At 34.3% G+C, this 144,179-nt stretch overlaps 1 pseudogene; it reads left to right on the top strand.

The window, feature by feature from the left end:
- The first annotated feature begins 78,389 nt into the window (after positions 1–78,389).
- LOC105091037 (protein-L-isoaspartate O-methyltransferase domain-containing protein 1-like) lies at positions 78,390–79,550 on the top strand (annotated as a pseudogene).
- The last annotated feature ends 64,629 nt before the right edge of the window (positions 79,551–144,179 follow it).

The raw sequence follows: 144,179 nt of genomic DNA on the forward strand, positions 1-144,179 counted from the left end.
CTTCAAAGTTTTGACAGTTATGCTCAAAGCTTCTATAAACTTTCATGTGCAGGTTTTGTGTAGACATAAATTTTCAACTTTGGGGGCAACTGCCAAGGATCATGAATGCTGGATTTTCTGGTAAGAGTGTGTTTAGTTTTGTGAGAAGCAGCTAAACTGTTTTCTAAAGTGATTGTACCATTTTACATTCCTACTAGGAATGTACAAACATTTCTGTTGCTTTCCATCCTCACCAGGATTTGGTTTTTGTCAGAGTTCTAGATTTTGCCCATTCTAATGTCTTTGATCTATTTTTTTCTTAGTTAGCATGCTTGTTTTCTTAATGCTGAGTTTTGAGATTTCTCTGTATGTTTTGGATAAGTCTTTTATCAGATGTGTCTTTTGCAAATGTTTACTCTGAGTCTGTGGTTTGTCCTGTCATTCCTTTCACATTGTCTTTTGCAGAGTAGAAGCTTTTAATTTTATTGAAGTCTGACTTTTCCATTACTTTTTTTTTGTGTGTGTACCATGCCTTTGATATCATAGCTAAAAAGTCATTGTCATCCCCATGGTCATTTAAGTTTTCTCCTATGTTATCTTCTAAGAGTTTTATAGTTTTATATTTTACATTCAGGTCTGTTATCCATTTTGAAGGATGTAAGGTTTGGTTCTAAATTCCTTTTTAGTGTGTGTGCACGTAGGTGCCTGGTTGTTTCAACCCTTTTGTTCAATAGATTATCTTTGCTCTGTTATGTTGCCTTTACTCTTTTGTCAAGGATTAGTTGTCTATAGATATGTGAGTCTATTTCTGGGCCCTCTATTCTGTTTTTTAATTTTTTTTTTATTTGGGAGGAGGTAATTAATTCGGTTTATTTATTTATTTTTAGAGGTACTGGGGATTGAGGGCTTAGCATGCACTCTACCACTTGAGCTATATTCTCCCCTCATTCTGTTGCCTTTATCTATTTGTCTATTCTTTTACCAAAATCACACTGACTTGATAACTGTAGCTTTATAGTAAGTCTTGAACATGGGTAGTATCAGTCTTCCAACTTTGTTTTCCTCCTTCAATAGTGTTAGCTATTTTGTTCTTTTCCTTTCCATATAAACTTTAGAGTTAGTTTATCAACATCCAAAAAATAACTTTCTTAGATTTTGACTGGGATTGCATTCAAGCCATCGATCAAGTTGGAAAGAATTGACATCTTGACAGTATTGAGTCTTCCTATCTGTCAACATGGAATATCTCTCCCTTCACTTATTTATTTTTTGATTTTGTTCATCACATTTTTGTACTTTCTTTGATATAGATCTTGGGAATATTTTGTTAGATTAATACTGTGTATTTAATTTTTGAGGGAACTGATGTAAACAGTGTTGTGTTTTTAATTTCAAAGTCTACTTGTTCATTGCTAGTTTATAGAAAAGTGATTGATTTCCGTTTTGTATCTTGCAACCTTGCTGTAATCATTTATTAGTGTCAGGAGTCTTTCTGTTGATTCTCTTTAATTCACAGAATTGTCCACATGGAGCCTCCAGCAACTCATCAGTTCCAGTTCTGGTTTTCCCACCCAGGCACTGGTTCACAGGGTGGCTACTGCTCCGCTCTGGTAAACCTTTACTGCCTGTATTTTCCTGTTTGTCTCCTGATCTTGGGGACAGAAGTTTGCCTAGTGTCCTTCCCTCTTTTGTGAATCCAGGAGGAGTTGTTGATTTTTCAATCTGTTCAGGTTTTTACTTATTAAAACAGAGTGCTGACTCACAAATTTAAAAATTGCTGGCATTCAAATATAAGCATGTTGATGAATAACATTATATTTCATGACAAAAATGGTCTTTTCTTCAGGAAAGTTTTCTTATGAACTTACAAACTGAATGGGTGGTCATTAACAAGGTTTTCTGATGCACCTTCACTTACTTAAGAGATCCTTATGTAACAACTTGGACTGTTTCTCCCCCTCCACCTCTTACTCAACTGTAAAATGTTATAGTTGCCTGTTAATTTGAGGTGCATTTTCTGGAGGAATTGTATCAAAATGAATGAAAACTAAGGACTATAATATAGCAGTATTGAGAATTGTTATTTTTCCTGGTTTTCACTTTAGTAAGAAAACTTAGCCAGTTGATGGTTGGGTACACAAAAGATGCAAGCCATTATTGGTGTTTCCCATCAAGGGGTTAGATTCAGTGAGAGAGCATTGTTCAGAGAGAATATAAAACCTAAGCTCTGAACACTTGTTATTATTAATACCCCATGACATCGGTGCAAGCAGAATTGTGAAACTACTGCCTTGGGTAATTTCCGGTTTGTATAATAATGGGCTGCTCACCCAGATTCCCCTAGCACTTTCGATTGACTTTTTTATGCTTCCTGTTATACGTTGGTATAAAGTCCTTATACTGTCTATTATGTTGTATACTGCAAAATTACAGCGTTTCAATCCAATAGTGAAACTTTTGCTTTGCAGCATTTTTCAGTGTTATGCTTCCATGAAATTAAATTGATTAAGCTCTCAGGAATCTTTGAGATATTAGTATCTCAATTTGTAGCCAGTAGATTTTAAATTGATTTATTAATTTTTATTTTGAAAATGCTATTATTTAAGCAAATTTCTAATAATATTATTATAATATTATTTATGAAAGAAAGTACCCACCCATCACTTACTCTTTTTATAAATTGTATTTATTTTTTCATTATTTTAATTAACCTTTTCTGGGGAGAGATAATTAGGTTTATTCTCTCTTTATTTAATGGAAGTATTGGGGCTTGAACCCAGGACATTGTGCATGCTAGGCATGCACTCTACCACTGAGCTATACGCTCCCCTACCCCATCACTTTTTCTTATATATTTTAGCATGGTGAAAGGAAAATTTTCACCTTGTGTATTGCTTATATTAGAAATCCTTGAGAGGCCTAAGTATTTTATTATCTTTTTTTTGAAGTATACTTAGCTTATAATGTGTTAATTTCCAGTACACAGCATAGTGAATATATATATATCTATATCTCCTTCTTTTCATATTCTTTTTTATTATAGGCTATTGAAAAGGTATTGAAGGTATTGAATATAGTTCCCTGTGTTACACAGTAGGACCTTGCTGTTTATCTGTTTTTGTATATAGTGGTTAGTATCTGCAAATCTTGAACTTTCAATTTATTCCTCCACCACTCCCTCCTTTTCCCCCTTGATAACCACAAGTTTGTTTTCTATGTCTGTGAGTTTATTTCTCTTTTGTGAGTAGTATTTATACCATATCTGCTTCACAAATGTTAGGCTTATTCATTATATCCATTACATTTTTCTGTACATCAGCTCATAAAATAACAATTATAATTTAGTTTGTTATTCTGTGCTTGGAAAATGGGACTGGGCTCAGCTGGGTGTTCTGATGAACCAAGGGGGATTGACTCATCTAGGCTGGGCTCACTGATGAAGCTGCAGTGAACTGCTGATCAGTGGCCAGCTGGACCCCTGACCCTCCAACTGGGTGGTCTGTCTTCACAGGGCTTTCTTCGCAGAGTGCCAAGAGTGAGAGCAGAGGTGCGCCACACCTCTCAAGGCTTGGCTTTAGATCTGATGCAGCAGTAATTCCACCATATTGCTATTGGCAAGGCTGAACACAGAGTCAATTCAGAGTCCAGGGACACAGAAAGAGGTTCTGGGAATTAACCACAGAGAATTTTGGCAATTATATTTTTCACATATTTTGCATATTTGTATTTATATATAATATGTATAACAGATATTTTATATATTTTAATAATTTTATATATTTATATATTTTAATAATATATTTTATATATTTTGCAGTTACATTGCAATTATTTTTATGATATAACACCATCACTTTCTTACCTTTCTGGTCTTCAGTGGACATGCTGGAGTTTCTGATCAGAGGAAAAGCTTTAGGAGAAGACATTTGAGAATTTTAAATTTTTTATTATTTTTAAAGAAGTTTATGGAAAACAGTGAAAATTTATGAAAAACCATAGTGTATTACGAGATTTATTCTTTGTATAGTTTCAAAGAGGTTTTCTTATTCTAGGAGACTCAGTCCTAGGCTTCCAAAGACCTTCAGAGCCCCAAAAGAAAGGAGCAGATTTATCACAGTCCAGCACACCCTGATCTTCTGTCAACAGATCTGGGTGGCTCTGCCTACACTGGCACAAAACCTAGAAAAAGTCTATTGCTCTACAAATGAACATCAGAAGTCATACTGAGTCTTGTGTGTGTGTGTGTATGTGTGTGTGTGTATGTGCGTGTGTATGTGTGTGTGTGTGTGTGTGTGTGTGTGTGTTTGGGAGAGGGGCAGACGGGGCCACTGTTAACTGCTGGCTGCACACACCTATGGATCATCCAGCAAAAGGACCCAAATCCAGCACAATGGCTGAGCCCCATTTCAGCTCTCTGTGTATGAGGTACATTCATAATGTCACAGACCATATGCCCCTCTTTGAGAGCTACAGTGTCATAGAAGATGAAGTCCTACCCCCACCCCAGGAATTTGAGTGACACCACATGGCGATACAACACACCCATATTACATGGTTATTTAACATTTGCATTGTATTTCATATCATCATATTTGTTTTATAAATCTAACAAGCTCTGGGGGGTGTCTTTATTTCCTCATCCATGTTTAATAGGCTCACTTGTTAAAACTTGTAATTCCAAGAGAGAGAAAGAATTAAAGAAACATAAACTAAAATACAGTCAAGCACAGAGAGCTAGCCAGAATGTGGCATGATGCTTCTGGTTGTTTGGGGGCCAGCCATCAGTACTGAAGGGAAGAGGGGCCATAGTGGAGAAAAGAAGGGCACCAGAGTTTTGATTTTAGGAGAAAATCTAATTTATGAGGTTGCATAATGCAATCAAACATGATGCAATTCTTTCCTTTCATTCAAGGACTTCAACAGATCCTTTAAGCTTGTAAGTGAATATTACATTTTGTCAAATTATAGAAGAATCTCCACTATAAGCTCTATTTTGGAGCTAATTTCTGATGAAATCCATCAGAAAAGAAATATAAAGAGAGAAATTAACAAAGTAATGAAATACAGCAATCCAATTAAAATTAACATCACTTTCCCTCATCAAGTGGGAAAATGAAACAGTCTAACAGTTAGCTTAACAGCATGAGACACCATTGAAAGCTAGACATAAGTGAGGAAGCAGTACATTGCTTACTCTATACATGAGCTAGGGTGCCGACACAGTGATAATAAGAGTGCTTTGCATTTAAATGGTGGCTTGCTTGGCAAAAACTATTTTTTTTAATGATAATTATCCTTCTTAGAATGCTTCTTAAATGAAGATAGGTAAGAAGAATATCATGCCTGTGTAAAATGAAACTCAGACCAGGTTAAGAGAGCTAATATGCTTATCAATTTTAATTCTCTAGGGCTGATAGTTCCTTGAGTTGGTAACAATTTCCCGTTAAATATTTTGGGAAATTGACACATAACTTTAAATTCCTTGAGAATATATGTTTTAACCTACTTCAAAAGGAGATGAGTATATGACTGTTAACTTGAATTTATACTTTTGAAACTTCAAAAGGCTTATAAAGACTACTCAAACTATTCGACGTTTTGGGAACATTTCTGAATCAATAATGGACGATATTCTTTGGCAACTTAAGACAAAGCAAAATAACACTCTCATAGTCTTTGCTTAGATTTCTAAGGAATTTAATATGAATTTTCAGTGAAGAAATTCTCTCATATGCCTCCTCTAAGGATTATGCTTTGAAACTAAGTCTTAAATGGGTTTTGCTAAATGCTTGCAACCCATGTCATTTTGCATGGCTTGCCCTTAGAATGAGGAATTCAGGTTTTGATTATTCACTGTAGGTTGCTTAACTCTTTTCTCAGTTTTCTGTTTTGAAAAGCTCTCATATGTATTCTATCTCCTTTCACAGTTATAAGATTAAAATAACTGGAAATAGTTTTAAACATTTTAATGTTATACAAATATAAACAAAATTAAGTCACTTCATATACCAGACTTTTGATTATGAGGTTACACCATATCATTCTGATTGCCTCAGAACTCTCTCCTTTCATTGACTTCTCAAGACCTTTATTATGGAGGCATCCAACCAGGAAATTCTCAGCTCGGTAGATTTTCACCACCGAAGTCACTTTTGCATCTCTCCCATAAAACTAATGTAAAAAAATTGTTTTTATTTGTACACTGTTATTCATAAAATACACCACTACTTCCATTGATAAAATAAAAAGCATAAAAGAAAGTGTTTTTTGACATATGGGCTATACAAATAAAAAGCAGGGCAAAACTAATAAGCAGTGAGATGGAAATAAATCATTGTACTAAAAGTTAGAACATTTATAGTTTCCACTCAGTGTAATAACCTTCAGTGATACACTTCACTTCTCTGGGGCTTGTTTCCTCTTTTTTAATATGAGGTTACCCTGGATAATTTGAAGGTCTTCTCTAACTCTAAATTCTGTGAAGCTTTACATCATTTTCTCACAATGCTTCATATTTTGTTGACATATCAGCAGGGAACTTCACACTTCATTGGAAATCCATTAAAACAATTACCATGTCATTAGTGAAGACTTTTAATTATGAGCTTAGTAACCTAAAGAATTCACTGATAGGCAAGATTAGCTCTGTTAGCATGGGCTACATGGGGATGCATTGAATGGAGAGATGTCTTTCCTTTGGAGAATTTGAAACTGTCATTCACAAAGCAGTCAGCATTGTTGATTAAGCATGTCAGTTAAAAGTTAGGGAGTTGGGGAAAAACTGATAACCTTTCAGATAGTTTCATGACTAGGAAACTCCAAAAAAATGAATGGAATCTTTTTTCATTCGACCTGATTCAGAGAGAGTATAGAGGGTGACAACACTAGGAAGGAACATTCTAAAGATGACAAGAAGGAGGAAGGAAAAGATATAGATGTAAATTCATAATTAAAATATGATCAGAATTAGGACTATAATTGTGCTGAGCTGGAACTTGTGGCAGAAGCACTGATGATAATGGCTGCACGTCTGCCCTGTTTTCACATATTCTGTGCTTTCAGTAAAATAGAGATGACCCTCCACATGGCCCAAACCATTGATAACGTAGGAAATATTAGTGTCTTCTTTTCATTCTTTCTTATACAGTTCCAAATCAAAGCCAAATAGATAGTCTGAAAGAATGGTGGGGAACATCATCTCACTGATTAATGGCGGCACCAAAAGTGCCTGTGACCGCCCCATCTCCTCCTTTGCCTCATAAGTCAGACAACTTTCACTTCGCCTCATTTCAGGAAATCTCTGCCATCTACAACTAGAAAATTGAGCTTACCCAGGGTTGCATCCTTATTCACTTGTTTTCTCATTCTTCTCACAATTTTTCTAAAGTGTTTTAATCAAAACTATTTGATTTCAAGGTAACACACAGCTAGTTCAATAAGAGAGAAACATTGATTTTGTGAAATTTAGAGGTAGAATAGGGCAATAATTCTAAGTATGGGCACCAGAGGATAATTCTCTGAATCCTGGTTCTTATTTATTTGCTCTAGAAAATTTGCCACAGTGTCTATACTTTTTAGCTTTCGTTTCCTCCTGTGTGAAATCAGAAGTTCTTATATAATTGGTTCTAGGACATATCTGGATTATAGTTAGTGCCCAATAACACTATATCACAGGATATAAATGTGTTTTGGACTCTAAGAATTCAAAATCAAGGACTGGGAAGGTACCAGGATGGGACCAAAAGTAATTTCACTTCTCCATTTCTTTCTAGCTCTTCTGTAGTCCATATGATGTCACTTTTTTGTCTTTTTTTTTTTTTTAGCATCTCTCTTTATTTTTCCCAAATGGTAAATAAAACCAGCTTCACTAGTATTAGTGCTCCCTACAGTCTAGCCACGTGTGATAGGGAAGCCATATGGTACAAAAAAAGCCCACTTGGTCCTTCACAGGACATCAGAGAAGACTGTGTTTAGTAGTACCACCTACAGAAGAGCTGTGTGAAAGTAAAACTTTATAAGTATGAGTAATCTGCTGGTTTATTTCAAAATATGTGTATCTGATCTCAGCCTCTCCTTTCTACACACCTGTGTCAATTAATTTCCTACAAACTAACATCAGAGTCATGGTTATAAAAAACAAATAAATTATCATTTGAGAAATAGCACTAAAAACATCATACCTTTCCCAGCTGGATCAGAGTCCTCACAAGGAAACTAATACAATATTTGACAGTAGCTGACTTTGGGGGAAAAATAACAAGTAAATGGACTAAATTTGTTAACCAGTTTGATAGGAGCAAGATAAAGATAAAAATACAGAACAAAAGAAAGTAAAATGGATTTTCAGAAATCATGAGATAGTACATTTTATTCTTTCACAAATGAACAAAAGAAAATTCACTGTAATATGTAGAATCATTAAAACCATGAATAATTTCATTGAAAACTTTTACTACTAAGAGTTGATCAATAATTAAATTTATAGTCAACAGTTAACAGTTAACAAATATGATCTTTCATCATATGTTTATATTTTCTGAATATTTTGCTGAAGGGAATTCTGTTAAGACAGAAAATGTCTCTGAAAGGAAGAGGTATTTAGTCTCTGTTTGTACCTATTGTCTTTTGAATTTGGGTCAAGTTTATGGATGCTATTTTGTAAATTAGCATAATTTTCTTACTCAAAATATTTTGGAGACATATGACATTTTATATCATAGGTTTTTGAGCAGACAACACTCTTGGGTTGTATTTTAATTATTTTAAACAGGTAGATTTCTTTGTATATAAGACAGTAGGCACTCACAATTTCAGGAAGGCATTTTAGGTTGTGTGGTGTGTGTGTGTGTGTGTGTGTGTTTGCCTTTGCACACATATTTACATGGTTATTTGGAATTGATTTTTGAACTTACATGTGAAAAAGATTGTTTTCAAAGTATTTTTAGTATAGGAGAAGTTAGCTAAAATTTTTGTGCAAACTTTGGAAATATCAATACCTTTAAGTCAGTTCCTATTTAACTAATATTGATTATTTAAAAATATTGTGGGTGTATTTTTATCATTTGAAAGGCTTTGAAAAAATAACTTTAAGGGTAAAATATTGGGAAGCCACGTTCTATCCAGTTTTCCTGCCCAGACAGCAATAACATCCAGCCTATTCAATAGTCTCCAATTTTATTGAAATGCTTTACTGATTAGTTGTCAGGCTGTGATTTAGTGTTACCTCAAAATTGTAAACAGCTAATTTTTTAATTTGGAAGCTTAAGGCTTGCCACTGTTATTTTTATATCAAAGTCAATAGTCTTCTGTCTCATCTTCACATTTATTTCCTTTTTGTATTAGACATCTAAATGTCCCCTTCTCTCATCAGATTAATTCTATTGAGTAGGTAATTTATGACCTTTGATGCTCCTGAAAAAAATTTTACACAGACCAGATATCCAATATATATATCCATGTAATCCCAGTGCTCACATCGTAGGCTGTTCTGTGGACCTGGGATCCCAATGGCTTCATGAAAATTCTGCACATTTCAGGTTTGTGTCAATATGATTTATAAGTAGATGTCACTTTTGCTCCTACTAGCTATAACATATTTACAACTTCATAAAACATTTTTTAAGAGCACAGAAATGCATAGGTTAAGTAAGTCTGTTAAGGACACAAGAAAGAATTAATACATATATCAGGATGATTTACTGTGCATCATTCTTCCTAGCATTTGTAATTCAATGATATGAGTTAGAATGATGACATCACTGTCACTATACCTATGTCACTATTATAGCATTTGTCCTTTTGACCTTTGAGAAGACTATAAATGATATTCATCTCATATCTTCAAGGAGTTCGTGGGGAAGGGAAACTAACATGATGCTCTCTTAAATCCTATAAGCTTGAAAGATACCCTTTTTGTATATATATATATTTTTTTTTATTGAAGTATAATCAGTTTACAATGTTGTGTCAATTTCTGGTGTACAGCACAATCCTTCAGTCATACATCAACATACATATATTTGTTTTCACATTGTTTTAAGCAATTTCAGGTGCATAAACATGTTCGATTGTTTGCCAACCAAAAATAATGACCCCAGACTAGCGAGTTGCCAGAATATTAACCTAATAGCAAAACCCAAACTCAACTAAACATACTGTAGTCCTAATATAATTTCTATGTTTGGGACCTATGATAAAATTCAGCACTACGATTCATAATTTAAAGTTTGGTAAAAATAGGAATAATTTATATACAAAATGACTGTGGCTTGAAGTTACATCTCTGTTCTTCCAGAATTGGGCTATAACCTATAAAATATATAGTGTTCTCCTCCATGTATGTTATTAAATGAATACATTACATCAAAAAAAGTTAGGAATAACTTTTGTACAATATCCTCAAGTTTACATTGGATATTTTAATTATAAAATATACATAACAATACAGACTCATGATGAAGGAAAATTAAATGGCAAAGCATAAAAAGCAATTAAATGTAATCAAATTCTGACTTATGTAATTAAAATTTATATCTTATACATTTATATGATATGATATTATAAAAATGACCGTCATTTTATTTCAGGCATTATGCAGTTTTCTCTTTGACCTATCAATTCATTCTCATAGAATTTAATGTATTTATTAAAGTTTACATGAGCTCTTAATATAATGAGTGTTGAATTATCAGCCTAAGTAGCATACATGCTGCTTATTTGATTTGCGGGTAAGCCTTGTCAATGTTTGCTTGGTTTACCTCTTACCTTCAATTCCGGGTTGAGTGCTCTTCTACCTAATTTTCATCCCTTTCACAGGTACAGTGGGAAAAAGTATATCCTACTTCTTCAACATGATTAAATGATCTGCTCATAATTAAATGATCTGCTCATAATATGATTAATCACAATTTAACTTACTAAATAACATTCCAGAAAAACTGTAATGTAAGTTTTTTCCTTGTATAAAGCAATTTCAAGTTTCATAGATATACACATAAGTTTACAACATATTTTAGAGCCACAGAAAGTAGATAATGGAAAAAAATGCTTCAGGAAGTTTAACTATAATATTGTCCTCTGAAATCTTTAAAAACTGGACAGCATCAATTTTTGTTCTTGCATATGCAAACCTTTTGGTGTTTATATCATCTGAAATATATACGATTCACTGGGTTTTTCTCTCTATAAATTAGAACCTTGTATGACCAAAACATAATCTATTTTTATGACACATTGGCTCACTAAATAAAGTGAACCAAATATAAGGAAATTGCTGCCTGAATGAACTTTTCTAAAATCGCCTATATAAATTAAATGTATAATATGACTTTTAGGATACTGTACTTAATAACACTCATCACTGAAAGAACATTAACTTAGTTGATCCCCATGTATAAACTGTTAGTATAAATCTGTGGATTTATAAATGTTGGGCATTGTTATTTTTTCACACTTGAGAAACTAAAGCAAAAAATGTTACACATATATTTTAATTTGGCGTTATTTTCAATGTGAAGTAATTGCCTCTGTATTTTTATTTTTTATCACCAATGGTGCTTATTTTGTATTTTTCCACCTCCTCTTTCTTATCACACACACATCCATATCTACACACACACACACAGTCACACTTACACATTTAGGTGCTTTTTAAAAAATTTGCCTTGCCTTCTTATTCTTTGCTTTTCCCACATTTAGTCCATTGATTGATGTCTACAGAAACAGAAGGTTATCCGATCTTCATAGTTTGAACATTCGTTCTTATTCTTACAAATGCATTAAGAACCACTCTGTCTTGCATCATAAATTATTGTTCTTGCCACCATGCGGTTACATAAAAGCCCATCATAATTTTTGCATGATAGTTAGAAAGAAAAAATATATAAAGATGTATTTACTCTGCCCAGAATGTCATGAGAAGATTTCCAGTTGTGGGAGGAGGTCTTTGAGTTGGAATCTAAAGGATAATGAGATTTCTCCCAACAGAAATGAGGAGGAAGGGCAAACTGAATCACTTAAGCAGATTGAAGTTTAAACAAATATAGGGCATATAACATTACAGGCAAAATGAAAACAAACAAACAAAACATACATTTCTTGGAGGAGAGATACAGGTGGTAAATCCAGTGTAGATAATATAAGGATTTTGGTGATATTGGATCAATTTCCAGGTTTCTTGTTTTATGGTGTGTTTTCAATTGTAGGATTTCATAATACTACTGAGTTCAGTTATTTGAAGTAAGTTGATCTAGTTCACAGATTATACTTCACATTTTTTACATGTCTAAAGCATTGATTATGCAAAAATGCTGTTTTGTATTTTGAAGTTTATTGTTTTTCTTAGAATTTTTCCTACATTCAATTTTTGCAAGGCTTTCTGCTTCTCTGGGTTTGCACAGCTTGCTGTCACATTTCCAGAGCTCGGCAATGCCTTTCAAAGCTTGCACACTATTTTGAACTGGTTGGGGACACTGCTTCCTTGCTGCCATAGTTGGGCATTCATTTATATGTTTCTCTGCTCTGTGTTTCAATGTAGCACTGTATCCAGCATGTTTACATGTTTAGGTCTTTAATGGGCAGCTGAAATGACCTGCTAAATAAATACTCATTTGTGCACTTACTATGGCCGATGTGTTATGCTACATTTTTATATGTGTTACCTCAACAATTATTAAATTTTTTCATTGCAAAAATGAACAGTCAGAGAAGTAAGTCCTTGGCACCACATCACACAGCAATAAGTGATTATGTTGAGACTTGAACAAATTTTGTCAGAATCAAGACATCCTCTCTCCACTTTACTGATTTTCCATTCAGAGGGAGCCAAAGTCAGAATTCAAAATCCAGAGCGAGTGTCAAGGTAAAGTCTGCAGAAGATGCATTCACTCCACTAAATCTTCCAGGATTGCTCATTATAGAAGTAGAAAAGTTTAATTGGGCTAATCACCAAAATCTTGTAATAATTCAGAGACAAGCTGGAACAGGTGACAAAAATATTGATCAGTGATTGGACAGTGAACGTGAAGGTGTTAGAAGCCCCATGGGTCTAGAACACACTTGAGCTGGCAAGCTCATTCTTGCGTTATGGGAGGGGTTTCACTAGAGTTAGAGCAGTGGGAGTGGGGTTATGCAGGAAAGGAAGAGGACAGGTGCATTTCACAGATTGTCATACTTTTAAGTAAAACAGTTTTCACTGAAAAAATCATTTTGTAACATCTTAAACTTACATTTGATTCTATACCAAGGACGTGGTCCTATACCAAGGACCAAAGCTAAAAGAGACATTAAAAAAAGAGGTTACCTAGTTTAAGAGAAAGGAAGAAACCTGGAAATGTAATAACAATTTAGGAAATAGATATTTAAAAGTAACTGGCAGATACACAAAGAAAATCTGAGTTGAATGCAGTGCTAGTCTGCGTACAGTATGGAAAATGATAGCACTCTTGTGATTGCTTTTGTGTATTGTTGTTTACATCCGTCAAGCCTTCACTTGATAAAGATATCTGTGACATTTATTATTGAAATATAAAATGATGAATACTTTGCAATTCTGTTTTACAGATAAAAATAATAAATTCTAATTATTATTTCGCTTTTGTTGCTTAATTCAATTCCAAAGTTGCTGAGAATTAAGGAAAATTATCTTATTTTGAAATATTTAACAGAAGAATTTGTGTGTGAAAAAGAGAAAAAAATAAATGAAATTATTTCCTCTAAAATCATAGCACATATTTTAATAAATGTGCATCCTATCCTAATTCTCAGAAATATGTTACTGAACTCTGAATCTCAGTTTTAAACATTTTGCCTCATAAATTAGTCTTTCCTTAGTGTTAACTCTCTTCTCCATCTCCCCGCCATCAGCTTGTTTCAGATTCTTTTTAAGCAGTTAGTCCCAATAATGATCTAGACAAATAGAATTCCTGACTCAGATTTGAAGAAGCCACACTCAATGTTTTAGCTCAGAGGATTCTGCATTGCTACAGTGAGATTTCAGATCATTACTTATTGTACTTATTCAACTCAAGTTTGGAATACAAAAGCTTATCATTCACCAAGGGATTTATTTTTGCCATCTTTAAAAATTACACATGACTTATCAAGCTTTTATCAAGCTCTCTTTTCCCCCCAGAGGATTTGTATCTTGACTAACAGCATCCCTTCATCACTTACACTGCCCTTTGGTCAAAAAAATGAAATTCAAATCCTATGAAGGTTACCAATTAAGTTCATTGTTAAGAATAATGGAAAAAAATGATTACTGCCAAAATCAAGGAAATAAATAGGGTTCACAAAGAAAGATCTTACTCCCTTAGCCACATGCAACCTTTTGACACTATTTTTGAAGGATTTGTCTCAGCCAGGAAACCAAAAGCCTCTCATTGTTATTCTTTCATTCACCATGCAGGGCTGGTATTTGCTCTCAAGCTGTCAGAGTTCCATATGGGGAGTGGCTTTCAGCTCTGGACCCAGACAAAATAAACCTGGATATCCACGCAACATTCTCAGGATCCTGGATTCAAAAATTCCACAAATGATTCTCATGTGTAGCATAATTTGGGCACCATTAATGTACTCTTGTTTCTTCTATGCCTTCAAGCCCGAACAGAACCGTTCTGTCTTCAGACTCTGAATATGACTTTGGTTTCACAATGAATACGGCATAAAGTGTGTGGAGGATGGGTAAGGATCACTGTATGGTGGAGAAGACTGGAATAACTTCATATATTGTTCCTTGCCTCATTCCCACTATGAAAGTGAGAGGAAACAGAACAAAGGGGCAGGGAAGGAGAACTTTGCAAATACAAATTTTTGAAGACTACTTCCCTATCTCATATTCTTCAAGACATAAATTTGCAGTCAGACAATGCCACTCTACCCAAGTGATAAAGGTATACATCACAAGTAATAAAAATGAATGACATTATGAATCCCTTGATATGAAGCACTGAGAAGAATACTATATAATTTCTGTAATATCCTGGACAAAAAATAAATAATTTCATTCCAATCACATGAAAGTATTAGAAAAACTCAAAGTCAGGGACACTCAACAAAACATCTGACCACTTTTCATAACTATCAAGTTTATTAAAGACAAGCAAAGACTGATTCACTGTTATATATAGAAGAAGATCAAGAAGGCATATCAACTAAATTCAACGTGGAATTCTGCAAAAGATCATTAAATAGAAAAAGAATCCTTAGTGGAAACACTGATGACATTTCAGTAAGGTCTGTAGTTTATAGTTATATTGAACCAAAGTTATTTTTATGGTCTTGATAATTTTACTGGGGTTATGTAAGGTACTGATTGTAGGTGAGCTTGGGAAGAAATGTATAGAAGATATTTCTGTACTATTTTTGTAACTTTTCTGTCTAAAGTTAACTCAAAATAAAAAAAATTAAAAAAGAAATAAATAGGTGAATTCTCTATCTTTCATGAGTGAATCAGTTTTCAAGGGAAGAAGGAAGTCCAAATTAGTACACACAAACCTCAACAGTGAGTATAATCTGTTACTTATTTTTTGACTTCGGAATCTACGTAGCAGCACATTTTATCAGAAGGAAAGTGGACACTGAAATGGGACAAGGGCACTTCACATATCTTGCATACTGATAAAGAAAGGCCTTCATCTACTGTGTCTTGCTAGAGGATAAAGCTGATTAATAGGAATAAAACATTTAGAACACTGGCATATAATAGCATTATATAAGTGGTAGCAATGATTTTAATTGCTGAAGAAAGAACAAAAGTAAAAACTACCTACTTTAAAAAGCTCTACAGCTTCAGTACAGCTTTCTTAGATACTCAAAATGAAAATCAAACTACCAGAAATTACTTTATATAGTAAGGAGAGGCACATTTTATTTTTTCTTTTTGAATTAATTTTAAATACATTTAATGAGCAATTAGTATGCATCAGACAATGTTCTGGACACTAGGGATGTTAAGGTAAACAAAAACGAACCCAGTCTATACTTTCACTGGGATTACACTCTAATGAACTGACTTTAGAAAATAGCACATTGTTTAAAAAAAGAGTTTTTTAATGGAAGTTGTGGGGATAGAACCCAAGACCTCATGTATGAATGTGCTCTACCACTGAGCTACTACCCCCATCTCCCCCAAGCACAATGTTTTAAAGAAATGGAATAATAAGACACATTAATATTTCAAATACTCTAGAAGTAAATAACATGTAAATTATAAATGGATTAAAAATGAAATTGACTAGATGATTGTGGTACATCATTGTTGGTACATCATCATTGTGGTACAATTCATACTTGTGAGAAATTCTAAATCCAGTATATGAAGAGTGTTATGGAAAGCAATCACAACATTTGTAACAGAAGAAAAGTTTCTTTAACAATAAATAATAGTCATGAATATGTTCTATAAAGAGATTCACTATAAAACATATAAACAAGTCATACTTAAAAGCATCACGGCAAAAAAACAGAAAAAAAAAAGAAAAACATTTCGACAGGCAGCATCCAGCAAATAGAAGGGAAGGAAAAAAATATATTTTAAAAAATGAGGATGGACTCAGGTTTCTTTTATTTAAATTACCTGAAGCATATGGAGAAATCTTTGAGAGTTTTGAGGGATAACTGAAGAATTCTCTACCAAGGTATTAATTAAAATAATGATAACAACAACAGCTGTGTTACTTTTATGGATAAAGATGATAATAATACGTCAGAAGAATAATTATTGTAATCTACAGTTGATTATGTTTCTTCTTTATGAGGGATATATAATTAAAGCCTCGAAACAATCCCATGAGCTGGAAGGATATTAGTTTTTTCACTTTTAGATGAAACACTGATTTCAGGCAGGTCAATTGCCTGTTATTATACTAATAGTAGGATTCAATCCCAGGATTATTGTAATAATAATCAAGTATCTATTCAGATGGAAAAGCCATAGAGCAATGTTATCAAATATAAAAGGGTTCATAAGATGCATTGCCCATTTACTCTTCCTGGCACAACTATCTGAAAACATACTATTCTGCAAAGAGATGAGTAACTTTTGAGAAACATAGAGGGGAAAGTTTTAGAAAAGAATGGAGAAATTATGGTTTAAAGTACTAGCAATCTTACAGAGAAGTTAAGAGGTCATGGCTCATGTTAATGTGAAAGTCTGATTCTGTTAAATAATGGCTCTAGAAACTTGGACAAGTTCTTTAAACTGTGATTCAAAAAACCTGGGGATAATAATGGAACCCACCCCATATTCCACAAAATAGAGGGAAAAAAATCATGTAACACTGTTAGGACAGGGCCAGGTTATGTTATAAGCCTAAATTAATGTAAGCTGGTAGTATTATTACTAAGTCTTGGAAATGGTTAGACAAAGAGGGCGATCCAGATGGGTTATGTAAACATTATTACAAAATCTCAATTGTGAATGTAAACTGAAATTATTAAATGGAATATAACTTACAAAACAAATTTGGACCAAATTATAATTCCAAGGTCAGGCTTGAAAATGCCTTTTAAAGAATTTCTTTAGAAAATATCTCATTATTATTCTCAGATTATTTTCTGCATGTAGTCTTTTAGGAACTTGTATAATCATAATGGAATCATTTTTATATGAGGGCTTAAATGTTGTAACAAAAGAATCAAAATTTTTAAAGAACTCAATTGCTTATGAGGATTTTTCAGAGATAATGCAAAACCTACAGCTATGAGCTTGCTGCTTGAAATACCAGCAGAAATAATTTAAATATTTAATTGTCTGATTCTGAGAAAGATAACTAGTAACATGTAAAACTTATTGGCTACCCCTGCAGTGCTAGGCGCAACATTCATCTCTGAATGAAAAGGAAGTAATTAATGTCCATGAAGTAAACCAAAACAGAACAAAACACTTTGTCACCTTGAGGGAGCCCTGAGAATTGGTCACAAGTTCTGCTTCTGAAAAAATATTAGCTGGGGAGCTGCTCAAGTTCTTTTGAGAGAAATCCTAAAAAAATTATTAACAATTTTAAAATAAAAGCTATGTGTAGGAAAAGGTCAGGAAATTGTCCTAAATTGTATAGAAAGAGGGAGTTATATATAAACACATATAAACACATACACGTATACTCTAGAACATTTTAGAAAACTATATATATATATATATAAATATATTTATATATATATATATATACACACACACACACACATATATAAAAAACCACAAATTAAGAGAATGTGATGTATACATTTTGTATCTTGAATTTAGAGAAAGGAAGTAAATACCTACATATTTCTTACAACAGAAATGTAGTTGAAAGTGTCAGAATGAAAATCAGAAACATATGATTAAATTAACATATATAAGATTTAAAGAACACATGAAAATGTAAAAGTAAAATAGGACTACAAATTGTAAATAATCAGTTCAAAGAACATTCTAACCAATTAATGATCAAAATATAAAAAATTAAAACAAGATGCCAGCTTTTTATCCAGCAAATTAGCAAGTATATATTTTTAGTGTAATATTTAGCTCTGGAGAAAATATGATAATAAAATATAGCACAAGATCATAAAATATAGCACAAATCCTTGTAAACCCAACTTAAAATACAACAACTACAACAAAAATCATAGCCTGAAAGATATCTTTCTATTTACTTATACATAAATCTTTCCATCAGAAATTTTAAATAAGAACTTGAGGGGGAAGGGAAACTAAATTCTATCAACAAAAGTGTAGGAAATAAAATTGGTAAATATCTGCATGATAGGCTACTGTGTAGTCATTTGAACTTATGTCTTTAAGAATAGTTTTGTGACAAAAGGAACACTTGTGATCCAGCGTTAAATGGAAAAATTAATTCACATAATTTGAAATATAATAATTTTCTCAAGATGGTAACATTAAATGTAATGTTTACTCTTTTTCTCTCTGTATCCTTTTCTACATCCTTCAGGTTTTCAAAATGATTGCATATCATTTCTATAATCAGAAAATACTAAATATTTTTTCCAGAAAAAAGATGAAAGATCATATTAGAAACCTACTTTATTCTATTCAAGACCACTAGTTCCCGATGACAAAATGTTTGAACTATTTTACAGCTTTCATACGCATTCACAATTCTATTTTAATGATAAAAACATTAAAGATTTACTATGGATAATCATACACCTGTTTATTCACCAAGCATATTTGTGTAAGTATTATACTCAGGTTCTATGTAAGGTTCTGGGAAAAAATATAGCTGAAGTATATCAGCAGTGGGGAAAGATAAATAAATATATGATGATGTGGAAAATGAAATCCCAACTGTTGTATACCGAAATAAATTAGCTGCTCCTTCTATAAAGATCATTATTTGTGGGTAAACTAATAGACTGTGTCCACTAAGTGCCAAAAACCAAACAAAAGAAAGTAAAAACCATCTTTGAGAAATGCAAGGAAAATAATAAAATTATTTTCTTTGAATGAATTAATCTATCTGCCAATTTTTGTACTGGATTTTTCAGTCTTACAACTTTATCTTCTTCCCCATTTTGGTATGACAACTTATAAAACATATAGCAAAGTTTATAACATTTTACAGTGAACATCTTCATACCAACAAAATGGATTTCTCCCATTTATGTTTTGTGATACTTAATTAACATCTAATCAACTGTCCATTCTTCTATCATCTATTAAAATCTATATATGTATATATGTGTGTATATGTATGTATATCAAGGTAAATTGCAGACATTAGTACAATTTTATTTTTAGCTTGCAAATCATTGACTAGAACTCAATATTTGTTTTTCAAGTTTTTTTGTTGTTTGGCTTTTAAATTTATATAAAATGTAATGTTTCAATCATGGCTCGAATTTTTCTCCTTTTAACTTTTTATTTTGAAATAATTTTATGCTTACAAAAATTGTACAAAAATAGTACAAATAATTCACATGAACTTTTCACCCAGCCCTCTGAACTTAACTACAGTAAAGCTATCAATACCAGCAAAATAGCATTGATAAACCACTATAAATATCTATATACTGCATTAAAATTGCACCAGTTTCCAACTAATGTTCCTTTTTAATACAGCCTCCAGTTCAGGATCACATATTGCATTTAGTTCTGTCTTTTTAGTCTCTTTTAATCCTTCTCTTACTTACATGACCTTGACACTCCTGGAGTGCACTCGTCAGTTATTTTGTGGAATGTTCTTCAATTTGATTTTGCCTGATGTTTCCTCCTGATTAAATTCATATTTTCCTGCAAAAACAGTACAAACATACCTTTATAGGTGCAAAATAACAGAAGTCATATGATAGGTTTCCATGGAGAAACTTGACACACACCACCTTTACTAAGTGGCCTTATCTTTTTGAAGGAAAATTTAGAAGAGGTTAAGTGGAGCTAATGTCTTAACCATACTTCCTGAAATTATAATTGTTTCAACAGTTTTATCTTTCGGCTTCCATTTGTCATTTTTTTAAACATGTGACTGACAGTTTAATTTGCCATCCTGTACAACTAGTATTAGTCTAACTTTGCAGTTCTGCTCCTAGAGTCTTAATTAAGAATCACATAGAAACTGCAATAGGAAAGAAAAAATTTGATTCCATAGTAGTTCCGTTCTTTAGCTCTAACGCCATGCTCTGTTTCCTGTGCTTAGTCATGATTGTTCTGCACATTTTGTTAAAGAATGTTGCCTATAGCCTGAAACATGCAGGATAGCCCCTCAGACCTTTAAGGGTATAACAGTTTTACATTCAAATAAAGATAAAAAGTTGCAGAACAGAGAATAACATTTGTATTGTTGGAGGTTTACAGGGACATTGTGACCTGACCTACTACTGGACAACTGCAAGAACAAAGGATTCTGACACCAAGAAGTTTCCAACAACCAACCAAACCCCACTTTTAGTATAAAACAAGCCTAAATTCTGACCTGGAAGGATGGCTCTCCAGGACATTAGTCTGCCATCTTCTCAGTCGGCTGGCTTTCTGAATAAAGTCATTATTCCTCGCTGCAACACCTAATCTCCTGGTTTATTGGCCAGTCCTGCAGTGAGCGGAATGAGTTTGGACTTGGTAACAGAACTATATTTTGTACTTAATGACTCTTAACTTTTCAGTTTGTATACCTACATTTTGTAAGCGCCTGAAGACTTACATGTTTTATACCTTTTTGAACTCTCCTTTAAAATGATTTGTATAAAGTGTGTACTGATTAAATGATTTTGACTGCCAAATGGCTACTTAACAAGTTAAAAGTGGAAATATCAGATTTAGAATCCAGTCAAAATACTTCAGCCCAGAAAAATATCTCTATAGGCTTCAAATAGAAGAAACAAGGGCTGTATAAGCCACAATTCTCAAATTTTTTCTTACACAATTTACAAAACAAATTGACTTGTGGTTTAATTACTTTTCTATATGGCTACTTACATTTTCAGATCACTTTTATTTCCTAAAATGCATTATGAAAACAATCATAGAAACAGAGAAAAGAAATAAAATCCACCTAGTCAAATCAGCAAGATACAGTATTTTTGTGTCTTATATTATCACACTTATTTTAGTTCAACATCTGTTCAGTGACATCTCAGGCTATATTTTGGGATGGGTGACAATTTTTTTTTCACAAATTCTTTACTCACAACTCAGGATGTTCCCATTAATTGTGATTTGTAAAGGAAACATTTAACTCAGGGCAGATGCTGAGCAGAGCGAGTATGGAACTATGGCAGGTACAAAATGACACATGAAATTTGCAAGTGGGCATAGATGGGCAGATGGTATTGGCATCTGGGAGATTTATTACACCAACTTGGCAATAAAACATGTGTGATCACTAATTTAACATACAAAACTGGTCCAGAAAAATGTTTATGTTAAACAAATTTTCTCTCTAAATATCAGGTACAGTATATTTTCTACATAGTTTCATTTTTCTGTGAAGAGAACCAAATATAGAAAATTGAATCCCTCCTTTCCAACAAGAGTTCCATTCATTCAAGACACAACGTGCCTATATAAGCAAATTTAGGTTAAATAGATGCAAAATTCTCAAGATATGGCAGTCCAGTGAAGTTAGAGAGTAGGTAAGTATGGAAATGATTTTTCTTGATTTATCTAAATTATTACCGTGGTCTTACATTTGCCCTTGTTTAGATAAAACCTTTGTTTTCATGAATCACACTAGCTAAAATGTTTGAAATCCCATATGAGGAAATTTTAACTTGGTTTTAGATTACCAGAAGATTCTTTATGTTGTTTACTAACTCTTTTTTAGGAAACCAAAGTACCTATGTAACAATTCTCCAAATTGAATGAATAAGCAAGAATCTTCCTGAAACCCCTTTTTTTGTTCTTGAGCCCTAGCTAGCTACAACTCTTTTACTAAGTATTCCCTCAAATATTATAACATATATGAAGACTTCCTGTTTTCTCCACCATGGTTGGATGCTCCCTTTCAGAGTTCCCTAGCAACCAAATAACATCTCTCTTAGATGTCTCCTCTCACTTTTCCAGAATGGTGCAATAGAACTAACTTGATAGCATTTGGTGTCAGGTGTAACTGGTTTCCATGGTGTGTAACTATGGAAAGTTACTTTTTCTTGTTTTGTTTCCTTATTTCATTCTTCATTCAGTAAAACACAGATAATAAGACCAACTCCATGAGAAGTTTAATTTTTAAAATTATGCTAAGATTTAGCAAAATGTACAGAACACAATACATGCTATTTATTGTGTTGTTTCTGTTGTTGATACACATCAACATTAGATCCTAAACTTTTTTAATGGCAGAGACTGTAAATATATTTTTATATCACTGAACATGCTATGCCCTATTTAAAACACACAACATGCCCACATACATATTTGTGAGTGTGTGTGTGTGTGTGTACGTGGATGTGAGAGAGAGTGTGTATGTATGTGTGTGTGTGTGTGTTAGACTGAGAAAAAAATAAACAAACAGAAAACAAGTAATTTTAGGTGACATATGAAAGGACTCATAATTCCTGTTCTGAAGATTCTTTTCAAGCCAGCATATATCAAACAGCAGAACTTAGGAACAAGATCATGGCCACAGAATATATTACTAAATATCATATATTCTACATGGATTTGGGGAGTTAGATGTAAAGACTAGCACTAGGTTTATCTGCATACTTTCCTAAGGCAAACATACTAAGATCTAGATAAAGGATCAGGCAGCCATTGACAGGAAGATGAGTATATGTAATTATACGTATGAATTATAATTGGACCATTTTAAAAATAGACTTTTATCTGTATGAATTAAATTTATCCATTTAAAAAATAGACTTCTATTTCACCGATTTTTTGTAATGTCAAGCAAGATTATTTCCAATTATATTACACAACTACAGTCCAACCATGAAACTATAAAAGCATGGTTTCTGTAGTTCAGAAGGCCCATCACAGACCAATGCATTTTAGGTTTCTATAATATGAAATACTAAGGTGATTTTGCAGTAGTGGAAAAGATGAAATGAATCAGTCACTACTCTTTTTTGTGAAATATCTCACTAAAAATGCAAATTTTTTAAGCTACAGTGAAGGTGTTTTGTCTGTACAACATCTGATGTTCTGAAATGCTTGCACTGTTTTCAGCTTTTATCCCAAAGAGTCTCAACATTCAAAAATAGATTGTGTATTACTTTATACAGGTAAAATTTTTTTGTAAAAAATTTAATGACTGTAAATGGAGAGTATTTCAGGAAGACGGGATGTTTTATTTTGTTTTTGATAAGATATATATCATTAAAGTTATTACACACTCTGGAAAATTATAGCACATGAAAAATCCTAAGTTATTATATAAAATGAGTAAATCACAGTATAAAATAGTAAATTATACCATGACCACAAAATGAAAAAACATACACAAATTGCCAGTATCTATTAATTGCACACACAATTCTAGACTCTGTTCTGAACACCTTACATGCATAATTCTGTTTAGTCTTCAAAAATAAACCTATGATAGAAATATTATTATCATCATTTTATAGATGAGAAACACAAGTCACAGACTAGCTAAATAACTTACTCAGTTTCATGTAGCTGGATCCAACGTCAAAATCCAGTTTTGATTACAAAGCCCATTTGCTTTGACACTGTAATACAGAATCTTGAAAAAGAAAACTAGAAAAAATATACCAAAATGCTGAGTTACCTTTCGGCTGATGTTCTTTTGTAAAATATTTTAGCAAAATTTCTACATTGAGTATGAATTACTATCATCATAAAAATAAACTTTATTGTAATAACACCATTTTGCAATTTAAAAATTAAGTAGACTGTCAGAATGACCAATAGAACCTGTCTTTATAAATTGCTACTAGCAGATGATTTGGGAAGCTATGGAGATTTAGAGACACATTAAATTAAAGTAGAATGCTTTATTCTCATAGCTGTACTGATTTGTATTGTGATTCTAAATGATTAAAGGTAACCCAGGACTTTGCAGAAGTTATTCTGTTCTTTGATTCTATGTCTAAAACAAGGCTGTTAGTATCTGATCAAAGAAATGAATAAATAGATTAAACAATATCCAACGAATTCCTTTGTGCTTATACGGATGTGTATCACACTATTAATGCTTATTACAATTGTACGCATGCTCCCTGTCAGTTTAAATTAGTTGCATGTCTTCAGGAGACCCCAATCAGTTCATACCAGTCAGTAACTACTACTGTTACCACCAACGAAATCACTGAGAAACTGCTTTAATGCAGACAAGGCACAAGAAAACCGTGTCTGAAGTAGTACTGGAATATGCCAAATGTAACCACGACAGGTTTCTCAGAGGAGGTAGCATCTGAACCTGAATATGTAGAATTTACCAGATGAATACTTGAGGAAAGAACATCCATGCAAAAAGTAACTACAAATGTGAAGGCTTGAGACACACGAAAGCATAGCTTGTTCAAAGAAACACAGTTACTTTTCAAGTGTAAAGAGTGACGGAGCAAGTGGAGATGAGCCTGGATCAGTATTCACAAGGCAAATGAGGAATCGCTTTGTATGTTATGCACCAAAATTTAAAATGTGTTCTGAAGACTATGGGGAGTAAGTGAAGAGTATTGATGAGGGCAGTGAAAAATACCACCCATAAGGAAGAAAGACCACTTATGCAAATCGGGGACTCTAAAGGAGCAAGTCGGTCTAGACACAAGGAAATTATTACCTTCATCCAAAAAAAGTAGTGGACTATTTGGATTTAGCTAACGTCATTGACTAGGGGCAAGACAGAGCAGATTTTTGTGACATTGTAAAGCTATTATTGCAAGGTTTAGAGATTAATTCAAAGTGAATGGAAAATATCTGGTATGATCTTCACTGTTCAGTGAGTATTGATGAATAAACACAACAGAGCTATGCTGAACCCAGAGATTTTTCAGTAGGGAAGATATTTACATAAATTATAAATAAATGAAAAGTAGATTTGGGAATAAAATAACAAGTTTAATGTTGGATCTTTTAAGCTAGAGGGACTCTTAGAACATCCAGGCAGGGGCTGCTGGCAGGTATTTGGATGTAGAGAGCTGCAGGCAGGTTTGAGGTAGCCAGGTAGGTTGAGTCACTTGTACAAATGTGATAGTAGAAATGTTGGAGCCAATTAACAACAAGCAATGAAGAATGCATAAAATGGGAAGAAATCGTGATGAAGACAAAAAGCCTTGGAAATACCAACCTATATGAAATGGACAAAGAGAAACTAACAGAAAAAGAAGAAAAAACTGAGAGGCAGAAACTTTGAAGGAGACGATAGTGTCCCAGAAATTAGGAACAGGGAGAGCTTGAGGGAGGTGTTAAATGTGGAAGAGAAAAATGAGAACCATTGAAATAATGCCATTGGATTTACAATGAATGGCAGGACAAATTTCATAAGTGGTGACATTGGAAGCTAAACTTCAGTGGGTTGAAAAGTGAAAGGGAGAGATCAGGTATAATTATCTACACAACTTTTTGCCGAATTCTGAAATAGAGTGATGCTGAAAGGTAAGTTAGTAACTAGAAGTAAGTACAAGACCAAGTGGAGGGCTCTTTGTATTTAAGTCATATACTCCATACTCATTTCTGACCAGACTGGCTGCATTTAATAAACCGAATATTGACACAATACAGTTTTCCCACTGAAGTCAAAATTCTAATTCCCATTAGCCAAAAATGTCTTTTAAACTCTTTTCTTTATCCAAACCAGGACCTGATCTGTGCCATATCTTTTGAAACTCCAGTTTACCAGTCTGATTGATGATTGATTGACTGATTTACTTTCAGAACATTGCTATATATGTATTTAAGTTACAGATCATTTGTTTTACAGAATGTCCTTCAATTAAGCTTGCTTGATTATTTCCTCATAATTAGATTCAAGTTCTTAATTTTTTTTTTTACAGGACTACCTTATAGGCGATGTTGTGTTATTCTCAGGGTATCACACCCTGAGGCATATGATGTCAATTTGTTTCATTGTCGGCGATGTTAAGTCTCATCACTTCATTAAAGTGGTGTCTGCCTAATTGTTATACTGTAAAAATATACAATTTCCCTTTGTGATGAATGATTAATCTGTGAGGTGATAACTTAAAGTATATAAATAGTCTGTTCAGTAGTCTCTAGCTCATTATTTAGCATCAATTCATGATTCTTTCATCAATCAATTTTTCCTATAGATTTTTTGAAATGGTGATTTTACAAATTACATTATTCCTTCTACATTTATTAGTTCATATCTCACATGGTAGAAATTTGAGCAGGATTTAAGCTAATTGACAAGCAAACATAGTATTGCCATCATTGTGGAAAACATATCTGTTAAAAAAACCTGCCAAAACACCCAGTTGTACTCCATACATATTTGAAAATACAATCCATTCTTGCTTTAGCAAGAGCATTGCCTAAGGTGTACATTGTCTTCTCTAACACGGCTTTAGTCAATACCTGATTAAACTATACATATATGAAAAGTAAAAAAAAAAACATGATTTTTGAAACACAGAAAATAACTACTTTCCAGAGATAGTAGAACTAATTCATTTACTTTAGTGAATTACTTCAGTGAAGAGTGTTAAAAATGAGGTATGACACAAGTTGTAAGAATTATTTCTATTATTTTTAGGCTGGAGAACAAAATTGGAAAGAAAGTATGATATCCTACATACTTTGGCGGCCAACCAAAATATTTTTCCTATCTCCATGGTAACAATTACAAGGACCAAGTGAAATCAAATAATCAAAAAGTGATAACTTCACTGGACTAATCCTTTGTTGAAAAACACTCCTGTCGCCTATAACAACAAATGATTTTGTTACCATTTATTAGCTACAAAAGACTACATGACACTGCCTAGAGAACTCCCAGAAAGAACTTTAAAGTAAATTCACAAGATTAGACTAAATTAAACAACTTGAAGATATAATTGGAGTCCTATGAAGAAAAATTAAACATAGTAACAGCAGATAGATTCTTCTGCTGCTGCTGTGCAGAGTAACATCTGGAGAACATTTTTCTTTTCTCCCCATATGCTGGGAAACACCTTTCCTTGAACAAGTTGACCTAAGCAAGTATTTTCAAGAGTAATTATACTTTGTAAAAGTTTAAATAGAAAGTTAGTCTCAAAGTTAGCAATATCTCGTTCTCAGAGCTATGGTGCTAATTCTGTCTCTTACTTCTTCTCATATGAATTATTTTAGAATCTTACTTCCAACTCCAATTTTTTTTTAATTTATCTACACCACTTGCAGGGTAATATTTTTGGAGTTACAATTACCTCTGCTCACTATTTGCCACCCAGAGAAAGCCTTCCTCTTAAATGTTTTCTAATACGACCACTTTTTATTTTTCACTTCAATTTGTTTCAATTCATTTCAGTGCAATTTATTAAAATCATTATTGCAACTACATATTTTGCCAGACAGTGCATTAAATCTCAACTTCAGAGAACTCTCCAGTAAAAGTTGTATATGTTTAAACAAGGATTACAATATAGGATGAACATAGACATCCAATTAATTAATTAGATTGCATGTGTTACACATAGGTGGAGTACTTATTTCCTTTGTGGAGACAGATAAAAAATTAAACAGGGGCCACGTATGAGTTGTGTGTTGAAAAATTAAAATATTTTTACCAAGCAAATGTGAAGGGAGGTAGGGACTTAAAATGGCCTTTCAGCTAAAGATGTGGGTGAGGGGATGGAAACTATGGTAGTGGCTTAAATAGAATAAAATTTTGTTGCAGGTTTGGTTGATGACTGTCTTAGCCAGTTTGAATTGCTATAACACAGCGGCTTATAAACAATATAAATTTACTTCTCACAGTCGGAGGACGGGAAGTCACAGATCAGGGTGCCAGCATGATCAGGTTCTGGTGTGGACTCTCTTTTGGGTTGCAGAGGGCTTTGTTATCCCCACTTTGTAGAAAGACAACTCTCTGGGGTCCTTTTTATAAGGGCACTAATCCCATTCATGAGGGCTCTACCCTAATGATCTACTCACTGCCCCTGAAGTGCTACCTTCTAATGCTATCATATTGGGGGTTAGAATTTAACATGAATTTGGAGGAGGGACACAAATATTTAGTCCATAACAACCACAGCAGATAAATCCCATTGTAAGGGTTTGCAAAGTTGAGGAAGAAACAATCTAAGATGTTAGAAAAGTAGGCAGTTCCACAGTCATGATAGATTTTTCTCCTAGGAAATACTTTTCAGTAATTTTCAGACCATGCCCAAACCGGACTGCCACCGAGTAAAGTACAGAAGTGTGTATGTGAGTGTATTACTGTGTGAGTGCTGTTTTTAGGGGTCAAGTGCTGAGTTGTGTTTAGGATGTGTTAAATTTGAGAGGTGTGAGTTTATCTAAAGGAAGTAGTATCTGGACTCTGAGGTTTCTACTTAAATTATCCGATACAAACGCCAATTTACTATTAAACAAAGATGATGCATTTTCAAAACTTGATCCTTGCCTAATTTTTTTAAACACAAGAAGCTGCAAGATATTTAAAGGGTAGGGATAATGTTAGGTTCATCTACAGAATGAACGGAATAATTAGAAAAGCAGAATAATTGATACATGGTAGACTGTTAATTAGTGTTTTACAAAGAATGGTTGGGGAAAATAATGCACATAAAAGTGATAAATTCTTTTTGTAGTGACATTCATTGCTTGTAATTTCTGCTGTGCTTTTGTCAGCAACTCACATTTATTCTGGGAGAGATATTTTCCCCACATTGTATAAAATCTGTTGTCCCTGTCAGTCAGGGTGCCGTACTCTTGTAGACAAAATAATGCACCCCCAAAAGATGACCCTGTCCCCAACAGCAGAGCCCATAAATATGTCTCCTTGCATGGCCAGTGTACCTGGAAGATACGATTAAAGATCTGGTGGTGGGAAGACCATCCTGTATCATCTGAGTTGGCCAATGTAATCTCACAGGGCTTGCAAGAAAGGGGTAAGAGGGTCAGAATTAGAAAAGGAGACATGGTGATGGAAGCAGACACTGTGGAGCTATGCTTTGAGGATGGAGGTAGGATTCACCAGCCAATGAACATAGGTGATCTCTAGAAGCTAGAAAAGGCAAGGAGAAAGATTCTCCATTGGAGTTTACAGGAGGGCTGCAGCTCTGCTCTCACCTTGATTTTAACCTTGTAAGACTCGTTTCAAACTTCTGACCTCCAGATGTATAAGATAATAAATGTGTCTTGTTTTAAGCCACCGAGTTTACGGCCATTTGTTACAGCAGTAACAGAAACAAATACAGCCCTCTGCTAGTCAGTCACTAGAACCAGGGCCCAAGCTAAAACAAAAGGATACTTGCTCCTTGGACAACTGAGATGGTGGCCCAAGGCTGACAGCAACTGAATCTGTGATAACGCTCTGAAGAAAGCATGTTACTTTTAGAGACATTAACAGCACTTTCCTATCTTAATTTGGATTTCTCCAAAAGCAGGGCTTGAAATGAGAAATGGAATGAAGACCTACAGCAGAGATGAAGTAGCAAGATTAATCTAGGACTCCGAATTAGGCATGGGAGTGGGAGCTAGACACCTATGTAGAGTACCTTAGACCATGGAGTGTCTGAAAACTGGGACATTTACCCTCTGCATTTACTCCCCATTGGTTGAGGGCTGCCCTGGGGGCCATTCATTTCTCTGCCCATTTAAGATACACCTACAGGTAGAGTAAGATCCCAAGCCTTTAGAGAAAGCCCTGAGGCAGGAAAAGTGAAGACGCTGGTGGAGTACTAGCTTCAGGCAGGACACTGTCGTCATGTACAACTGTGACACAAATCGTATTCGCCCAGGGGACGTCATGTGGGCCACCCAAAGCATTGCTCCTGCTCTTTAGGTTCTTGAGCTCTGTATCCTTTCTGTGAACTGCCTCAAATTCTCTTTTAGCTTAGGCAAGTTGCGGTCAGTATTTCTGGAGCTTGCAAACAAAACCCTAGTTTATGTAAGTTTCCTAAGTGATTCCTTTGTGATTCAAACTGTTCTTTTTCTGTTATTTTAGTCCCAATCATGTTAAGGATCATTTATCCACGAATTGTGACCTTTATTTCTTACATATTTAGCATGAATTTTCAGTGTCTTCCCTTCTGTTTATTTGTCTCATGGATATAAACCTGACACACACTGAAGATGTCAAAAACAATTTAAAATATCTTTAGCATACAAAGTCATAGACAAGTATGACATTGCTTTGCAAAATTTCTGCCATGTATCCTACTGAATGTTAAAAATAATCACATTGTATTTTCAATGCTAGATTGTGAGAATATATAAAATCTGAAGATGTTAGAAAATGCATGGTTTTAGAGTAATTTCTGTAACACAGTTTCTTTTAATTTTCCTCTATTTTAAAGTCTTATTGACACTGATGAAAAAACATTAAGCTTTCAAATATATGAACAATTTCATGAAGTTATAAAATCTGATTTGTGGAAATCCGGCACAGTCAAGTCTCAGTGGCCTTCCTCTCCTTAGCCTAGAGCAGGGTCACACTGCCGCACCCCAGAGTAAACAATGGCGATTAAGCTGTCCCGGGCTGTCTGTGCACTGTGATGCCAGGAGTGGGAAGCTGTCAAATCAAATGATCCTTTCCCACATTGTGCCTGTCCTGGCATTCCACATGCTGGGCACCACTTTTCCTCTGCTCTCACTGCTCACAGTTTAGAGAATTCCACCTTAGAAAACCCTTGAAGTCCTGAATACTAACTAAACCTTCTCCTTTCTTTACTTTCCCCTGTCCTTTATCTTTTTATAATCACTCCTTTTCCTCATGTCTATTCTTCCACCTTTTCCTTTCTCCTCTCTCTCTTTATTAATTTTCCAGATGAATAACTATCTCTGTTGAAACTCATTCATCAGAGGCACACGAGTGACAAATTTCTTGAAGATTTTTAAAACCAAGCCATAAATTTAGAAATTATTTAATAAAAAAAACCACTTCCATTATGCTCTAAAAACCTTTAAAGTATCCAGGTCTTACCTCTCCTCTTATTAAATCACCCTCCAAATAAAAGCATTTTCTGATTTTACTGCTCACTAGCTGGAAAAAATTATGGAAGGCATTTGATCCCTCCTTTCAAAAATGGTAACACTTTATAATTAACTTAAACACTTAATTAATAGAATGATGTGAAGCTTGATATATTATTCCCTTTGCAGTGTGGATCCCTCCATATTGCTATTGTATACAGATTTTGTTCATTCTGCCTTATTCCTTGCAGTTTTTTTTTTTTTTTCTCTTTTAGTTCTGTTTCTCACTCTTCAATATTACTTCTGTCACTAGTCTTGGCACTTCTCGGTGATTGCATTTCCAACATAAAGATTCCTCAGTTACCGGGCTGCTCACTAACTTGAAGTCTTCCTCCTATGATTTTGTCCTTCACTCTACACCAGCCCCCAGTTTCCATAGTCTTGTCTCAGCCTTTGACATTAATAGTTACTGGAATCTCTTCATAATTTAACACTTAACCATCCGGATCTTAAGTCAACATCTCAAATATTTCCAGTTTGATATTTCCAGACTCTTAAATTCAGCAATCACTGACTCACCAGCACCTACAGTATACAGATCCTATCTCATTTTTTCTGTCATTCAGCCTGTGATGTCCTCAATAACTTAGGCACTCACCTGAAAAGATTTCATGGCTTATTATTAAATTCCTTAATTTTTATATATGTTCCAACTCCCTTGTACCTTTTTCCCATCATTTACCTCACTGGGGAAAAAAATTCTCAGATTAAATTTAGGTCTTTGCCTACTCTATGCCTGTAGAGGCAGAGTTGAAGTTGGCTGGGAGAAATCACAAACATGCTACATGGCCCCATTCGACATTCGTGATTTCAAATTATAAGCTCAGCCTTAGTGCTGCCCCACAAGTTTACTGCACGCTCCTAATCCATTGACTCACTCATTTCCCTCAATGGGAATTTTGCCTCTATTTTTCTTGCTTCAAGATGGTCTTGGGTGGCAACACACTCAATAGTAATGCTGTTTTCTGTTTTCCTGAGGAAAAAAAATCATTCAGAAGAAAATGTCCACATGATCCCATTAATTCTACCTACCAACCTACTTTCATCTATATCTGTAAATTCTCTCTCCTGTACCATGAGAACTGTAGTCATTTCCTCAAACCACACTCTTCATTTGAGCACCATGTGCATAAGTAGTGAGTGCCCCTGATCTCACTGTGTGGCAGTAGGATCAAGTCTAGATCATGATTGAGATCTCTCAATAATTTCCCATCTCAACCAAAATAAAGGTAAAAATGCCCAGTATTCCCAAGGGACATTGACCAGCTCTGGTCCCCAGCTGGCAGGAGTTTTTACTTGTCTACCCTGTAGCCACATTAGTTCCTTTGACATTTTTCAGACTCCTCAAACATTTTCTAAATTCCAGGCATTTGACTTACTCTTCTCTGCAGTATATTATGATTTTCTCCTTTTTGCATTTACCATCTTTTCTTATATGTTTCCTTATAAAGATGCTCTTCTCTGGTTAAGCATAAAACATTAAGTCCACCATCTTCATTTACACCTACTTGTCTTTTCTTTTCTATAAAGTATATACATTTTACATTTTAATTTGTTTATTGGTTTTCCTCTCTCCCGTACTGCCACCACACCCAATACTAGAATGTAAGCCATGTAAAGGCTGGTGTCTGCCTCGCACATTAGCTGCCATATCCCCAATGCCTAGAACCATACTAGGATTCAACAAAAGGATGTTGAATGAATGAATGGATAAGTGAGTTATCATAAAACCTAAGTTCCACAAAATGTGTTACTAGATTAGTTATTTCAAATTATTCAAGTTGCTTAATTTAAATGCATGTTTCTGTGCATAATCTTAATTAAATCTTAATCACCAGAATTGAGATTCAATGATTTGCCATTTAAAAAATGTTTTTCACAGTTCTAGAAGATTTATAGTCAATTAAGATTTAAGAAGCATCCGTCTACAGGATTAAAGCCAAACCCTGTATCCTAATAAACTGTTCCTCATGATCTCACCCTTGCCAACTCCTTGGCCAGCCCTATCTCCAATGATTTACTGGGTTCTCCAAGAATACTGATCTGCTGGGTTGAAAATCTAATAGACTTTATCATATATGATGGCTTTCTTCCACCTTTATCCTTCTTAGCTGCACAAATCCCTCCTGTGTACTTGACTCTTCCCCCGATATTGCAGAGAGGAAGATGTAGATGGGGATGCCTCTACGTATTATGTGTGGCATCATTTGAGAATCAGTATGAAGGGAGTCAGGGAGGGGCTTTTGAGTATCCCACTCAAAAGTATTTATATAAATTGTGTGTGTGTGTGATGCTTCAGGTCAATCAATTGTGCATTAAGCTGTGAGCACTTTATGTCAACAGTCACACTGTGAGATTTACATCAATCAGATTCTTAGGTATAAGTATTTGTCTTTGATAATTTTAAAGAGTAAAATGATTAAAAAATATATAATAGTAGTTTAGAGCACCAACAGGCGTGGTAGAGAACTAGGCTTGGGAAATTGGGCAGATACAGAACATGGCTAGAAAGGTAACACTCCAGCACGAATCAGCTCAGGGAGAACAACCTGGTAAGAACTACCATCACCACTGCTAGGTACCACATGCCATAACTTACACTGTAGATTCTGCCAGTACTTCACAGCACCATTTGCAGGTACTCAGTAACTTAGTAATACCACTTCCATAGCCACCACTATGATGCGTTGTCCACCATCCCTATTCTTGTGTCACCAGTTATTGAATACAAGTGCGGGATGGACATGTCTGATTAGCTAAGTCAGGTCATGCACTTACACCAAATGTGAAGATTTGGCTGAGGGAGCTACTATCATGGGAGATGAATTCTGTTCCTCAATATGACTCATATAGAGGGAAAATTTCCAAATAGGGTGGGAGTGTCACTTAGATGCTGAGTGTCCAATCATATGACAATTGTCTAATTCTAATACAATAAAGACAATTGTTTCCAATTCCAAATAAATTGAATGGTTCTGATTTTCTTTCAGGGACTGAAGTGTGGCAGGTATGCCAGTTATCTGGTTATGGGAAAGATAAGATCTCATGGGTTTCTCTCTGAGTTTTATTAAGAAGGTAGTTCCTTAGTTCTGGTGGGCTTCTAACATACACAACATGAGCAATATTCTGTGACATAGCTAGTTATCTGCCGCCATGTGTGTTTGCCCTTGCTGTCCCCTCTACCTTCCATCATTCTTGAGACATACCTGGTATTAACTTACCATTCCTTCTTCTAATACCACTCTTGATTTTGTTTTCCTTCCAAAGGCATTCTTAAAGTCTGGTAGCAAACTATCTTTACTTTCTAGAGGTGTATCTTCCTTAAGAGTATCCACAACTTGAGAGCAGCGATCCCCATCTCCTTTTTATTTGTATCCTCAGCACTTCACACTGAGCCTGAAACACAGGGAGGCACTCTATACATGCTTAGTACTTAACTGAGTAGAACTTGAAAGGGTATCATATTCCATTGAGTTGTTTTTCTTGGTCTATATTTAGTCCAGACTAAGAAAACACTGCTATCAAGAGTGAGAGAGGAATCTCCTAAACAAAGTAATTGACAAGTTAGTATTTTCATGAGAAGTGGATCAAGTATATTCCAAATTCTCCATTGTCCGATTAAATTGTATTACTCTGTCTTTCTCTGAGCGTTTAAGCTGAACTAAAATACCAGAGGGAAAATATCAATGGAAATAACTCAAATATAATTATTTGCCAGTGACTCTGCTTGGAATTGTTTTTCTATTGATCTATTGTATGGTACACTCAGAAGAGAAAGTTTGCCGTGAAACTGTACATCATGCAGGTTATCGATCTGCTGTGATGTACTCCTGCACCCACTCACAGTGCTCATTTATGAAGAGGGCATTTCTACCATCAGGGACCCTTTTGTGCTAAATTCCTAAAGCTTCATGAATCTCCTAAAAGTCTCTTCCTTCAATGAACATATATTATGACTACACAGATGTGACTCTTGATGGAATTTCCAGAAGCTGCACTTCAGAAATACAGCTAGTACCCAAACAAAAAGCACATAAAATGTGGAATGATGCTGAGGAATAATGAATTTTGCAGGCTATTTATTCTGTCTAATGTACTCAGACCATGCTCCATCATCCCTTTGAAACTAGGACAAATATCTCTTAAACTAAAATGAGTCTTCATCTTGACTATAACTGATACATGCCCAGAGCATCTCCATAACTATCTTACATTTGGACACACATTTTCATTAAATAGAATTAATGTAGTACCCGCAGCGCACCCTACAATTATTAGGTGATTATAGGTATTGTTTTCTTTCGATTTAAATTAAAATTTAAGTCACAAATCAGGCAGATTCTGCAAGAGATATATTTTCCCCTTCAGTTTAAAATTAACAATATCAACAAGTTTAGTTTAGGGATTAGGGATACTTGGGGAAAAAAAAAAAGCTGTTCCTAGAAAAGCCCTCACATCAAACGTTAGTATATACTTGCCTATTAAATGGTGTGGTGCACTACATTTTCTTAATTTATTCTAGAACCGTTTTCTTTTTTTTTTCAGTAAAACATGTTTTATCCCTCCATTTTAAGTTAAGTTTTTAGTAATAAAAAAGATATAAACCACTATAGGACAGCGAATAGTCTGTTCTTATCCATGTGATACCCTATGACCTCTCTTAAACAAGTAACTTTTCCAAGTAAATTACTTTTTTTTTTTCTGACCTCAAGATTCTTTTCTCCGAAGGAGCACAGAAAACCTTATGCTCAAGCAGTCTCCTGACTGTGGCATTTATGATTGCCACAACCCCAAGATCCTGGGCACACGGGGTGGACAAATCAGCTCTTTGTGATTTTTTTTCTATTCACTAAAATTACATTAAGGTAAAAAATCTAAAGCACAAGTTCATTATTTCACTGTTTACACAATGTATGTGACTCTTCTTAGTATAAAGAAGACAAAGAGATTTGGCCATAGTTTATTTTGCATGTTAGGGTTCCCATTTAGTGTTATTGTGTACACAATAGCGGGGAGGTGGGGCTGCATTCAGACGTATGACTCACTATTTTAAACAAATAACATTATCAGCTAGATTTAAACCTAAGTTACCCATCTGAAAGTCAGCCAGTGACACCAAAATTATGGGATGCCATGTGTGCAAAAAGGCATGGTTCATAGAATACAAAGAGGTATTAAGGGTAATTGACCCTGTTAGCATGAGTCATTTTATATGTACAGGTATGTATCTGTGTTTGAACACAGGAAATTCTAATGATTGATTCACATCTAGGTTATTTAAATAAAAGAAGATTTGACTTTATAGTCTAACTTAATTTGTGATTTGTGGAAAAATTCAAAAAAATAAACTTTGCTAAATAGTTTATAATTCAGTGCTAACTTTTTACTGTCATAAACAAAAACAAGCTGTAAAGTCAAGAATAATGTGCAAAGTTGATGGCATAAAATACTAATATCAATCTTGTGAAGGCCTTTCTAAGAACTGATGAAGAGGATAGAGTCTTAGGATTGAATGCATACCTTGTAAACTAATCTATTTCCAAAAGACCATCCTGAAAATGAAACAAATATAATCGTTTAAAGGAAAAACTTTTCTAGTATAAATGGCAAATAAATCAACATAAACTTCTTAGACAAAAAGTAAAATTAAATATATATATTCACACAGACAAGGTTATGAAAGGCAGGATGTGAAAATGATTTTATCAGGCAAATTTATACTTAAGTTGCACTCCTGAAAATCAACAAGTACAAGCAAAATATGGGATAAATTGTTTGCTGAGAGAAATGACTGGTTAATAAAATCTGTTGAGATTAAAATGATTTACTGACATTGGAATTAATAAGTGTGTATGTACACTTGTAAATATCTCTATATATGCATATTCACATATACATATACACACATATGGTGCCTCTATGCATAGATATACATATGTGTTCATATACCAGGATTTACTCATGTATATGTATGAATGTATAAATATGAGGCTATGTTTGTGTGTGTGTTTATACTCAGACACAAATATTCCATAAAAAGAAAACAGCTGATAAAAATGTTTAAAATGAGATTGTGGTGGTGGTTGCACAGCTCCATGCACTAAAAAGCAATGATTCGGTTTGATAAATTCATGAATTGTATAATACGTGAGTTACAGCTCAGTAAAGTTGTTCTTTTTTCTTTAAAAAAAAAAAAGAAAGCAAAAGGAAACTTCTAGACTATAGCTTCTTGAAATTCCACCAAAAAATGTGGTAAAGAGTGATAATTTGGGGGGAAGGGTATAGCTCAAGTGGTAGAGCATATGCTTAGTATGCAAAAGGTCCTGGGTTCAATCCCCAGTACTTCCACTAAAAAATAAATAAACCTAAAAACCTATCCCCATTGCAACTGCCAAAAAAAAAAAAATTATAATAATTAAAAAAAGAGTGATAATTTGTTCTTCAATAAGCCCTAAAGGCAAAAATAAATGTGAAAGAATTTTACAACAAATTATTGGGGTCTGGAAAGCAGGTGGACAATAGCAAATTATTCAGTAAAGCCAAAGATGTAGAATCTGAGCCACCAATGAAGAAAGCCAAAAAGTAAACGAATTTATCCATGGAAACTTCAGGAAGTAGAAGAGTCAGGATACCCTGAAATGTCAGGGAAGACTGTCTCTTAAATTTAAATAAATAAATTGGGGCTTAAGAATACCCAGCTCTCTTCACCACTTTATCACGGTTGGAAAATTGTTTAACCCACATTCCAGGAGATAACTGAAACTTACTCAAATATTGGGTACTTGGACTAATGGCCAAAAGATGTAGCTCTGTAGAATGTATTCAGACTCCAAACCAACCTTCTTCCCATGCGCAAGCCTCAGAACAGAGAAGATTTCACAAAAGTTGTCATTAAAATAAATACATTACATCCAAGAAAGAAGATCAATATATACATATTTCAGGGAATTTAACAGAAAAAGACCTTGTAGAATTAAAATTTAGCACAACTGAAAAATAATTGAGCAAAAAGGTTGGAAGGTATAATTCAGGGAAGACTAACTGAAAATAGAGCATAAACAGGAAAGCAAGTGCGACATATAAAATACAGTAATATTTAAAACAAAATTGAAAGGATTGGCTCTAGAGTTCCAACATCTGAATGTTAGGAGTACACCCAAAGCAAATTATACTATAAAAAGAGGAGCTAACAGCTCTCATACTTCTCAGGCAAACAGATGAATTCTAAAAGTCATGCTGTATTAAATCTCCAAAATTATACTTTTTCGTCCCCAAATATTATATCCTACTCAAAACCCTTCCTTGACTTTCCATCTCTACCTGTATCAAATATAATTTTATCTGCACCGTACTTAAGAGCATCCAAAATATGGCTCTAACTTCCGCTCAGTTCTACCTTACTACACTCCAAGTTGCACAAATTGGCCAAGCTGTTCTTTTCTAAACATATTTCCTGCATTGTGAGCATTGCTTAAATTTTTTTTCACTTAGAACACCTGTCTTCATTGTTTCTCATTCATTAGAAATGGTCATAGCTAAAAACTATGGGAGACAGAAAATAGTATATTATGTATCACCCAAGATTTATTTTAAAATTTGTTTCATATATATATATAGTATAAACTACTATGCATTATTTTATTCTCTTATTTAACTAGAATTTGACTACCATGATACCATGTTTCTTGTATTTTAGGGGAAAATAGTTATAATCAAAATGCTATTTTTTTTTCGAGTTCTAACTTTCAGACCCCTCAATTCACCATAATAATCATCTTAGGAAGTAAATGATATTATATCTTGTTTTCTAGTGTTTAAATATTTGTCTAATTTCCTAAAAAGGATCTCAAGATCCCTTGAGGAAACAGGATGTCTTGCCTTTCTATTTAAGCTTATCTGTCTCATCTCACACTTCTGTGAGGAAGTGAGCCACAAAACTTCTTGGAATATAACTAACAAATTAAATAAAATACAAGCAATGAATGTTTAAGAAATGGTGAGATGATTAATTTTGTAAGGACAAAACATAGAAGAATTTCTTCTTAAAATGGAATTTTGTCTAGAATGGAGGGTAATAGAAGTAAAGTTAAAATGATACAGTGTTACATGTTGAAACACCGAAGAGCATTAAAAGTGATAATTAGTCAAAAGTTAAAACTATTTAAATAGAGACGTAAATTATTCCAATGAAAGTTAGGATACTATTTTAAAACCACTTCAAATAAATACCCAGTGTGTCAGTATTTTTAATGTGAACTTTTCCCTATAATTGGGAAAGATTTGTTCATTTGAAGAAAATAAAAAAGAACAATAAGCAGAGTTGAAAGATTTTATTGAGCATCATGAAGTAAATGTCAGAAACAGTGATTTACATACCCTCCCCATATGCTAATTTACATATGATAGTATGTGTTGCATATACCAAATTTTGTGACATTTATTTCAGGAAGCACTGTAAAACTTCCAGCTCTGGTTATAGCATTCACTTTGAATTTTATCTCAGTGATGGTGTCATTGCCGAATGGAGAAATAGCACAGAAACTGCAGCATATATTTTCTGTTCCTATCACATTATGATTACATGAAGTTGTATATTTCTGCATAGTGACATTATCCCTTGTCAGTTGCATATCAAATATGATGACATTCAAACAAATGAAACATAAATATGTGTAATGTTTCTTGCTACTTCATCAAATCTCAAGGTACATCTGCAATGAAAAAATGGAATTAAAATATTGATGGAAGATGGTTCGGAGATGGTTCCCTCTGGACTGCAGTATATTAAGTGGGAAAAAAGTCCTGCATATAAGCCATATTCTGAATAGTTTCTTTCAAAGTTATTTAATAATGTAAATATTTTATATATATCTATGTATTAAAATATAAGACTTTCCTAGTGAACTTTATAAAATAAGACCATGAAAATTTTATTTTTTTGCATTAATTTTCATGAAAAAAATCCATTTTTGAGTTATAAGAAAAGGCAAACACTGCAAAGTATTAAATCTTTAGTAATTCATTTCGATTGGAATATAGTCTATTTACAATGTGTTAATTTCTTGTGTACAGCATGGTGAGATATATATATATATATATATATATTCTGTTTCATATTCTTTTTCATTATAGGTCATTACAAGGTATTGAAAACTTAATTCTAGGAATTAATCTCCACACCCACCAAAAAGAAACAGAGTAGAAATTAATCAGACATTTCTTATTAGTTACACTCCTTTATGAAAATTTTCATACTAGTTGAAAATAAAAGTAGTTTTCAGGTTAGAAGCCATAGAAAAATCAGAGTTTATAACAAAAATCCTACAGCTGGACTAACTTCAGTTGTGGTGACATGACTAGGAATCTGTAATTACCCAAATGCTTTATATTTATGCCTTCCAAGCTACTTGCTCATTTTTGCTTTCTTTGAGCATAATACAGTATCCTGATTCAAAAGAATAGATATTTGGTGCTATTCAGGGATTAGTAGAGGTTTAAATGTTAATACTCTGCAACACTATTTTTTCTGAAGAATTCTCATTAAAATTCTTACAAGGGCCCTCAGAGTATATGCTGTGCTTAAAAAGGGCATTTGTGGGAAAAAAATACTATCTTGGGAATGCAAAATGCAACACACTACAATAATCTTTGAACATTACAGCACTCTGCCTTTTAAAGTGCTCTGAATACAGCAGACTCAGTAAATACAGCTTAATGGATCTATTTTACTTAAGCAAATATTTACCAGAAGGTAACACATGATTTTATTTCTTCTTTAATTATTTATATCTAGAAGATGAAATATGACTTTAGTATAGGTGAAAGGAGGGACCCACTCCCTTCACGTTGACCAGCAGGGTAAGGAATTTCAAGGTGCATTTTAAGCAGATTGCAAGCACGTTCTCTCTCTCCCTCTCGGTCACTCTCTCACCTTCCTTCCCATCCTTCCTTCCCTTCCTCCTTCTCTTATTTAATCCTTTCCAGTCCTCCCTTTGCTGTTTCCTTCCTTCCTTCCTTCCCTTCTTCTTCCTTCCTTTTCCTTCCACTCTGTTTTGTTTTCATGTTTGGTTATTATAAACAGAGGCTCAGACACTTAATTCAACAGAAATGTGCTAAATAAGAGAAATGTTTATTGGACACAGATTTTTTAAAAAAGAGACAATAACCACAGAACTTTTTAATTTGTACTTAACTCTTGTTTATAGTTTTTGAAAGTGTATTTTAATTTTCTATTTGTTCTGTGTGCCTTGGAAAATGAAAATTTTGAGAGGAAATTAATTCTTTTCTCAGCTCTTCCATAGTTCATTTCAGAATCTGGTTTTTGCTCTACTCTGAGATTAATGCATCCTCTAAAGGGCACACCAGATGACAGCTAGTTTGGAGCCATCTTTGGGAATCTGGAGATTCCTGGATAAAAGAATACAGCCTTAAAACAGTTGCCTTTAATTATATGCCAAATGGTGCACAACATTCATTTTCAAATAACCAATGGGGCTGCAGGACTCCTATGTTTACCTAAACTCCCAATTACACTACATTGGTTGGCTTGTCAATTCCAGTTCAGCCGGTAACAGACATGCCATGTAATTTTAGATTTTAAAATTATATTTTAAAATAATTTAGTTAGTTAATAACTAAGGACAATGAAGTCCAGTGTGGTTAAAAGATGCATTCATGGTCAGAAATCTGGTTAAAGTTTAGGTTAATATAAAATTTCCTGACTCCTAATCCAGTGCATTTTCTTACCTGTATTCTTAAATTCTTTTCCAGTCTTTAGATTAAATGTAGAAACGAAGAATGTTCCATGTAAGCCAGTAGCTTTTGACTTAATACTGAAAGTATTCTCTTTCCTGGAGAAGCATACATTTTAATCCCCCAAGGGACAGGGTCTTTGAGTGACTGCTCACCCACCACGGATAGCCAGGAAGGCTAGGCAGATCCATGAACTGTCAAAAAGTAAACACTTCTTTGGCCTTTTGGAATGGCAGTTACAAGTTATGAAATGATGTTTAGGAGAAACCGGCATATGGCAATGTATTCATAGAAACCGAGGTGTATCCCTTACCAATATAAATAAGGGCTTTCATTTTCTTCTTGTTTTCACTGCACACCACTCTCAAAGATAAGCACATTATTATCTTTTAACAATGCAAAATCTCCTTGTCCTAATATTGCTGAAGCTTTGTTTTCCATTGGGTAGAACAAATGTGCCTTTCAAATCATCAGGGGAGGGAGAGCTATGCCTTTTAACTCACTCTGCCCATATATGTGGCCCATGAGAAAATAATTGGATATTTTCAGTGATAATATGGCTACTGAGCAAGGCTAGCAGAAATATGTAACATAGAAATAAAATGTATCTGCTAACAAACTCAAATTTTAAAAATAAATAATTTGGGCTACCCTTGAATCCCCTTACCCAAAGCAGAATAATGCCAATGTTACCAATAAGATTGAAACTACTAGCAACAGAGAAAAAAGCAGAGTAAACCAAGGTTAACGCATGATAGAGCTCTTTTGCCCTTTCTCACCATTTAAGCTTTTTGACACCCCCTTGAAAAAGTAGTCACCAAACTGAGATATTGGTACCAATCCCAAGAGGGGAGACAATCTCACTTTCAGAGTAATGCCTGGTGAAAAACAATGTTCCAAAGGTCAGTGTAACGATGAAATATGACTGTTGTCACCAGAGAGCGTGAAGACAACGCAGCTGACATTGATGAAGAGCAAATGTTATATGTCGCGGAAACCTTGACCAAAGATTGTCTAACTCAAATACATGACCAACTTGAGGTACTTTTTAATTTTTTTTTTCTATTGTAGTGTTTCTCACCCACATTCATAAATCAAACCTAATCAGGACATAAGTGAGTAATGATCTAAAATACAGTAACAATGATTAATCTGATTTTTCCAAATCAAGGTAAATTTGCGGTGAATTGCTGTATGATTTTAGTGGCTGTGGATAAAAATACATTTTTTCATTCACAACACCTGATGTTATGTTTTATAAAATTTCCAGTGCAGTGTCTTGTTCACAACAGGCACTCAAAACTATAAAAAATGTAGTAAAGAAATAAGTACTGGTGTTGCACCTGTGCTCTGACCCTACTTACAATATCTTCAATTCTATATTAATGCTCCACTTCTGGACAAAGTGTCTATTGATGCTTTCCCAAACCTTTTATTTTCTTATCTTTGTAATTCAGTTTTCTTCAAAGAACCCAATTCTCTTCTGCCTACTTCAATTATACTGTTTTTTGTTTTTGTTTTTGTTTTTTTCAGAATTCAGCTCATCAAAGTCATCCATTAAATTTTCCCTGTTTAAAACTGAGATTCCGGAATAATGCTTCTCAAGTTGTCATGGAATAAATTCATTTTATGAAATGCTTGTCATTGAAATGCGCCTCTCAGCTTATATTATTTGTGTCCTCTAATGATTTCTTTTTTTATTGATATGACAAGATATATGGTAAGCACACAGTGAGTTTTATTAATTAATACTAACCATACACTAGACACTCGTGCTTTGGGATATTTTGTACCAGGTGAACATGTAAAGGAAAGACAGGACCATTGCAGAGTGTGCCTGTGATGACCTACCAAGTAGAAGTTTTACCAGTCTGAGATAATACCCTTTTCCATATTCTGAGCATTAGACCTCGGTAAGTAGGTCTGCTATAAGAACCTTGGTACCAGGAGTTCTCGATTTAATTAAAAAAAAAAAACATACAAATTAGAAAGAGAAACTCAGTTTTGGTGCTTAAAGGTACAAGCGTCTGGCATCCTCTGTTGCAGTTTCTTTGATATTTGATCACATTCCCTTAGTGACGTCTCCTGTGCTACTATTGCTGTCTTCTCACAGATTTCTAGAAGACATTTTGGAAGAAAAGTGAGAAGCTATCTTGGTTTATCCCCTTTCCCAGTGTTTCCAACTTGTTCAATAGAACACCTGGGATCCATGATCTAGGAATCCAAAAGTACACTCTACGGACAACTAAGTTTAAGAGCTAGTGCACACCCCATCTCCCTGCTGGAGATTCATGACATCGATGGTGACATCAAAGGTTCTGAGATGTATTTTCATTTTTTCCAAGACATATAGAGCCCGATGTATGTTTGATCTAAATATTCTTCCACCCCTTTGACAGTATTAACCCATTTAAACTTAAAACAACCCATGAGAGCTACTATTACTATCCCATTGTGTATAAGAGGGAATGAGAGATTAAATCACTTTTTCACAATCACAAATCTAGGATGAGGTAGAACTGGGGTCTGCACCCAGGCTCTCTGGTTCCTGGGCCCATTCCCTAGCTCTCTGTGCTTGCTACTTCTCCCCTAAACCAAACTGCAGTTTAATGTTTACTCTTTCCACAGATTTTACAGCTGAATGGTCAGTACCTTCTGTAAATCAGCCTTTCCAATATTGGAAACTAATTTTTTTCTGCAAGTTAGGATTTTTATAACAATAATTCTTATTAAATTACCTCTTTATTTTCCTTTTTTTATTGACGTATAGTCAGTTTACAATGTTGTGTCAATCTCTGGTGTACAGCACAATGTTTCAGTCATACATGTACATATTCTTTTTCACTATAGATTACTACAAGATATTGAATATAGGTCCCTGTGCTATACAGTAGAAACTTGTTTATCCATCCTATATATAGTAGTTAACATCTGCAAGTCTCGAACTGCCAATTTATCCCTTCCCACTCCCTTCCTGCCTTCCTGTAACCGTAAGTTTGCTTTGTATGTCTGGGAGTCTGTTTCTGTTTTGTAAATAAGTTCATTTGTGTCTTTTAAATCACTTCTTAACTATAAAGTGCAAAAAAAAAAAAAAAACCAGAGATGATTACAATAGTGGCTTATAGAAGAGATTTTTGCCTGATGGGTCCTGCAGGATTTTTAAAAATCAGTGTTTGGTAGCATTAGTCCTGCTCTATTATAGGGCAACCAATGCCGAGGAAGAGAATCCAAGTTTGGATTTTTTTTTCCATAGTATCTTCTTATCTTATATCTGGCCTGCCACACCCACTTTAACGCACATATGTGTAGGTATATCTGTATGCACACACATACAAACACACACATAGTATGCAAGGTTTTAAAATGTTCAGTAAAAGTGCACAAATCAGGAAATGTATATATCTTATTGTTTTCATGCCAGATTTTGCCTGTGGGTCACTAGTGAAATGTCTCTATTTTATCTTTTTTGTCAGTCATCTACCCTCTCTTCAAAGTCTTCCTTGACCAACTCAAAATAGTATGAACTCTATCAATTTAACTGAATTAGTGTTATGTTTGTTTTTGGCAATGTCATGTATATACTTCTTTCTGCATCAGGTTTTATGGTAAAGAAAGGCAAAAAGCATTACTTCCCCTCTTGCCATTATACCCTTAGTGGCAAGCATAATGTGCTCAATTAAGTTAATTAAGTAAATGATTTTACTCCTCTAAAATACATCTATCATAAACTACTTTGGGAAATGCTTAACTATACTGAAAAAAAAAAAATAAAAACCCTCCCATTTTTCTTTTGGTTAATCAATTTATTCCACGACTTCAAAACCCTGAGTCTCTCCTTGTAATTATACATGAAAATCAATCTGTTGTTATAAGCAAAGTCACCCCTAGTGAGCATGGTTTTGCATGCACACCCCAGAAAGAAACTTCACAGCAGGACACATTTATATCATCAACTTTGGTGTCACTCATCCCATATCCAAATTAACCTGCTTCCAATAAGTGATTTTAACATTGGTTTTAATCGTGTTCTCTTACTTAACTTTCTCAAAAATATATAGATGTCATAACTAGATAAGACTTAGACTTGAAATTACCTTTCTTTTGAGCTCAATTATATCTTTTTTCCCACATAAAATAACACGAGAGAAAGAAGAGAGAAAGACTTAATAGAGCACGAGATAGCCCACTGCTACTGTGAATGACAGATTCCTGGTGCCCTGAGACTCTCCGGGAATTATAACCATGTCAAGGCTCTGGGTTGCAGAATATCAAATAAAATGGTCCTTCAAGGTGAATCACTCAGCAAGTCGGTGGGAAAGGCTTGGCATTCCAAAACTTTGCTCAAGAAAATCTAGTATCATGTAATTGCCTGCCACCATCTGGGACTATTTTGGAGAAATAGAAAATTCTCAAATTGAAGCAGGGCCTGTGGAGATAAATAGTACTGTACTGCTCACCAAACAGAGACAAAACCGGTATCTCTTGTTTATAATCAGCAAACATCCCTTCATTATCAGGCATTCAATAGATTTTGCTAGTTTTAAAGTCAAATACAATCAGAGGCAGAAAAAGGAATGGCTCCTGAAAATAAACAGACCCGTCTCCTGTGTTTTTAAACCAATTTACCTCCTCAGATTTTAAGTGTCTATCTAAAACAACATGGAAAAAATTGACACATTTATGTCATCAGCAAGGCTACGTTTACTGACTTATTGATTTATCGGGCACGTGTGTGATGGTAAGAGCTCTCTGGCTTCACAGGCAGCTCTGGCAAGATAATTCAAAATGAGTTAGACAGCCAACACATTCCTTACTAAATCAATTAGCATATGATTAATTGAAGAATGGCAGAAAGGGCAAGGCTGCTGCCTTTACTTTCAGCTTGGAGGCAGAGGTCTGTTTAGGGAAACACAGCCCATATTCGATCCTAGTTGCTACTTGGTGTAACCAGTCACTGAAGTAATTGACCGTTTATTGCATCTGTTCAAAAATTCAGGATACAGGGTGTAATAAAATAAGCATTTGTGTAATTACATTAGCTCTAAGACTCTTTTACTTGGAGACAACTGCCATCCATCACATTGTCCTTTAATTCCTGTGTTTGTTTGGGTGAAGCAGAATTCCAGAACAAGGTGAAGGTATTTCTTAAAAAAATTATATCTTGGGGTATTTGAAGTGGAAATGTGATCATTGATATTTGTCAAATTATAGAAAAAATACAAGTAAGGGACATTTTAAAAAATATCCTAGCACTAAGGAAAATGACCCTGGAGCATTATTAGCGGCAAAACAAGAAAATAAGATCCCTTCCTCCTACAACTCTGTTTAACAGGTGACAGCCCCTGTAGCCCAGTGAGTGAAGTCAACACGTGTACTTATAATTACACCCGTATCTCCTCTACTGTGGTTCCTTCCTGACTTAAATCATAAAGCAACAAAATGTGCCTTATTGAGAGATTTGCCCTTGAATCTTTGGGATCAAATAGAAAAGAAAAATTGAATTATTTACCACTTGCTAGCTGTGTTACTTTTGGCTTATTTCAACATTCTGGGTTTTAATTTTTTCCATATTTATTGTGTAGATCAGAGTATATCACAAGCTCTACGGCGTATATGTATACATGTCATCAATTGTAAGAGGTATGGGGAAACTATAATATATATATATATTTTTCTTTGTGGTATTTTATGTTATGAATTATTTCCCCACCTCTCTGTCAGGAATAGGTGATAGTACCTTAGTGACAGAAACTGAGTATTTTTAATGGATAGAGTGATTATTACCCAGTTTGGAAAGTAAATCAAATTGATCTTTTACTTCTTCCTTCAAGTGTACAATTTTAGTAAATCAGACATAGAAATACAAATACCATGTGATCTCACTTATACGTGGGATGTTTAAAAAATAACTCAGAGACAGCAGATGGCTGGTTGCCAGAGGTGGGGGTTGGATGGGTGGGTGAAATAAGTGAAGGTGGTCAAAAGGTACAAACTTCCAGTTATGAAATAAATAAGTCCTGGCGATGTAACATACAGCATAGTGAGTGGAGTTAATAATAACATATTGTATATTTGAAAGTTACTAAGGGAACAAGTCTTAAAAGTTCTTATCATAAGAAAAAAAGCTTGTAACTGTGTGTGATGATGGATGTCAACTAGGTTTATTGTGGTGATCATTTCACAATATATACATACGTCGATTTGTTATGTTGTATACCTGAAACTAATATAATATGTCTCAGGGAAAGATCTCCATAAAAATCCACAACAGTAAAAAAACTGTACATTTACCTCTAGCTAGTTCTGATCTAGTCATCCATCCATCCATCCATCCATCCATTCATCCATTCATTCCACAAATAATTTTAAGTAACTTCATGATACTCTGAGAGTGTGTATGTTGGGTCTTCAGATGCCAAGATGTAACTAGAATTTCAAGAAATGTATTGTGGGAAAATGTCTATGAAAAACAGAAGAGGAGCACAAGCAGGCAGGAAAAGCCTGTAGCTTGGTGCAGTATGACACCTGTGCAAAGAGGAAGAAGATAAGAAGAGACTCATTCTGTGAAGCTACTTGAAGAGATTCGCAGCAATTCCAAGGGGAGCTTCTGCAAAAAGATTTCCTGTAAAGTCATGGAGGGTGGAAATGAGCAGGTCGTAGTGTCCCCTTTGTGCTCAGTCATTGCCTGGAGGCGGCCAGACAAAGTATAGAAGACTTCGGCTCAAGTACTTTGGTAGGTCTTGAAAGTCAGAAGCTGTATGGTGTCAGCCTACTGAACTCCTTCAGCTGGTTGAAAAGTTCTTGTAAGGGGTGGAGCTACATATTGTCATGACTACCTCAGAGAGGCGCTGGAGATAAGACAGATCTCGATCTACTAAGGCATCAGACTTGATCATTTCTCCACTGAAGAAGTGGCAGCTGTAAGTAAATTACTGAGTTTGAGTGAGATGAGCATTAATATGAGAATGATACTGAAATGCACCCAAGTGTCCAATTGTGCCTAGGGAAATGGGCAAATCACACCTTCCTTCCGAGGGAGAAGTATTATGAATTGACCAGATAGATCAGATAACACAGGAATTATCTAGCGATTCCTGAGAAAAAAGGTTCAGAGTTCTGTGTTTTAACAATCTCTATTTCTGTTATTACTCCTCTGGCTTTTGCTCTTCTGTTTAGCAAGGACACAGTATAAAATTCATGAATTTCTTCATTCATTGTACCTATAAAATATATCTCTCAACTATGCTGTGACTCCCAAATATCCCTAGCAAAGCAAATGATGACTATTATATTTTACTCTGTGACTACTTTTGATTTTTCCAAATGCTTCTCAAATTGCCCAATAGAGAAAAAAAAACTCAAAGTAGTTTGAGTAAATTCTTACATTTTTTTTCAGTCTCAATGTATTTCTGGAGATGTGTAAGGCCCCTTGATATCCAGCCATGCACATTTATATGCCATTCCCTTCCCAGGACTTGCTAAGCTCGCTCTCAATCCTTTGAGCATGATATTATATCAAATCTAATTTTGCACTTCTTTCATGAAATAAGCCAGAATTCTTTATCTCATTCAAAATTGCATTTGAATAACTTTCTCCCAAAATAATCTTCCTAATGGTGGTCATTCTCTGAAGCTAAATGTAGATAGAAATCCTTCAGGGCACAACTCAAATGCTCCTGCTCCACAGAGAATTTGCTTTTCATCTTTGATGGGGAAGTGTTTGCCCCCCTGACAATTTCTACATTGCATTTTTACTATGTCTCTTTTAAAGCATGTCTTACTTTCTAATGTAATTATTCATGTCAAGAACAATAATAGCTCTTAAGTACACAGAATGTCTGAGTTTATAAAAGCCTTTTACATATCTACATCCCTGTCTTTCTATCTATCTATCATCTATTTATCTACCTATCTATAATTATATAGCTACAACAAGAAGGGAGTGATTATACTAATTTTATTAGTTCTACTTTAGATGATTTATCTATTTGCTTAGTTTCCAAAATTAGTAACTAGCAAAACTAAGAATCAAACTATGATCTTTTAGTACAAACTTCAATGAACTTTCTCTAGTTCTTTAATGTAAACCCTTTGAGGACAAAAGTGATGCTTTTGTGTACCACTCAAACTTCCATATAATCACTATTCAGTAAAACAGATGAATGAGTAAAGAAATGAATAGGATCCAACCTATACATACAATGTGCATCCGTTTCTCACAAATAGTAGACAGCTAGGGACTTCCTCCTTTCGACCATAGTCTACTTGGTGTTTGTCCATTATTTGCCCCTGTTGGTAGCCCTAAGTAATCTATGCATGTGCATTTTTTGCCTGCAAAGTCCTGGTATGTTCATCAAGGGCAAAAAACATTTTGTTATTGTTGTTTACGGGGTGTTTTTGGCATCTATTCTGTTGTTCCACAACACAAGAGTGAGAGTGTATGTATATTCTTAGTCTCCCTTGGGAAAATGGAAGAATAGCCCTTGAAAGCTGAAAAATTATGCAAATGTGCAAGGGAAAATTTACCTCCAGACCTATAATTTTTGTTGTTATAAATTTCTAAAAGGTTTGTAAAATTTTTGAAAAATGACAAATCTTTACAGCATCATAGAATATTAATAGTGAAATACTGAATTAATTTTAATAAAATGCATATTTATCTTGAACTGAGAAATACATTATGAATTTTCATGATATGATTTTTGCTTGCTGATAAAAATGCTAGTGCTTGCAAATCCACTTAATAAATATATTCTTAGTAAAGCATTTTTGAAATTAAGTGCATAGGATATCAGAAATAATTTATTTGAACTATTTATGCATACAACAAGTCATTTATGTTTATAAATTAATACATTTTATCTTAAATTTTTTTTGTTGTTTCGATTTGAGATGTTGGCAATCAAAGCAAACTATGCTTATTTTATGAGTATATTTTCAAAATAGAGTGAGGCTTGATTGTTCTGTACATACATTTTTTATATTCCTTATACAAGTTAAGAAAAGGTGTGTAAAAGTGAAAAAGTGTAGTTTAACATTTTATTCCAATACAGAGATGTTCTGACTATCTTTGAACAGTGCATCTTACAGGAAATGTCCAGATCTTCAAATGACACACCCCTATAGTTTTGTTCACTTCTTAAATAAAAACCTTTTTTTTTTTTTTTTCTGCAAGTGGTTTAAAAGGTTTTAGATGTAGAGGTACCAGATGTCAGCAGTCTCAATTTTTTTTAGCGCAACTATAATGGAGCACAGCTTAGTGATTACCGCTAAGTGGAATTTAACCTTCAGGTCACTGATTCAATTCCTTAGTGCTGCTGGCCTTTTGATAATAATAGATCTACTCTTCGGTACACACACACAACACACAGACAGACACACCAGTTACACAAAAGGGACCAGCAGTCAAGACAATGTATAAATAGAATGTAAAAAATTGTTCTCTTGAAATGAGTTACAAAGAAGAAACTAAATGCCACCAAATATTCCTCATATAAAAAATTAACAGGTGTGATAATGTCAAGATTAACAGATAAAAAATGTTTTAAGTGTCATTACTGCAGAATAATATTCTGGATTTTGAATTTCCTTAATATTCTTTCATTAGGGTTTAAGGGAGTTTATTTCCACTGATTTATTGTCCATTCACCTCTGTCGTGGTCCTAATCCACAAAATAGTATGAAAGGTCAAAGTTAACCAAACCCTGGAGTGTTCTAGGAAAACAATGTGGAGATTCAGTAGATGGTGTTCTTCCCTGAGTTAAGATAAACTATGATTGTATTACAGTAGTGTTTGATTGTGAATGGGCTGGATTTTTATCTGAGCAAGAAGCCAGGCTACATATTCACGTGACACTGGTGTATCAGGAGTTCTGTGGGAGTTAAGGGGTCACCTTAGGTTTCAGAGTAAATGGCAAGTCCCTCAGTAAGAATATTTCATCATGGAAGTCTTAATCAGAAAGACCCTTGCTTATGTTTGGAAAAAAATGTATCAGAAAATAGTGTGAGCTAGAAAAAAAAAAAAACAAGCAATAAAAATAAAACAGCAATCAGCAATAACCATCATGATGCAATGTATTGACAACTTAAATTGTACTCACAAGGCCTCTGCTAGAGAGTTAATATTATTTAAAACAGATTTCAAATTTAGGACACGCATATTAAAGTCCTCTTTTGGGGGTAGAAACAGAGGTTCCTAGTGGTCAAATAACCTGCTGAAGAAGGTCATACAGTCAGTATATGGAAGAGTCCAAGGTGAGTTTCCAGTCCAGATACATCTGGCACTGATACTCTGAACCACACTGCTGTGTTGAAGATGTTCATTAAAGTTGCACTGAAGAAATGTAACTGCCAGCCCATTTGGTGTGTATCTAATGAGGATGCTGCAGTACTTTAGATATCTTATTTGTGTAAAGAAAGGAAAGGCTACAGGTGCAGATAGAGTCCTCTTCACCTGAATGAATTGCTCAACCAGATATAAGCAACATTTAGCCTTTAGTTTAATTTATCATTCCTTTTTTCATAGCATTGCTTTTAGTTCGGTGACTTATATTCAGCATTATGCTGGGAGTGGACACCACTCTAATGCCTTTTTGATCATGCATAACTTTGGGATATTGTCTCACTAATTTATGTATTTATGCCTTGTTTCTCTGGCTCCATTGTGCAGATTCTGTGATCTCTTCTTTTCTCTGTCTTTTTTTTCTTGTATTTATTTGATATAAGTATTAAACAAATATTATTCCTAAAGGAAATATTATATATATGTAATATATATATATAATTTGCATGTTAATTCTGGTAGCACTGCCATAAAACTGTTGCTGTAGCTAACAATTCAAAGTACAATCTTCTAGGGTAGGTTTTAAGTCTTAGGAAAAAGAAGAAAGAAAAATTAAGATGAAGTAGCCTTGTGTTTTTTGCCTAGAAAATTCCAAAACTTTCCTGTTACATGTGGGAAAAATCCATTGAGGCTCACTGCGTCTTTATTCAATACTATTACTTTCAGTATATGAATTTATATAGACAAATAAAAGACAGTAACTTTGTTAAATCTCAGAGAATATATATATTTTTTTCATTTACTGCATGGTTCATTGCATAACTCTGCATCCTTTGCCTCATTTGATGGGGAATGGAGTCATATTTCAAATGAGAAATAGAAATAACTACAGAACCTTGGGCAATTTTCACAAAAACAAACACAAACATATATAGAGCCATTAAATCCTCCTGTTTAGGTCATATACCAGTTTGGGTAATATGTTGTTCTTGAAGTTTTAGCCAGCTAGAATGTGTTTTTTTTTAAACAATATTCTATCAGTTCATATTGGATTGCTTTTTGCTCTGCTAAGCAAACCACAAATTTTTTTTTTCCACAACAGGAGTAGTATATACCAGGATTAAAAAATTGGATGCATGCTATGTATTATGTTCAACATTTCAAATTTATTGTGGTCCAGTCTCCTGTTCCCCATACTTTAAAATCACTGATATGATGCTTAAATTTGCTATGTAAAGAATTTTTTAAGCTACAGTACTTTTACAACATTCTGGAAAATTTTGACACATGACCATGAATGATAATTGACAAAGAATCCATTAAGGTACCATGTGGAACTCATGAGATCCTGGACTCCTGCTGTATCACAACATATTATAGCTTGTAATTCAGTATGAGTCCATCTTAGACTAGAAAGATAAGAAAGAGCTTGTAATTGGTCTCATAATGTAAATACTCTCTCTTAATGTTGTTTCTTAGCATAGATCAATAATATTTAAAAATCTCTTATTAGAATTTTTCGTAAGCAAAAACTTGATTAATTTTAACCATTTATATCCATGTTTTTTTTCTTGTTAAGAGTTTATGACATTATTTAATTTAACAAGCATGCATTTGGCACCTATCATGTCCAAGCTCTGTGCTGATTTAGGAGATACAAAGGTGAGTAAGGTGTGATTTTAACACACCAATATGTTACTCTAGGGAAAAGATTGATTACTCAAAATATAGTTATGATAGAAGTTACATTAAAGCTTTGGGTACATAAGTAAGCCTTATAAAAATCCTAAATAATGGTTTATTATTTAGCAGGATAATACCAAAATACACAGATCATTGAATATTGGGTGATATCACCTCCAAGAGTGAGATCAAGTCTAATATTGATTTATATTTAAAATGTTTATTATATAAATGTATGAAATACAATTTTGCAAAATGCAGCCCAGTCAAACTTCATGATGCTTCTTTGTGGCAAGAAAAATAATAATAAAACTGGACCATATAAATATTGCCCAGGTCAAAGAACTTAAACGAATTTGACTGGTATTTTCATCTATATTTTTCTTTTACTTTAGTTTGACTCTACATCTCATCTCTCAGATCTGTTACTTGCCTAGAAAATTTAAAAAACAGAGAATTCTTTCTATGCTTTTTATATGGACATAGAAAGAAATTCTATCACAATTCCTTCACATATTTAGACTTGTTCTTCCATAGTAGATTAAGATTTCCCAAGACTTCTGGTTAGTTCTTTCATGCAATTAGAAATAAAAGGCCATCTAATCATATAAGCAAATTATGAGAAAGAATAGCTAGAAAATAGTTATATTGTAATAGCCCTGCTTTTAAAAATATTTATCTTTTTTCCCCTTAAGTTAGTGGCTATCGGCACTTAGTTAATGGAATGTAGCATCATTGACAAATATGAAAAATTGAGATCTCTAAGTGGAAATGAGTCTTCATTTCTAAGGCAATTCAGAAATGTTCACCATATTGTTGCTTGGATATACAGTTTACATAGCTGTATTGTTTTAGAAGGTTTATTCATGATGATAAAAGATACTGGCTACAAATTTGGAATCTTCAAAAATATAAACTGTTAGCACTAAAAAAATTACCAAAGACATATTAAATTGGAATTAAAGAAAGAAAGGGATAACTTCTAGTATATTTATTTACTAATATTTTCCTTAATCTTTCTGTTGCTTAATCGGTAAAACAAGGAGTTTGTGTTAGATGTATTCACGTACATTCCATTTTTAATGTCCTATTTGGACTGAATCAAATTTTCTGTAGATAATGGATTAAGATTTGTGTCAATTAATACTACCAAAAAGTTGGCTAAATATGATTCAGTGATGTATTACACATCAAGTTAAGACTAAAACGTTTCCCAGGTGATTGGGTTCCACTCTGGAAAGAGAATTTTTTTTAAAAAAATCACTAGTCACTAGGAAAAGAAATTGTGGAGATATTCAATGATTCATTAAAAGATTTGAAATTAACAAAGGTCAAGAAAATTTTGGGTAAACTTGAGTTATGTAACGGTTCCAGATCTCTTCTTCAAATAACTTAAACCAAAGGTTTAATAAATAAATAATGCCTCCTTCCTGCTTATATTGTATAGTTGTATTAACTTAAATCCATGACTACTATTACAATGGTAACTAATAGCACATGTATGAGATAATGTGTTATTTTATTTAGTTGAAGTTTTGTATATTTCAACTTTAAGCTAAAAATGTGATTTTGAAAAAAAAACCGTCTATCATAGAATTTCAACAATCACACATTAAGTCTGTATAGACCAATGCTTCCCTTCATATGGTATCTGAAACACTTATCATCCATTAAGATGGTAACTGACATCCATAAGATACATTTCTGAAAATCTAACACTTCATCATTATAAAATATGGTGAAAACCCTTCAAATGTGAGAAAAGAACACATGGTTAAGATAAGATGTCAGCCTTCATCTTGACTAAAGCATTTACCACAGAATCTAGGTGAAGATAATGAGATGGAAATGAACAGATTTAAAAATGCATTCAGAATGTAAGCATAATTACATACTTCTTTTTAAAAATACTATTTTTAGAACATCGGTGTAGACATAAGTGATTTCTATATAATCTTATTAAATATTTCCTTTTTGATGTACAGCTAATAAAAATATCTCAAAACAATGTACTATTATGTACTGTTATTACATAAAAATAGACTGAACACACTCTTTTACTCTGCAGCAAAGTAATTAAGGAAGGAAAGGAAGAGTAAAGGATTGGAACTGAGTTTGCAAGTTTCCTAGAAGTTTGCAAAACCTATGTTGGCAATATAAAAAGAACTCTAGACTTATCTGGATAGACCAATAGTAAAGAAAGGAAGAAAAAGGGGAGAATGAGGTACCATAAACCCAACCTTGATGTGTTAACATTTTTCTTAATCCTCACAAGAGCTGAAGGGCCAGAAGTTAATACTTTCTTTTGATGGACTATTTCTACAGTGTTTCTTTAACACTGCACAAGTTTATATACTTTGTAAAGTGGAATTCAAGGGCAATGAATACAAGAGTGTCAGTAGAAAAAAATATTATTTTTTATTAACCTTAATTATTGAACAGAACTATAATATATAATTATTTATTTAGTCATATGCATTTTTGATTATTGTATGTCACATGGTGTATCATTGTTTTGATTTTCTTACCAATAAGCAAGCTGTTTCACTTTGCAATGAGGATCTAGGCAACTCTTCAGTCTTGTTTTCCAAAAAAAGCTTCATGTGATGGAATTTATCGATCTTCTTTCTAAATGTGCATGACATTTTCTGAGTGAAAATGTTTTGTCATGTGTAGCTACAGAATGAAGACCATAATATGATATTCATTACACTGACACCATCTTACTAAGGAAACCATGCTTTAGAATTTCAAGACTTTGGTATAATCTGATTCTGACATTCAGCATTACATTCTCAAATCATTTAAATCTATCCAGTCTGATTTCCACAGAGATGCTTCTTCCTATCTCAATATTCATGTTAGACTAGGATGAGTGGGATGGAATTCAGGGCAACAATGTGAACATTATGTAAGAAATTTCCATTGGTTGGAGACATTTTGGAATACTTAAAAAATATATATATATATTATATATATATATGTATATATATTTTATATATACATATATATATACACACACATACACATATACCTAAGAATAGATTCATATATATTTACAACTACCTTTTATATCAAAGTATAAGCTTTAATACGTAGGGAAAATCCACTTAAGCAAAAATACATGTGCAAATATTAGTCAAAATCAAAAGAATTGATCTAGCATCCTCTAACCTTTTAAAAATGTTGGCATTTAATAACTATCTTGTAATTCAGAGGGCATCGCTACCTTACACAAATAGAAACCTTTGTTTAACGCAGTAGTGTGTATCCTAAGACAAGAAAAGCAAACCTACCACTGAGGCTAGATTAAGTTAAGAAAATTAGTATTTATGGTGGAACTAACTGAATCAACAGGCCTCAAAGGAAAAATCAAACCAGGGGATTGAAAATATTTGTATTCAAAGTGAAATGGCTAAAATAACCAAACAAACATGAGGAAAACATGTCCCAATTTCTATTTTGTGCAATAATAGTTCCAGGTTATAAATATTAGTGTTCTTTAGGGAATACACAAGGTTTTATTAACCAAATAAGTTCAAACAAGTTTGTATTAAATGAAGTTTAACAGTTTTCTTTACTGCAGGACTTTTGAGAACATGTCTATGCATTGCGAATCTAAGAACAGAGCATGTCTACTGTTTCTTTTTCTATTAAGATCACCAACCTTTGTGCAGCAATCTTTGTGTGATTATCAATCCACAAAAAGTCACTTTAAAAATATGTTTATAATCAATATCACATGCAAATATAGATGTAATTATCCTAAATAAAATTATTTAAAAGTGCAACTAAGTTAACAGTGCATATGAGTCATTCATGATATGCCAGTCGGTTTTCTCTCATGATCACTCTCTTGATAGCTGTAAATAAAATACTTCTTTTCACAACTTTCAAGAATGCTGATGTTGCTTCATATTTAATGTTTCCCTGTTATATCCAGAAAAAAAGTGTTGATGTTGTCAATGTATGCAACATTCTTTTCATGACACACTGATGCTCTATATACAGAGTAAACATTTAGAAGTAAATATTAGCTATATACCTGTTATTTGATAAATTTACATTTGACCTTCAACCTATGCTATGAGTAAAATTCCACAATTTATCCAATAACAATGTTCTGAAAAGTTAAATCAAATAATGATGGCAATGATTATAATGCTAATAAAGATACGGTTTAAAATATGACATTACAAAGGCAATTTTTGATGCATGTAGATGAAAACAGTATTGACGGGATAGGAAATTAAAAGGTATTTTTATACGCACTTGACTTTAGCAGTTAAGCCATGTAACTCTAAATTACTTAATACTCTAAATAAACTCTTAGAGACACGGCACTATCTTACTAAGGAAACCATGCTTTGAAAGTCCAGGTGCCAACAGTTATTGGCTATTTCTTATTTGCACCTAGAAATTACAGCATTTCCCTCCAGTCATTAACCTTGTTTTACGTAAGACATTGAATTAGTAAAGCTTTTTTCATTGAGGGGGCTTGTTTTTCACTTCAGTATTCCTCTTCTACTTTTGTTATTTTCTCTACAATCACTGATACACAGATGTTCTCCTGTTGGCCTTATGTTTCTTTGCACCCGTTAGCTTCATTTTTGGGCTGCCTTCTTGCACATTCACCAAGCGGTAACACGCTTCTTTCACGTTGGTAGGAAGAGAAAGTGTTCTCCGTCACAACCACTAAAAACTATTTTGAGTTTTCATTGGCTGAGCCGCCCTTCAGGAATATCTACCTTCAGGCAATGCTACATGCAGGGAAGGTTAAATTGAAGGGGTAGAGTCTAGCTCAAGTGGTACAGGGCATGCTGAGCATGCATGGGGCCCGGGGCTCAATTGCTGGAATCTCCACTAAAAATAAATAAATAAACCTAATTACCCGCCCCATAAAATAACCCAAAAAAGATTAAATTGAGGTTATCTGAACCAATGGCTGTGGACAGGAAATGTGATCGCCCTCACTGCTCCACCCAAACCACAGAGCTATTCCCCCGATGGTAGAAATGGGAAATATCTGCTGCAAAGAAAAGCAAATAACCTCATACAGGCTCAGAAAAATATAGGCGAATAATTCTGATCACGTGAAATTTCATTTTCTTTAAAAGATGGAGTCTAACTTTTGCTAATATTTAAATCTCTAGTACAATATTGACATTGGGTCCTTCATGCTTCAAATTTAAACTCAGTATGCTTGTTTTAGGCTAGAAAGTTCTGTGTAGCCCAGGTTCTGAAATTATAATACCCTTTTTCTGCTTAAGTCATAAGTATCTCCCTTTGGGTCCTCTCCAAATTTTAGGCAATGATATAAAAAAATATATATTTTCAATGGAGTACCTATATCCGTGAACTCCTTCACTCACCATAAGAGAATAATTATCGTGTGCTATTAGAAAGTCTTTCTTTATAAATATTGAGTGTTAAAAATTACTGCTCAATTTTAACTCTAAAAAATATATAAATGAAGATAAAAAATTTTGTCTTTTTCATTAAGTGATACTAACTGGAGGTATACACGTCTGTAAAGGTTTAAGCACTTTCCAGTGTAAAATTTTTTTAAAGCTCAACTTAATGTTAAATTAAATAGCAGTTGTGAGGAAAAATTTTTAAAAATGAGATTTATTTTTTTATTTATAAATGGTAAGATTATTTTATTCCTCATTCACTAAATGCAAAGAGACTCGCCAAACACTGCCTTTACTCTCTGTTCTGAAAAAGTCCTAGTCATCAATCAGAATTAACTCAGTCATCCCTTGTCCCTGATTCCTTTCCTGAACAACTTAGCCAGAGTCAATCATGCATGGCCCTAGTGCCTCTGTATTATTTGCCCATTTCTGTTGTTAAATTTGTTTCACTCTGTTCTAAATACCTGTTTTCGTACCTGTGACCCACCAAATCACACCCAGCAAACTGTCTCCGTAACAGGCCAGAATGTAAACATTTTAGGCTTTGATGGTCATACAGCCTAAGTTGCAACTAATGAAATCTGCTATCATAGCCCAAAAGCATCCATAGACAATAAGGAAGGGTGTGGTTCTGTTCCAGCAACATCATATTTGCACTAGCAGGTGGCAGACAGGATTTGGCCACAAGCTGTGGTGCACAGTTCCTTAAAGGTAGAGCCTGAGAGTTTCAGTGCTTTCATCTTTGTTTTGCAGCTGTATGCACAATGTTGAGCATGCAAAGGAGTGTTCATAAATGTATTTTTAATTTTAGTCCAGCTGAATCAAATTACAGCAACCCAACTTCCAATGATTTCCAGCTGTAAGAAGGCTGGGGCTTAAAAGCTGAGCTGTGTGCTGTCCAATATGTAACCACTAGTGATGTGTGGCTGTTTAATCTTAAATTAATTAAAATCAAACAAATTAAAAATTCAGTACCTCAGATATATTAACCACATTCCAAAGGCTCAACAGTCATCTGTAGTTAATATCTACCATATTTAAACAGAACGGATATAGAACATAACCATCATTATAGAGAGTTCTATTTGGCAGTCCTGGCTTGGATGGTGTAAATATTAAGACAAGAAGATAACCTCAAGAAGAACCCTGATGGTGTAGCTCAAATACACAATCTTGACAGAATTTTCAAAAACTGAAATTACACTATGCATAAAAAATAAAAGGGTGTGATTTACTGGATAAACTAGGTAATTAGACACAAGTATACTACTACTTGACACATAAAGATTCAGTAGAGCTTTGGGTATATGTGTATTTGTATGTGTGTGTAACTAAAATTCAAGGTTCACCGATGTTATGCAGGTTAAGAAAAATAATGATTCCTGTTATGAAGGAGTTTTCAAATTGATTGATTAAGTATTAGAGGAATATGCAGAATATCTCTGAGCTATTTCTTGAATACATGTATGTGCACATGAAATTTTGTTCAAATAATAGGATAAAATAAACATTCGCCTATTAGCATTTTAACTTTTAATCTCCTATTCTTCCAATCTGTTGTTTCCTCTCCAGTCTTATGTTTTCATGCTCAAATCATCACTCCCCTTGATTGCATCAAAGTCCCCTAATCTGTCTTCCTACAGGATTGCCACCCCTGATCTATATTTCTTTCACCTTGTCTTTATAATTGATTTAACAGGAAAGGATGGATATGACCTGTTGATGCTTACAAACTTTCAGTGGCTCCTCTCAGACTACAAGATTAAGAAGAGGTATTAATGACTCTTCACTGTGAGCTCACTCTTCAGTACTCCTAAATACCATCTGATCTTTATAATTCATACTCTACATTACTGACTACTTGTGTATCCCAAGTACACTATACTTATGACTTTAATAATGTGGTTCTATTTCCCTGTATATACGTCTTCTTACCCTTTCTCTTGCTTACTCATCCTTTAAGATTCATTCACTTAGTGTATGATTGTTCAATATAATTATTTCTATTGAGACCATAAGTAAAATGAATGATTTTAATAAAAATGATAAGTCATTTATTAGGGATAAGCATGTAAGACAGATTTCTAACCATGTTTATTAAAGAATGGTAAGAGTAGGCTCCCCATCAAAGCTGAAGTCCAAGTTGTGACTCCAGAATGAGTCAGTCAGCCAAAAAAGAAATAGATTGTTTTGCAATGTTCCAGTCAACCAAGGCAATAGCATGATCAAAGTTGCGGTCTGCAAGCACAGGAAAGAAATGTTAATACATTTACAAGTAATTTAGTAGACCTGGAGCAAAATTTCTAAGTGTTAAGAAATGTTTAATTTTGAGACTAGAGATCTAAACAGGATCCAAGCCTTGAAGGGTCTTTAAATGCCATTCCAAGGAGTTTAGGTTTCTCTCTGAGATCAGAAAAAGAGAGTATTGAAGAGTTTTAAAAGGAAAAGTCTGAACAATTAGAAATATTGTTCCTGGAATCAATCTAGAGAAAAAAAGATTTTTGTCTAGTTGGATAAAATATATTGGTGGTTATGATTGGATAGACAAGAGAGTTATTAAAGATGTGGAAATATTTCATGATTGATTGGGCATGCTGGGCAAAGAGCAATCAAAGAATGTAGCAGACTTCCAGTACCTATGGGCTACTATTTGAATGCTGTTTTTATTTTATTCACTAAAAGTGCTAGCCACTGAAGAAGAGACTGTGTGTGTGTATTTGAGTTAGGGATGAGAAGGATATAATAATGAATTAATTCTATAAGTCGATATTGCTTTGGTCAACCAGGTTGGGGTGGCAATGGAGAATAAGTAGTTAGATGCTTGAATTTGAAGAACAAGAGGGTTCATGAAAGGAGATACACATTTTAGTGGCATCAGATTACAGACGGGAGACTAGAGCTTGGGAGTGGATTATATTAAATATTTTAAGGGCAAGCCATGAAAAACAGTATCTGGAAGACAAGTTTGAAATAAAAAGAAAAAACTATGTAAGTGTGCTGTCAGAGGAAATGAAGAATGAGAACATTTCAAAGAGGAAACTGTGGTAAGTAGAATTCTAAACTGGCCCCCAGGATTCCTAGCTGGTTATATAAATGCCCTCCCAGTTGGACCTCCTCCTCTTTAATGTGGACACTACCTAGGAATGTGATGGGGTAGCCTCTCTCCCTGGCTAGATTAACTTTAGGGCAAATGTAGTCATTATTTGTGATTATTTACTAAGATATTTCTATAACAAACTAGAGGCAGATTCTCCTGCTGGCTTTGAAGAAGAAAGATACTATTTTATGAGAAAGGCCCCATGTCTAGGATGTAAGTGCTTCCTCTACGAACAGAGAACAACCTCCAGTCATTATCCAGTAGGAAAACACGCACCTCTGCTCTTCAACTTGGATGACATTGGAAGTGGACCCTGAGCTCTAGATGAGAACGCAGTCTGGCCAACACTTTGATTTCAGTGTTGTGAGACCTTGACTGGAGAACTTAGAGATTCCATGCCCAGTTTCATGACCTACAGAACTATGAAATAATAATGAATGTTGCTTTAAGATAAAAAAAAGTATATTACTAAGCTTTTCGTAATTTGTTACACAGCCATATAAAACTAGCACGGGGATATTCCAAAGTACTTAAGAAACATGAAGAAATATAGATGGCCTTTGACTTACTATTTATCTGCTTTACAATGGTGTGAAAGCGATACACATTTAGTGGAAATCATACTTCGAATTTTGGATTTTGATCTTTTCCTGGGCTAGTGATACCCTCTGGAAATGCTGCTGCAGCTCCCAGACAGCCAAGCAATCACGAGAGTAAACAATGGGAACACTTAATAACCATTCTGTACCCATCAACCATTCTGTTTTTCACTTTTAGTATAGTATTCAACACATTACATAAGATATTCAACACTATTATAAAGTAGGCTTTGTGTTAAGATAACTTTGCCTGATGGCAGGCTCTGAGCACTTTTAAGGCAGGCTAGGCTAAGCTCTGATGCTTGGTAGGTTAGTGTGTATTAAGTGCATTTTCAATTTATGATATTTTGAACATATGATTGTTTTTTCAGGATGTAACCCCATCATGATTGGAGGAAGTTCTGTGGTTCATGTGGGATTCTCCAGTAAGTTTTTTGGTGACCAGGTGGAAACCATTTTAGTGAAAAATAAGTGGAACTCAATTTTACCATATAAAACAGGGAAAGGGATGGAAGGGGGAGTAGATATTGACTATAAATCACCCTTTAAAACTTCACTATGTAAGGACCAGATCCTTAGAAAAGTATTTAAAGAGTGATCATTTTCTTTTGACGTTTTAACATAGAACTTGATTATTGGTATTCACATCATTATTGTTTGATGTCATAGAGAGGATGGGGGTGGGATTTGAAGCCATAGAAGAGAAAATGGACTGTACAAAAGAGAAGCATCTGTGTAGACAGAAGAGGAAAAGATTAGGGGCTCATAAACTCAGGAAGCAGAACAACTTTGACAGTATCAGGAGAAAATGCAAAACAGAAACTACCAAATGCATTTAACACGGAAGTTCTCATCTAATGGATTCTCAATTCTCACTAAAGAAAGGGGCACTCCTTTTTGTTTGTTTGTTTTGCTGAAGCGGCATTTAAGATCATGAGGTTGCAAGTTCAAATTCAAGATTCAACTATTATTCATTACAGAACCTTGACGTTACTCTTTAGTTTACTTTCAGTAAAATGATAATATTAAAACCTCTTCAGCAGACTATTGAGAGGTTAAAATGAGGTGATGTCTGTAGAGGGTTTAGTAGATTGTTCAGGATACTGAGTACCTAGAAAACTGTAGTGGTATTATTACTGAGATCAAGCTTGTTTTGACGGGACAAGGAATTTGAGGAGAGTGGGGGAGATTTGAATTTGCTTTGTGAAGAACAAGAGAGGCAGGTGAGTGGGAGAAAAAGAAACAATTCCTTAAACGCTTTTACGGCTCAGATAAGACAGGAAATGATGGATTTCTTCTATTAGCAAAATTCGAGGTTATGTGATTATTTTGTGCTGGCTGCGTCAGGATGTCAAATACAGGAGGAGAGAGTGCAGGGAAATGAATCCTGAACAAAATTTCTGTGGGCTGATTGTGATCAAAACCACAGAGCAAAGAACTTGAGCGATAAACAAGGGAGTGATCAAAGTGTCCAGGATTAATAAAGACCAAAGTAAAGCTTGGAAGAACTCATAAAAAGGATAAAGTAAAGAAGCCAAGGTAAAGAAATTCCCACTGATGCCAAAGACACACTCTTCTAGGAATAACACAAGAGGCAAGGAGGAAAATGGAAAACTGTCATCACCAACTTTGATGTGCAGAGCTCAATTTTTAAAGGTAAGATAGATAAATCTAGATTAAGAAAAAATTTTAAAAATTTCTTAATGTTGTCTAAGATGACGGTAAGAATTAAGGTAATGGGGGAGCTCATAAGGCCAGGTACCAAAGCATTTTAAGTAAACATAGAAGCAATGTACTGATTGGTAGAAGACAGCAACCAGGAATGGTAGAAGTGATACCATCTAACGTTCTTTTAACCTCAAAGGATGTTTACCGTATTATTGCGATTTTCATCTTTGAAAATATTTGAAATTAATGAGTTCTGAAATACACACCATTTATGTTTAAAAGTTGAAAGCTTCAAGAAAATTTTAATTTAAATTTTTAAATTTTGCATTATTACTATGATGTTTATGTTTATGATGTTTTATGAAGTGGTCTTCAGTCAGAATGAGCATATGGCTGAAATGTTGCTAGTGTTATAAAGGACCGTGGATGCAGCGGTGAAATGTGGGTAAAATAGAGATACTTTCTAAGCCTTCAGTGTTTATAGGGAATCACAAAATGGTAGTTTTCCTAGACTATTCGGAGTCTAAAAGAGTACTGAGGTGCAAAAAATATTCCTGAGTTCCAAGTGTAAATACACAAGTATTAATTTCTCCTATCACTCAGTTAAGAGAAGATAAACCAATACACTTAATATTTTAAATCTATGCTACAAAACCAAACATCTTTAGAGACTTGTTCTGAAAATGTCTTCATAATGTATAAATTTTCCTCTTTCAAAAGCAGGAGGGGCAGGGGGATGGGAGGGGAAAAATCTCTGCAGTATATACTTCCTTCAAATTATTTTTAGAAACGCCGAAGTCTGTCTTTTTCTTTCACTTAAGATGGCATCTGCAACCTCTTCCACTCCCGCCAGTAAAACTGCATGGTCTCGCAGAAACATGCTTGCCAGAGAAGTCTGGGGGCTTGTGACACACGGTTTACACCTGCTTAGAGGTTTTGTCACTTCACAGAGTTGCTGTCAGTTTCCACCTCATGTAAATTTTGAGTTCAAACTGCTGACTAGCATTCTTTAGCAAATGTGTACTTTTATTTTGGAACTTAATTGCCTTTTCTAATTCAGCTGCACCTTCCACAACTAAAAAAACCACATTTCTGTCAGTTTTTATAACTGGGTTCTTATGACAGAGGAGTTCCCACTATGTGACCATGTAATCAGTCAGCTGTGTTCCCTACTGCATCTTGGTGATAACCGAGGATAGCTTTTGATATTCAAGCTTAATCTCTTGTACAGGTTCAAGGACTCCCTTAATAATTTTTGGTATGGCTCGTGCTGTAGAAGCTGTTTCTTCTTTATACCAGTGATGGAACGATCAGGGCACTGCTCTCAATATCTCACTATTACTTCTCTCAGGCTTCATAAAAACAAATAATAAAAGTAAAATAAAACTGTGGGGTGTCTTGCTCCTCTTTTTTTCCCTCATTGTACCAATTGGAACATCTCAGTAACAAATTCATAATAAAGATTCCAAACTGGGCCCATTACAATAGTAATGTTTTAAAATGGGGAATAACCTGGCTTTTGAATTTTATATAATGCAAGGTATAGATTGAAAATATTTTTTTTGCATATGACTAGCCAATTGTTTTAATATCATTTTTTGAGGACTATGCTTTAGCCATTCAGTTGTGCACATTTTGTTGAAAATCAATTGATCAGATATATGTAAGTCTATTTTTGGACTCCTCTGTCTCATTTATTGTCTGTCACTACACTTTAATACTTTGTTTTGTAATAAGTGCTAAAATTGGATAATATAAGTTTTTCCAACTTCGACCCCTTTCTTTCAAAGTTATTGGGCTATTCCAGATCATTTGCATTTCTCTACAAATTTCAGAATCAGCTTGTCAATGTTTGCAAAAAAAGCCTTGTAGGATTTTATTTGTGATCACATTTAATGTACAAATCAATTCAGGAAGGGTTTCAATAGAGAAAATAAGATTTTAAACTTTACTTAAACTCATGTTCACAAATAGTAAACCAAATATTTATTAATCAATTAAGCCTAATTTACTGGCTTATTTTTATTGATTTATAATAATCACTGATTTTTATTGAACGTGCACTCTGCACCAGACATTGTAATGTTGAATATGCCATAATTAAACATTTACTTGCTACGAGAGTAGATCTTAAATGTCCCAGCACAAAAAAAGAAATGGCAACTGTGTGCAGGATGCAGGTGGTGGCTAATACTATGGTAGTAATCATTTTGCAATCCATAAATGTACCAAATCAGCATATTGTACACCTTAAACTCACTATGTTGAGTGAACTATATCTCAATAAGGCTGGAAAATAGTTAATTAAAAATGCTAAGATATGGAAGTAATCTAAATGTCTGTCAACAGATGAATAGATGAAGAAGATGCGGTGTATATATATATACACACACACACACACACACACACACACACACAATAGAATATCACTCGGCCATAAAAAAGGAATGAAATTTTCCCATCTGCAGCAACATGGATGGATCTGGAGGGCATTATGCTAAGTGAAGTAAGTCAGACAGAGAAAGACAAATACTGTATGATATCACTTATATGTGGAACCTAAAAATTACAACAAACCAGTGAATATAACAAAAAAAGCAGACCCACAGATATAGAGAACAAACTAGTGGTTACCTGTGGGGAGAGGGAAGGGGATACTATTTAGGGGTAGGGAAGTGAAAGGTACAAACCATTATGTATAAAATAAGCTATAAGGATATATTTTACAACATGGGGATATAGCCAATATTTTATAATAACTATAAATGGAGTAGAATCTTTAAAAATTGTGAATCACTATATAGTACACCTGTAGCTTATACAGTATTGTACAGCAGCTATAGTTCAATATATTTTTTAAAAAGATGCTAATGCAAAAGAAATTCTTACCAGTCAGTACCATATTAATTTTTCCTTCTTTTTGTTCAAAGAAATAGCAACTTATATAACTTGCTTACAATAAATCAATGGGGATTGTGTCTTTAAAAAATCATTCATTAATTGATGTACGTCTATATTGTTTCCATTGCTTTACTCTGATACACAATATAAACCCCTTTGTATAAAATTTCTAAGCATAAATACTAAGGCTTTGGTAGGATCATTTTTAGAAATAAAATTTCTAGATCAGATGTATATTATTTAAATATAAATAGATACTCCAAATTACTATAAAATTAATATTTCCCAGACAGATAAATGTTTCTGTCTCTCTTTAACTTTGTTAAAACTTATTTTCATTTTATTTTATTTTTGCCATTCTGAAGGAAAAATGGAAATATTTTATTTTACTTTTTATAGTACAGATGTTTAGTATCACAAAATGAGAATATTTAATACATTTTCTCTGCTAATAATTCTGCATTTATCTTAATGTTTTTGACAATTTTTCCTTTTCTGTCATTTTCTCTTTGAAAACAGCAGGAGTTCTTTGCATTTCATATCAATTTATTTCTGTGTATGTTACATAGTTCTTCATTGCCTATTACATCATTTTGACTTGATTTTTATTTTATTTCATTGATATATTATATCTGTAAAAAGGTAAATATTATTTTGTCTTTGCTTTGTTTTTATTTTTTGGCTTAGAAAAGCATTCTTTATTCTGTAAGTAAATCTCACAACACAAACACACAGACATTCTTTAATATTTTCTATAATGTATCAATTCACTACTACAGTAATAAATCTATGATACAAACAACTTCACAATCTCAGGCACATTTACTTTTCATTTACATGGGTCTGTGAGTCAGCAGGAATCCTGCTAAATTAACCTGTGATTCATTTGTTTTGTTCTAAGTTATAGATTAGGTTCAAACCTACTCTAAGTAATTCTTCCTTCTAGAGTCAAAGTTTCCCTGGACATGTTCTTCCCGTGGTAGATGCAGAAGCAGGAAAGAAACTGAACAATCACGTGTAAAATCCTTGCTCATATTTTTCCCGCTAATTTTCCATTGACAAAATCAAGTCACGTGATCTATTCAAATAAAATGATCAAATAAGTACACACTGCCAACACCAAAATCAAGACAAACACAGGTAGAGAGGGAAGAATTTAAAATACATAATCTAGTGTGACTACAATTACTTCAAACTTTCATTTAAAGTCCATTTTCATTTTTAAGTTTACAGCTTTATTTTTATATATTATATAGAGACCTTATTTAATCAGGAGTATTTCTTCATATATACAATTTAAAATGTCATATATAAAGTATTATATTAATATAATATACTGATATATTTCCTATTATATAACATAAATATATCATATTATTATAACATCAATATATTTTATTATTCCAATAACACTCATTGAATAGTCCATCTCTTATCCACTGTTTTGAAATCATGTATTATAACATCATATATTATTAATTCTGTTATCTCACTAATTACTTGTCTATTTGTACCCAACACAATAGTGTTATATTCCATAAGAATTTAGATGAGATGAAAAAAATGCCCTGTCTTTATTCATTCCTCAAAATATTTATGGCTATTCTGAGTCCCTTTCTCTTTATAAGATGTGATGGTTAATTTCATACACCAAGTGCCTAGGCTATAGTCCCCAGTTATTCAATCAAATACATATCTAGGTGTTTCTCTAAAACTTTTCTGAAGATGTGGCTAACACCTATAAATTAATTGCCTTTAAGTAAAGGAGATTATCCTCTAAAGTGTGGTAGGTTTCATGCAAGTGTTGAAAGACTTAAGAGTACAAACTAAGGTTTTGCAGAGAATACTTTCAGATTACAGCATCAGCTCCTGCTGAGTTTCCGGCCTGTGAACATTTACCCATCCACTAAATAGGCAGGCAAATCTGTCAGTTGTCACACGATGAACCTATTGGAAATAGCTTGGGAATTATATTTAAGTACAGATTAATTTGGAGACAATTCACATGTTTACAACTTTAAATTTTCTTATACAAGGAAACGGTATAAAATCATTTGGGTCATTTTATATTCTTTAATAAAATTTTATATATTTCTAGCCTAGACTTATCAGTCCATTACTAGATATTTTACAGCTTTTGTGCTATTATGAATAGGCCCTTTTATTTTCACTATGTTTTTAAATTTATAGCCAGTATCAAGATGTTTTTCTATATCTACCACTTGTATCTGCCCATATTTTCATTTTTTTTTACTATCTTATTTGAATACTTTGATTTTTTTTTAAATAAGGAGACAATTTTTAGGGAGAATATCTTCTTTTCTCTGAAAATATGTCCTTCCATTTACAAGTGGCTCTCCCAGAATAACACTCCTGGACTTCCTTTGGCCTCTTATTCTTTCATTTGCAGGGGAAAAATAACTTAATCTGTGTGATAAGTTTGGAAAAAGAAAATGTGTATCATATATTAGTTGATTTCTCTTGAGAGGGAGTGTATACATACATATTTATACATGCAGTGTTTCCCTTAATTGCACTTAGTCACTTGGTAAGCTCAGGGTATAAGCTCTGCCCAAGCCGAAGCACAGCATGACTTCTGACAAGGTGTGTAAATCTATTTCTAAGTTTCTGCAAAAGCAATGGCATATACTGTAATTAGAACCACCATCCACCGTTCTCCAGTATCAAGTTTCTTGGTAGTAAAGGTGCTATATTTCTCTCTCAATCTGTTACATTCCTGTTTCTCTCTCAATATCTTCAGCAGTCAGGTGAGGAAGATGAGTTACTAATTGAATGCCCAAGTAATCTACTGAGATAGAGATAATCTATAATTATTGATTATTTTTTCTTATTTTATTCTTGTCTTATTGCAATGAATATGATTACTAGTAAAATTGTGAAGAATAGTCACACTAAGAAACCTTCTTGTTACTGGGGTAGTTCTGAGGTTAAAACATAAAAATGTATTTTCTATAAGCTTCTAATAGATAGTATTTATCAATTTTAGACTATTTTATTTTTAAATTTGCTTTTAAACATGATCATATTGCAATGAACATAAGTCAATTTATCTCCTTTATTATGTTAATTTAATGATTTTCTTTAATATACTGAAATTTTTGTAATATTTAGATAAATTATGTGTGTACACAAAACATATATATTGTAAAGGCAAAAATGTTATGGTGGGTTCTACGAATAAGACAAATTTGTAAATCTGCTATGGCTGACACTTCATTAGCTATCTTTTTAGGTAACATTTAATGATATAGAATTAATAAAATAGTAATTAAAAAATATTTCTATCTACCATATCTCACTTCCTTGTTCTCCTTCTTATTCACATGTGTTCTTGAAAAATTGCTTTCAATGGAAATAACTTTATAATTCCATAAATATTACTGTAATTTCCCATTTTGTATTCATTCAGTATTATTTTTTAAAAATATACATCCAAGTTGCTACATAGTTGCTTCAAATTTGTACACATTACTCCATGATATGCATCCAGTGGTGGCTATGTAAGACGTGTGTCTTATCAGATATTAATGCCATAAACATTTTCCTATCTGTCCTCCTGTGAAATATGAAAAAACTGCTTCAGGATATAAATTAATGATTGGAATTTCTACAATAAACTTACATGGATATGAGTAGATGTACTAGGTTATTCAAAATTTCTTCACAAGCCTTCATCCTCAGCAGTAGGACATGAATATTTATGGTACCATCTAGTTTCCTAATTTTTGCTGCTCCAGTAGCCTAATAGGTCTTCTCCATCATAACATAAATTTCATACCTCTGATTTCCAAGCATTCTAAGCATTTCTTCAAAATCATATTAACATTTTGTTTCTTTTCCCATAGATTTCCTTACTTGCATAAATTGTAATGTTCTTATTTTTCACACATTTTTCTATTAGGATTGATGTTTCTTCTTGTTGCTGATATATATGATTGCAAGACCTTAAAGATTTTTAAAATTGTAAATGTCTTCTCTCATTTTGCCATCTTCTCTTACGTTTAGTGTTTATAAGACAGAAGTCTTTAACTTTGGTATAATTTAATTCATTATTCTGTGCCATATGATCTGACTTTAGAAATTAAGAGGTTTTTCCCTACTTTGTGTGAAAATACAATAATAAAATAATATTATATATTTTAACTAAGTTGATTGTAAACCTTGATTCTTTGGTAAGATAATTTTTTGAACAAATCTAACTCTTTAATATGCCAATTTAGTTTGTAAATCTGGCTTTCTAGTCTGTCTGACTTTATAAAATATTACTACTAATTCTAGAAACAGTTGAAAAATTAATAACATTTATAGCAAAGTAGAGCTGAGGATTTGAAAGTCACACAATGGAAGCCCTTGTTTCTTATTATTACCTTGTGAGATTCCTTGTGTGTCTCAATTCTGTGTAAAGCTGAATTCTACACACACCCCACCCACCTCCCAGGTATGACATCAAGGGCTCTTGGAAATTTGAGAACCATGAATTATGATGGTATTCTAAGAAAGATTAAGGTTTTATACCCATCTCTCTGACTCCAGTAATTTCACTGACTCAGCTCCTGCTCATTTCCTTCTTACACACTAGTTTCCAGTAACACTGGACTCCTGTTTGCTCAAACACAGCATGACAGTCCCTTCCTCGGAACCTGTGCCCTGCTGTGGCTTTGGCTGGCAGGCTCTTCTTTGAGACTGAAGCACAGTTTACTCCCTCACTCCCTTCAGGTCATTTCTCATTGGTTTCCTTCCCTGCAATTGCCCCCAATACAACTTCTTATCTTCCTTGCTTTATTTGTCATCTCATCACATATTACTGTATAGCCAGTAATTATTTTAATTATATATATCATTTATTGTCTGTCCCCCAACTAGAAAACAAGCTCTATGAAGCCAAAGGTCTTTGTTTCTTTTTTAAATTTTTTAAAAATTGAAGTATAGTCGGTTTACAGTGTTGTGCTAATTTCTGATGTTGAGCATGGTGTTTCAGTCATGTACATACATACATATATTCATTTTCGTATTCTTTTTCATTACAGGTTACTGTGAGATATTGAATATAGTTCCCTGTGCTATACAGTATAAACTTGTTATTTATCTATTTTATACATAGTAGTGTTAGTATCTGCAAATCTTAGGCTCCCAATTTATCCCGTCCCACCCTCTTCCTACCCTACTAAGCATAAGTTTTTTTCTATGTCTGTGAGTTTGTTTCTGTTTTATAAATAAATTTATTTGTTTTTTTATTCCATATATAAGTGATATCATGTGGTATATTTCTTTTCTCTGTTTATTTATATTAAACAAGAGCTGAACAGGTGATCTCTTAAATATCAATTGATTGAATCAACCAATCAGTAAATCTGGGTTAGTACAGAAATCAATTACTCCTTTTTAAACTAGGAATTATCAAGTGTGATAGAAAGCTACTGGTTTGCTTGGAGTACTCTGCAGGGAAAACAAAACAAAACAAAAACATCAAAACTTTTTTTGGTCCTTTTGACCAGCCCTTTCACAATTTAGCAATTATTTTAAGTATTTCCAATCATGGTATCTCAACATCAAAAGAGAAGTGATCAGAGATTATTAATAATGGAAATAAATACCTAATTTTTCCCCTATGGCCTCTAAAAGCATAGGCGATCAGAGACAGAGGTCAAAATGTGTGTTCAAACTGAATGGGACTTTGAAATTTATATCTGAGATATTTCCATTTACAAAGTATTATATACATACACAACATACCCTTAAATACATACCTGTGCATAATACGTACAATGTGTGTGAAATAAGGCAAATTTACTCTTGTGAACCTTATATTCTATTAGGGGATATAGGCCATAAGCAATAAGAATGACTAAAATTATATCATAATATGATATATAGTTTTCTGGACTGAAAGTAATACAAAACATGCTAAATCATAGACTTATACTTTTCTCCAAAAATTGGGATTAAATTTAGCAAATAATTTTTCTTCTAAGATCTCATTAATTTCATAAGATATGGCAATGTGTTTATTAGCATACTGTGAAACACTACCATAGATGATTATAATTAAACTACACTTATCAAAATAATGAATAAAGCACATTTTGTGGTACTGCACTGTTGATGTTTTTCATATTTATTTGTTCACTAACTAATCTGCCAAATTCAGTAATCTCTAGTGAGTCTCTCAGTTATTAGTGTAAATTACTGAGGGTCTACTCTGATAATAAATACTAATAGCAATTCTGGGAAACAAAGCATTAGCAGTTTAATGTCTAAACAGTTTTTTCTGGAGAGCATAAATTAAGAACACAATGAAACATTTTTCATTCAATTAGAATATATTTCCAGAGGGTTATAATGCAATTTAAAAGGCTGCTTATAATGGATATATCAAAGCACCTGAGTTTAAATCCTATCAAAAAGTGTTCAGAATGTTCTAAAGCAGAGGATTAGTTTCATAATACATCAACCCAGAAGCCCATAACATTAAAACATCTCTAAATCTAAGGTGTCTAAAATGCCTTTGATTAGTTCATCATTTTCTTAGACTCTGAAACTGAAACCTACAATGCCTAAATTCCAGTATGCAGGTGCCAGAAACATTGACAAAATCTAGGCGGTGTATGAATTCACTGATTGATTCATTTATGTAACAAATATCAATTGAGTAACTACTATGTATCTAATGCTTTTCTAGACACTGGAGGAACACTACCAAAAAGAACAAATTCTCTGCCTTTGTGGAGATCTCAGTCAAATGTTGAGTGAGAAAATTAAAATCAAATAAATAAGTAAAAGGCTATAGCACACAGTCTGCAGGCTGCTAGCTGGGTTCCTAAATCCTCCCTGCTTCTTCCTGAGTATATGTGGATCCTGCATTTGCAACCTTCCCTTGTAGTTGGGTGTAGCTGTGTGACACATTTGCCAAGTGCCATGGTAAGCAAAAGGGATTTGTCTGTCATTCAGTCTTGGCCAGAAAAATCTGGAAATGGGTGTGTTGTGACTGAGTTGGTCAAACTGGCACAGATTCATGTGCTCTAGGATTTGACCCAAGAGTGCACCCCAGGGTCACCCAATGACTGCAGGGTATGCCCTGGATGTGGGCTTCCATCATAAATTAATTGGAAGAATGAGAAATAAATTTCTATCATGTTTAGGAAACGGAATTACTATTGAGTCACTTTGTGTCACCATCGTAGGCTGACTTGGATTGATTCAGTATGTTTGACAATGTTAGAAATTAAGGAGCTAAAGCACGGAAGACAATGGAAAGAATATGGTGGATGATTCGCTTCTCTTCCATGTTTGGCTGCTGCCTCATGACCCAATACGGCTGCTCAGTTTCTAGACTTCATGTCTGCATTCTAGCCAACAAGAAGGATAAATGTATTGAGAGGGGCCAGTCCAAATTCAAAGGTTTGTAGTGAGGATTAAACTGAAAGAAACTTTGAAGAACTTGCAAAAGACTTGTCTGCTTGCATATTTTTCATTCAAATATCATAACATGACCTCTCCTGACTTGAAAGGAGTTTGGGAAATCTCCTCTTTATTCTAGAAGGCGTTTGCACACAGAAAAATCAGGATTTTTTTTAGTGAGGATCGAAGGGAAATACTGTGGGATCATTAGAGGTCTTGACACAGAAAGTTAGGTGAGAGAGGGTTCCTAGTGTAGACATACATTTACAGTTGAATCTTGAAAATAATTGGAAGTTAGCCAGGTAAACGAGAGCTGAAGGCAAGGCTGGTTGAGATAAAGGAAAAGGCAAGGAGACAAGAGTGAGCTTGGTGCATTTAGGAAACTCTCAGACCTACTCTATGTTACAAATGCTCAGCAAAGATTAATAATAATAATAATAATGTCCAGTTCAGAAAATGCAGAACTTGAGAAATAAATTTGAGAATTATTATAATACAGGTAATTTTGAAATTGGAAATGACAATGAAATTGCAAGCTAGAATGTATGGAGAAAGATGAGGGTATATATAAGTGTGGCCTGAAGAAGTGAGTACCAAGAGAAAGAGGAAACCGAGGGGAAAAAAGAATACTTATTGTAAAGTTACTTAGTATCAGCATACTTAATGTTAAAAGAATCATCCGAAACACAAAATACCAAGAAGGAAAATCTGGATTAAGGATACAGAAAACTGAGCTAAGGTGCATTATGGGAAAATAGGTGAATCTGTGACACTGAATTGGTGTCGGAGGCATTTACTGGTGAAGAGTAACAGATCATGCCACCCCAAAATATGGCTGCCAGGGTTCAGGACATGCCACCCTAAAACATGCTGCTTTGTATATTGATTAATTATTATTATTATTTTTGAGCTGTACACACTTAAAAAGCAGCAAATGCAGAAAAGGCTTTCTTGGAACATCCCATCTGCCTAAAAATCGGTCCAAAAAGGCAATTCAGTTGTCATAACCCCCTCTTTGAAAGTTTTATCAATCAGGCAAGATCAAGCTATTTTTCATAAGAGAGGACATTCGAAGTTGACATCACACCTGGACAAATTTGGTCACAAGCTATCACACCTCCAATCTGTTTTGCTAAGGGCCCATAAATCTTTCCTAAAAATTATTTACTTTTGCCTACGAGGTCTACATTTCCTCACCCACTTCCCTCTTATGATGGCATATTATTCTGAATTCTGATCTACCTCGAGGAGTTAATCATTTTCCCCTAGGTAACTTGCACACATACCTGAGATTCAGGTTAATAAACTTGTTTTTTTCTCCTGTTAATCTGACTTTTATTACAGAGGTCTCAGATAATAATTCCAAAAGCTAGAAGGAAAATTATTTTTCCTTTTCTATCCTGGAGTTTTTGAAGTTTTGCTTTATATAAGGTGTTTACTAAAGAAAAAATTAAAAGCCATTAACTAGAGGATGTGTGGTAAAACTGACATTGGTTTTAGGTCAGCCTGCAGACTCAGACTCTGGTTAGAATCCAAGTACCAGCGCCAACTGAGAGCGAAACTTTAGAATAAGTGCTTACCTTCTCTGTGCCTCAGTTTCCAACAGGTAGATTAGCTGTAACAGTTATTTGTCTTATAGGCTTGTAATGAGGATTAAATTGAATGACACATGTATAAGTTGTTAGGACACACCCAGGTTCATAAGTACTCAGTAAATATTAGCTATTAGTTTATTGAAGCACATTTTTATTAGAAACATTGACAGTGAAAGAAGGAAGAGAAACAGAAAAGTAGTTCCAGAGGGCAACAGTTTGATGGAAGATGTGGGTTTTGTAGAGTGAGGTGAGGATGTTGAAAAGCTGTAGGACAAACGCATTGGCACTGGTAAATGAATGAGAAAAAAATGTGTTCAATGAAGAAATCTATTTCCACTTCCTGCACTAAGAGATCTAAGATTTTGAAAAATATCTAGAAAACAGATATTATGGATAAGAGGTGTTACATCACATATTTCCACTTAATAAATCACCACTTAATAAAGTATACATGAGATTGGCAGAAACCTGCTGAAGGGAGACACTGAATTCATAAAGGTCACAGACAATGTGAATTGGTAACTTTCTTCAGGCTTTGGTGTATTCAAGAGCTAAAAATTTCTCTCTTTTTACAGACATAAACATTCAAATCAAATTAGTGGAAAAAAAATGAGAAAGAAAGAAATACAGGGGGATATAGAGAAAGAAAACAAAAGCTTAAAGAGTAAAACATTTTTACCACAGATTTCATGATTTGTTCCAGTGCTCCCTGTCCTTCTTACTCTCAGTTCCTCATACTACATTTTGGAATTTCTTTGTTTTGTTTTCTGTTTTGATCTGGAGAATAATAAGGACACTAATTAGCCACTTGGCATGAGAAAGGCCTTTGGGTATTTTAAGAATGTACCTACCGTTCCATTTTATTATAAGGGTAGCTCTGTCTCATGGTTCAGGGGCCTTGACTGTGTAACTTGCCCTGTCCTGCTTTGGGTGACCCCCTGCTCAGACCAGGTCCGCTAATTCCACATTATACTCAGTTATGACTGGGAAACTTGCTGTGGAGGGGTTGGCGAGGGGATGTTGTCTGTTAATTACAGACACTACATTGTTTTTAGATGTTTGCAGTCAATTTGTAGATAGATTTCTAATAGCTTTTTGATTTTCTTAGACTTTGGGTTTTTTTACACATTAAAACAAATGTGAGTCTAAAGACCACTATCATTTTTTATTGCCTTTAAAAATATTCGTTTATCATTTTCCAGTCTAGTTTCCCTCTTGTTGATACTACATGTCAATAAAGTGAATATGGTTCAAAACGTGAACGCATCTTTTAGCATGAAATGATAAAACGATCAAGCTTCAGCGTCCAAGTCGGTGCCCTCCAAGGAGCCCGCCAAGTCCTAGAGCCTCACATGCGCCCCCTTTAGGCAGGTCGACAGACTGCCTCACCCAGTGCATTCTTCAGAGTAAACTGAAAACCTAGCCGGTCAGTTGAAAACAAATTCAATCCCTCAAACATGAACTGGCTCCTGTGTAGGAGAGATTTGTGGGGAATAAATTATGGCACTGAGTTTCATTCAGATGTGGTAGAATAAGCCAAGGAAACACTGGAGAGCTTGATTAAAAATAGCAATGGCTTTGAAAATCAGCTCCTAGACCGATACTGTCCGTCCAAGAGGGAAGTCAGGGCACAGCTAGGTCACCCTGATCTTCTAGCAGTTTATGGGAATAATTATATGAGCAAGTTGACGTGGTGTTTGCTGTAAATGAAATAATCTGTCTGTCTCAAGATGAAGATATTCCCCCAGGCTCCTATAAAGAAAGGATACGAGGTGCTAAGATTTTGAGTTCTGTGACCTGCGTTTGTGGTTGTTAATTGCGTCAGGATAGCATCTGATAGTCATCAGTATTAAGGACCCTATTGTGGAGTTGAGTCCAGAAAGACCATGAGAACTACATGAAAATATGATTAAAAGCTGTCGGAATGGCTATACCACAAGTTTCTTCTGTATGGCACAGGGAACTATAGTCAATATCTTTTATTAACTTATAATGAAAAAGAACATGAAAAGGGATATATGTATGTATATGTATGACTGAGACATTATGCTGTACACCAGAAATTGACACAATATTGTAAACTGACTATACTTAAATTAAAAAAAAGTTGGAGGCATTCTAATTATGCCTGTAGATCAGTTAACACAAATTATGCAAATTGAGTAAAACACTTGGGAAAGTAAAATGCCCCAGCTGTCTCATTTGCTCCACTTCCTTGTGCAACCAAGTCAGTGATAATGGCAAACTGGAGTTGGTGGGGCTCCCCTCACCCACCAGTACGGTCTGGAATCTATAAGACTTGCTGTATTCACATCAATGCACACTCAGACATTTCATAAATGATGAGATGCAGGCCAAGGGATTTCCCTAAAGAGTTCCACCCAAAAGGAAAAGAGAGTTAAACAGAGAAATAACCCTTACGTATTTGTGCATAATCAGCTTATCCCTCAACTTCTAGAAGGATGAGAAACCAGAAGACAAAGGAGAGGAAGAAAAAGACCACAAAGAAAGCCCGAGGCTAAAGGAGCCACCTCAGAATTTGCTGAGAGAAAAAAATTATGAAGCTCCCCCTCCCTGAATCTTTAAAAGTTCACTTGACATAATTTAGAGAAAAATAACGTAGATCAAGAAGAAGGAATGACTGCTGATAATTCTTCTAGTCTTGAGAATATGGCATTTGTTAGGAGTTGAAAGTGAGAGAATTCTTTCTTTCATCAGAATGAATTTACAGTGGGAAAAAAGTATTGCTTTTCCAGTCTTAGTAATAAAAATGATGTATTCAATGATTAAAAATAATCCCCTTTTAAAAATACAGTTTTTCTTTGAGTCTTGGAAAAATTCCTATTTTAACTCAGAATGACTTCAAGGGTGGAATGCAACAATAGTCCAGATTTTATATAAATCCCCTTCTGATTCCTTACAGATTTGTAGTGCAGAGAGTTGGATTTAATTTTATATAAGGTTACATAACTGTTAAGCATATATAATCTGATTTGAATGGCAGTTGTTTGCCTTTTCTCCATAAAAATCTTATTGAATAAGGAAATAAAGTGCTTTGTAGACCCACTTCCTTTACTTTAGCTGCAGTCACTATTACTGAGCTGGTGTAGAAGGATTCTGAGCGATAGATGATGTAGGAACAATACAGAGACTGAATAACTGAACTTGGAAAAATGTTTCATGGACTTCAATAGCACTGTCACTCTTGCTTTTGAATCTATTGCTCAAAGAAATGGGGAAAATATTTGCTTCTGTCATAGAGATCTTAAGAGCATATTAAGTGAATATTTAAGTAAACTGTATATACTTAATATGACTCAGTGTGTCTGGATCCTGTACATTTTCAGTATTTAAAAATAATGAGGTTATTTTACTCTCTTGGGTTTTAAAAGAGAGTATATTTAGAATTTTTTTCGATAGTCTGCTGTATAAATATTTGGTTTAAAAAAAACCATTGTTCTGTATGACTGTCGATGGTACAGACTGAGAGAGCAAGCATGAGTGACGGCCACTTTCCTGGGTCACGCTGAGCAGCAGGGCAAGATTTAATTGGTCAGAAGGTGAACTTTAGCAAACAGAACTCCTAGTTCATCTGCGTATTTATCTTTGACAGGGTAGGGCTGAGCCAGCCTACATTTGCTTTGAAATTCATCTTTGTAGTATAAGAAATGAGGCAGAAGTTATGTCCTGGTGGTTGAAATTAAGAATAAAGGGGCATATGATGTCCTTCAAGGAATTTACAAGTTGCTAGCTCTTTGCTCCTCTAGGATCAAGTCCAAATTGTTCCACTTATATTTAAGCAAGCCCTCTTTATCTGAGTGTTAGCACCAGTATGTTAACGTACAGTGTGGCCTGCACTCCAGAGATTCTGATCCAGAGTCCATCTTGCCGTTTCTTTTGCCTTAAATTTCCCATCTCCCCGTTTACTGAAACATTGACCTTTAGGAACAAGCTCACATGTCACTCTTGCTTTTAAACTTTCCCTGATCATAACATTCTGAATCATTTAAAAATAACAGCAACATCAATAAATAGCTCATGATAATAAGGGATTACTGTGTACACAACTGTATTAAGAGCTGTATGTGGATTATTTTTTTAATCCTCGAAAAAACTCATGTATTCATTCAACAAATATTTATTGAGCACTTATTATGTGCTATAAACTGATCTAAAGCTATAATGCAGTGTAGGTATTATAGGGAATAATCAGATAAATAAGGCCACTGAACTTCTGAAACTATTCCAGCCTGTGGACACAAGCAAAGAAGCAACATAATTTCAGACAGTGATAAAACTCTCAGGATGAAAAGCTGTAGGAATGTAGGAATAATTAATATGATTGATATAAGTGTTATGCTGGTCTTCTTTTTTTTTTTTTTTTTTTTTTTTAGGTGGGGGCAGTAATTAGATTTATTTATTTATTTATTTTTTAATGGAGGTACTGGGGGATTGAACCCAGGACCTCGTGCATGCTGAATACTCCACGCTTTGCCACTAAGCTATACCCTCCCCCAATGCTAGTTTCTTTTAAACAATTATTTGTTTTTGTGTTTGTGTGTGTGCATAAGTGTTTTGTAGGAAAATGATTTATTTGTGTTTGTAATTTTGATGCAGATTAGCACACTCTATGTTGATCATCTTTGTTTCCTTCACATGGCCTAGATTAATATCTTGTCCTAAATAAATCCAAACAGAAAATGAATAGATAACTTTAATATTTTTTATTTACAACTGTAATACAAGGCAGAATACTGGAAGGAACATGAAAGCACAAATGAGAAGAACATTCAGTGATCAACATTTTTAATTCTTGAAAGTTATCATTGTTTCCATTTTAGTTTATAACATGTTTCATTGCTTAAAAAAGCAAATCTTGCCCTATGTCCATATGATGATGGTGATAATGACTGAAAAGTGTTCCATGACAAGGAAAAAGGGATGCAATTATTCAATTGCTGTTTGTCTTAGGTCCTGTAAATTCATAGCAACAACTGAAATAGTTGTAACTCTTCCAATGCACACTAAATTCAGCCAATATATGTGCTGAAATTTTAAAATGCAAGTGGAGATTTCAAATAATTACATCATCTATTGACTAAGCGAAAAATGATCAGAATTCAATACAGATGCTAAAATATATGTTGTCACCTCTCCATCTTCAGCAATACAGAATTACAATATAGCTTATTAAAAGAGCTATATATGCTTAGTCCTTTGCTACTTCATAATTATTAAGGTTGGCTTTGAAATGGCATTAATAAACATTGATCTATTAAACTAAATAAAAATCTTAAATAATTTTCCAAGGAATCTGAGTTTTTTCTTCTCTCATTATTCTTCTCTCTAGTTTGGCTCATTGCCATTTTCCTAAATACAGATTATCACCAAGTTGGAGTGGCTATTCTCATAGTTTCTTTATATCTTGTAACTATATAGTAAGGATATATTGACACTGAAAATGACAGAAGTGTGTTCTGAAATTTAAATACAAATTATACAGCTAAAGTAAGACCCAGAGTTTTTCCATTTTAATGTTTAAAAGAATACAACTGTTGGGCAGTGAGTTCACTGTTTTAATATTATTTCAATAAAAGTCATATGGACATACAGGGGGAATTTCTAGCAACACTTAAAAAAGTCACAATTGTCTTCTTTTACATTGCTGTGTGGATTATCATTTCTCACTTATTACTATTTAGTCTTTGTGACATTTAAAATTTTCAGTTTGACTCTTCTAAATGATTTTATGAATATATAGAGTAGGAATTTCATAAAACTTACCATCTTGCTTTTTCTTCCCTAATAGGTGAGATGAACACGCTGTTATTGTGTCTCTTGATCTCCTAATTATTTAATAGTATTAAATTTGCCAGAGTAAATGTATCTCTATGTCTGCTGGAACTGGCAAGAGTTTTGAGTTTTCTTGGGTGAACATATGAAGACTCTGAAGTGCATGATTGGTTTTGCTGTGGTGCTTCCTGTCTCTTTGACCTTGGAAATGATGGGGGAAGAAGATGATGAAATAAAACTATTTTGTAAAAAAAAACAAAAGTAGAAACATGGTCCTGTATCTTTGTCAAATGGTGAAGAAACGATTCAAATACTCAGTACACTCAAGACTTTCCCCTTAAAAGTATTTCTGCACAAAAGAAATGTTAACTGACATTTACAACGTATTAGTGAATCGTCTGAAAAAAAAAACAACCAGCAACAACAATATGAACTACTGTTTATTGACCACTGACTTTGTATAATACATTGTGTTAAGTAGTTTAAGGTCATGCGTTAAATAACTCTTATGACCTCTCAATATAGAAGGACCGATGGTTTTCTCTACAGAGGAGAAAATAAAAACTCAAGAAAGTTGGGTTATTTTGCCAAGTTCCACACAGCTAACAAGTAGAGCCAAACCTCATGTTTAACCTTTTACTTTCAGAAACTGAACCAATTCATTAATGTATACTTTCAGCAACTACATCCTAACTTCCAGTTTTTATTATGTTTCTCCAGATTATGAACCATCTACAAACTACATCTCTAGCATCTTCTCCAGTCATTTCACTGGATATTCTCCTTTAATGGAATGTTTTCTCTCAGCTCAATCTATTACTTTTTTTACATTTTGCAGATCTTGGCCTTGCTTACCATCAGTCAGAGGGTCCACCTCACCCAAGTACTATCTTGAACTCTCACCATAACTTTTCCTCAGAATACCCTGTTGCTCCAGAACCAGCCCTACATCAGCACTAAGTGTTCGTCTGGTATGAGATGGTTCCTGCTTTGATTATTTTCAAGATCCATACAACCTTCCTCCCAGTCAATGTGGCTATTCTGCATCATTTGCCCTTTCAAGAATAAACCAACAGTAGGACAACCTCCTACTCCTGAACTTTCATTTATAAGCGCGTAACTATTGGAAAATATTTGATCCGGTGTTCTACTACCAAGCATTTACGGTCAGTAAGATGTCTACCATTTAGTTAATAACTTTTCCCTCCAATTTCTATAAAGAATGTTATCTTTCTTCATATTCTCTCTAGTACAAACTAATTTTCCTTTTTTTTTTTTTTTTTTGGTTCAGTCTCCAAGGAAATCCTGTTTTGGATAAAAGAATATTCATTCAATTCATTCATTTGATGCATTTAAAAAACATAGTCCATAGCTTCAAAGGTTGTTGAGAATTTAAAGGGTAGGGTAGACACTTCACATAGATGCAATAGTGAGGTTACTTGATATACGTCCTAAACACTATGGAAAAACCATAAAGGAGCATAAAGCTTAGTATGTCATCAAAGTGAGACTGAAGCCATGTCCAAGAAAGACAGGGTGATTAAGAGCATGGATTCTGTCACATAAAAACTCTTTAACTTGGGACATTTACTTAAGGTTTCCTACCTAAGTTTCCTTGGCTATAAAGTAGAGCTAACAATAGCTCCTACCTTATAATATTGTTTTTAGGACAAATGCATTCACCAAGGTAAAGGTCATAGAACAATGTGACATATTCTGAGCACTTAAATATTGGCTATAACGTTGAGGACTATTATGTGAGAAAAAGAAAGATTTCTTATGCAGAAGAAACCTTGCAAGGAAAGCACAGATATAGAAAAGTTTATAATACACCCAGGGAAACAGAAATTACTTGGTTGGCAGGAGGCTGAGGAGCAATAAAGAATGGAAAGGATGAAATTAGAAAGACAAGCAGGGACCAAAGGTGAAGGACTATTTACTGGGCATATTAATTTCATGGTGCAAGTTATGGGATGAAATTATTGAAGCATTTCATGCAGTGGAACGGTGCAGTCAAATGTCTATTTCAGAAACACAAATTTAGCAAAACATGTATAAAAGGGATTTGAGAGAAAAGTTTGAAGAAAGGGTTGATGGCAGAAATAAACAGTGACAGAGATTATTAGTAGGTAACTTAGCAGCTAGGTCTTTTTAGGATGTGAAAAATAAAACTTAGTATGTATTAGGTGTAACTCCTGGGACTTAATACCCAGAGTTAGCACTCAATTCATATTCGTTATAATTATCATTGTTAATTTAAACAAGAATTATTAAACATTATGACTTAAATGACTCTATCACTAAATGATAAATTAATAAAATGGAAGAGTGAGTTTGGATCAAGGGTCAATGACTTAATTTTAGACACATTGTATACGAGATTTCCGTGATATATACAGGTGTTTGTGGGCAGAAATCAAATGGAAATAGAGATTAAGAGTTCAAGTGAGAGCCTTGAGTATGTGAAATGGGGCATGGAGGAGTTGTATCCATGGCAACCAGCAATACTGGGAAAAAACAAGTTCACTTAGGGAGACAGATACAAATAAGAACAGAACAAAGAAAAGAGTAAGAACATAACCTCAGGGTTCACTACCCTTTCTTGTATGAATGAAGATCAGCCAGAGTTGGTGGTCAAGGAGATTTGAGGCAAACTAACAATTAGTAGTTTAGTAGGAAATCATTCATCAATAATACTGAGTGATAATCTAATTACTAATATGCCAGGTGGTGTAAGGACTGTATAAGCATTAACTCCTTTAATAATTAAAAAATAACTTTCATGTAGGTTACATTATTTAATCTTTATTACAGAAAAGAAAACTTGATGCATAGAGAAGATAAGTGCCTGAGGTGGGAGAGATTGAAGGACAGTCATCACTGCCTGCAAGTACTGTTAGATCAGTTGTCCATTGGCTTTGGTAATTAGAAGGTGTAGCTGTCCGGCAGCAGAACAGTTGCAACAGTAGCGCAGTGGTGGAAATCAAATTGCGAAATAGTAGGAGGTGGTAGGTCAAAACCAATAAAGGAATGAGAACAAATAGTTTTTCTAAAATCCATCAGTTCTCTTTCTTTAAGCTAAAGTGAACACACTTAGTCATTATCAGAATAAACTTCATTTGTTTCTCTGATCACCTGAGGATGTGGATTTTACAAATGAGATTACTTCCCATGAGGATAATTTTACTTTTCAGTCTCCTCTCATTCTTGTTTTCCAGACCTGCTGACTGTAGTGTCTAGTGATTAGCCTTCAACATGCATTACATTTCCTGAAGTGTTTCAGTAATTGATTTTGATGAATCCCCAAATAAGTGGCATTTATTGAGTTTACCATGGGCCAAGCACTGTGCCAAGATCTCCATAGGAAATATTTTATTAATCTTTACAACAACCATAGTTGAATGTCACCTGTTTTTCAGATGAAGAACTTGAGACCTAAAAAACGTCCAAGGTCACAAGACTAGAAAATGATGGAGCTCTTAATTAATCCAAGAGTATTCTTGTTCCACAGGCCTGTGGCCGAAATCTCAAAAGATACAGGGCTTATTTTTCCTCATTTAATTATTCTAACTGGTAACAGAATCATATAAGCAGTCAGTTTTAATAGTTTTATATGTATATTTATCAACACATTTTAATGAGCCGATGATAAATCTTGCATCCTTTTGTAATTTTATTTTGTCTCAAGTTCTTATATTTAAAGTTTTAGGAAGATGATTATATTTCATATATGTTTAGGTCCCTTTGAGGCATTTTTTTCTATTTAAAAAAGAAAAATAATCAGTCATTCAAAATTACCACCTATCTTTGGAAGACAATGGCTTGGCTTTTAAATTCATTAAATGCATTTTATTGACCAATAAAGATATTATATAAAGATTAATTTCCACACAATCTGTCTCTCTTTTTTAAGTTTATCAATAGAGACATAATTGGAAAAGGAAATTTTTCTCCCTCTGGTGTCCCAATTCACATACTGAAAACTGCAGTAGGTTGGGACTTGGGAAGCCTGTTTTGAGGGCATATCATGTGACCAGTTACCTAGGAATTTTGCACCAATCACCTAGCCTCCATCTGCCTGTATTTAACATCCATACACTAAGGGGAGTTTGGTTCAAGGTCTCTTGTGATTTAATATTCCAGGGTCCTATGACATTAATGTACTCACCTAGATAAAGTGCCATGTACATTTTTAACAGTTGGTTTTGATCTTGGAACAAGTGCTTGAGGACACCTATGATTGATAATTGTCTCTCTGATAGAAAATTCAATTAGATTGATTAACAGACATGAAAGAGCCATAATAAATTGATACTGGAGATGATGTATCCATTGAAACCAACGAACATCGTGAAGTCGATATGTAAAATGACTTGCTATCATTTTAGCGTGCTTGAATGTTTTATACTAGAAATCTTTTTCAGAGAATGTCTCATTTTAAAAGTAGCGTACTACTTAAAAAAAAAAAAAATCCTGGCAACAGAGTTCAAGTTCCTGTTCTGCTTGTTTAAAACTTTGCTAAGCTTTTTCTTTAATTGCTCCTCAGATTTCAGTTTGAGATGAAGGCAAACGGAGGGAAATCAAGGGTGAAGTCCTCAACAAAAACTTTGACCTTTAAACTTGAAATCATCTAATTCAAACTGTGTTAAAACTTTCTTGAGAGATTTTTCTAATTGACTTTGAATGACAGTTGCTTGCGTATAAGAAGAAGAGAAAGCGAGAGGGAGAGAAAGAGAATGAAAAATTCCTTATTTGATTATGGGTAACAAATGAAAAAGATTAATTTTATCCTCATAATACATAGACTTAACAAATATCTGGCAAACAAACATTTTAATTAATTCAAGTACATTTGCTAAGTATTATTATTTATCCACATTTATAGTGAAAGTCTTTAATAAAATTCTCTGTTGAGCAACAACAAAAAAACAGCTTGGATAGTTGCCTGATTTTTTTTTTTTTTTTAATAAAACTGCTGCTACAAATCTTGTATCTTTCTAGTCTTAGATTCTAAACTTTTAAAACATCGCTCACTGCTAAGAGACTAAGTAAATCCTAACCAGCAGAAAGTAATGAACCGCATCCCAACAAGTGCCAAAATTTTGGAGGGGTTGTGTGTTTTCTCTGTAGCATATTAGCAGCATCTTTAAGAGCTGAATTGTGGCTTAGTAGGAGCATAGAAATTGAAACTTTCAGGACATTTTCTATTAGTCTTCAGTAAGGTGTGTTATAATGTATCACAAGGGAACAGGGATCAGAAGTTGATTTTCACCACATGTAGTCCTTTTTTCCCTTTGTCCTTCACTGAGTCTTATGCTTCTTTTTTTCTGCCTCTGAAGCACTCCTAAGGGGCTAGTTAAACCAAGATAGAACATTCACCTCCTGACTGCTTCAGTCCTTGAGAGAAGCTAACAGATTTAAGGAAAAGGAAAAAGATAGAGGAACAGGAAAGGCTTAGAAAAATCCCAGTTTGTAAAAGAAATAGGCAATTATCAATTATTCAAAGTTAGCAGTCAACTTTGTCATAGATGATTTCAAACCCACGTGTGGAAGTTAGACACCCACGAGAGGAGAATATCAGACCTATCGCGTAAATTTTTAGTGTGTTAACATTAATGCCTCCTAGTGCAAATGTTGTGTGTTTTTATATTCCTTTACTCTTAGCAAAAACTCTCTGAGTTGATGTCATCAAAATCTCCATGTTAGAGATACATTTTCTGTATTGCACGGAGATCGAAAATGTTGCTGGTGGTCCTATATAAAGGTAAATCCCATATTCTTTATTAATTGATAGTCAGAAGGATAGTGGTTACCTGTCGAGTTTGTCCTATGTCAATGAAATGACTACAAAAAGAGGAATATGTGCCGGATCCAGACAAAATTGTTCAGGAGAAATCTCCAAGATTATTGGACCGCTTCCCAGCTTTTGTCTGTTCTAATGTCATGTGGGGCCCAACCCACTCGGGTATAAATAGACAGGGAACTGTATAGCTGTAATCCTAATTTTTTTTCTTTCTTGTTTTTTTTTTTGTTTTGTTTTTAATTTCTTTTTCTGTTAAGAGCTTTTCAAGGACTACCAAAGAGATGACTGCACTGCCATTTATAAAGAGGAGCTACGTCAAGTGTAGATCACATACTTTTATACACGACATACAAAGGATGCACACAAGATTCTCATTTCAGATACTAGTTGTCCTCCTACTCTGCATCTGGTGGTAACTGCTATAGCTAAGGAAATGCTTCTGATCTGGTTGATAATCTTTTCCTTATTTTCCAAATACGGTGGTTTACAGTTTCTCTGGACTTATTGCTTCAGCACGCAAATTACCCTGATTTAGTTTTGTTTATGCATTTTCTCAAATAATAGTTTTTAATAAAAGAGCTTTTATTGATTCCTAAGAAATACTTAATTCCCTCCAACATGCTATTGTCGTGCCTGAGTCACCTGCACTTTCTCTCTAGTTGGAGACCTCGGGGTCTGAATTTGTGTTTTCTTTGGTGCTTGTCTTTTTAAGCATCAGCAATTTTCTTCATAGCAGACAGACAATTTCAAATCTCTATGTAGATACTCCTCTATTTAGGCAATCAAAGTTACTGTGTAAGTTTTGAGGTAGCTCTATGAATGCACGTTAGAGTTGCTCTCTCCAGAAAATAAAATAAGAAAATGTGGAAGTGTAGACTTAGTTGGACAGGTGCAAAGATTTCACTTTTCTTCGATTTTTGATGTCTATATCCTTGATGAAAATAGGATAGATCATTGAATTTAGTATCCACTAACCACTATAAACTTCCTATCTGTTGCTCTTGTTGCTAAAATACAATAATAGAAAATAACATAAACATTTTGATGTTACTGGACGAGCTTCTGGATTCTAAATTCCAGTTCTGTCACTTTTCACCATTTGTGAGCTTGGGCAGATTATCCACTATCTCTAAGTCTGGTAGAAATATGCTTAAAGGGAAAGAAATATACCAACACGTATGAAGGAAAAGTTATGTAGTTGACAGTATGTAAAAAATGAAGCAGAGTAGTTAAAAAGTGATAAAATGTTATTTCTCTAATTTGTTGGAAAAACTGAAGTTTCGGATAAAAAGAATCTGGCTATGTGCTGAAGAGAATAGGTTATAATTGACAGATTCACTTTATAAATTACAAAATGATAAAAGCTTTCGAAGAAAAGACAAAGCTTATCTATAAAAGATAAACATCCGAACAGAATTTTCTACTGCAGCACTGGCTGATTAAAAATAATAGATCAATGCCCTTAAATTTGGTATGAAAATGACAAACATTAAAAACTTGTAAGTTTTTTTACCTAGCCCTCTGTTTATTAAGTATGAGTTATTAAATAATATGTCTAAAGTTAATATTGTAATTTCTGTACAAATACAAATTTAACACATTTCAGATATTTATTTAACTAAATAATTAATGAAGAAGCCAGTAAAATGGAAAAATTGGTTCACTGTGATTCCAAAACACAGATACATGTATAGGCAATTAGGAATCTGAAAAAATTTGCTTCATAAATGCAAAACTAAATTTTGTCTGTAGGTGGGAAAGGTATTAATTACACCTCCAACAAAATTCATTTGTATCTCTAAGGAAAAAAATAATTTGCATTGCTATTCATTTTTCACATCTTAGCAAAGAAGCAAAATAACTAAAGTAACTCAGACAATGAAAGGCACAGACTCAATGCATTAATACCCATTTGGGTTACAGATTTTCTATGAAAAGACACCTTTTGGTCTATTTCAAAGTCTTTCACAAGAGTTTTAATTAAATGACATTATGAGACATGGAAAAGGTTCTGAATATTTGCTATCCATGCTCATTTTTTAATACACCAATCATGATTATGAAATAAATGGAATCAAAGTGGAATTTTGTAGTTAAATATGGCATATGGCTAATTTAAGAGACTGTTTCAGTGAGATAAAAGAAAACATTATATACAGTTCCTCCTGCTCAGCTTCTATTTCCATTTCTAGTAATAGCACCTATATTAGCCCTTAAGGAAAATATGCTTCAAATTTAGGCCATGTTTTGATCATGGAGTTAATATGTGTAAGCTTTAATTTAGAGTGTTAATTAGAGAAATGCAGTACATAAACAAGGTAAATAAACAACCTAAGTTAACTTAGAAAAATATAGTGTACAGCCAGCAGAGGAAATCTTAGTTGATTGAACATAAGTCACAGAGAAAAGAAGACAAGCAAAGAATAGCATGCAAAATAAGTGAGTCTAAATATAATAGAAACTAAAACGTATGTAATTAGACTGTACTCTTCCCTTGAAAAAGCATAAATATATGCTTTAACAAGAAACACTTATAATGGCACAGAAAGTTTTGAAAATAATGTGGGTAGGTTACATACACTGATTCAGTGATTTAATAGACTATTATACAATTATACAATATAATTTGTGACAAATCCACCCTTCCAACTCCACAGGCACAATAAACTTGAGACATCATTGATACACATTTCCAATCCAACAGAAAGTGCAATTAGTGTTATTTCAAAATACAGACAGAGTACAATCATTTCTCAACACTCTCCCAGTACTTCCTAGAACCACGTCACCGTCCTCTCATCTGAATTACTTTAGTAGCCTCCTAAGTGGTTTCCATAATAATTGATGATGATCTTTTTAAAATAAAGTCAGCTTACTGCTTTTCTCTACTCCAAACTGCAATCGTTCAATTCAAACAGTTGTAGCCTTGTTGGTCATTGAAAGAATTTTGGCGTTTCTTGTTGGATTGGACACATGCTGGTGACTTCAAGTTTTGGGGTGGGGGGCATGAACAATTGAAAGAATGGATTTCCCACCAATTAATACTGCTTATGACACATTGAAGTTGTGCAGTGATAGTAACTAAACAAATGAAAAAAACAACTGAGGAAATAAATCTTCTGGCATGCTTTCCTCAGAAATAGAGAGACCAGGCATATTAGAAAACAAAAGCTATGGTAAATGTGAATTATCCTAGCATATAAGTTGGTGTAATAGCATATAAAGTAACAGTACTCCTCCAAATTAGAAAGTACTTATTTTTCAAGCACACATAGAAACTTGGCAAAAATAATGACATAATTCTTGAAGAAAGTAGCAAGTATATTCCAAATAGCCAACATCAAACATGTCACATTCTATGACAATAATGCAATAAATTTGATTTTAAAATGTCTTACACCACTAATACTTAGATATAAATTAATATAGTTATAATTCATAGATTAAAAAGAAATCATGATGCAACTTATGAAAGAAATTACCAAATATTTTAAGATGAATGACAAAGAAAACAGTAGGTGTTGAAAATTATAAGATATACCCAAATACTTCCTAAAGGTCATTATGTATATTACATATGTATATATATTTGTATTACTTAAAAACAAGCTGCCAGAGGTATAAAACTAGAACCACACTAGAAAATAAAGTAAAAGAAAGTAAAATATAGATAAGAATAGAAATAAATAAAAGAGATATTGTAGATAGAGATCTCATTCTTGGAAAATATTGATGAAATGAACAAATGTCTGACAAAACTTTATCACAAACAAAACTGAGGTAACACACATGTACACACCCATTACTGAAAAGGATAAAATGCACATAATGAAATATAAAATAGAAACTTTCAATATAATCAAAGAACATTGAAGAAATTATAGCAAAAAAAATTAAGCTTAAATAAAACACATGATTTTTTAAAACACATATAATCTAGCAAAACTGGCTCAAGAATAAATATTAAATCTGAATAATGATCAATACTTATTTGAATAATTAAATTTAGCAGTTAAGTAACTACTCACAGCTATCGTTTCCAGATTGTGTTAACTGGAAATTTTTTTCAAACCTTAAAGAAAGAGATGAGCCCTGTCTTATGAAGAGATAAAACTATTTTATTAAACTACTGTGACTTTTAAGACCAAAATGAGAAAAGAAAATATCCTGAGAAAACAAAACTATAGGCCAATTTCACTTCTGAACATCGATACAAAATTAATAAATAAATTACTAGCAAACTTTACCTGGCAATGTATATTAAAAATAAGAACATTATATCAAGACCAACAAAATATAAGTAAAAATATACATTTTATTTAAGCTTATAAAAGAAGACCTTAATTAATACTAATGATATATCAGGTTCTTTCACGGGAAGAATTAAAATTTTTTCTAGTTAGTTATTTAATAAATGTAAAATTCAAAGCAATTTAAATCAAAATGTAGACAGGGATTTGTACTAAAATTGAAACAAAAAATATGTAGAAATGTAGGAAGGGTCCGAAATAGTAAAAAAAAAAAAAAAAAAAGTTGAAGAAGAAGAAACTAAGAGGAAGAATTCAACCTACTTAATATCAAGGTAAGTCTATCAAAAGTGAAATAGTGTGGTTCACTGAAGCATTATTTAAAAAGCAATAGGAGAAAAATTATATATCAATAAATATGGACCACACAAATAAATGACTGCAGGCAATATTTCGTTACATTCCTTTTAACCATTGCCAGGTTATTTAGAGGTAAACCTGCAAAATCTAGTTTTCAGTGTAATTAATATATATGTATATATGCATTATATATACATACCATGAGTGTATATATTGTATTTATATTTATTTTATATATATATTTTTAAATTTATTTATATACATTTTATACTATAATATACATTTCTTTTTTTTTAAACATATATACACTGTATACCACATGTACATATTTTAAGTGTGGAAGTGGAACTGAAGTTTTGAAATTCATCTTCTAACATGGCTGTCAATTTCTGAATGCACATGATATTTCAAATGATATGTTTAGCTGATGCAAATTCATAAAGCAAGTTTAGGCTGGCATGTGCACCACATGGGTCAAGAGGAGGAGAGGTGTAGGGTCATGAAAAGAACAGGGAAATCCCTGATGTGGGAGTGGGACAAATAATCAGCTTTTCCTGAGTAGCAAGAGGAGATCTGCTGGAGCAACTCTCTGTGGTAAATGCTTCAGGGCAGAGTGAACAAGCAGAGCAATTACGGAGTGCTTTGTCTGACTTTTATAAACAAGAGGCAAGAGGCCCCTGAGCGGGCTTGCTTTGAATGGAAGGACATTGGTCAAATGGCTTCTCCACCTGGCTCTCTAAATACTTCGACAATTGACTCTGTGTGCTTTGCAATTGGGCCTGATGGCTTTGTAATTACTTTGTCTCAACAAACATTGAAATTGTGAATAGGTTTTATTTTGTTATTTGTGTTTTTCTTCCCAGTTCCTCCTTTGGGATCCTGTGGCTGTAGCAACTCAGCGAAAATGTTTGTAGGGGAAGAACGTGTCCAGTGGTTGTTGGTCTTTCTCCTTCCTGTTTTACTTAGCTCTGCTGCGTAGGCATCATAGCTCACCCTCCAGTTCCCCAGGAAGACAGTAACGCCTTTACTGAATTTACCTTTGTTACCCAGCTGTTGGAGATTAATGTTGGAAAGAGGTCTGATGTCAGCTCCACCTGGAAAGAGGGCTTTGACCAAAAGCAGAGGAAGTCTTTAGAGATAAGACCAGGGCCTGGATTTCTGTTGTTTGCAGCTTGTTAGATCAGCATGATTTATGTAACTGCTCACGCTACACAGTGTGCCCTGTGTATATATTTTTATGCTGCTGTGCAAACCACCCTATAAAGATGCTAGGCATTCCTAGCCCATCTTTTCTGAATCCTTCAATAAAATACTGCCCTCACGTCTCAGTTCTGCCTATAGCTGGAGAGGCAATGCTCACAGTCAGCTCTACCCTAGGCTTTAGGACATGCATTTATGTATGATTTTGAAATTAAGAAAAGGAAATTATATGGTGATACTGACTGCTGGGATGGCAATCATTTTCCAGTGGATATGATGATTTGAACTTTGATGATCTAAGAAAGTTCTATGTCACGGCCCAAGCCATATCCAAATGTTTTCATTTCCTTTTCAAAGAATCTATATAAAAGCCTTCTATTTTGTATGATTAACATCATAATAAAACAGAGATAACTGTTCTGAATAAAGTAGAATTTCCTGAAAATTTAGAACACCTTTGATGACTGTAATTTGCACCTTATATTTTTTTCTATGATATGCAGTAACAAATTAATTGACCTGCAGTCAGACAGAAGTGTGTGGCTGTATTTTTTTCCCAACATTTTATTACAGGACTGTTGAATTTTTTTCCAATATAGTCTTAAGCAGTACATAGAGTAATCACCTAGTGATCTAGCCAAACCCAGATGTAGGATTCAGTATGAATGCAATGGGACCTGGACATTTGCATTAAGAAAATTAATAAATACCCTAGGCATTTATTACCTAGGTAAAAACCCTATGTGTTCATTACCAGAGGTAGTGTGTGAATAATAATGTGAGAAATACAGGCAAGAATTCCTGTGCCTACACAGGGATCCTCTTGATTTTAATATAAATCACATCTGACTGATAATTTATTTAATCATAACTCTACAGCAAAACCAACAGTATTGAAAATACAATTTAAGCAATATTCTAGCCCACCTTAACAGAATTCAGTTGAAGGAGGATTAATAAAATGGCCGCACTTAGGCTAACAGATTGCTTATCCTTAAGCTTGCCCTTAAAACAGTCAACTGACCTGTCTGGTGGCTACGCACAGTTCCAGGCCCTTTGTTGAAACTAAAGCTATTGATCTTACTGTTTCTACTTTATTCCAGTCACTGAAAGTAATAATCATACTTGGTCTCTGAGTTGATCTCCAGGGAGAAGGTCACGGGACTTTAACCTTACAAAATAGCCTGAATTACCAAGAAGACCACACCTTGGGAAAGAGTGACAGCTGCTAGCATCTATAGAATTGGTGGTCTGGAGGCATCATGATGCCATTCTAAGTCTTCTGATGAGAAAATGATTCTGTTGGTTGTTATCGATGCTTTATTGTTTGAGCTCTGGCTGTATAACCACCCCATCCCATCCCCAAGGTGGGTTCACAGTTTTGAAGGCACTAGCCTGCTGTGGGTCCCCTTTGCCCGGCAAAGCAATAAAATTGCCTCTTTTCTTCTAAACTCCAAGACCTTGTCTCTGGGTTATTTGGCTCATCAGGGACAGGGGCCAATCTTTCGGAAACACAATGACAAGTTTTCACTAGTTGTGTTGAAAATTTATTTATTTAACAGCTCCCCCAATAAACAAACAAAATATTTTAATGTTTCATCAATGGACTAGCATAATGCAGAGTATATAGTTTTAACTACTCTTGTGTCAGTATGATTTCTCTCCAATCTTAGTAGCGTACAGTAAGCCTATGTTTATTAACACTCCTCCAGACAAAGATACACACAACATGTACAAGAACAATGGACAAAAGAGACTAGCAAGACTGAAAGGTGAAGGCAAGTCATCCACAGGGATAGTGCGAGGTGTTTGGCTAAAACAGATTGGAGAAATCTACTCTGGCCCTGAGAAACTGGCACCCTAAAAATGTGAACTGACCAGAGGTAGAAAGAAGGCACCCTAACAGGGACACAGAGTTAACAACTGGAGATGCAAGGGCAATTGTGCAGTTATTATTTATCCAGGTTTTAATTATTAAATCAATAGCTATTGGAAATCAACATCAGGATTAACTATCAACAGGCAACGAATTCTCAGCTCCGAGGACAATCAACCAGCTAATCAAGTTCAAGGCTCTGGTGCTGGAATAGAAAGAATGGAACTCATACGTGGAACTTGGTCACAACAGCATTCGAACTCGTAGTGTTCCTAGCTGCAAATCTCACGCTCTTTTAACTCCCTCAGGCTGTAACCACACTGGGGAACTGGAGTCACAGAGAATCAAATAGAACTTCAGTAGAGAGGGGAAGTCGTTTTCCTTAAAGATAACTGATAACCAGATAACAAAAAAGTGCACATATTTTGGCCAACCAGCAGCCAGTTTTATAAAGTTAGTAAGGGATGATTCTGAAAGAAAAGGAAGAAAGACAGATGATAACTGCAATAGTTGATGTTATAGAAATGCATTTTTTTGTGGTCAAAATGATAGGGCTGTTGAGCTGTTCAATTTTGGCTTCTGTAGATGGATAAATTTGAATTTACAAGTGAACTCACATCTTATTCAGGAACCATTATGTAAATTTAATGTGTACATTTCAGATAAACTTAGTATCATCCTAAAAATACTCCCTCTCTCTCTCACACTTCTTTTTTTTTTTCTTGTTTAACCTTTGGAGATGGATGTGCTGTTTCTCAATAAAACCAATCCAATAGCCAGTTTTCCACCACTACTATGAAAAACATTCTTTCTCCAGATTTATTAGATGAAGTGGTTGCCTTGGTAATGTTAGGATGCCAAATTGTACCCAAAATGTGTATTTTTAATTAAAAAAAACCTTAAGGCTAAGGGATCCTGCCATCATGGATAGAGTCAAGGGAACAGAAATACATTGAGGGAAGAACAAATGCATTTACTGCATCTCAAGCTTCTTTAAGCCACAGGTTGAGTCTGAAACATTCATTAACACCACCTCTTCTCCAACATGTCTAGATATTCTTGTAAACTAGTAAAAGTAATTAACATGTACTGAGAAGTTAATCCAGTAATAACTTGTCACACCAACAGTATTTTACCAATTTTACAAATAATGAGGCCAAGGAAAGAAGACATCAAATGACTTTCTCCAGATCACATGACTAGGAATCAGGAGAGCTGAGACATAAAGACCCGTGTTCAGGCCCCAAAGACCTGTGCTTCTTCCCTGTGGTAGACAGAACGGCATCCTACACAATCCCTGGGATCATGAATTTGATAGATTTCGCTCCCATGATTAGGTTATGCTATAAAGCTGCATTGGCTTTCAAATAAGATTATCTCAATGGGCCTGACTTACTCATGTGAACCCTTAATAGCAGAGATTTCTCCAGTGGGTCACAGAGAGGAAGTCAGAAAGATGCGCTTTGCCTACTCTGGAAAGAAGCAGACATCCTGGTTTTGAGTTGCTAATGGAGAGCGGCAGCATCCAGCAGCTAAGAGCAATAGCAACTGCCTGGGAAATGGGGACTTCAGTCCCACAACTATAAGAAACAGATTTCTGCCAATTATGAATGAACTTGGAAGTGAATGTTCCCCCAGAGCCTCCCAGGCAAGAACTCAGCCTGGACAATATCTTGAGTTCAGGCTGGTGATACCCTGAGCAGAAAACTAAACCATGTCATGCCAGATTTCTGACCTACAGAACTGTGAGCTAATATGTGGCTACTGTTAAATTTGTGGTGGTTTGTTATGCAGCAATAGCAAGCTAATGCATCTCCTATTTGCTGCCTATGTGAGGGCACTCTACCCACTGTGTGTTTCTAGATGCTGGTCTCCATGCCAGGCTCTAAAGATTCAGAAAGCAGTCTGAGTTGTTTGACCATCAGTGAATAAATTCACAGTTGGTGTCAAAAATAGTCAAGGATAGTATGACATAATTGTTTTAATAAACGCATTCTGTGAAAAAAATTGTAAAACAAGTATCAAAAGCTTTTCAACATTTCCTGACTGTGCCTTTATCTCTATCTGTATGATCCTATGGGAAGAATATACCTATCTCAGTGTTGGCACTGATAATAGTAAAAATCTCAGTCTACCACATATCCCAGAAAATCTGTGCTACCCTTAGGAAATGATCTAAATTTACCTTTGTCTAAAAATTGGAGGTTTTTTTCTATCTTCTTTACATATCACCTGCTTATATTTGCTCTTTATTAAATGACAAGAAAATTATGAAATATAGAAAATTCTTCATTGTCAAAAGGACTTCATTCTGTCATAGTCTGGTCAAATTTTGTTTTCAAAGAAATTGGTAGGAATGGCTTTGTCTAATAGTTTTGTTATGACACATATCAATGTTTTTATTTTTTCCCTCTTTGAAGCTTCATGCAGGTTATATCTAAGCAGCTAATGTCCACTGAAGTACAAGAGATTAACCATTCTTTAAGAACTAAGAAATAATTAAGTTCAAATATTCCATACATACTGATAACAATTAGATGAAAATTATTAATAATATGAAAGCATAGATAGATTTGTACTAAAATAATATTACATTCCAATTTACTATGATAAATTATGAAGTTGATTGTGAGTTATTAGCAACTCTGCTTTCCAGAAGGGAAACCAGCAGTATCATCACTATTAGCAATATTCACATCGTAATTATTGCAAAAATTTGAAGCATCTCAATTAGGAAGATGCCCTGAGGCAAGTTTTTTTTTTTTATAGGCAACACAAATGAAGAAAACAGAATAAACTTAATTGGATGAACTTTTTTCTTAAGGGACTTGAAACCTTCATGAATCCCATATATATTATACAAGGGAAAACACAATAAGTATTAATTAAATATTCTGCTATGGTTTGTTGTGGTAGAAATATAAATATAGGTTCAGTTCTGACTTTTTATGTGATATATGCACACATTTAAATTGAACTAAGCCTCATGAATAAATGAATAATTTTGCAGCTGAAAAGAACCTGAAGGTCTTTTATTTCTCTCAGTCCTCAGTCTCAAGAAAGAAAGTCCATAATGTCGAACAATTATTTAAAAATTACATGTGTGTTTACATACATGTTAAAATTGGGATAAATATGTGAGCATCCTATTGTTTGATGTCTGTCCAATGAACTTTCAACTGCTTCCATTGCAGAGACATCAAAACCCTGTCACTGTGCTCTTCCTCAAGCCTTTTCACTCCAATGACTTTAAAGATCTCTTTGTCTAAGACAATCAAATCAATACTTTTAGCCCTGACCTGACATCCAGCTTCTAGATCAATCTTTCCTACTATTCCTACAATATCCTTGGCTATTTTCTTTCTCCTTATCCCAAACTCATGATGCTTAAAGTTGAAGTTTTAAAAACATTGCATTCATATTTTACAGAACTTGGTGCACCATTGCAAATGAATAAGCCCTTTGCAGTTGTGTGTGTGTTTGAATACAAACATACACGTTTTTGATTTATTGAAAGCAGAAATCTTGGTCAGAAATTCAGCTCTGGAATCAGTTTCTGAGGAGGTACAATCTTGTTTATGGCATAATTACCAGCAATATGTTTCAGAAATGAACTTCCTCCATTCTTACAATTCTTATAATTGTACCCATGCTTAAAAAAAAATGAATCAAGAAAGTGGAGTCAAAAGCAATAGCTATTTCAATTTTAAAGTTAGAGATCAACTTTCTATAATCCCAAAGGCTAATCATTCTAATCTACAGAAGTCTTCTCATTCCTTAGAACTGGAGCACGTTCCAATTCCTCTCTGGGACTCAGGAGAAGTGCTTCGCACTTTGCTGTTACAATAGGTCTGTGCTCACCACTTAACTAGTGCCCTTAGGATAACAAACAAGTCTTTCCACCCAGCTCTGTTGTGTGTTCCTTATGAAAAGGACCTTGAATTCTTACTAACACAGTGAATTACACTATAATTGTTATTAAATTAATTTTCAGGCTGAGGGTATTTAAATGAGAAAAATAGTTTAAAATGGCAAATTGGTGATTTTTTTTCCTTCTTTTTTTACTTACTTTTTTCTTTTTTACTTCACTTTCTTCTCTTCCACTTTCTCTACTCCCTACCACTTATACTAATGACTGTCCAAGCTACAGTCACAGGTTTGTCCTTTATTAACTCAATAATGAATTTTCAAAGTTCTAATACGTAAAAATTACTGGACAGACCCTACGTGGTAAAGAAGATGAAGAGGTCATGGTCTCTTCCCTCAAGGAGTTTACAATCTAATATGGAGGTCAGCCAACTACAGTCTGTGGGCCAAATAGAGTTCACCCTCTATGTTTGTAAATTAATTTTGTTTGGAATACAGTCATGGTTTGTATGTTACGTATTGTCTGTGGCTGCTTGTGCTGTCCACAATGACAAGGTTGAACAGTTGTAACAGAAATCAAATGACCTGAAAAGCCTAATATGCTCACTGTCTGGTCCTTTACAGAAAAAGTTTGCCAATCCCTGGTGTAGTAGATATTACAGCAGAGAAATATAAGAGTAAGCAAGATGTTAAAACTAGGCGTGAAAATGTTATGGATGGTACAGTTTAATTAAAACTGTAGGGATGGAAGAAGATTCTATTAGTACAATTTTTGTGGACTCTGAAAAACGAGTAGGCTTTCAACTGAAAGAGATGAGATGAAGAGAGAGCACTGGTTGCTGACAGTTTTGAAGTGCTAGCAAAGATAAAGCACATATCTCTATCAAATGCTCCCCTAATTATGGCCAACTAATGGAGGGAGATTTTATTCCAGGCAATAATAAAAGGAGTTTTGTGGCATCTTTTAAGATGTATTACAGATACCTATTACTTCTAGAATTTTTGGTGTGATTATACCAATTTCTTAGAGTCACATCAAATGTGTGTTAGATCTTATTTATTACTAGAGATGATTTCAACCTTTAAAATCAACATTAACATTGTTAATTACGGAAATAAGAGTTTATGTTAACAAATACAGCTCTTTCTAAGGTATATGCTTTTGGACTTTCTAAAAAATAAGTTAATAGGTTTAAATGCAGTGTTTATTTTGACAAATTTGCAGGAAATATCAAAACACAATTATTAGAGAGAAGGAAAAAAACATAATTAGTGAGATATTTTGGATATGTAAACATTTTAAGAGGGATAATGATAAGTAAATATTCATCACATTCAAGGGTTCAAACATATTTGCAGGAACCATATCCTAGAATTAGTATTCTCGCTTTTGTTTAATTTTCTATTATCATTATTCTTTTACTTAACATATCTCTTCTATTTTATAATCTCACATGATAGCCTTCAGAATAAGATTAAATATTTTAGGTTAGATTGTCTGCTAAATTGTCTCCTGATTTTCACTATTTTGTGATCATTTGTTTTCCAGTAATTAAGGCAGAAATTCCATAAAGTATGTTTTATTTATGGGTTGCACACTAATTAACAATTTACATACCATTTATTTCAATCAATAGTTTAAGAACATGAATAGCATACAATAATAGGCTACTTGTAATACTGAGAACACACTGTCTCAATAAATATAATTGAATACTACAATAGACTGGAAAAATCTTGCCATAAAAATGTTATAGTACATTTTGAAAATAAAAGAGACATGATATTAAAGTATAATTTCCAAGTAAAAGTATCCTAAAATGTTAAAATATTTATGTGATCTTGAGAGAAGTTTAAACATGTAGGTCTTCTATATAAATGACAGTTCTCATGCATTTGGAGTAATTTTGTAATATTTGATTTTTTTGCTCCAATCTAAGCCAATAATATGAAAACAAATCTTTGGTAAGAATGAAGCTACTATCCCAGCACTGAGCTCATTTAGGTTCATTGGGGACAACAAATAATGCTATCTAATTAATTAGAATGACAGGAAACTGCATGACACATTTCTTATGGCTGGCTGGTTTAACATTCTAAAACCCTCCTGTTGATTAGAACTTGCATGTTTTAAATAGAAAAGGATGTTAGACATCCCATCTGCTGTGTAGCAGAGCTTCAGGAAAAAAAAATAAAAAGGTACATTCAAGTCTTGATAAGTCAAGTCAGCAGAACAAGATAAATGTAACATGTTATCTGATATGCAACATAACAGGCTAACTAATTGTCTCCAAAATTCTTTTGTTTTCCATTAAGCTATAATTAAAGAAAATAACTCTTTGAAATCTTGGCAGTTTGACCCTATTTGTCATATTGCAGAACACCTCGCTCAAACTCAGAATTTCCCTCCATGTATGTATGTGTCCACAAGTGGCACAGTAGAAGAAGTACGATTTCTTTTACACCCAGCACATCATGCTGTGATACAGACGGCTACACAGAGCTTCATTCCCTTTTATGCACATATTATGAAAGAAATTTACTAGAAAGCATGAATTAAAAAAACACAATTCTATCTCATGGCTGAAAATACTAATGGAAAATCATGTACTTTTTGTATATTTCACATGCATTTGACAAGTATATGGATGGAAAATAAATGCACATATTTGAGTCCATCTGAATTAGGTTGAAACTAGATTTACTGTACATTTGTGTGACATCATATGTGGTCTTCTATAAAATATGAATGTGTAATTATGCTATTTGTTACATGTATGTCCAAAAACACAACTGAACCAAAATCCACAATTATTTACCAAAGCAGTACTAGCTGGTGCTCAGTAAAGACAATATATAATGTCTATAAAACTCTCATACTCATAAAACTACTCATAAGCAAGTAACCATAAGCAAACTCTAAAAGTGAAATTTAAAAAACGCCTTTATACCTTTTCATTTTAATTCTACGGAAATACATTCCTTCAGTTTGAAAATGGAAAGCATCAACTATTCAGTATTAGATTTTTCAACCCATGGCTAATTTCTAACTCATGCAAAGCAGGAACTAAGACCACTAGATAGGTCAAGGACAGAAGCTGAGAAAAAATTTATCTTGGGATATAATGAAAGAAAAATAATGGCAAGTAATTGCCACAAGCAAAATTTCAGCTCATCAAGGCAAATCTGCCAAATGGTATACTTATCTAGATATGAGATGAAAATGGGGTATCATCAACCAGGAAATGGAACTAGATTAGAAGGCCAAGATGTAAGTCATAGATGTTCAAAAGAGTAGATCTTAAAATAGACAAATGGGACCTAATTAAACTTATAAGCTTTTGCACAACAAAGGAAACCATAAGCAAAACAAAATGACTACCTACGGAATGGGAAAAAATATTTGCAAATGATGTGACTGACAAAGACTTAATTTTCAGAATATATAAACAGCTCATACAACTTAATAAACAAACAACCCAATCCAAAAAAGGCAGAAGATCTAAATAAGAAATTCCCCAACGAAAACATACAAATGGCCAATACGCATATGAAAAAAATGCTCACTACCACTAATCAACAGAAAAATGCAAATCAAAACTATAACGAGGTATCTCCTCATGCCAGTCAAAATGACCATCATTCAAAAGTCCACAAACGATAAATGCCAGAGAGGGTGTGGAGAAAAGAGAACCTTCCTACACTGCTGGTGGGAATGCAGTTTGGTGCAGCCATTATGGAAAACAGTATGGAGATTCCTCAAAAAACTAAAACTAGATTTACCATATGATCCAGCAATCCCACTCCTGGGCATGTATCTGAAGATATATATATTTGTGTGACTACCACAGCATGTGCCCCAGCTTACACGGAGCACCTGCTTTGGCCCCTCTAGCTCTCCAGTAGGGCAAAACTGGCTATTACCAAGGAGAGTGTGCAGTTAGGGAGAACAGAACCAGCTTGGACCTGGCACTGCACCTGAACAGGGTGAGCGTGGCCATTACTGGTACTCATGAAGACAGTAGATGGGGTGGCCTGGAAAGTAGATGTTGTGTCAGGACCACCCCAGTGCACAGCCTGAACCTCATCAAGTGTCAGCACCAGTTCCTCTTGCCCCAGTACTGCTCCCCTCTGGCGCAAAAGTGCTGATGCTGGGAGTGGAGGGAGGGCACACTTAGAAGTAAAGGAACCAGCTCAAATGCAAACCTTAGGGCTTCTACCAGGACCTTAGGACCCAATTGTGTACCCAATAGGTCAGCGTCAGCCACCTAACATAGGAGAAGCCTTGCCTCACATCTGGTTGCAACTCTAGCTTCTCAATCTTTGGTCCCAACTCTCACCAAGATGATATTTACCAGATAAAGAGTTCAAAGAATTTGTAATAAGAATGGTAACTGAGGAAAAGAATACATGAACACAATGAGGCTTTTAACAAGAAACTAGAAAATATTAAAAGAAAAAAAAAGAACCAGAAGAACCAGTCAGAACTGAGGAATATAATAACTGAAATTAAAAACACACTAGAAAGAATTAAAAGCAGACTCGTGATACAGAAGAATGCATGTGTTCTGGGAGATAGAATAATGGAAATCATTCAATCAGGACAGCAAAAAGAAAGACAAATTTTTAAAAAATGAGACCAGTTTAAGGGATCTCTAAGACAACATCAAGCATATTAACATTCACATTATAGAGGTCCCAGAAGTAGAAGAAAGAAAGAGGTCAAAAATATATTTGATAAAATTATGGCTGAAAATTTCCTGAACTTGAGGAAGGAAACAGATATCCATGTACAGGAAGCACAGAGGGGTCTAAAGATGATAAACCCAAAGAGACCCACACCAAAACATATCACAATTAAAATGATGAGATGTAAAGATAAGAAAGAATTCTAAAGGCAGCAAGATAAAAACAAAGAGTCACATGTAATGGAGCTGCCATAAGGTTATCAGCTGATTTTTCTGCAGAAACTGCAGGCCAGAAGGAGGGGGCATGGTATGTTTAAAGTGCTGAGAGGGCAAAACCCACAATCTATGATTCTCTATCCAGAACAATTATAATTCAGAATCGAAGAAAAGATAAAAAATAACTTCTTAGACAAGCAAAAGCTAAAGAATTCATCAACACTAACTCAATCTTAAAAAAAAATGTTAAATGGTCTTCTCTAAGCGGAAAAGAAAAGGCTACAATGGAATTAAGAATTTATAGGAAAGGAAAAATTCCATTGATAAAGGCCAATACATAGTAAAAAGTCTGTGTACTGACAATTCAAGCTGATACAAAGATTAAAAGACAAAAGTTGTAAATGAAACCTTAACTGCAATAAATAGTGAAAGAATAAACATAGAGATATAAAATGTGATATCAAAAACACAAAACATTGGAGGAGAGGAGTAAAAAACTGTTTAGATTTAGATCAAGTAGATCTGTTAGAAGTATTCAAATTTAAATGACCTCAAAGTGAAAACAAGCAGAACGAGTTAAAAGTCAACGTATATGAACCCCATGGTAACCAAAACTCAAAAACAACAACAACAACAACAAAAAACCTACAACAGACACACAAAAACTAGAAAGAATGAAACTTCCCAATTCACAAGATGAATTGACCTAGAGAGTATTATGCTAAGTGAAATAAGTCAGAAAAAGAAAAACACTGTGTTATCACTTATATGGGGACTCTGAAAAATAAAGCAAACAAATGAATATAATAAAACAGAAACAGACTCACAATATAGAGGACAAATTAGTGGTTACCAGTGGGGAGAGGGGAGGGGAGAGGTCACAATAGGGGTAGGGGATTAAGAGGTACAAAATACTGCGTATATAACTTAAATAAGCGTCAGTGATACATTGTGAAGCACAGGAAATATAGCCAATATTTTAAAATAACTTCAAATGGAGTATAATCTATATAAATATTGAATCACTACACTGTACACTGGAAACTAGCATAATATTGTAAATCAACTATACTTTACTAAAAAAAGTAATTACCAATCCATTTATTTCTTTCAGCATCTATCTTTTAAAGTTTTATTTTTAATTATAATTGGAGAGGATTTGGGTGAAAATCAATAGTAGACTTTTTCAACAAGAACATTTTAAAAATGCAGCTCCATGTATATATACTGAGTAATTTGATAGCCCATTGTGATATATTTAACTTCTTTTTGGAAAACTCGTAGTACTTAATAAAGTTTACTGTGCCTTGAAGTGACCTAAAAGGATTCTGGATAAAATCTTCAGGATAGCTGTGAAGCAGAGGGTAATAGTAAATCTATTTTTTATGTAATTAACCATTACTTAGAGATGCAGTGTATTTTTTTCAAAGATGAAACCTGCAAATATTTTTTTTCTCCTAGAAAGTCAGCCTACTTGAGGGCTCTATTATTTGAACGTGTTAGATGCATATCAATTCAATTAATTTATTTCCAAAATAAAAAACTGTGTTCCTGACTTCAAAAAATAAATCGATCAGTCAAATTTTAAAAATAAAAAATAAAATGGGAGACTATAATTATTTGCCTTGAAGGATAACTGTAAGGATTAGAGATTATAAATGTAAAATGCTGATTTTATAATAAAAATTGCCAATCTATTCAACACTTTCCAAAGTGCCAGAAGCTAAGTTTTTGGAGTTTTGATAAATTGATCAAAGTCACTTAACTAATAGCTGATAGAATGGGAACACTGCGCGCGCGCGCACACACACACACACACACACACACACACACACACCTATTTCCCTAGCATGCACTGAGACTACCGGCAATACAGCTTTCTGAAGGTGGGAAAGGAATGGGTGCATAGTAATTTAGTAAATGATACCTCTCTAGGTTTCCCTTGTGCATAACCTACCTCCTCTTTGCGTCCTCTCTAACTCTGCAGGACAAGTTTTCAACGTGGGCCTTCTGACTATGAAGGTGCCTTTGCTGACTCTTCTAGTGGAGAGTGAGAGGAAGCCTGTGACCTTACAAAGGAGCAAGACACACACGTCTGCCTGGAAGTCAGTGCCCTAGTGAGTTTTTATTATTATTATTATTATTTTTAATTCAAGTATAGCCAGTTGCAATATATCAATTTCGGGTGTACAGCATAATATTTCAGTCATACATATACATACATATATTTGTTTTCCTATTCTTTTTCCTTACAGGTTACTATAGGATGCTGAATGTAGTTCCCTGTGCTATACAGAAATTTGTCTTTTATCTATTTTATATATAGTAGTTAATAGTTGCAAATCTTGAACTCCCTAGTGACTTTTGATCACAGAGAGCTCTGGATACTGCTTCTTGTTGCCCGTGTTAGAAACAGGTATGATTTAAGAGGAGGTTTGCGTTGGTTAGAAAATAGGTTAACTAACTGTTCACATCACCAATCTCTAACATCCACACCCACACCACACTTCATCCACAAACTTCATTTCCGGCGTACAAGTTACAGATAATTGAATCAAATAGTAACTTCATCTTGGTACTACAGAAAGTGTGTGTGTTTGTGTTTAAATAATCTATAGAGAAAACCTAAAAGGTGACCTTAAATCAATAAAAAAAAAAATGATGGCTATGTCACACCCACTAAAGTTATTTCCAAGTATTTTAAACTGAAGGAGTTGTAAAAGTTCTATTTTGGTTTTTTGAGTTTCACATAGATTCTATTTTGGATCCAAATGTTTCAGAGGATGCTATTTTTGTGCTTTTTTTTTAAAGAGGTTTATTTAGCTATTTAAAAAGACCCTAACTGAGCAAAGTAGGTGGATGTAAATTCAACCATGGTATCATGCATAGTACAGATCAAGACACTGCATATGCAAAATACAGTGTCTACACTTAGAACATGAACACATATGTATTTATAATCTGCCTAGGATTAAAGGGCATTGTAAAACACTTGCCTAAAAAGTCTTTTCTTTTTCTATCATTTCTGCTACTTATATTATAATATACTAAACTCTGAAGTAATATTCTTACGTTAAAAAATTTTGTTTCATTAATCAACTCAACCAAGAAAATATAATGTACATTCGAATAAACTCTCCCTTATTTTAAAGCGCTAAATCTCAGTTTTATGAAATTTGTCATAGAAAAGGCATAATTACAGTGTATCTAGCTTGTTTGCATTAAAATGATACCCTCCCTATAGCCTGTGCAAAGGGAATAGCTTAGAAATTACCTTGCAATCATCCTGTCTAAACTACCACCTCACTCTGGGTTATTCTCAGTCTCTGCCCACAGGATATAGTCTTCATCCTCTGCCCTTTTATTTCCTGTTCTGTGTTTGAGACGAGGATGGAGTGTGGTTGACCTTGGTAGACTACATCATTTGGTTCCCTAGCCAATTGGTGTCTGGTTGGTGGAGGCAAAAGCAGCCGACCCTTGGAAAGGAGAAGAGAGAGGTTTATTATCCCATCCTCTCAGTGCTGATTTGCATTCCTTTAGAATACCACCAGGTGACCTCTCCTCCTCTCCCAATATCACGAATCTCTGGCAACCCTATTCCTTCCCTGTGTGCTTTAATCTCAGAGAAAGCAATGCTTCACCAATCTCCCTCACCATCCCTTGTTTGTTCTCTTAACTTTGCCCATGATTCTGTGGTTCCTAACATTTTAACCACCTGGGGTGAATTCTGGTTCCTTCTGGGATGCTGACTGATAAAATCTGTATATCCAATTGATGAGATTCATTTCTGACTTACTCTTTGCTATAATTATACCATAAACTGATGAAAACTTAATCATACAAGAATGAATGTTTCACACTAGATTTCACACCATTTTCACTAGATAATATATTGTTCAGCATAGTCTGAGGACACACACTATCCTTGCAAACAATCACTCTTCACACATATAAACTCAAGTCATATGAACATAGATCAAAATGTTATTCTAAGGTGACAGCTTTGTCTTCAAAATGTCATGTGTGACTCATGCTTTGCCTGTTACCTTCTTCCTAGGTAGTAATGTCAGATTATAACCATCCTGACATGTCTTATTCTATAATTTTCAGAAGCCACTAACACGTCATATATGACCTCATGAACAACTTTTCTCTTCATCCAATGGTATTCTCTTACCTAATCTAGTCACCTTCAATGTTGAAATCTTAATGATCTAAAGTATATAATGAGCAGAATAGATCATTTCTGCCTGCTTTCTCATTGTCACCGTGCTAAAACTTCCAACAGAAGGAATATTTGCACTGGAGTCTTCTATTGACTAAAACCATGCTTCGCTGAAAAGACTGACCCTCTCTCTGATTTTGTATCCACTTTCTTACTTAAACCTAAGAGCAATATTGTCCAGATGCCCAATTTCTCACTAGAGTTTTAGTAAATATATTTTTTTCTGATTGCCCATCTCATTAGCCTGGAGTTTCATTAAGAATCAAGGAACTCAAGCCAAGGACCACACATGCACTTCAGGTTGTAAAAAACCTTTTTTTTGGATGTTCTTTATGTGTGAGCATTTTATTATATGCTTTCTGACAAACCTTCAAGCAAACAGTTAAGGTCACTTGTATAGGTTGTCAGATTCATGAAACTGTCCTTGTAGGTATTTTTTTCCTGTTGTTGAATGCATAAAAATCCATTGAAGAACACTCTTAGGATTAATAATGTCTTAATTACACTAAAATTCTGACATCAAGTGCCTAAATTGACAATGAGAGTAGCTATTTCTTCTACTTTCCTCACACACAAGAACATAGCTTATTCTGCTACTCTTCATAATTCGTCCTGTCATTCGATTATCTTTATAGCCAAGTTTTCTTCCTTTACATTTCACCTGACTTGATCTCTCCTCTTCACAAATTATGTTTGCAATTCTGTTGCAGTGTGTATGTTCCATAAAATCTTTGCCTATTATGAATGCAGTGATTCAACATTATTTTCCACTTTTCAGGATAACAAAAGATTATTTCCCTTAAATGTTTTCCAAACACCATGTGATGGTTGATATTCAGGATCTTGAACAATGAAATGGAAGACAAGATGATACACGAAAGACATTCAAGTCTATATGATTTAACCATTTTGATTCAAAAATCTTAAAGAAATTTTTTAAAACTAAATGAGACCATTTCATATTGAAAGCTTCTTTTACTTCCTTTAAGCTTCTTCTGCTTTTTGAAGAACATTCAACGCATAATCTCCAAAGCTGTCTCATTTCAAAGAGCAGTCCACCAATCGCCTGCTCATAATCATGAACGTTGCTTGTTTAAAAATATATTTTTCTGGGCACTAGCTCAAACTAACTAAATCTAAAACTATGTAGGTTGAGAGGCGAAGTATTTTAAGAAGCAGCTGAGGTGAATTCAATGCCTTCTAAATAAAGTTCAAGAGGTTTCTTTAAGGAAGAAGCTATTTTGCATGAGTCTTTGTATTGCCAACACCTACTGCAGTGACTAGAACAAAAAGGTAAATCAATACATGTTTATTACATAAATAATGGAACTGGTTGATCTCTCTGGCTGCCATTTTCTCCTCAACGTGGCTTTTATGCTACACAACATACTTCTTTTATTTTCTAACATTTTAGAGGTAACATCGATTCTCTTCTCCCTTTGCTCCCACAACCTGTGACACTTAGTTTTTATCCTACCTCTTAAGCGACTTCTTTTTATTTTTATTTTCCTTTTCTTCTTACAAGGTTACTATTATTCCCACTTTACGGAGACGTAATAAGAATTCAAAAGGTTAAGTAAATTGTTTAAATATTAAATATTATGCTGCAAAACAAGGATGGTGACCCACTTTTTCCTCTTACTTTTTTTTTTCATTTTTGAACTCATCCTTAGTGCTTACCTAGCATCAAACCATTTTAGTCACTTAGAAAAAATGTGTAATATTAATGTGTGAATGAATGAATACCTGAATGAATATGCTATAGGAACTCTGAGTTGAGAGAACATTAGAGATTGTCTAATTTAATTTCTAAATAGTTAAAATCTTAAATTTAGTGTGTATGTGTGGCAGGGTTAGATGGAATGTTAAAGGTGTCTGTGACTTAACTGAGTAATTGCAGAGAATTTTTAAAAATTTTGTCCATTAGTAGACTATCTACATGGGATTTAATAAACTCCAAAGATGTTTCAAACTCATTTTAAGATGAGCTATGTTTCCTTGACTTGACCTAAGAAAATTCTTAGTGTTTTTCCCTCAGATTGGTCTCCCTGACTAGCCAAGGAGAGACGTGACTGTTGATGAAGTATAACAAGAAAGTCACATGGTGGCGAAAAACTTGCTCATGTGACAAAGTGAATCCTCTGAAGCCTTCTAGAATAATTGGGAGAAAAGCAATTTGTGGAACAATGATTTAGAGGTTTCTTAATTGTAAGTGAAGACAATATTCAGGGAAATGTGGATAATTGTCTTGGTAATTATTCCATTTTTTTTCAGTATTAAAAAATAATGGGAATAAAACATTTACACATTTTCAAGCCACAAATTTAAACACCACCACAATATTCCTAGGTTTCCTTTGAGAGATGCAAGCAGCTCAAATTCCAAATTTGAGTCTTTTGTTTGTACATTTATTCATTCATCATTTAATAAGCATTTTCTGAATACAAACAATGGGTCAAGCACTGTGCAAGATTTTCCAAGACAGAATTGAATAAATCATAATACTTATTATCATGTAACTCACAGTCTAGTGGATGATACAGAAATATAAACATATAATTATACTGAGATAAGTTTTAAAAGAATATTATAAAATTAATTGCAATTACACAGAAGGGGGAACAATAAATATGCTGTTTTATGAACAAATTACAAATATCTTCACTACTATTTCTCATAGCCTCCTTTTTTCTCAGTGTTTCAGGCACCAACCCCTTTTCAAGATGATGCAGTTCAATAAAAGAGCATTCATTTCAACATTTGGGACTGTCTTAAACAAATTCACTTTAACAGACACAAACTGAACGTCTATTATGAGGAGTTACTAGCTGTTTCTATACACCAGTCGACCTATAGAGGTCACTAGGAGTTTGAATTGTTGTCTAGAGAGGTAGATTGCTGTCATTGAACTTAAATATGAGAATGATTTTCCTGTAAAAATTACTCCAATAACTTATAAAAAGAAAACAGGAATGGGCAGGTTTAACTCAAACTGAAGAATCTGGGGTGAAAGAAGTCATGTAATAGTAAAAACTGAAACTACCCGTAAAGACAGACTAAACATTGACAAATACCTTAGTAGAGTGCTTTCTAGGTGAAGGGATTTGTCCTAGCATAGATAGAATAAAAGTGCAGGAGAGGCTTAATTGATCAGCTGTAGGTAACCAAAGGAGCTGTACAGTGTAAGAAGGTTTAACACAAGCCGAGTGTGTGTAAAGAAGATTCCATACACAATGGAATATTGTTCAGGTAAGAGAAAGAAGGAAATCCTGCTACTTGTGACAACATAGATGGACCTTGGGGGCATTCTGCTAAGTGTGACAAGTCAGAGAAAGACAAATACTGTCTTATACATGGCATCTAAAAAAGCTGAATTCATAGAAGCAGAAGAGTGAGATCATGGTACCCAGGGTCTGGGGGAGTGGTGGGGCGGGTGGTCGGGGAATAGGGAAGATGTTAGAGAAGGGGTACAAATGTCCAGTTATGAATTTAGCTCTGAAGACCTAATGCACAGCATTGGATGATCTTCAATGATACTGTTACATATTTCAAAGCTGCTAAGAGACTAGATCTTAACTGTTCTCACCATAACATGAAATGTTAATTTTGTGACTAGATGGAGATGTTAACTGATATTATGGTGGTAATAATATTGCCATATATAAATGTATCAAATCAACATGTTATACACCTTAAACTTATGCATTGTTGTATGTCAGTTATAATTTAATTTAGGAAAATAAATAGAAAATAGAAAACTTTAGAAAATTTGGTTGAGCTTGGACTACAGAGCATTTTGAAGGAATTTACCTTTTGTTCAATTTGTAAATGGGAATCACTAAAGGTTTTAATAACATATGTAAATTAATAGCTTAGAGAAGGAGAAAAGGTAAAGCATTAAGTGCAAAGGGCAAAAAAAAAAAAAAAAAAAAAAAAAAGGAGACATCTAATTCAAAGAACTAGAGCAGGGAAATAACCCACAAATGAAATAGAGTGCCCAAAGAAGTACGAAATAAACAGAACCAAAGAATTTATTGCAAGGTTCATCTATCCAAGATTATTCCTTAACTCATCTGTTAAAGTTATCATTGCCAGCAATGCTGACTAATAGCCTTAGAGCAATTAAATAGCTTGTGCTCCGCACTATATTTAAATTTTGGGATATAGTCAAATTAATTCTACTGAGATTAAACATTCCAAACTGTTGGGCAATAAAATGGATTGGTATCTGTCATTTCATTTTCACTATGTTTTTAAAAAATAAACAACATAAAGCAAACTTGGTAGGTCCGCATAAAAAGAACTCTGGAGTTCTGTCTTCTCAAAAAATAGGAAAATAGTACAAGATGACCTGACAGCATTTGGCTTATGTCTTTCTGTGTGTCAACAAGTGACTGTTGCCGTTAGACAGTGCAGTGCACTAAATCCGTACGACCCTCTATGGAATTTCTGACACACTACAGGACTCATCATCGTTTATCATCAGGTTTGCTATTGTTATACTGAACGAAAGGAACTATTTCTCTGTAATCTTGCCTCTATCAAATGTGCAAACACTAAATATAGACCAAGGAAGAATACAGGTCTCTAGATAATTGGTACAAAGTCAATTTCAGTAATTAGAACAGTGCCTGGCATAAAGTAGGCTCTAAATAAATATGTATTCAGTGAGTGAATACATTTTTACTGTCTTTCAACTTTTCATTAGCCACCTAGGCCACAGTAGGCATTTGAATGTCTGAATCAGTGTCAGGGATGCACTGTATAGGTTCTTGGTAACTCAGTTTATTTATGACCAATAGGAAGGAAGCAACTCATAGTCTCATGGGTCATTGCAAGAACAATGGAATTCAAGCATTCCAAAAACACAATGACTTTTTTCTGCCTTTCATATTCATGCTAATGGTTCTTTTCTTTTTTTTTTTTTTGCTCAAGTTACAAACAATTTACACCAATACAGTGATTATTGACCCAATGTTGCCAGTCAACAGTAGTAAACATTTACTTTAAAATAATTGCAATGTAAAAAATAAAAAGCTGTATTGAAAATAGATACTATCATTTATAGGCTTGTGAGAAAGATCCTGGCAGAAAATCATCCTATACTACATGTGAACAATTTAATGGAAGCAAGAAAAATGTGCCTATGGTAGCTCAGCCATCAGTTTGATCAATTTCTCTTCTTCTCCACCTTCCTGTTTCTAATAAAAACATGTTGACTTTTCAACAATGTTTTGTTCATTATTTCATTTCCTTTTTCTCTGTGTGGGTCTGCTGTAAGAGCAGAAAGAAACTTTCTGCCAAGATATAATCCTCTTGATTATTTTATTATTCATATGCAGAAACTTTGATTTCAGTCCTTCACAAAACGAGTGAATGTTTATGGAAATGCTATCAGTATTTTGATATGGAAATGGGATAGAACAGTGCTAGAAACTGGAAACAAAGGAGAGGGAATTACAATCAGTGTACCAGTGCAAAAAAATAGTGTGTGTTGATGAGAGACTGAAGATACAAATGGACCATAGCCAGACCATATATAAAAATGGATCTTGGACCCACAACCTGCAGCAGTCTGCCCAGGAAACCAACACTTCATCTGTAATAAATGACCCAGGAGGTAAGCCTGCTATAAATCAGATTTGCAGGAAGCAAGATTGCTCTCTCTAGTGATCATCCAGGAAGTTAAACAACAATTTGTAACAAGTGGCCAAAAATGGCCAGTACTTGATTAATAACTGGCAACGTCCTTAATTTTTGCCCCACTTTCAACTTACAACCAACCAGAGAAAACAAAATATGCTCCCCAGACAATCATAGAAGATGCCCTGCTTCTAGTTAGTCTACCTACAGCTTTCCCTACCAAGTCTCTGATCAGGACATACCTGAGGGTTTCCCTCCTTTTCACTACAAAGCTTCCCTGCTCCTCTACCTGCATTTGAGTCTCTGCCAAAATACAGAGGATGGTGCTGACCTCTTGCTTTAGCAAACTCAGACCAGATTGCCTTTGCTTTTCTTACTTGGTCTGTCTTTGTTTTTTCCTGCAGTGAAGATGTTTAAGAAGGTGCCTAATTCAATGAGCAATGGGCAAGGAAAGGCGAGAAGGACATTATGATTGATGTAATATATAGGTGAGAATGCCCTTCTTCATTTTTTATCTCTCACGATCAATTTTAGATACATTATTATGAGGCTGATGTCAGCACAGCTTGTTTTTTTCTTTCTTTTTTTTTTTTTTTTTTTTGGTTTATTGAGTTTTTACTTCTCTAGCTGCAGATGAAAAATGGAAGTAAACCATTCATCTCTCTTCCTGTTTCTTTCACTTACTATCAAAATTCCTGTTCTCCCAGATCCTTTATTTTGCCTCTCTTCCCCACTTGTCACCGTACATCTTCTTCTATCCATCATCATTTTCATATTTTCTCCAAAAACTATTATTCAGAAGCCCATACAAATACTACCATATCAGGGAAAATCTGGCACACCAGGATTTAACAACAGCAATGCCCCGAAACAGATCACGGAGGGAAAATAATAGGGAATTTCTACTGGTTTATTATTCTGTTCGCAAACCAAAGACTTGTAATAATACTGTGGTTAATAATTATATAGGACTCATGATAAGTGAGGCAGCCCTTAAAGTATGTGTTAATTACCTATTGCTGAGTAACAAATTACCCACAACAATTAGTGGTTGAAAACAATCAACTTTCGTTCACTCAAAATCCCCGTGGGTCAGGAATATGGGAGAGGCTTAGCTGTCAGGTTTTGACTTAGAGTCTTTCATGAGGTGGCAGGCAAATGAAAGACTAAGGTTGCAGTCATGGGAAGATCTGACTGGAGCAAGAGGGTCTGTTTCTAAGGGGGCTCATTCTTTTGGCCATTGTTAGGGAGCCTCAGTTTCTCATTGGTTGATGGCAAGATGCCTCGGTTCCTCAACACATGGACCTCTCCAAAGGACAGCTTGAATCCTCTCCAAAGAGATCTGGCTTCCTTCATAATCGGTGATCCAAGAGAAAGAACCCATAGGAAGCCAAAGTGCCTTTGGTGATCTCATCTCTGAAGTCACACCTGTCACTTTTCACTTTATTCTATTCGTTACAAGTGAGTTACTAAAGTCTAGCCCACACTCAAGTTAAAGGGACTCGTGCTCCATTTTTTGCAGGGCATGTCAAAGATGTGGATGTATTCCACTTCACACCAAGGCATTTTATATAATTATTAATTCAGTCTCTCCTGAAACTCCATGAACAGGAATTTGCTGTCCCCATTTCACAGATAAAGAGGTGAGCTCAAAGGTACGAAATGATTTGTTCTCACAGCCAGCGCACTACAGAGCAAAGATTTGGATTTAGACGATTTGGTTAGTGAGTCTCTGCCTTTAATTTCTGTGCTAAACTGTCTTTCTGGCTACAATCTACACACCTCATTTGTCTGCAGATTATTTTTCAGTTCTGAGAATGTCTTCTGCTAGATACACATCACCCGAGATTCCCACACTTCCTCTCCTCCAGTTCTGTCTCGCACCTGCTGGAGCAGCACCTTTCCTTAGAAAGTTGACAGGGAGGGTTCCCCAATCGCCTCGCAGAGCTCTGATCTCCTTCTTACCTAGGAAGTCACCTTGCCCAGCAACGTGATCATCTTTTCTCCTCTGATAGTGTCTCGGTCTATAGCCATCAAAGGAAAAAATAAGCTCACTTCTCTGAGAGGCATGGCTGGATTATTTCATTTACAGGTTCAAGACTTTGAAGAGATGATTGGCTAAAGAACATGATGGGAGCGGCACTGGTAATTCAAAATAAAAATGACATTTAATTGCAAAATATGGTAATGCAAAGAAATGTTTAGTGATTTTTTTTTTCCGTTTTGACTCTATCCAGGCTTCTTTTTGAAATATTCAATAACAAATACTTTCATTTTATTTTCATGTCTCTGTTTTGGGAGTACCCCAAACCTATATTTGATCTGTTAAATATTCCTAGGATTGAAAAGAGATTTATGCCTCAAAGAGACACAGGCCTAGAACTCTGTCATCCCAATTCTTAGCATGCACACCAGCAACGTGTATTATATAGCGGCATCGTGAATTAATTAGGCACTGATAATATTTACCCAATGGGAGAAAATCATTTTATAATCTAAAGAGCTGATCCAAAACAATTGAGAACAAGATGGATATTAATAGTCTTCCAATGTAGAAATCCTCCTATAATTAGGAAAAGTATTTCAAACTGTGCAGAGATCCAACATTTTAACACTGTTAGATTCAGCAAGAATAATTCTTTTCTTTCTTACTGAAGTACTTTGACATAATATGTTTAAGAATTTCAAAAAAATTATTAAAGAAGCTAATCTAACCTAGCAAATCAGTGTTAGGAATCAGTCCTATAGATTTATGTAAATGTTAGAATCAAATAAAAATCAGATAGAGAAGCTATTTAAATGGTACTGTCTTCAATATATTTTCTATCCCCATGTATTAAAGCATGCACACATCCTTCAAAAATAACTTGCACTAAGACAAATGCATAATTTAAATGTTTATCTTCTTAGTTGCTAGTCATTTTTAACCATTTGTCAGTGTCTGTATGATGTCTAACAAGATTTCTCTTCCATTTAGTGATTTTGATTAAATCTTCTTGGTCTTTAAGAACGTCAGACAGACTGATGGATCAGTCACCATCACATTCTCATAAGTTTGACCAACTTGTCCTATGTTAATTGCCTTTGTGCCTCCTTTCTAGTGCATGAAATAAGTTGAACAGCGTGGATGATCTCTGTTAGGCCACACCCCCTTGAGGCCACTCATGCTGACGTTAATACAAATGACCCAGGGCCAAGCAAAAACAGCCCATACCAGGGGCTAGGTGCAACCACATGGGATTTTCTTTATTCTTCACATATACATTCATGTGTAACATGGGAAGAAAACCACTTTTTAACCTAATATTAAATGAAGAATCCATTGTCTCTGTCTTCTAGAAAACCTAAGCATGACAAGCCTCCCCTGTTTAAGTGTATGCAGTCCATCCCACCAGAGAAGGTACAGCCTGGGGTTAAACGTGGTGGGATTATTCATTTGAACACCTGAACTCCATAACCTCCCATTGTCCTAGGATTTTCCTACTAAAGATGACCTGACTTTGACTGAACTAAAGAAAGGCTGGAGGGAGTGGGGAGAGGGTGGGGAAGTTTGCAAGTGTACCATGTGGATCAACTCTCCCTCCATCTTAACTCTTTCAAAATAGCAGAAAATATTTTTTCTTTCAGAAAATATATCAAGAGCCAGAAAATAAGAACTCTTACCATCTGTGCATCAACATTTTTTGAGAAATTCCTAGAGGATAAAAAGCAGATGGGATCAGATAGATGGAGGAGAAAATCCGTGAAGCATTTGCAGGAGACCAGCAGGGTAGGTCTGCTGGGACAAAGTGGGTGGTCAGAGGGAGGCCTGGGTCAGCTGACAGAGTGATGTATGGACTACCTGCCTGAGGTTCTTCTGGGTTTCTAGCCGCAGGCTCTCCCCTCTTTGCAGAATTAGATGATTCGCTGTCTGCACCACGTCTGCCTCCCTGACAATCAAGTGGATGCAGGTACTGGGGTTCAAGAGGCACCAGGAGGTCCCAGATGGCCAGCATTCCCAGGGAAAATGGAAGCATCATACAGGAAAATAAACTATAGCATCCCAAAGAGTAGACCTTTGCATTCTTAGAATACTAGGGGCAAGCCTTCTTGGCAGGTTTTACTATGTATACTATTTCAATGTTTAGATAGTTATAAGACCACTAAGTCTTTTGCATTTCTGTTTAGCAAAGAAAGTCTCAACCCAAGAAGGGTAAGAGCGAAGCAGAAAACGAAATGCACCCTGACTTTAGAACCACAGACTGTGCTCTTAATTATTTGTCTCAGTCAACTGAAAGATCAGACTTCAGCTGAGTCTGCTGTCCTGTCATGCCAGGTGCATCTCAGACAGGGGGAGCCTGGATTCCTGACACAACCCTTCTGTCAGCCTATGATGCGCATGAGTGTCAAGTACATACTTTCTGTTCGGTTGTAAGCTCAGAAATACCATGTCCTTTGAATTAGGAAGGCATGTGGATCTACAAATTTATTTACTTAATTTTCTTAAATTTTAAGGCAGACTCAATGCTTTACATTGTTTACTTTAACCATTGCAAACACATTGTTGGTATTTCATTAACTTTGTTTTTTTTTTTTGTTTGTTTGTTTTTTTGCAGGTAGATAATAGGAAAAAGAAAGTGGGATTATTTCTTACTAATTTTAGGTCATAAAATTTGTTCATCTTCCATTAGAAATAAAGGGTCTGAAAGGAACTAGGCAAAGACATGTTTAGGATCTTTCTATTTCTGAATCCGTACATGTTTTTTCCACCTGACATTGTTACAGGTATCACTCAGCTCCCTCGCTAACTTGTAAAATCCAGGATCATGAATTCAGCTTCCACTACATGCACAGCATCACACTATGATAAGGTCAATCTTCACCTAATGCAGATAAAACCCCAAGTATGTAAGGGACTCCCGTGGTGTTGCACCAGCTCTAACGGCGTATATGTGGGTGAGTGAAATGGGAGAGGTGCTCTGGGAATTCAGCCGGGGGCCATGAATTTAGTTGGAATACCCTTCCAACTGAAAATATTTTGTCTAATAAGCTTCCCATTCACTAGCAAAGCGGGGCTGGTGACAAGGTAGAGAAAACAAAAACAGCAACGCATGATTAATAAGGAATCATCACTTTACCGAGTTACATTTCCTTGGTGAGATTAAAGCCCGTACTGTGAATTTATGTTAAAGACATCACTGAGAGTATTTCAGCCAGAAAGCTTTAACTTTGGGATCAGGTTTGAAGGAGTATCACGTGCAAGGTGACATGATAACCAACTCCACATAGGCCCGGTTTGGAAACTCAGTAGAACTATAAAGAGAAGCAGAGCTGGTGAGGCGGTATTATAAAATCCCCCCCATGTATCCATCTTCCGGACTCCTTGCTTCACGCACTCTCCAGCCTTCCTCATCTCCTGTTATAAAGATTAAGCTCATACCTCCCACCTCCTCATTTTCTCCCTTCTTGTTGTTTTCTGACCATGCAAAGAACCCTGTTGTCAGTCTGATCTATTTGAACAGACATGGCTACAAAATTAAATCCATTCCATTTCCCTCCCTTCATTAACTCCTATTTCTTCAGCACAGCTGGATCTCACGCAGTCCTTTAAGGAAAGAAACACAAACAAATGAACTGGCTTCAAAGTTTCTACAAAGAAAAAACAGCTTTTACAATGACACTCTTTCCAAAGGGCATTTTTGTTTGTTTGTTTTCAATGTCCTAAGAAGTGTAGAATAAGGTCCCTGCCACTGAGGGTTAGCATCTTAATTTCATATAGGACATTTGTTTGTATGCATCTCTAAGTTGTGGGATCATGGAAACATTAGCAGACAAAGCTGACAGTTTCAGAGAAGGATACCTTTCAGACATTAGCAAAATCACACCTCAGAACAAGTAATAGTGGCCTGGGATGGGTGAGGGCAAAGAACAGAACCCACATTCTCCTGGAAGACAGGAAATCACTTTCATTTATTTATTCATACCCAGAAAGATGGTTTCTTGCAAGGAATTTTGAGCCTTATTATATACATTTATTTTGACATATTTATAAATCACTTTATATTAAAACTTTAAATGCTAGTCACTAAGAAGGAAACAGAGGTAACTATGACTGAAATACAAAAGGAAACAATTGAGTGAAAAGGGTCGACAGTTCCAGAAACCACCTCTTCGGGCTTTCCAGCACTGTCTGATGGGGCATCTAACACCTGGAGGCAGTGGGTTCGGAACCCCAGTTCCCTTTGTCCTCCTGGCTGGTTGACCCAGCTGACCCGGCTGAGTGCAGACTGGTGTCTTGTGCCCTGAGGGTGCCCGGCGCGCTCTCCGCCCCAGAGCTGCCTTCTGCGTGCCAGCCGGGCTCTCTTCCAGGCGCCCGCCGACTCACTGGCACATGGCGGCTCCAAGTTTTTCTACATGTTCTCCTATCAAACATTTTGGAAATAAAATTAACAAGAGTGGTTTGTAGGGAGTGAGATTGGAAAGAAGGATGTATTGGCCTCCGAGTCCTAAAAGTAAGAATTAAATTGAATTCTGCTCAACAAACTCTCCTCAGCTTCTCTAGTGTGTAGTGAAACATTTCACAGAACAACGCCAACCACTTAAAATTTGACATGAGAGAGGGAATGAGAGAGAAATAGAGGGGGAGACTGTTATTGACGGTCGTTAAAATATAACGTTTGTCCCCATGTTTAATAACACCAAAGAATTCAAAGTTATTCCAGAAGAAATGTTAATTTTTGATGAATGAAATGACCTATTTGAATAGACTCACCTGAAATCCTTTTAGGTCTCCAAGAGCGTTTACTCCTGGGGTAACTAGTTGAGGGAAGTTGCCTGCATTCTTGCAACCTACTTCTACATGAAGGGAAGAAGGAGATGGCAAATTAAGGGAGGCTACTGCATAGTAAATGTTGGTACACGTTCATCCAAACCGTTTTGGGAAATAATTTGCAAGACTCAAATTGCAACAGCTCAAATATATCTGGTCACAATTATGTAAAAGCCATCTGTACTTTCAGTTACTCTACCTAATTATATTTTGTTAGACTTACTGTTGACCTAGATGCTGGTATCCTGTCATGAGTAACTTACATTTTTATAAATATTTTCCTGTATCCAGAGAAATTACTACCTTTACCAAAACTTATGAGAGAGATATAAGAGCAGAGAGAGAAAAACTGCCTTCTCCACCTCTGGTTTTGGAGACCCAAAGATAGCAGGCCTCAGCTTGTGTGAATCATCATGATTTCAAGACATTGCCTGCAGTCTCCTGTCATTTCTTTCTGCCTAATTTTAATACCAATTGTTTACCTATTTTGAAAATGAAGCAACGAGTAGAATGCTAATCCTGAACTCCTCCTTTTTTCTTCTGTAATAGATTTGGCATTTTTGAGAAAATCTACTTTTATTTCAGTGAGTGAAAAGGTCTTTACAGGCATTTCATTAAATCACAAAATAACCTGTGACGAAACGACAGGTTATGATTATTATCTCCAGTTTCCAGATGGGAAACTGTACATGTGTTGGGGCAGGGATCATGTGGGAAATCTTTGCACCTTCCTCTCAATTTTGCTCTGAACATAAAACTGCTCTAAAAATATAATCTTAGTAAAATGTTTTAAAAAAACATAATTCAAATGAATGGCAGGTACATTTGTTCTATAAAAATTGCCCAATAGCAGTGCAAACATACTACACAGAAATCTGTCTACTCTGTTGTTTTGGTTTGGTTTGGTTTGGTTTTCTTTTTTCTTTTTTTTTTTTTTTTCAGGACTCACTTGTATTGGAACAGAAACCTACAGTTATTTTTTCCATCATCTCGTCCACAAGCCCGACCAAAATGAAGCCATCATAGTCAATCACTCCAGTGGCCAAAGAAATGACTGAATATTGATGCTGTCTTTGTCAATGGTACATTCCACACAATTTGTATCTTCTTGACACAATTCTAGCCCAATGGTGATGTACTTCCAGTTTTTGGAATAAGCAGCTAGGACTTTCTCCCTTACTTTGGAAAAATTCTGAGTCTAAAGAGAAAAAATGGGCTTTGATTTAGCTTATAATGTAAAGAAAGTAAATTTAACTCTAAATCAGGTATGTAGACACCTTCTCCACCCGTCCTCTCTAGATATACACATGTATCCAGACATTTATCATGGTGGTTGCAACTTGGCCCCTTGTGTAATGCAACAAGGATTTCTTTGTTTGCTAACTTGTCTACTTTGTTAATTTGTGATTAATGAATTCCAAAGCATATCAACTGAAAAAGGTTAATCTGGGCTTTAAGATTATTTTAATGTAGTTCCTCTTTTAGTGATTCCTATAAGAAAACTGAACTGACACCAGGTTCAAAAGAACGTAATGAGCATATTAAAATGTCTCTCTGATGAACTATGAGCATTCACCAATTAATCCTCAAAATGTTTCCAATTAGTTAATTTTCCAGCAGTTGAAAAGTAGAGAACTACATAGAGAGCACATTCCCAGTTTGATGTGTGTGTGTTTTATCCATATGTTGTGAAAATAAATTACTCTGTATTGAACTATTAATCTCTATTGTTCATAAGTTTTTCAGTGTAATCATATTCTTTTCATTAGAGTTTAAAAAGTTAAAACTGGAAATATAATGTGAAAAAGACTTGGTGTTTCATGTTTTTCAATTTCAAGGAATACAGAGACATGACTCGTTCAAAATCGTCAAAAGGCACAACATGAAAAAAAAGCTATAATCAGTTAACTTTAGTACATATCCTTTTCTATTTAACTTTTTTTTCATTTTTGAAAGTTATATCAGTATATTTTACTATTTGTCAAAAAAATAGATATGCTACTCATTATATGGAGTGCTTAAAAATAGCATTTGAATGAATTTCTTTCTGGAGAAGTTGATCTCATTTTAAATTAAAAAGGGTAATTTTTGCTTTGCTGTATCTTCTGTGTGTAGCACATTTTGCAGGTACTTATTACTGAATATATTTTTAAGTTTAATTTAAAGTTAAAAATAATAGTACAACCAGTGACAAAATTTTAAAAGAATGTAATAGTAAAATACACGGGTGGATTGAGCATAAAAAGAAAATGAACTTGAAGTAAGATTATTTATTTACAAGAATTTTCTCTTTCTAACTAGATTCATGACTATGCTACGTATTGCCAGGTTGTGGTTTTTGTTTTATTTCTTTTTTAACCAATCACGTTATTTCTTTCTAGGAATAATGCTCCCAATTAACATAATCTGCCACTGGATACATAGGGACCATAGCAATGTAAACAACAACAATTAAGACATTTATTTAGTACTGATTCTCTCCCAAGTGCTCATTATCTCATTTAAACATAATTACAAGCCAATGAGCTAGGTCTTGTTATTAAATTCATTTTATATATAAAGAAAATGAGGCTCAGAAGATCCCCAAATTTATCGAGGCCACACAGCTAATAAGGAGAAGGAACCAGGATTTCAGGTTAGGGTTATCTGATTAGAGCTTGTGTACTTGGCCATTCACTGTCTGAAAGTCCAATTTTCCTTAGTGCTAATTAACTGTGAGTAGATACCAGCACATTATTCTTTCAATTATACCTTTTGTTATCAACATTAGGTTTCTTTATCTGACTTACTTACAGAAAATTAAATATTAAAATATTAAATAAAATTAACAAAATATTTTGTCATACACTACAATGTGGAGCAAAATCTAAAGAGATACAAATAGTAATTACAGCCTATGCATGCAAACCCTCATCAGTAAATGTTCTAATGGTTCCATGACTATCTTTCGTGTGATCAGATCTCACTTCTCCCAAACGCTATGGTTTTAGGGTCTTACTGGGAATCTGTGAAGTTCTTAAACAATGACTATTTTTACTTTAAATTTTAAGACCAGAAGTTTGTCTTTACCATAGCTATGCTTAAGTCAGTAAGAATAGCTGTATCAATAAAGTAAACAGGTTTTCTGCCTTTTCTGCCTAATTGATACATTTGTAAGTATATTTTCTTTCCTTAGAGGAAACTCGAGTAGATGTGGTGGCATGTTGGTTAGACAGACTCTTAAATCCCAATAGAGTATTTTAGAAAAACATCAGTTGCTTTAGCACTTAACAGTTTGATCATCCTAATCTCTTTCAATTAGATAACTAAATCTTAAATATATGTTGATTCTTTTTCATTAAATAATTGTCAGTCCTTAGTTTCTTAGCCTTCTTTTTGTTTTTTTTTCTTAGCCTTCTTTTTGACACTAATGATCTAAAAAGTTGTATAGTAAAAAGACTGATTCAAAGTAATGTGTAATAAATCATATCTTCTTTATTTCAGAAGCTATAAAATAGAAGTATCCACAACCATTGTTAATAAGGATAAAAATGTGTGCGAAAATATTTTTTATATATTGATCCCATTTATAAATGTACTAGATAAGAGAGGTTTGGTGAACTTTCTCTGGTATGTGACAGATAGTAAACATTTGAGACTTTGCAGAGCAGATGGTCTCTGTCTCCACTACCCACCTCTCCCATTGGATTATGACCACAGTCACAGACAGGACATAAATGAATGTGGCTGTGTTCCAATAAAATTGTATTTTAAGGAATAGGTGGTGGGCCCTGAAATATATTTTATACAGCAATTTTAACATTTTAAACATCAGTCAATAGTCAATAGTTTGCTATATAACATGAGCATATAAGAAAGTCTATAGAGAGTTCTAGCCATCAGAAGGGCAAAAATTAAACATTTATCCACACATGTACAAACCAATACCGTTCATAATTGTATTGCAAATGATGTGATGTAGATACTTTAGTGGTCAAGAGGGGAGAATGAGCAGTGGGGATTTAGGTAGCGAAGAGGGTCAACCAGGACAAAAAACTTTATTCAGGTATTGCGCAAAGGTCACAACTGGCCTCTACATAACTTTTATGCACTTTTTTAGAACCAGTGTTTCCTTATATTTGCTTCTCTCTACAGCCCAGCTGACCTACTTACCGTTTCCACAACCTTCTTTGCCCCTTTGCCTTTGACTTTCTTTCCCAGACTAGGGTTCATCTCTGTGCATTGACATTATATCCATTTTCAATTTCAGTATCCAAACTGTACACCCTGCAGAAGTCACTTTCTGATTCTTTCAAAGTATTTCTCACTGCTGAATCTCCAGGCCATTTTGTACCACTCACATTCTATATATTAATATCACTTTGTGCTTCTCTCTCCTCCATGCTACTCTTTGAATTGCTTGAGGGTCTTAGCTATTTGTATGGTTTGATGTTGTGTAGCCACCAGACCAAAAACAGAGACACAGAATAGTTTATCTATTGAATTGAATTAAATGCCTTCAGTATTAATTGAAACAAAGGAGTAAGTTCTTATGCCCAGGGAATCATTAAGTGTTTGAAATATGGAGCTACCAAGAGGTGAACAGCCTATGGCTTACTGCTGTATCTAATCTTTCAAATGACCAGTTTTAAGTGGTCTTTCCATCTTAACTGGACCATTGTCATGCTGGTAGTATCCATCTTAACCAACATCTTTAAGCATTTTTGTTTTCGTCAATGATGTCAACTGTTAATTCTGTTGAAAATATCCCTATTTAGTTATGAGCAAGGTTTTCTGAACCACCTAAATGTAAAAATACCTCCTACTCTATTGGAGCACTGATATTTATCTCCACAGGAACCTTTTAACTTATCATCTAACTGCAAACGTTCTATGAATTTGGTGACTGTTATTTTCTAGCACTTTACTAGTTAATACTTTTTTGGATTAGACAACTTTTTGTAGTTTCAGACAAATGTTTGCATGTGGTATCTATGTTGCCCATAATTCACTGATATTTTTATTCTTTTTTATTTTTTTAATAGACTTTATTCTTTTAGAGCAGTTTCAGGTTCACAGCAGAACTGAGCAGAAAATACAGAGTTCACACACAGCCCTCCCCACCCACACATATATACTCCCCTACTCTCAACATCCCTCATCAGTGTGGCATATTTGGTACAACAATGAACCAACATGGGCACATTATTATCAACCAAATTCCATAATTTACATTAGGGTTCACTCTTGATGTTGTACATTCTATGGGTTTTGACAAATGCATAATGACATGTAGCCACCACTATAGTATCATACAGAATATTTTCATTGCCCTAAAAATCCCTTGCACTCCATCTATTCATACCTCCCTCTCTCCCTTTCCCCAAACTCCTGGAAACCATGATCTTTTTTATTATTTCTGTAGCTGTGCCTTTTCCAGAATGTCATTTGGTTGGAATCATACAGTCTGTAGCCTCTTCAGACTGGCTTCTTTCATTTAGTCTTTTAAGTTTCTTCCATGTCTTTCATGGCTTGATAGATCTTTTTTTTTAGTGCATGTATATTTTTTAATTTACATATATGTACTGTTCATTGTTTCTAAGAACATTTAGAACTTTAGCATCTTAAACTTACAAAGGAATAAAGCCAACCACAAAAAGAGTTAATTCAAAAAGATACACTGATATTTTTAAAATCCTATATATGATCTTTGCATTTATGAGCATCACAGAATACATATTAGTGCTGCTCATAATTTTCTTTTAGTTTTTCCCTCTCTCTTGCCTCAGAATAAGAATTCACTTCCTGCCTGATCTGAGGGTGGGGAAAGACTTATGACTAGCTCTAGCCAAAGATTTGTTAGCAAAAATGAGAACTTCTGGGCAGAACACTTAAGTATCAGGGTGAGAGCCTTCAGAGCTCCATTTTGACTCTGGCCTGGTCACAGGAAATAATTCAAAGGGTCTGCTCTTCTGTCAGCCATGGTCTCAGAGTGACATGAGTAGCAGAATTCTTGACCTATGATGAACAAGTAAAATGAGCAAATTAAAATATTTGTTGCTTGAGCCACAAGATTTGAGGATTGATTGCTGCCATGGCATAACCTAGTCTATCCCACATGACACAGAAATCAAAACCAGGAAAGAGATATTGCTGAAGAAAACAAACAAACCTAAACACACGAGTGTCTTAAGGATGGATCATCTGAAGATAAGGAAACTGAAAAATGGAAATCTGTGTAACATAGTGGCAGAACATTTGGTTAATTGACCACCTGAGATAGTCTGAAATTCAGAATATATATAAAGATGTTGTCATGTGCAGAAAAAACACTGGACATTAGAATGATAGCAGCCAATGTTGGATGCCATTAGCTGCATTTGACAAGATATTGCAATTAATAATTGACCTCAGTGAATAATTAGGCCATTTGAAAGCAGGGAAGAAAAGATATACAAAGATATTTCAGATATAGAGAAAAATTTAAGCTGGAAGTGGCTACAGCTTCTTGACCCCAAGGATATGAATATTAAAATGAAAACATAAACAAAAATGTCAGTTAAAATGTACCTTGCAGAAAGATCACATCAGTTGGAGACCCATTACACTGATTGTTAAAAACCTCTGAAAGAATCGATATCGTTCCCTCAAAATTCCTTTTGTTAACAGAATTGTTTAGGAAACTATTTAATGGTATAACATACCCACTCAAGCTGGTACCCACTCAAGCTGGTAAACTCAAGTTATTTGGGGTTAAGTCAAAAGAAAGAAGTGTGTCTCAAACAGAACTGGGGTTGCAGTCATTGGCACGTGGAACTGATTGGACTCCAATTGTTAAGGCAAGTTATTGAAAGAGTTGTAGTCCCAAAATAACCATAACCTAGACTAATTATGACTGTCCAAAGCTTAAAATGACCTTTCTCTGGAAAGAAATCAGGCTGAGAACGCTACTCAGCCCCCAGCAGGATATATTCCTCCAGTTTGAACTTGTGGCCAAGAATCATGACAAACCGTAAAATCTCTAAAAGAGGTGCAGAAAGCCACAGAGAGCAATAGACTGAGGAACTCATCCCACAAAGTAGAGTCGGGGAATGTGCAAAAATATTCCTCACCACTAGGGTGGGGATACCTCAAAAAGTTAGCCCATCAATCATTTCAGAATTGCTGTAGCTGTGCTGTGTCTCACACTTTCCTTTTTCTATGTAAGAGAATTGGCTGCAGTTTTCCAGTATTTGTTAGACATCACATATTGGGCTGTGGGGTTCAGATAACATGTATTTATCTGGATCAAGGTGAGTCATTTCTGATTTTAAGATAAAGAATTTGGCACATCACTTGCATACACAGATCAACATGCGTCATCCAAAGATTCTCAACTTTTGGGTTAATATTGAGGTTTGTGAATGCTTACGAGTTTATTCTGAGAAGCGAGTAAATATATATTCTATGCAGAATGGAGAGCGAATTGGCTATTTGATGTTCAGAAATCTGTGTTGTGGTGGTTATAAGTGCTGTTCAGCAAATGCTTCTGGTTCTTTCTCTTTTAAGAACTTAGTAGGATGCACTTATTTTTAACCCACTTCTAGGTGGATATAGTCAAGTAACTGGATATGGCTTTTGAGTCATAAGCAGAAGTACTGAGGTGCAACCTCCTTTGACTCTGGACTAGTGACCAGTAAAATTTGAGATGGTGCCCATAAATTATAGATGACTATGGGGAGCAGAGTGGTCGAGTGAGCTTAAATGGGGGTGACTGACAGCAAGAAACAAAACTTCATGGTTTTCAAGTCACTGAGATTTTTGGAGGGTATTTGTTATTACAGAGGAATTCAGTCTATGCTGACTGACCTTTTCCAAATCAATCGAATAAGCTGTTTCTTTCATAAACATGTATACTTTTCTAGAAAAAAACTAAAAATAGATTCTAACCATAATGACAAAGTATTTTAAGGACTTGGTATTAAGAAAGAGAAAGCATGTTTTTATCAAGCTAATACAAAACTCTCTGTAATATAAAATATCAATAATAGCACATATAAATTTAATTTAAATATATTTGTTATTAATGTCTTATATTTCAGTACCACATCAGTATAGGCCATAAATAATGACACACAAAGAACAGAGCTGTAACACTGAACTTAAAAAGGAAGTTGGGGCACTTTAAGAATGAGGTGTATGATTGTTTCCACTCTGCTTGAATTTTTGAAACTACCTTATTAGTCTGAATATTGAACCAGACTAATAAGGTAGAACCAGAATTTTTTTAAAAAAAAAAATACACATCTGAAGCATCATTGCTGTTTTTCCCAATGCCAGGCTGACAAAGAATGCAATCTCTGAAAGGCTGTTATTTAGCGATTTCACTTTGAAAATGAGGAATATGTAAACTGCCCAATATTTCTCGTGTCTCAATAGAGCTAAAAGCTCTGCTGTTAATAGTGCTGATTGTCAAAAGGAAACCTTCTTACCAAGATAAATTCTTCAGCATTGAAATTTCCCTAAAGATAATTGAATCAAGGCCTTCAAATTCAGAGATCTTTTACAACAGCAATTTTTGTTCCTGGTTTTTACTTTTTCCACTATTTTCCTATAAATAAGATAATAAAGGTAGAAATTTGAAAACATTTTATACCTATTTAATTAGATGTGTGGCTCCAAAATCAATCTAGAAAGTATCTTAAGGAAAATTGGTGAAAGACAAACCTACAGATGTTCTGCAAAAAAAACAAAACAAAACCTTAGCAAATTAGTTATGTACATAAAGGGAGTCATGAGGACAATAAGACATTGACTGGATGCATTCTGCTGTGTATATACGTACTGCTATAAAGCCATCATTAAATTGTCTTAAATACATATTTTTTTCTCTTTAACCTTTTTTTCCTCTCTTTCTCCTTTAGTCCAATTAAAGTTGTAAAAGTGATGTTTTTATCTCTTAATAATAAAACACCTCATCTATCTCAGAATTAACCTTCTTGACCCCTCTGGGATGGCACTCTGCTGTACCTCTAGAATTTAGATGAAGTTCCAGAATGCTAAAAATTTTCTGAACCTAAAGTGTGAGCCCTACTTATAGTGGAAAAAACAGAGACATGTAAATAAGATCAGTTCATCAGTGACTGATTTCCCTGCTGATCTGCTACTTTTCTGGCCACCATAAGTAGTGTCAGCAACCCAGTAATAAAGGGGGAAAAAAAAAAGAGGGAGAGAGAAAAAAACTGGAGAATCTTTCTGGTCTGGTCTGGTCTGCATCCACAGTTCTGTTCCATCACAAGTGCTGCGCCCACCTTGACCACTCCAGGTGGTCCCCAGCTAAATCCTTATTTTTCTCAGCAGTTCTACTTTTTATCCTGAATTCTAATCTACATGGGCTGTTTTACTTTCAAAAACTGACCTGTTAGTGTGATCTTGGCACATTATGCAAAGTCTGAGTTGGGAACATTTTTTCAGTGAAATTACTCTATATTCTTTCTTTTTTCCTATTTCCATACTGAAAAAAACCCCCCAAAACTCTATATATTAAAAATCACATATATTAGGTTCTTGAATGGGTTTCTCAGTTTTCCCTTGCCTGCACCTCACTTTTCTTAGTGTAAAAAAAAAATAAACATGAGTCCAACAAGTTCACATTTTTATAAAGATTTTTTTCCAATCTTCCATATTTTGTAACCACTCAGGTTTGGAAAATAAAAACTCTTATTGAAGCATATAAATTTATAGCAGTAACTTTATTTCCAAAATTATAGCTGACTATAACCAGTTTATGCTGAGACAGTTAAAAATGTTGGATTATTAAACATTTAAGAATTTTTTTCATTTTATCAGTGGCCAAGAAATTGAAATCTTAAGGTCCAAATCTAAGTGAACTCACAGAGATAAGTAAACCATAAAACCAGCTTTCACCTTGAGGCTATCTTCCCAATTGTTATCTGTAGCTTTAGTTTTTACTTCCTATTGGGAGAAAAGACACAAGTGGGAAAACCTAGGTTTCTCCTGAGCTAGAACCCCCTAACGTTTATTATTGGCCTAAGAGTGAAACTGAAAGAAACTCAGTACTCACCGACTCCCATATCTCTGCACCTGCTGGTGAGAAGGGGACATGGGCCTGTCTCAGACACTTGTGCTCGTGGTAGAGGGGAAAACATTAATAAATGGGAAATAATCTCCTTCTGAGATGTCACAACCATAAGCCAAGTTTGAAATCAAATTCACACTGGATAGATAATGTGGAAGAGAAGAAATAATGCAACATATAGTTTAAAATTGTCCTGGGTGATCAGTGTCCCCAATCTTATAAGTAAGAAATATAAATCATCTTGAGAAATAGAAAAAAACTCTTCACAATCAGGTCAAAAATAATTCTCACTAGTAAAATTCCAGTGAATACGAGCTCACAACACAGGAAAAGACTATCAACCTAGAATTTTGTAGCTAGTAAAAATAAAACAATAGAAAACCACAAAACTTTCAATATGAGGGAAAAAATGAGAGTAACATAGACATTTTCAGATGGATAAACTCAAGAGTTACCAAAAACAGATTTTATCCACAGGAAATTTTATAGTGTAGAATTTTTAGGCAAATATAATGTAATAATTAAGAATAATTATTCCAAATATGAATGATTTAGGTAAAATTACACTAATTTCAGTGGAAGGCATTAAAAGATGAATAAGGATAAAAGTATGCATATGGACGATCCAACTAGTTGTATAATATAATGATAATGTCTTGAGAGTTTATAAAACAATAGAAATAATTAATAACAATATAATTTTATAAATTGGAGGGTGATTAAGTTGTTCCATCATTCCTGAAATATGTGGAGGAAGGATAGAGTTTTATATATTAAATTGTCAGGTTAAAATTACTAGAATAATCATTAAAAGAAAAGGAGAAAAAGGAGAAAAATGGAATAAGAGGAAAAATTTTTAATCAATCAAGCACTACCATCTGCCCAAAAAAAGACAAGGAAGGGAAAAACAAAAGAGAAGAGGAGAGTCAAGTGATGAATGATGTCAAATAATAATCCAGAATGGGCACTATTTTGCAAACACCAGATTGACAAAAAATTTAAACTACAATAATAATATGCTATAGAGGATATAAAGCAATGCGATAACTTACTAATCCCATACACTGTGAGTATCAATTAGGGTAACCACTTTGGGGAATAATTTAGCATTATCTTATAAAACGAAATATATAAATAACTTTTACATAAGCAAGTTACACCTACATTTATACTTAGAGTAGCTCCTATGTGTATGCACCCCCAATATGTATAAAAATATCCAATCTCACTGTTTGGGTGGAAACAACCTGGAAATCACCATCATGAGTATAGTGGATAAATAAAGAATGACATCGTTAATCAGTAGAATTCTACACATATGTAAAAATGAATTAATGCTGCATTCAACTACATGGATGAACATTAGAAACAGCATTGAGAGAAAAAGGCAAATGATTTCATTTCTACAAAGTTCTCCAAAATTAGGTAGACTTTCTACTGATACAGACCTAAGTAGTAAAACTCTAAAAAATAAATTAAAATGATAAGCTCAAAATTCAGTGAATGGTTAAGAAAGAATGAGATATGTATATAAGGTGATTTTAATGTTACTATTTCCTCTTCTGTAAATGGATTATTATATTTTCTTTAATGTTTAGTCCTACTTTATTAATATTTTTGTATCTAATATTGAAGAAAAGTAAAAATTCACGTATAAAACAGAAGTTAGATGTGAGGTTGATGATCTTGGGGAAAAGTTGTCTCTACTAGAAGAATCTGGGCCGCTGTTTATCCAACTTCCCCCCAGAACACTGTAAACATTTTAATATTAATCCAATCCTTTAGCCTGTGGCTTACCAGTGTTCCTTTCTCTTTTTGGTCATTATGTCTTTTATCCACTTAATTACCTACGTGTATATACTGATAGTGACAAATGTTCTAAGAACTCCAAGGGACATATTGGAATTTTAGTTTTTAAAATATATTGACAAAAAAATGATAATTTTTTCCACATACGATGCCAAAAGTGTAGTCACATCATAATTTTTGTGTGGTTTTTTCTTCACATTGATTGTTGATGTCTAGATTTTCTCTATAAAGTTTTGATCTGGTTCTGGTTATGGAATTAAAACCCAAAATGATCTACTGACTCTTAGTTTATTTGCAGAAGCATTTTTCTCACCTTATAAATTTTGAGTTGGAGGATCAAAACTCCACATGTGCTAAAATGTGCTCTAAACCTTAAAGTGCTCTGCATTTAGTGATTTTCTCTCTCTTTTTTTTTTAATGTAAGCTGTGGCTTTTCAATACATCCCACATCTTTCAACTTTTATCTTGAAAAATGAAAGATTAGCATTTTATACTGTATCATCCAGTGGGTAGCTATTTTCATTTCTCTTTATTCTCTCTGACAGGCAAGAAACTATGTAAGGATTTCACAATAGACCTTTTAGTTTCTATGCTATCATTTTGGGCATGTAAATAATTTGAAAGAAGACTACAGCACATCCAAACTGTACCCTTAGGTCAGTGTGGAGCACGTATAAAATGGTTAATATCTGAATGTAGATATTTTTAAAGCCAGACACACTTTTTTGTGGGTTGACCTTTAGTCTAAACTAAAGGTTAGTTAAAAATAAAACATTCAAATAGAATATTATCTATACACTCCGGATGTCAATGTTTTGTTGGCAGAGTTATTCCTCTTCATGTCCTGATTATTTTCTAAACTCTACAAGTAAGTGTTAAATCTTGTTTTTGTATCTTACAAAAGCCCTCTGCACCCACAAGCAGTTTCAAATCCATTTGGTGAAGATTCTATGGAAGACATTCAAGTATTATGTAGAAGTATATTCAAGTGATCAATTGGGCTCCATCAGAGAATATTAAAGAAGACAGTTCTGCTTACAGTTAGGTGGTACAATTAAGAGTGATTGATTTATACAACATTGTAAATTAACTATGCTTCAATAAAAAATAACAAAAAAAGGTTCATATTAAGCTGAATTTATTCCAATTTTTGAAACACTGAGGCTATCCACATGACAGGAAACCACCGAAGTCTCAAGTTCAAGTCCAAGAATTTTGCTGCCATTAAGAGCACAGTTCAACCTGACAAACACTTGAGGAAGATCAACAATGAAATGGAGGAAAAAAACATATTCAACAAATGGAAGAACTTACATTCAAAGAAAAATACTTACGATAATAATCTGGACAAGTTTTTCAAACAAAGATTCAGAAAGACAAAGGAAGGAATTATCTTGAATCAATAAATGCATATTAGAAATAAAAACTTAGAAGTATGACAAAATAAAAAGGAACAATATGATGAGCTATAGAGTTATTGAAAATAAAATATAACTTCTGAAATAATTTAAAAATATGAGGCAAGTTAGCTGAATGAACACCATTAATGAGAAAGTTGATAACTAATGATCAAGCTGAGGAATTCTCCCAGAATACAGTGCAGATATATCTACAGATGAAATTAAGTGATGTCCAATAAGCCAGAGCAGCAACAGCTATCTGATAAGACTTTCAGAAGAAAAGTGCAAAATATATGGGAAGAAATATACATAGTTAAGAATTTTCTAGAACTGAAAAAGTGAAGATTTTTCCCTACAAGAAAACTCAATAAATTTTGAATAGGAAATTGAGCAGAAGGAAAAAAGGAAAAATAAAAAACATATACATTGACACACTGTAGTAAATCTCATAAACATTGAGACTAATGATAAAATTCTAATACCTATCAGAGTTAAAGACAAACCACCAACAATGGAATGAAAATGAGACTACTTGTGTCATATTTTTATCAGAAATATTTGATACTGGAGAAGCGAGAAAATATTCTCTAAGTGTTACATAAAAACAAAATACATTTCAATTCTAAATGTTAAATAGTAAATTGAATTTATGAATTATATATGTATGAACTTACAGCTGATATAAATACATATTGATGGATGCCAGTGAGATGGAAAATTATTCAAAGTCTGTTGATTTCTAATATGATTAATTCCAAATTACTTTTAAGAAGTTGAAATTTGTATATTAAAGATACAAGCAACTTCTAGAAAGAATAGATATGGAATCTGAAATTTTCAAATCAACCAAAGGAATAGGAGAAGGGAAAAAAAGAAAACATGGTAAACATACTTTTTTTATGGCGAGTGACCAATAATAGAATTATTTATTCAGGAAGGTATGAGGACCAGTGTTCTTTGGTACCTTAAAACAATCCTAATCACAAGCAGAGAATAATTCTATTTAAAAAAATCAGAGACTTAGACTTGATTAACAGTGATTCAAGGTTATGAAGAACATGCTTCACTTTGTTATTTTACTGATTCAAAATGGAAGAGAAATTCTACATTCCATTAAATGCTTAACAAGATCACCCTTTTTTCACTTGACAAATTAAAAACGAAAAAGCCAAAAACAACCTTGAAAATGGCCATTACTCTCCACAGTAGAAGAACTACACTTTTTAAAAATAAAATATTTAGAACTGAGTAGCTGAAGCCAGAAATTTTTTAAAACGCTCTTTATTTGTAAGCTAGAATTAAGGTTATTAAACACACAAACACACACACATGCAAACTGCCGGTTTGCTGGCTTGCTTTATTAAAAGAATATTGCCCATCATTTGTGTGTGCCTAAAATTCCAAGGTACAGATTTTCAGTATGAAAAATGAGAATCACCTCAGTCTGGGTAAACTCAACACATTGAACTACGTTTCTCAGAATCCCGAGAACTTCACAAGAATAACATGATCGGTTTTAAAACCTGCACTACTTCACTCAGTCTGAAATACTGCTTTGAAGTTGGTATTTCTTATTCTGCTTATGATTAAACTGACTGGGCTCCTGCAAAGCCGTTTTAATCTTATTGTTTCTATTTGGAGTGACACAATCGTTAGTCCTTTTCTGATTATCATTTTCTGTGATGTTATGTAAAAAGTGTACTCTAAATTGTAAAGTTTCATATATCAAATCTGGTGGGATACAATTATTTTGGGATGTAATTCCTTTTATTCATGCAAACACAGTATTTAACAACTTTCAGATATTTCACGTACTATGCAACTTACCCACTTAATTTGTACTTTTCAGTGATTTTAGTTCATTCACAGAGTTGTGCATCCATGACCATAATCAATTTAGAGCATTATCTTTACCCTCTAAAAACTCCTAGCTATTTCTCCACAACCCCTCATCTTCCCCAGCCCTAGGCAACCCATTAACCTACTTTCTGTCTCTATATATGGATTCTTCTATTTTGGACCTTTCATGTAAGTGGAATTATACAATATGCAGTTCTTTGTGACTGGATTTTTTTCACTAAGAACAATATTTTCAGGATTCATCCATGTTGTAGCATATATCAGTACTTCATTTCTTTTATCTTTTTTCTTTCTTTTGCCAAACACTATTCTATTATATGGGCATACCACATCTTATGCATTCTTTCATTGTCTGACAGACACTTGGTTTCTTTCCACTTTTTGGCTAGTCTGAATAAGAATGCTGTGAGTATCATAATGCATGTGGAAGTTTTTGCCAGAACATGTTTTCATTTCTCTTGGGTCTATATGTCTAGCAGGCAGGCTTCCATAGCTCAGTGGTCAGAGCACTGGTCTTGTATGTGTCTAGCAGTGGAATTCCTGGTTGTATAGTTTAATCATTTGAGGAACTGCCAGAATGTCTTCCAACATAGCTGCACCATTTTACATTCCTACCAGTAGTGTGTGAGAGATTCCATTTCTCCACATCCTGGCCAGCACATGCAATCATCAACCTTTTCTGCTGTAGCTGTCGCAGTGGGTATAAAGTACTGTCACATTCAGCTTTGATTGGCATTTCCCTGAAGGCTAATGATACTAAGCATCTCTTCACATGCTTTTTAGACATTTGTGTATCTTATTTAAAGAAGTGTCTATTTAGATACTTTGCTTATTTTTAACTGAGTTATTTCTTTTTTAATTATTGAGTTTTAATATGTCTTTATATGTGCTAGATATAGGCATACACACACTTTTAATGCTATCCTCAAATTCTCAAGTCTTAAGAATTAATTTAAAATTGAACTTCAGATAGGAAAGTTCTCTCCTTTTGTGACAACATGGCACAAATTTCTGTAATCTGCATTCTGACCCGCACACATTTCCATCAATACATCTTGACTGATTAATCTTTTCCAGAATATGTAATGAAATTGTTACTTTTATCATTTGTTCTATTATCAACAATTGCTTCTCTTTCCATTTTTCATATATGGCTGTTTCTATTAATCAGGAATGCTTTTTATTTAGAGGTTCTAACAGAGCCAATATTTCATAATACACTTATAAAGTGTGGTCACTTCAAAAGCTGAACACCAATAATTTTTAATAATCTGTCTTAATTGTAATTCTTCATCATTTAAATTAACCAATAGTATTTCTTAACAGAATGCACTGAGTTATATAAAGTGTTATAAATTTAGAAACGTCTTTCTTTTTTATTTTAATTCAGAGTAGTACTCTTTAACCATTTTTGTTATCTTTTCACTTTATTAGTGTTGTTACTCCTTGGGACTTTTTATACTGCTTACCTACTTGCCTATTTCAGCTTTGTAATCTCTCTCACCTCTTTCTGTTAATTTTGTAATTTCAAACTTGATTGTTTCCAACAAACTGAGATGTCCTTTTTCTAACTTATTAAGCATTCTGGTCACCTGTTAACCAGCTCAGGCCTCCATCTTCACAAATATCACGTTTATCAGTCTCCTAGTATCTTAATTGATCCAAATTAAAGTGAGATGTACACTCTACATTTCCAATGACTGTGCCTAAGTCCTTCCAGAGAATCAGTCCATGCCTCCCCTATAAATTGTAATTCTTTCTTTGTACAGTTGAATCCTCTGAGAGCCATCATTTTACATGTGTAAGTTTCACAAATTTCACACCTCAGAAGCTAACCTTTTCGGAAGTGTGAATCCCACTATTATCTGAATTGTTTTAGATCTAAAAGTACCTTTAGTTTCTAAAAAATTTGAAACGGAAATATATGCATTTTTATAATAAACACATTATAAGTGAGATTTATTAAGCACTTATTTTGTAGTCTGAACTGTGTCTAATTGCCACGAGACACAAAAGTTTTGATAGCTCAAAAGCCAGTGCTGGGGCAAAAAATTAGAAAGTCAGACCCTTAAGAAAGAACTACCTGGGTCCCAAGAATAGTTAAGACGTCTCTATTCTAAGCCATCATACTATTTAGTCTTTGTAATTTATGTTTCTAAATTATGGCTTATAAATTTTATATATTTTGAATTTTCATGTATTTTTGAATGTTTAAACATATATGTTTTCATATATCTTGAATTTGTATACATACTATGTCACATACAAAATATATATATTCAATAGAATATGTGACTTGCAGAAACCATGTTTGGTTTGCTGTTATATATATCAGGAATTTAGATTATGATAAATAGATCCTCAGAAATGCCTAATGGATCATCAAACAGGAGAAAGGAATCAATGGAGGCTTGAAGAGTCAATATATTTTGCAGAGATGGTGAGGCTAGAACAAACTTAGAATTATGTTGAAATTTAAAGTGTCGAAAAAAAGTGGAGGTAAAAGGAGTTCAGAGTGAGTAACAAATTAAATAAAAGAAAGCATGAAATTCTATGGCAATCTCATGAGATGTTGGGAAAGTTGGCAAGACTACACAGTGATGGTTGTGTGTGGGAAACTAAAATATATTACATGAAATCAAACTTCTAAAAGTTTTAAAATCAGATGAATTAGCCTCCTGTGGTAGGATAAGGAAGTCACTGAAGATTTTTACCCTGGGGAGCAAAACAATGAAAGCAGTAGTTTAAAGAAATATTACTTACAACATTTCTGTGAGTTTTCTATCCTGAAGATACGTGCAGAGTGAATTGGAAGATTTTTGAATCTGGGAGTAACTCAAACCTAAATGCTGTTCTCAGAGGTAGAAGTTTCACTTAGCCTAGATTTTTGGGGGAAAAAATATATATAACACCCCAAACTATTCATTATTTCACACTTGTCCTTACTTATATCTTGTGGTTTTATTTTATCTGAGGAATAAAAGAATACACATCTTTTTTTTTGGATCAGTAACATATAAATAAATGAAAGCTATAAATAAATGGAAATGGAATGAACTATTGTTGCTCACTAGAAAAGTACTGCCACATCCAAACATGAGTCCATAAAACCCTGGACAATGTTAGTGACAACAGGACTCTACAAGAACATATGAGAAACATTTCAAAAGATAAACCATTGTGGGTTCTGGCCAGCAGAAGTCCCACCGAGACGGAATGAATTACTCAAGACTCTGTGGAAAAAGTCAAGAGAGCGAGAGGGAGTCGGGAGTCAACTCAATGAGCCTCTCAAATCTCTCATATTTATTGAGTACAGTCAAAGGAGGAATGCAGGAATTTAGGGAAGGACAGAGTGGGATCACAATGAGTACAAACGCTTTGTTTATTGTTGGTGTTTGGCTCAAGGTCAGAAGACCCTTTTGGTGAATCATGTTCCTGTTGAGCCTTTCAGCTTATCAGGGTGGAACGCATGAGAATCAGCTGCATAGCAACATTTTTTCTTGGACTCAGGCGGCTGTGCCTGTGTCTTAGGTTGCCCCTCTCTGGAGATCCTACCCATCATTGGCTAACCAGCCTCCTCACCTCTGAGTCTGCAGCTTTTTATAAGTTGTTTACCACTCCAGCCCAAGGCGGTTTTGGGAATAGAAGACTAACAGCAGGCACGCCCAGCGTTTATAGCTGGGGGCCTGGGTCATTGCTAAAACCTCAAGGCAGTTACTAAGCACATTTTCAAGGAGGTAAGTGGCTGGGATTGTTACAATTTGTTAACCCAGTCATGGGCTCCCACAAACCATAAATATTGAGTGAGAAGAAGAATATTCATTGGATATAATTGGGTTTTAGGACTCTGTGTGACCATGAAATGCACAGAAGAACATATCCAGGAAGCAATTTCAAGTGATCAGCGAAGGGTTCCAATGAGAGACTTGGGAATCATCAGCAGAGGGAAAAAGGGGCTGTGTGGAACCATTGAAATAGATCAGGTCTCCAAAAAAGAAGAGGCATGTAGCAGAAAGAGCAGAGGGTAATGATGTATTATTAGTTTATTACTTCATATAATGCCCATAGTAACTATGCTGGAGTAAGTGGTACATATTTCATTTTACAATTAAGAAAATTAGAGAATGTTAATGGTATGTCTAAGGTAACAGTTAATAATACTAACATGATGAGGGTGCACTGAAAGAGATCCCCCCAGACAGGACCGGTGGGATTGTAAACTCCATAAACTTTCTGTTGGAAATGTGGCAATATGTTTCAAAAGTCTTTTAAATATTCATATATTTTTATACAATAAGAATATTCCTGTTAATTTTCCCAAGGAATTAAACATTCACACACATATATTTATGTGTACCAACATTCGCTGCAGCATTATTAATAAGAGTGAATATTAAAAGCAGTATATATGTCCAACAGCAAGACAGTATTTATGCATGTTATCTCACATCTATGTAACAGAGTACTCTGTAGCCTTTCTAATCACATTTTAATGAATATGATTACAGGGAAATGCTGGAAATATATAAAATGAGAAAGGCAGGATAAAGAGAAAATAAACCATTTAGTCAAAGTGCTATTTCAGAAAGAGTAAAAAGGTTACAGGCTACTTGTTTTTAATTTAAAAAGAAAATAACTTTATTATATTTCATGAAAAACATTTTTATTAATAAAAGATTGCTTTATTACATAGATAAATATCAATAAGAAAATGACACTACTTTCTACCTACTTTGTAAGAGTAATACATGGAAATGTTTTAGTCACTATGAAAAAGCTGTTTTCTAACTGTATAATGTGTCAGTGTTTGAGTTCACAAATTTCATTCATCAGTCTATGGAATAGCCATCTCGAAGGTACAGATGCAGAAACAAAGGATCAGAAAGATGAAATCTCTTGCCCAAATCACACAAGGATTTAGCTATAGATTTGCTAGCTCCAGAATTATCATTCTTCTTTAAATTTTAGGTATTGTAGAATCCATTATTTTTAAACAATATTTTTTGTGTGTAAATAGTAATATTTTAATTTTGTGTAAATAGTTCTTATTCTGTAATAATGGAAGTATTATATGCAATATACCTAACTTCATCAAAAATTTCCTAGATAACAATAGAATATCTTTATCTACTATTATGCAAAACTTCTCCCTTTAAGTATCACAATAAAATCAAGTCTAAGTTTTATTCCAGTTCTTAAGTTTTGTTAGTCTTCTGAATTACTGGAGACTTCACTGTAACAGGTTTTATTTCCTATACCATGTTCAAGTCCTTGAATTCTTTATTTTATTTTATTTTATGTTTTTTTTTTAATTCATAGCATATTTTCAAAGCATATGAGCGATTCTAGGATTTTGTCTGCATTTCCACTTTGGTGAAACATAAGAGTTTCCATTTATTCTGTTAATTGAGCTACACATTATGAAAAGTTAAACATCTGTGTTGAGAGTCATCCAGAAGTTTTTAACAGATATTCACTATAAGAATCATGCTTTTGCCAGACCTACAAACATGGCCTTTTAGACATGATTTTTCCAGGATCTGATAAGAAAGACTTAAAAATGTCTGCAGCCTTAAGTTGCATTACCTGGTTTGTGATGGTCCTCTCCAAGCCCATACTTCTTCTAAAGCTGCACTATGCTGTGAGTCTTTGAAAACACTTAAAGTAACGTTGGGTTTTAGTAATTTAAATTAAAACACGCATGTGGTGATAGCAATGCAAACAGTCCAGTGCAGCTGATGGTTGAGTACATAGAAATGGGCTTCATATGACTAAGTTTGCCCATGTCCAGGTAATAACTATTAACAGTACTCTGTAACTTACTTCTCTGGGTAACAACTGATGAATTGTTTTAACCAGATCATGATAAAAATTCTAATTTTATAAATCTAATATATTAAAAGGAGAAGGTGCTTTGGGATCTGGCATATATAATAGTTTATTTAATGCTATGTTTATTACATATGGTTGACTATATATATTATGCTATGTTTAGAGATGTTGTGATGAGGGAAGCCATCCCCTTCCTTCCCACCATTCAGCCTTTACTCCACGCTGAGTCTGCGTTCCCTGTGGTTGAAAGATTTGCTTTTGGCTAATGCTGGTGAGGGAGAGCAAGCTGTACAAGCAGGAGCATCTCCACTAATGCCAATTTCACAAATGTACTTCAATGCCAGCCATTCTGCCAATCCAGCCATGTTTTCTTAAGCTCTGAGGTTGCTCTTAATGCCAGGGTACCCTGGACTACTATCCTGTTGGCTCCAACCCGGCATGGACAAGCATCACCTCTCGTGCTATGAGGCCCTTTCACTGATAAACATCTGCTTGGGCAGTAGTCTAGCCCTGCCACAGACCATGTGCCTGGGCACAAATATATAGCTCCTTGTGTATCAAGGTGGGAAAACACATCCACAGTATATGCATGTATTACCCACACTTGTTGCTGTAAGCAAGACCTCTATTCATCAGTTTTGAAAAACCAAACCTAAGCATGGTTAGGTGGTACCTCTCTTTTCTCCACCCTTTATATCCAGTCCATTAGCAGGTTCTTTCCAAAACTAATCCTAAACTAGTCCATTTTTCACTCTCTCTGTTGCTACAGATGAAATCACCTTCACTTCTTTTCTGGAGTATTAGAATAGCCTTCTGATTTTTTTTTTAGTATTCCTCTTGCTTCTAATTATCTCTTTTCAGATAACATGGACATTTTAAACATAAATCATCTCCTAAAACTCCCTTTCTCAAAATCCTTCAATGATCTCATTACCTGTCCAGACATACTGTCCTGGTTAAGTCCAAATATTATACCCTGTTTTATGAAGACTTCCTTGGTCCTGCTTCCATCCATATCTCAAAGTTTAATTCTCTCTGCCTCACTTTCTGGCCTTTATTGTGACAATCTAGTTTTTGCCTTATGGTCTTTGCTCTGATTTTTCCCTTGACTTTCACAAGGCTGACTATACTGGCTACTTCTATTAGCTCTTAACTGTCACCTTTTTTGAGGCTTTTTCCCTTACCCATCCAGTCTATAATAGTTCCTAGTCAATCACTATAGTATCACCACTGCATATATTGTTATCTAATATTTTTGGTACATTTATATGTACTTGTGCATTTTTGGCTCTCTCTTAATTAGAATATGAGGAGTTTTAAAAGGACTTTGTCTGTCTTCTTCACCTTTGTATTTCCAATCAGAAGCCTACATCTTTGAAGCAGTTTAGCTGTGACTTCTGTGATAGTTAGGGTCCTCTGGAAAACAGGACTCTAAGAGAAAGAGAGGAGGAAGGAAGAAAAGAAAAAAGAAAAAAAAAAAAGGAAAGAGATGGGGAGAGGGGAGGGAAGGAGGGAAGAAAGTAGGATGGGTAGAAACATCTTAGTGGCAGTGTAGTCTTAAGG

This window comes from Camelus dromedarius, chromosome 1 (genome assembly GCF_036321535.1).
Source record: "Camelus dromedarius isolate mCamDro1 chromosome 1, mCamDro1.pat, whole genome shotgun sequence".
Taxonomy (NCBI): domain Eukaryota; kingdom Metazoa; phylum Chordata; class Mammalia; order Artiodactyla; family Camelidae; genus Camelus; species Camelus dromedarius.